General features: G+C 31.6%; 7 protein-coding genes across 9 annotated transcripts in view; 5 read left to right on the top strand and 2 right to left on the bottom strand.

Annotated features, from left to right (window-relative positions):
- Positions 1–48,161: 48,161 nt before the first annotated feature.
- On the top strand, positions 48,162–66,961 carry LOC139525405 (purine nucleoside phosphorylase-like). Of its 3 annotated transcripts, XR_011664889.1 has the most exons (7): positions 48,368–48,549; positions 58,791–58,963; positions 59,860–59,963; positions 60,689–60,864; positions 61,779–61,969; positions 62,462–62,806; positions 62,917–66,961. XR_011664889.1 is itself a non-coding variant. In XM_071320725.1 (6 exons), exons 1-6 carry the CDS (start codon positions 48,452–48,454, stop codon positions 62,662–62,664), a joined length of 945 nt encoding a protein of 314 aa, XP_071176826.1. In that variant the 5' UTR covers positions 48,162–48,451; the 3' UTR covers positions 62,665–66,961. The 3 variants fall into 3 exon arrangements, 2 of the variants coding, with proteins under 2 accessions (XP_071176826.1, XP_071176827.1); XM_071320725.1 differs by having other exon boundaries at positions 48,162–48,549; positions 62,462–66,961; XM_071320726.1 differs by lacking the exon at positions 48,368–48,549 and adding an exon at positions 55,948–56,068 and having other exon boundaries at positions 62,462–66,961.
- Positions 66,962–72,518: 5,557 nt separating this feature from the next.
- On the bottom strand, positions 72,519–78,057 carry LOC139523170 (COX assembly mitochondrial protein 2 homolog). Its single transcript, XM_071316976.1, has 4 exons — positions 77,955–78,057; positions 75,086–75,180; positions 74,068–74,139; positions 72,519–73,305 (listed from the first exon to the last, which is right to left on the bottom strand). Exons 2-4 carry the CDS (start codon positions 75,164–75,166, stop codon positions 73,186–73,188), a joined length of 273 nt encoding a protein of 90 aa, XP_071173077.1. The 5' UTR covers positions 75,167–75,180; positions 77,955–78,057; the 3' UTR covers positions 72,519–73,185.
- Positions 78,054–89,565, top strand: LOC139523169 (centromere protein N-B-like). The gene is made up of 9 exons (XM_071316975.1): positions 78,054–78,296; positions 79,326–79,374; positions 80,789–80,848; positions 82,238–82,323; positions 83,326–83,502; positions 84,246–84,347; positions 85,814–85,889; positions 86,272–86,399; positions 87,196–89,565. Exons 1-9 carry the CDS (start codon positions 78,138–78,140, stop codon positions 87,520–87,522), a joined length of 1,164 nt encoding a protein of 387 aa, XP_071173076.1. The 5' UTR covers positions 78,054–78,137; the 3' UTR covers positions 87,523–89,565.
- On the bottom strand, positions 89,228–111,728 carry LOC139523168 (uncharacterized). The gene is made up of 15 exons (XM_071316974.1): positions 111,602–111,728; positions 106,369–107,291; positions 105,187–105,821; positions 102,853–103,006; positions 101,843–102,646; positions 100,229–100,404; positions 99,585–99,741; positions 98,389–98,505; positions 97,628–97,743; positions 97,237–97,398; positions 94,688–94,891; positions 92,601–92,698; positions 91,954–92,119; positions 91,163–91,308; positions 89,228–90,742 (listed from the first exon to the last, which is right to left on the bottom strand). The coding sequence occupies exons 2-15, from the start codon at positions 107,285–107,287 to the stop codon at positions 89,713–89,715; spliced, it is 4,884 nt and encodes a 1,627-aa protein (XP_071173075.1). The 5' UTR covers positions 107,288–107,291; positions 111,602–111,728; the 3' UTR covers positions 89,228–89,712.
- A 7,701-nt stretch (positions 111,729–119,429) lies between these two features.
- LOC139523167 (large ribosomal subunit protein eL13-like) lies at positions 119,430–125,290 on the top strand. Its single transcript, XM_071316973.1, has 4 exons — positions 119,430–119,506; positions 121,714–121,966; positions 122,671–122,844; positions 125,032–125,290. Exons 2-4 carry the CDS (start codon positions 121,721–121,723, stop codon positions 125,248–125,250), a joined length of 639 nt encoding a protein of 212 aa, XP_071173074.1. The 5' UTR covers positions 119,430–119,506; positions 121,714–121,720; the 3' UTR covers positions 125,251–125,290.
- Positions 125,291–135,464: 10,174 nt separating this feature from the next.
- Positions 135,465–138,184, top strand: LOC139523166 (uncharacterized). The gene is made up of 5 exons (XM_071316972.1): positions 135,465–135,692; positions 136,254–136,381; positions 136,979–137,071; positions 137,361–137,495; positions 137,931–138,184. The coding sequence occupies exons 1-5, from the start codon at positions 135,666–135,668 to the stop codon at positions 138,118–138,120; spliced, it is 573 nt and encodes a 190-aa protein (XP_071173073.1). The 5' UTR covers positions 135,465–135,665; the 3' UTR covers positions 138,121–138,184.
- Positions 138,185–143,154: 4,970 nt separating this feature from the next.
- LOC139523165 (uncharacterized) overlaps positions 143,155–144,179 on the top strand; it is a 2,977-nt gene continuing 1,952 nt past the window's right edge. Inside the window, exons 1-2 of the mRNA XM_071316970.1 lie at positions 143,155–143,313; positions 143,918–144,036. Coding sequence (XP_071173071.1) covers positions 143,299–143,313; positions 143,918–144,036 — 134 coding nt within the window. The 5' untranslated portion in view covers positions 143,155–143,298. The remainder of the gene's footprint in view (positions 143,314–143,917; positions 144,037–144,179) is intronic.

Raw genomic sequence — 144,179 nt, 5'->3', positions numbered from 1 at the left:
TCAGACTATTTCCCTTGTGATATTGGTGTAAGACAAGGAGAAAATCTTTCGCCTTTTTTATTCTCCTTATATTTGAATGATTTGGAATCTTTTTTACAAATACATGATGTTTTGGGACTTAGTAGTATATCTGAAGAAATTGAGAATGAGATGAATATTTATATTAAACTGTTTGCTTTATTATATGCAGATGATACAGTTCTATTTGCTGAATCAGCTGAATCTCTTCAATCTCAACTTAATACATTTAGTGAATATTGTAAACTGTGGAAACTAAGTGTAAATTCTAGTAAAACGAAAATTATTATTTTTTCTGGAGGACGTTTATCTCACAATCCTCATTTTTATTTTGATAATATTGAGTTAGATGTTGTCAAAGAAATACCATACTTGGGATTGACTTTTTCAAGGACAGGTAGCTTTGCAAATACTAAAAAGATATTAGTTACTAAGGCATACCGTGCCATGTACGATGTACTTAAGAAGGGGAGAGTTCATAACCTTTCGGTGAGATGTCAGTATGATTTGTTCGATAAGATGGTGAAGCCGATTTTACTTTATGGGTGTGAAATCTGGGGGTTCAGTAATATAGATATTATAGAGAGAGAGTACATTTGAAATTTTGCAAGCTACTACTGAACTTGAAAAAGTCAACTCCAAACTTAATGGTATATGGTGAACTTGGTGTGTATCCCATGGTAGTCTATGTTAAACTACGTATGGTAAATTATTGGTGTAGAATTGTCCACGGCAAAGAAAATAAGTTGTCACATATTTTGTATAACTTTATGTTTTTAAAATATTCACAGAATAATTGTAAGTCTGAATGGGTTATGTTTATCAAAAATATTCTTGATACATGGGGTTACAGTAATATATGGTTAGCACAAACTGGCTTTAGCACAAAATGGCTGAGTAATAGTTTAAAACAGAAGCTATTTGATCAATTTCAACAGAACTGGCGTTCAAATATATGTAATTCGTCAAAAGGTTTATCATATAGATTATATAAGGATAAGTTTGAATTCGAAAAATATTTAGATATATTACCAGATAGAGATAGAGTTACATTTTGTAGATTTAGGACTGGGAATCATAGATTACCAATTGAAACTGGAAGATGGATAGGTTTAGATAGAGAAATGAGATATTGTAATTTATGTCAATGTCAAGAATTAGGTGATGAATTTCACTTTCTTTTGAATTGTAAATCCCTAGACGACTCAAGAAAACTGTTTTTAGATAACTGTTATTGTAGCAGAGTAAATATAATTAAATTTTGTAAATTATTACAAACAACACATAGAAATAAGTTAAAAAATATATGCAAATTTATTAAGGTTATAAATTCAGTAGCAGGTCTTCCTGGTTAGCCTTTGTCTATTTGTTTTTCTATTATGATAACTTCTTGTATATATATATATATATATATATATTTAATTATATGCAAAGTAATTGTAACATTCCTATCTTGTCATGTGCACAATTTATTTTGTATACTATGTATTATTATTTCATTCTTTGTACCAATGTGTATACAGTGGTTTTAAAGAATAAAAATTGTCTTGATTTCGTTTAAGTTTGGTTAAGTTTAATTGGTAATTAAACTAAATTGATTTGTATGGGACTTGTGCCTAATTAGCTATACAACATTTTGTTGATTGATATATATCGTTAATCATCTAATGTTAACTAGATATAAAAGTCCCTGACCTGTGAAGTGGAGCTGTAGGAGACTTTATTATATTTGTTTGTCTGTCTGTCTTGTAGTCTTTTTTGTCTGTCTGTCTGGTGGTCTTGTTTGTCTTGTCTCTCTGGTGGTCTTCTCTGTATATCTGTGTGGTGGTCTTGTCTGTCTGTCTGTCTGTCTGGTGTTTTTGTCTGTCTGTCTGTTTATCTGGTGTTCTTGTCTGTCTGTCTGTCTGTTTATCTGGTATGTCTGTCTTTATGGTGGTCTTTTCTGTCTATCTGGTGGTCTGGTCTGGCTGTCTGTCTGTCTGGTTGTCTTGTCTTGTCTGGCTTGCTGTCTGTCTGATTGTCTTGTCTGTCTGTGCCTGTTTGGTAGTCTTGTTTTTGTGTCTGTCTGGTGGTCTTTTTTGTGTGTCTGTCTTGTGGTCTTGTTTGTGTGACTGTTTGGGGATCTTTCCTGTCAGCCTGTCTGTCCGATGGTCTTGTCGGTGTGGTGGTCTTATCTGTCTGTATATCTGTCTTTCTGGTGGTTTGATCGGTCTGTTTATCTGTCTTTCTGGTGGTCTCTCTGGTGGTATCGTCTAGCTGGCAAATGTCCATGATAAAATCCAGATCAAGTTTAAATTTGTTTGGGTCTTATGTCTGGTTTGACCGAGTAATTCTCTTATATGCTGGATACTGTCCACGCTAGTCTGTGTCTACACTTGTTTCATTCGATATTTCGTAAACGTATTTGCAAGAAATTCTTCCCAAAAAATACTTTCGTTATTTATATGTTCAACCTTACTGTGGATACTCGTTTAAATAGATTTTTGGTAGAATATGGAAAGGAGATAGCAACTCAGATGTTCCGTTATTTTTATTTCTAATGTTAACATCATAGAAGGAACGAACCATCTTTTTATGTGTTTATATATTTGGTGCGGAGGGGCATTTCAATTCGTACAGACAATTTGATGAAGTATATATATGAAGCCAACAAAAATAAACTTTAAAAAAAAAAAATCCTTTGTTCAACCACGAAAGATGAATCGTCGATATCTAACAGTATTAACAATCGGATAGCTAACTATCAGGGGAAATAATGTTGATTTTAAGCAACTATTGGTTACCGTATGGCCTTCGTTTTTTAGCTTTAGTCCAGACCCAGGGCTCAATTTCAGATTGCCTTAATTATGTACTGACGACAATAAACAAACAAGAACTATCTTGATATAAGATATACGACACATTTATATGTTGACGTGAAGTTTTGTATCAACCATAAACATTTATCTTTTGATTTTTTATAATTTCACACATATGTTGATTCTGACTTGACTATAAAGTATATCTGAAGGTTTTTTTCCGGAGAAAAAAAAAACCCTTCAAAATACTAGTTATGATAACTGTACGTTAAACACAACTTTAAATTAGAGATACAACCTATTTTGGTTTGAAAATAGTGGATTGACGGTCAACAAAGTGAGATGATATTTGTATTTTGAGATTTTTAATTTCAATTATTATAGTTTAATGAGAATATGCTTTGACTTAATAATTAACCCTTGGCATTTTAAACAAAGTACAACAGATGTATAGCAGTGTCTCCAGTTATTGAATCCTAAACTGGATATCAGCTCTTTATACCTTCCTTTGCTTCCATTAATTACGATTATTTTTCTTAAGGTTTAATGGTCAATAGTTTTAAGTTACCAGAATCACTATAAATACTAAAATATCGAAACTGCTTTTTCAAGTTGAAGACGTGCATGCACGCTTAAAGGTCGATTAATTATGCACTGACAAAATCTCTATTTCGGAAAGAGAAAGGCAAGGGAATTAAAACGAGAAAGCAAACATGTGCGAACCAAACACAAATATTATAAACAGCAACAAAGTCAAGCACTGAGTAGCATATGACCGAGCATAAATTATGGCGGTGGACAAACATGTTTACCGACTCAAAATGCTCCCTTAAGTTTAGAAAGGGATGCAACAGCAGTCGGTAAAAATCAATTTAAAAAGACAGTTGCAACAATTCACACTAAATAACTCGTAAGAAATAGTCTAAGCTAGGACATAGATTAACGGTCTGAGATATTAAAGCCCGGGATGAAGAAGTATGAAAAATAATAAAGACGAAAACATTCCAAAAAGACTACACCAGACCATAAAGTATAAAACTATCCATTAATGGCATTGGGCTGTATCTGGTTTTTGATCGGTTTGTTTCTTATAAACAAAAAGACTTTCACGTACAGTATCAATTAAGATTGTTTTAATTGTGGTAACAGTCCAATGTATTCATGATTCCCTAACTGAAAATAAACGTTTTCCCTATGTACAACAATGTTGTCTTAATTCAAATATCCTAAATAGATTAAGAAAAATATGAAGATAATGGCGAAATTATAGTTGAATGCATTTTGATTTGGTTTTTTTTTTTTTTTTTAAGGGAGACAATTCAATCTCAAATATAGTCTTAATTGTGATTTCTTACGTATACTTTATGTATGACGTTAGTAAAGTCAGATATCGAGAATTCTCTATTAATATGTGGTAAAATTATAGCAAAACTGGTTGGTTATAAAGGTAAATTTGAGCTATCACACTAAGCTAGGTGTTGACAGACGAAATGACAGACGAAACGTAGAAACCCAAAAAATCCTAAAAGCTGCGTAAAACCAACAAAGTACAGTTGCCGTTGGAGAGCTTTGAAAACTATGTATTCCAAAAAGTGGCAAAGGGAAACTATGCCTTGCGTGTCGAATAATTTAACATTAGGTTAGGAACCGTAGCTTTGCAGAATGTTTAACCACAATTGGATTATGATAGAACCTTCACCATAATCCTTGTAATTCATTATTTTAATGACATAAATTCTTCATGGGTTATAATGATAGTGTTTATGTGCTGTACACTTTAAAGTTTGTTGTTAAAAATAGTTGTATATTTAACGATCATGCTGTAAGTTGACAAAAACATGTCTTGATACTATAAAAATATACTAATCGATTGACACGAAAAATAATTGAATTCGATATATAAAGTCTGTTCGATTGACTTGAATAATTCTCAAAAGTTACGTTCAATTTATACTTAAAATGAAGGATCAAATTGTAGTTGTGATCTAAAGGTTTGGCAGTTTTTCAGAATTCATATAACCTTACCTATAAAGTTAAAAATTAGGTTCACTGCCACTTGAAATCCGAAACCGATTTAAAAGAAAATGTGATCTTATTTCAAAATAGTTCTGAAACCTTGAATTTTTTTATTTGAAGAAATGTATTGCTCTTACATTCAACAGAAATTATAACCGGAACCAAACATAAAATTATGGCTTTTTTACAGGTACGTACATTTATGATTTTAATGAGTGTTTGTTGCTTCATAAATTATTCCCACTTTTTTTTATATTCGATCAAAACAATCTATAGCCATAGTTTTGTATCACCCTTTCTTTGTTCTGTTATTAATATTACTTTTACTGTTTAGTTTGTTTTCTGTGATATCCATTTGATGTGGCTCGGTACTTATACACATCCCGTCAATGTGTTTGTATTATCTTTCATTTTTGCTGGTGTGTTTTGTATGTGCCACTGTTTTTGTTTCTTTGGTTCATATGACGTTACTCTGTATTTTTAAACATCCCACCAATGTCAGTGAATGTGTTATTGGTCTATTATATGTCATTATGTTATTGTTCTATTATAAAGCTGAAAATACTCTGACCAACAAATTATTTTACTCGCGTAGGGGCATTAACCTTATGTGGAATCTTAAAAATTCTAAAGAACTTCTAGATAATTTTAAATCTCGGTCTTTTTCTGAAATAAGTTCTAACATACTTTTATTTGTTTTTATCCCTCTATACAACTATTCCCAATGGGAAATTATATATATATTTTTTAAAAACATTGAATGGCAAAATTATTTTATATTTCTTCCTATGTGACGTTTACATTTTATGACGTCAAACACGCGAAGCAGTGCATGTGGTTTTTAAATTTGATAGCTGCTTTTTGTGCTTTTTTGTTAAATAATTGTTTGTTTTAAGATTGTGACACCTTGATAACTGTTGTACCACTATTTTCACTATTTTACCTTTTATGTCTATTTTGTTCACGCATTGTTGTAAATATAATGTTATTTGATGCTACTGTCATATAAGTGAGAGGTTTAACGCTATAAAACCAGGTTCAATTCACCATTTTCTACATTTGAAAATGACTGTACCAAGTCAGGAATATGACAGTTGTTGTCCATTCGTTTGATGTGTTTTATCATTTGATTTTGCCATTTGATAAGGGACTTTCCGTTTTGAATTTTTCTCGCAGTTCAGCATTTTTGTGATTTTTTACTTTTTTTCAGCACTACCTGACAAAGGCTCGATTCAGTAAAATGTTGAAACTAATCTGAATGTCACAACTTTTTTCCTCCATTATTGCTCAGGTTATTAAAAACTTTGTAAACCACATTGAACCGCTAAATTTAATTTGTATTTTCTAGCTTAAGGTGGCTATGGTATAGACACATGCAAATCTAGGCTTTTTTCAATTGTCTGTAAAACCGTTGTATAGAAGCATCGCATTTGTATTGACATTTTTAATGTTAACTTACGCAGATGCAGATAATATGGTTTTTTGCAGAAGATCAATTTATGTATAAACAATCGTTTCATGAATTATCAAATCATTGAGACACATTATAACTACAGCTATGTGTTTATTTTACACAGCCATTAACCTTTTTGTTCTCCGTGAAAAAATACAACTGTCTGAGACCATAATGTTTACTTTTGACATAAGATGTAAAAGTGATTGATAACCATGAAATCTCTAAAACTTATCAAAAAGCATGGATGAACAGTGAATTCCGACAAAATATATCTTTTAAAAAGGACAAATTGGGCTAATGACAAATCATTTACGATTTCAATAAACATTATATTAAACAGCTAATCTGAGAACGTATCTTGTTTGTATGGTTAAATGAACTTCACTAAATTCCGTACAAACAACGACACATTACCAGCTCATCAGATGTGGTATCATTTTACATTTTGCCTATACCAATTCAGAGATATGACAGTCGTTTTTCCTTAGTTTAATGTGTTTAAGCTTTGGTTTTTTTTTCATTTGGTTAGGGACTTTCCGTTTTGAATTTTTCTTGGAGTTCGGATTTTTTGTTATTTTACTTTATTAAGTAAGGTTTACTCTGGACTCTTATATAATCGGATTATTTTTGTTATATCTAAAACTTCTAGGAATGTTTTACATTTTAGTATCACAATGTAAAAAAAGAATATATATGACATTGTTTTTGATTAAGAGAAAACATAAATGTACGATGATTTATTTAGTGAATTTCTAGCGTATTCATGCGACAAATAACAAGGCAACATTTCCGAATTTGGAAATATTTGAATGTTCCAACTAAAACACTTTTATATACCATGTATACGTTTTACTCAACATTATAATATTTGTATTTTGTTTGAATTTATATAATATTATATACATTCCATCAATGAATTTCTAAACATATTTAAGCTCCATCCAAAATAATATGTTTAGCCAAATTACTCTGTTTCCCTTTGTTTCTTTCAGAAAATTCATTTGACAAATGTCATTGAACTTGGAAGCAAAATTTTCATCATAGCCTTTGTCGACATCTTCTGCAGATTCAGTTACCAATATTTAGGATGGCTGTCATATATTCTACGACCATTAGGTAAAGAAGAGTATCTTAGGCTTCTGTTTGTTTATTATTATCTGGAAAAGTATTGTTATTTTGCCGTACACTAAAGTACAGGCTAACAAAACAGCCAATAATATGGTTGAAAGTTCTAAAGAATGGAATCAGAATAACGTCTATATTCCGAGCCTTGAACAATCATACCACTACCTCATCTCAACATAAAGCCTTCTCTACAATCAATCTTTCATTGCTTTTAATTTATTAGTTTATCCAGTAACAAATTAAAAGTTTTCGATGACTTTTGTCATAAAGACTTTTCGAGTTTCTCTACACTGCACTCTAATACACTCGTAGTATTAAAAAAAAATGTATAATTAAATGTTCGTTTCAAAGTCTGATTTACATCCATTTGCCTCACTTATATAAAGTTTGTAAAGAAAAAGAATTTGTTGGTACTATATATAATAGAAAAAGCAGAGAATACAGGGTATCTATCCATGACACACAATCAGTAAACACACAGCAAAAATACATAATAAGCAAAGACATAGTGCGTTTATTCATCTCAAAGTTACAGGAAGTTAGTGAGTAGGGCATATAACACGAACCAAAAACACTCTCTTCTTACTGCAAGTGTAAGACGGTTCCTAGTACCATTTATTATTCTTTCTTTTTAAAATTTATTTCTCGACATTTAATACTGTTTACAATGACAATTACCCAAAATAGAAGTCTTCGAATTGTATTTACCATAATATTGGAATACTGCCAATGGTGTCCTGTTCCATAAAGTTTTAGCGTAGTATGAATGTAGGTAAGATGGTTTTTGTCTTTATATTTATTTTGTGCCTTGCGTTGTTGTATGAAATGTTGTGCAATAACAATATATACTGAAAGGATTTCAGATAAACAGGTTACGCACTCATAGCTTGATGTTTTAGCAGCGAACATTTTATGATATGCTCTATAATATAGTAGTTAAAAGTTTCGTCAGCTTTCTTAAGACTATTTTTTATTGTACACTCTAATAAATACCTTTTTTATTCCATTTTTCCCATTAGTCTGATAAATCTGCATTTTTTTTTAAATGTGTCGAATTTATCTGTGTTTCAAATAAATAAATACTTGGCATGAATAAAGTTTATACTGTCTAGTACTTTATACAGAATTTCACATAGCATTTCATAGCATTTAAGAAAATAATCATCAGTGGAAGTTAAGCAATCAAATGTTCACCTTTTTATCTGTGTACAAGCTTTAGTATAAACCATGTAACCTCAAATTTCGAAAATATTCTATAGAAACACTTAATCAAAAAATAATTGTGCGTTGAAACACCAAAGATATGTGTTGACGACACATAATGTTTTAGTGCAATGATATGTAGGATTAATTTAATGTTAGCATTTGAACCAATTTCAAAGTCACCTCGCTGTTGTGCATCAAAATGACATTGTACTTATTCAAGTATCTATTTTATTATATAAAAAAATTGCTGTATAATATTTCCATTCTTGCCAGTTATGCTTAAGTCCAAAAATATTTAAGATCAGGTTCAATTTATTATCTATAATTAAGCTTGGCCAATGAAAACCATTTTCTCTTTGGCTTTAATATAATATGCATAGGAGGTCTTGCTTTCAGTTTAACATGTTGCAAAAAGAATCACTGGGACTAGAACATCCTTAACTACCTTATCCAACACAAAAAATTAAACAAATTTTCCGTTTTGAAAAACAGGAATACGGGAAACATATTTTATCATAATTGAACAGACTTTGTATGTTTTATCAGGAATTCTTCAGGACTGCTTGAAATTAAAGATATACTATTGTTTCTATCATCCAAAACGTACGTACAATATCCTAAAAAAAATTAGATTATCGACATATCAGCTTCCCGACAAAACATTTACACATTTGAAATAGTCTACTGCGCACACTCCAAACAAAAACTACCTTCATATTGGGTATAATATTGATGACTAACATCAATTATACGTAAATATTGGTAACTTCCTATTAAAAGATAATTCAACAAGACCTAATAATCATTTTTTGTTTTATTTTTATAGGTATATATTGTATGGGATCGTTGTTAGATATGCCGTGGCATAATCGACAAAAAATAGTCAAAGTTCTGCTAACAGCGACACAGCTTATATGTTTTAGAATGCTTGAAAAAAGTACTATGTTATCAAGAGATTATATTTACTACACCTTCCACTTATTGAAGATTTGTGTTGACTTGAGTGCTTTCTATTTTTGTAGCATAAACACAGCGCGTCATTTCGGAGTTTATGTGTGTTGGTATGTATTAGCTGGAGTAATTGTAAATGAACACAGCTTGACTTGTATCTTTTTTGTTCTGTTTTCGGTTGTGTGCATGAACCTGCTTCCAGAAATTTCTTGGGCAATATTTCACATTTTTCGACAAGACAATAAAGATATAAGGAGAATGAAACAAGGCAATGCCTTTAATTTGTATTTTATATTATTTTTTATGTTGACTTTAGGATATAATTACTACAATACTAACATATCGGGGACGGTGATCGAATGTACAGAGTCTATTCTTTTGTCTACATTGGGTATATGTTGCGCTTCAATGATACCAACACATGCTTTGTGTTGTTTAATACGTTCAATCTCAACACTATTATTTAAGTGTTGCTATTTCGCGATCACAGGTTTATCTGATATTGAAACTGAACAATATTTGTCATTTCCATTTGTTGTTAGTCCCTATGTATTTATGATAGATGTAATCATATCTGACATGGAACCTTATGAGCGTGGAAAATTTGTTATAGTTAGATTATCATTGATAAGTGCGATGTTTGTTGAAAACTTTTTGAGTATCATAGAAATAACAACTTCTAGAAAAGAAATTATTAAGGGAAATATGTTTACTTGCTTACGAGTTGTTTGCATTAATCTGATTTTCATTTTAGGACCCTTAATTTTGATCTATTATCTATTTGTTCAATATGAGTGGGACAATTTAGGAATCATTTTAACGATGTCAAATGTCATTGGAATTCTGATTTACGCAACTTATCTACTATGTTTTTATATTTCATTGAAATATTTCGCAGTTCTCCAAAATGTCTGGAACGGACTTAACATCATCCTGTTTGATATCAAAATTTATGTGTGCGTGAGTTCAATATTTATTCAAATATGTACAGTCGCGTTGTCTGTGTGGACTTTTTTGTTTTATTTTTATAACTGGTTAGATTTGTTGCGTTTTATATTCATCGTCTATGATATATTTTCGTGGAGAGTATTGTTACAAAGTTTATTTAGTAATAGAAATAAGATCATGCAGTTTAACAGAAGTTTGGTCGACGCGTAAACAGATGCACTTGCTAAACATAACAACGTGTGTTAGATTTGACCCAAGGAAATGAAAAAGGGAAAGCCTACATCATGTTATCACTTTTTCCACCAATCTTGTCTTCAGAAAGAACTTAGTACCAAACCTCTCTGCCCGGTTTGTTAAATGCATTTAACTTTATCAAACTTTCAAATCTATGTCAGTATCTTATGATAACTTGTTAAGGCGATTCAAAGGATCTAACTACAGACATTAATTTGTTGATAAATGCATGTGTTTATATCATACAAATGCTGATGTGTAATCGGCTGATATACGATGGGTTGTAACCGTTATATATGTTACTAATTTGTATGACAGCGACCAAGAAAGATAATATATGTAAACATTTACTCTTCTTTAAACGCATTAGTAATTCATATAAAGTATATTAAAATACTTACAATCAAGAATTTATCTTTTTTTTGTTATTTTGATTTGTACAGTGACCAATCCGACAAAATAGAACAATCAGTCACAACACCATTACAATATAAACGCTACCAAAGATAAAATTAAAATTCATCCTTATCTACTTCGGACAACTCTTTTACTTTCTGTGAAAAAGTGTCTGCAACTGTATTAAAAACGCTTGCTTCAATGAGAAACTGTTTGTATTCTTCAAATGTACCTTCACAACAGAAGAAAGTGAGAATAAAATCAAATTCGTCTGGGAAGTTATATCTGGTCCCTTCATAAAAACTTCCAACACCAAATACATTTTTTTTGACTTCTTTTCACTATTCCCGTAAAATATTTTTCAAATTTAACTTTCATACTTTCCTGTAAAGTATTATTGTCTAGGATTTTATCAGCAATCCTCTGACCAATGGTCTCTATTCCTGTCTGGATAAATTCGACTTCTTCTTGTTCTATTTTGTAGGCACATTCTCTTTCAAATACATCCTTCAAGTATAATTCAACTTTATTTCCCTCAGTCATCTTCTGTCTTTCTTTTACAAATCGATTACCCATGTGTATCTGAGAATATTTTGATTGCTGATGTACAATTTGTTAGTCTATACCGTGTTTGCAACTTGTTTTATAATCACAATTACGAAAATTTGAATCAAGCTACTTTTAGATTGTTGAAAATAATTGCACTTTATTACTTATGTCACTTCTTGAAGGTCATACAATATAGTTTCAGGGGAGGTAATAACGTTGCTACGGTAAAATGTTTGGTTTTTTTTCTGCGACATTAAACTGTGACATATCGGGAAAAGATGCATTTTTCGACAGATTTTAGTTATTAGATTAAAATCGTGCACATTGGTCCCACTTTTAAAATACAATTTGTCTTGATTACGTATGAAAATTATTTGAACCCCTTTTTTTCATTTCGACAAAAATGTTTCATAGATATAAAAATTTGAAAAGAAGGAATTATTACCAAAGAATTGTTACACAAATTTAAAATACTTATGTAAAGAACATAATCAAAATGATTTTACAAAAAGCCGCTTGTGTTTTTCTTTTGAAACAAAAAGTTTAATAGGTATAAAATTAAAAGTAGAAATTGGGAATACGACAAAGAGACAACAATCCGACAAAAGAACAGACAACAATCCGACAAAAGAACAGACAACAGTCGATGGCCACCTATATGTCCAAGGAAAAGTAATGTAAAAAAAAAGAATTTTTAGTAAATGTCTGAAATGATAATCGCATTTATCTCTAAAAGTAGCACATATATATTTTTATAACATATCTTTAATGACTAGGTGAAAAATAGCTTGAAAACAAATTTTCGGCAAAAAATAACCTCAGGATCAAACCAGTATCGTAACATTATCGAATTTCTAACATTTGGAAAAGCTACGGCGATACATAGATCAGAAAGATAATAATGTAATAGCAGTATATTTCAGATGGCTTTAAAAGAAAATCCACATATACGTGTTGTGCTTGGGTGAAGATATGTCTCATAGGCACTCACACCACATCTTCTTATTTTTATTCATATTAAAACATATCTATTCAAGTTCAATAAACATGTATTCAAGTTCAATAAACATGTATTCAATTTCAATAAACATGTATTCAAGTTCTTGTTCAATTTCAAAGATCAAATGACGTATAAATAGTTAATCACCGTTCATTCATGTGGAGTTCTCAAACAGAACTGCATTTACATGCTATTAACTTCGTTAACTTCATATCAATGATAAATGTTGCTATATAAAAGCTATTGCTCGGTTCATATATTATGTTATTTCTATTTCTTTACCCTAAAACATGAATATTTGGTTAAAAAGATGATGTTGAATAAAGAGTAAAATGAAAAAGATTCTTTATTTTCATGCTTTTACTTAGCACACAAAAGTATAACAAAATATCGAACTCAAACGCAAATTCAAAGAGGTCCAAAAGTCCATTAAAACTGACCAAATCAAACGCTACTTTTGACCGAAACAAATGAAAAGCAACTGCCATATTCCATAGTTGAGGGGGAGGACAGGGGTAAGGGAGACAGGGAGAAAGGTGGTAGGAGAAAGGAGAAAGGAGAGGAAGGCTGGGAGAAAGGAGAAAAAGTTGGAGAAAGGAGAATTTGTTTTAATTTATCTCGAAAGGAGATGTTTTATTCTAATTGGAGAAAGGAGAAGGGGGTAGGATGATGGAGAAGAGGGTGGATAGGGTACCCCCTGTCCTCCCCCTCATAGTTGGTACAGGCATTTTCATTTTCTCATGATAAGATGGGTTAAACCAGGTTTTATAACTAGCAATACAAAGGACAAAGTAATCAATATATGCAATATAGATTCTCAATAAGTTACACAAGCAAGATAAAATTAAAAACTAATGTCACATTATTACATTATTTAGCTTTCTGTAAATCTATCCACCATGTTTACATACAGAAACGCCTGTACAAAGTCACGAATATGACAGTTGTTTTTCATCCGTTTGATGTGTTTGATATGTTTGATATTGCCATTTGATTTGGGACTTTCCTTTTTAAATTTTCATCGGAGATCAGTAATTTTGTGATTTTATTTTTTTCATTCGCTTGGTTTGTTTGGGATTTTTATTATGTCATTTGATAAGTGACTTTCTAATTCGAAAGTTATCAAAATGTCTTTTTATCTTGAATGAACGTAGGACAAGCAATTCCTGCATACCGGCCTTCCGTTTGACAGAGTAATGAATGTGTGTGTGTGTATTTACGTTTACAATTTCGCGTAAAGTTGTGTATGACAAAAGTTAAATTACTTCCTTAACAAGAAAATCAGCGTGGTTGCGCTACGCTTTCAATTAGCAAATGCTTACTGCTAGTTATAACTTAAAAGGCATGAAATGCTTCGATATAAACCTATTTTATGACATTTCCCCTTGTCTTGCTGATCCTGTCTTCATATTAGGTCCCGTATAACTGTTTTGATTGGTATTACTTGTATCGTTAAGATTCCAATACACTATTAATATAGATCGTTTTGGGTCGATTGACTTATTTCCCTTTATACAGGTATTTATTCGTCAGTCATTTGATTTTTACATACGTTTTATGACAGAATTGAACACTGTGATGTAATACATGTTCAACTGTATGATCTTGGTTATTTTTGCATTGTTATAAACTGCCATTGACGAAGCAGAACTTGCATTTTTTGTAAGACTAGAACGTGAAACAAACCATATATAAAGACATATAAATGAACACAGAAACTTATAAGTATATTTTTTTACTTCAAGTTGTCTTGATAAAAAAAAACTGTTCTTGTCTTTTTATTGTTTATTGTTAAGACGCATGCTATTATATGTACAGATATTTGTTGAAATATCTAAAATTAAGATATATAAATGCATGTAAGAAATGTCAGAACAGCCTTTTTCTTGAAGCAAAACTCTTTGATACATCATCTAGCTACATATTATATGACTGTTGTATAGTAAGGCAGCATACTGATATAATGCCATTAAGAGTCATATATTAACGACATTACGAATTTAAAGAACCAAAATTTAAATGTTTGGTGAGTATGACAACAGAGCAGGTGCTTTTGAAAAAAATCTATGCACTAGTAAAAATGTTAAAACAGGAGGTGTATTTCTGATTTTAAAACGTTTTGATGCCTTGTTTTGAAATTTAGACCCATTGACTATTTAGACCTCTTGACTATTTCATTCGTCAACTGTACTGCCAAAGTAAAAGTAGGAAAACCCGTTCACTAAAACCCATGGCCGCCTTCATAATCCCCTGTAAAGCTTTATTGAGTTTATTTTAAAACATTTTTCGCCAACTACCTTACCTCGAAACGGTAACGCTAACATAAACACTCCATTTACCTGCAGCAGGGACGAATTGTAAGGAAAACATATTTATCTTTCATAGTTGATATTAAGAAAATATTTTACCTGTAAAGGTAGTTATACATCTGAACCTGTCATTTGACGTTCAATGTAGAATAATTGTGGTTTTTTTTCTGTAAACCCAAACCATATATAGTCTTTCTTAACTTATCAAAACCTTTTTAGTGTACCTGTAGATCATGTCCTTTCAACTTTTATGATGAAATACGTTTAACGTGGGGGAAGGGAAAATGGACATTTTAATATTCATCTACAAAACATATTTGAAATATATTCAAAATGTAAAAGATTCCCTATTACCTTTGGGATATTTGCTTTCATTCAATCTTTCGAAGTTAAATATAATTTGTTTTATAGCAAGTTTGAAATGTATGTTTTAAGAACTTATAAATACCCTGAAGTTCAAAATTAAAAAAAATCCATCAAAAGAACTCGTACATCTACACTTGGGAAAAAAGGTAGAACAACTGTCAAACAAGGGAGAGGGAGAGAAAATTGGTTCAGCAACCAAAACATAAATAATAGGTTAATGCGACAATAGTTGTAATCCAGCAGTCAAAACTATGTACACATAAATCACAGACATATAACACAACTGACTGATAAATTACAATTTCAAACATAATGATAAATCTAACAAAGCCTCCGAAACAAACAAATTGATGTAGTTGATATAAAATTGACAAAGATACCGGAAAGAAGTTTTGTAGCTGATATTACATACCGTATATAATATATAAATTCCTGAGAAAGTACAAATTAAGTTAAATATAAATACAAGGGTCAACAAAATAGAAACACACTGTAAAAACCTCTTGCGTCCAAAACCCCACTCACATGAAAATAAGAAGGGTTTGTCTAGATAAGTTGAAATCCTGTTCGAAGTTTCACTTGCACCATCATGATAAAGATGTTTTGTATACATATTTCACATTTTCCGACCCTCCATTATATTCATATCGACCGTGTGTTTCTCATGAATGTTCATGGAAAAAAAATGGAAGGATGCACTTTCAACGATACAAATTTATACTTTATATTGGTTGGTTTTTCATTTTTCATTGAGCAAGCATATAATACAGTATGTGAACACGTTCTATGTAGTTTTGTTCAAGCCACAAAAGTTAGTTATGGGGGAGGGGGTTTAAACACATATACATCCAGAGTCTATAATATTCTCCTTTTAAGGATCTGGTGGTTTTGCAATGGCAGGGGAAGCTTTTTTTTTCCAATGAAAACTGTAACGCTTTATCAAAAGTCATTCAATGTCTTTCTTCAATAAATAATATGTGTCGCATTTGTCGTTGAATTTCGCTTGAGTTCTGTGAAATTCTAACGAATATGTTCCAGTTCCCAGGTATCTGTTGAAAATAAAGTCGTCTTTGCGATAACTTTAAAAGTGAAACGATTTGGGATTCTACGATTTCAAACCAACGGTTTATAAAGATCCTAACTGTTTTCTTGGTTATACCATGTTTACTACAAAACAGTGTTGCACAATCACAATAGCATTTCATGAGTTTTGATATTTCGATACAATGGCCGAACATGTTCGCCCACAAAAGACATTATCGTTACTGCGGAGACATTTAAAGTTCTTACTTATAAAATGAACAACATCACATATAATACAGTGTGTTGTGAAAATCATCGAATTGGAGTTGTAAATTCATTACTCATGTTACTATGGTTCATTGAAAATTGAAATTTGATAATAGTTTATGGTAATGGATGGACACACATTCTTCCTTTCTAGGAATTTATTTTTTCAGTAGTTACTTAATCTTCCATTTTTTTTCACAGTGTAAATGTTTGTGTCAACTAACCAACTGTACATAATTAAGGTCCGGCAGAATTCATGTTATGGTAATAAAACAAATATTTCGATTAATTATGTCTGATGCTTTGAAATTATGTCAGCATTTTTAATTTTTATCGAAGCATGTTACACTTCCTGTTAATTTCTAAAAATTCAAATCAGATTTAGAAAAAGAATATGTTTATTTTATTTCCATGAACTTGATTTATAAATACATGTCATGCGATCATACTTAAAATTACACGGGTGTAATAACTCTATATTTAGAATGTTTTGATTCCTTGTTATTTTCTTTATATTATACAAAACATGGAGCTTTACCAGGTAAGTATATTTTGGACATATAAACTAATAGTAATACATTAAAACTTTATTAACAAATAAGGTGATGCATGGTATTATTATCATTGAGACAACTATTCATCCGATACAAAAAGACAAAGACGTAAACAACTATGTCACTGTACAGCCTTTGAATAAGCAAATCCCGTACCGTATAGCGAGCTATATGTTTGATTTTTATAATTTACCCATTTCGTTGTAAATTGAGGCAACTTGTTAAAGTCATATATGAAACGAGTGAGTGGTGAAAAATAATGTTTATCCAATTCTTGAACCAATGCATGTATATATCATAAACTTAGTCCTCTGTGCACGATTTTATAATTTTTTACGCAAATATATCGTATAATTTTTTTTTTCTCTCTGTTTGTTATAATTTAACAAATATGGCTACTCATTAAATGCCGTGTTTTGAAGCCGAAGTTTACCGATTGTCACCTATAGTAAATAATCAACAAAAAGCATGGGTATTTAGCACGTGTTTAACATATACAATCAGGTAATTGTTTATTTTAATAACAAATTCATGCGTATTGCTATCACCGGATTTTTACGAGGAGGGTCACGCTTAGGTCACTAAGTATACGGAAAATATGTCGGCGAATTGCTTCCTGGCAGCAAGCAATTAAAAATAAGTAAACTTCTTCTAAATGTGGACAAATTAAAGAATTTTCCTCAGAAAAAAGTGTATGTACATAAGTTGTATAATGAAAACTATCCATTTAGTTTTAAAAAACATATGCATTTTTTTTTTTAATTTGAGGTTTCATATGACTTTAAATATTTAGGTTATTGTACTAAGCTTGAAACGTATTAAATTAGGTTTTATACAAATTGACAACTGAGGGATTCTGTTATATTAAAATAAATCGAATCGTATTTCAATTGTCTTTCAGTGCATAAATAATAATTTTATATTTAAAACCTAGTCAGAACAATTATATGCATTACTAAGTTTGAATATAAGAATTATGGATATGCCTCTATTAAAAGAAATTATGTTTGGGTTTAAATAAACACAGATCCTCAATTGACTATTTTTGATGTTGTACGTTCAATTTCGCGTCTTCTGCAATAAAAACTCTTTATAAAGATGTACGTTATGTTAGATCATTGGAAAGGGAGAGTCTATAAAAATGGACAAAATCAAATCCTATCAATCAACGGAAGAAGTGAAAGACAACTGCGATATTCCTGACTAAATACTGGCATTTTAAGAAGAAAATGTTTGGTTTAAACTGGTTTGAAAGCTAGCTCAAACCCACACTTGTATGACTGTTATTTTAGTCCCTCTATATTGAAACAATTTGGAAAGCAACACAAACAGACATAGTAAAAACGCGTCTTAATTGCATTTAAATAATAAATTCAAAAATACTTACCGTACCTCCATATAATATTATCTTGATGATATTTATTCATTAACTAATCAAGAATTTTCTAAATATACTGCCGAAATTTACCCAAAGGAACTTACTTTAAATAAACAAAATTTCCTTTCCTAGATTTAGATATTTCAGTTTTACACAGATACTCCAAACTAGAATTTATGACAAAGGGTACGAATTTTCGTTCCCTAATGTTAATTTTCCCTTTGTGGATGGTGATGTTCCCATCTAACGGTGTTTATATTTCACGACTAGTTCGCTATGACCGTATCTAATGTGAGGTTTTTGATTTTAACGAATATAATCTATGTATTACTGGTAAATTATTAAGCAAGGGATTTCGTTTCCACAAATTACTTAAAACCTTTACTAAATTCTTCCATAAAGATTTGGTTTTTAAGTAGGGTTGTACCTGTAGAAAACTTATTTCAAACAGGATATCACATCTTCATATTTTACGGAAACGTTGTTTTCCGCGCCCGGGAATGTTGAAACGATCCTGAGAAAACCTATCGATTAGTTTAAAAGGTTAACAATTCAACACTTTAATTAAAACATTGAATATTGTTTTTATTGGTACTAATATTGATTTTGTTATCAGTAAATAAAAAAATACTTTTAAACATTCATGGATCTACATTCTGTCGATACCTGTATCTTGGCATTGCACACGGTCATTTTTCCCCTGGGTGTTTATGACATCTTTACACTAGATCCATTGGATGTTGGATGTGTACTGATTGATAATTTAGTCTCAGATACATGATTTTTTTTATTAATTGTTAGTGGCTTTGAACTAGCTCTCAGTAACTGCCAGTACTCTCAGATATGTACTTAGCATCTTTTTGTTGTTGGGATATACAAGTACTCGGCCACGTCTAATCTGTCTGTGTTTTATTTCTGTTTGTACCCATCAGATGAGTTAAGCTTTTTTCAACTAATTTTTATAGTGTGTTCGTATGTTGTAATGTAACATCGCTGTCCGAGATTATGGGGAGGGTTGGGATACCGCTAATTTGTTTAACCCGGCACAGTCTGAGCATTTTCGAGGCAAACCGATTGATAGGAGTTCTTTACAAGGACTAAGTTCCCATTATACTCTTCTTTTTATGCAGTCTTTTTTCATAAGAATCCGTACACAAGTATATCCTGGTTTGTTATTCTACATGAATCTTGAGTCTACAAACATGACTATCTAGACTTCTTAATTAACTCTTGCTTTCAGTGTTTTCACGGCTGCTGTGTTCGTTTATTCCACAAATGCAACTGTGATTTTTACGCAATGTTGCTTTTTTCCATTTATTTATTTTTCTAGATTAGGTAGGTATGTTTGTTCGTTTAAACTGACGATACATTTTTTAATAAAATTAAGAATGGAAATGGGGAATGTGTCAAAGAGACAACAACCCGACCATAGAACAGACAACAGCAGAAGGTCACCAACATATTTCCAATGCAGCGAGAAATTCCCGCACCCGGAGGTGTCCTTCAGCTGGCCCCTTAACAAATATATATACTAGTTCAGTGATAATGAACGCCATACTAAACTCCAAAGTCTTTCTTTCACGTTTATTACATACCACATACGATTGTTTCATTTGCTAAAAATTAAGTCTTCCGTCTGAATGCTCGATCAACCGCTAGTTGTATATATTAAGGTAGTTCAGGGGTATACCCCCATCTTGAATTGTGCAGTCACATTAAATAATCGGTCTAGTATTATGCCCAAATTTTCAAATTTAGAGACTTTTGCAATTTATTGGTTACACTGTTTATTTATATAAAGAAAACTTTGTTATTACCATACACCAAATATTTGTGCCTCTAGAATTTATTTTTTCAAGCCATTCAAGGGGAGGTAACTCTTTTATAACAAAATTTATACTAGACTTATAGGTAAATTTCCATTTTTTCCTTGTAGCAATAAAACAAGTTCGGTGAGACCATGTTTTCTTTTTATTTTCTTATCTTCTCATATTTTATTTTAAATTTCTGTCTCACAAATTCCTTCTTATGCACAAATGTGTGTTTTTCATGAACAATCTAAAGTTTTGCCAATTTAGACTAAACCTTGAAAAGTTATTACGGTTACCCATACTTTTTATCATTGTTTTAAAAATCGCATTGTAAAATCTTCGTTTTGGCAAAGTATAAAAAAAAAATCTGTATTTTTTTTTCTATACTTCTGAACTACCTTAATTACGAACATTTTTTATTTTTGTACATTTCAGAAAATCCAATCAAGTTTATCAAGATTTAAGAGGCAGAATTTGACAATTTTACTGGATTTTAGTTTAAACATTTTTGGCTTAGCATTTTTAGACATCTTCTCCAGATTCAGTTATCAGTATTTGGGATGGCTGTCATATGTTCTGCGGCCACTAGGTAAGAATTATAACTCCATACGTTTTTTATACTATCATACAAAACATGATTATATCGTATATTTGTGTAAAAATTTTGTAATTAATGCTTGGGATCAAAATATTAAAAATTATTTGGTCTGCCTCTTTTTATTTGGCTCTTGTCTGTCTTTGGTGAAAATAGATGTGGTACATTTTTTCCTGCTCTTAAGTTTGTGCTGCAGGAGCTATGGTATAGTGCGCCAACTGTGTGTAGATCCCATGCAAACTCTATTCTTCCTTTGACTTGTGTTGCCCATTCATCTTTTCTTTCAATGCAAGTCTGCTCTACTGTTGTCTGAAATTCTGTTGTTTGAACGGCATGCACGTCAAATAAATTTGTTTTTGCTGTTATTTGAAAGGTAGAATTACCACAAAATAAGCAGTCTTCTTTAAAGTTGAACTGTTTCTCTGACCGAAGTGTAGATGGTGTAGCTAGCGGTGCTGGTGATGTTGATTTTCTTTTTAATCCTTTGATGACAATTGGATTTACGTAAGAACGTCGGCAGTGTAAATGCACAAGCTGACCTAACTGGTAACAATAGTGTCTTCTTTTTCTCTACTTGCATTATTAATTACAATACTGCCCTTTTCTTGCAGTTCAACAGTCTCGCTTCCATTTTGTATGTCATCATTACATATAATGCAAGTATCCATGTTGTCTTAATTTCACCAACCTACAAAATATAATGAAACACATAAATAAACGTTTTATGATTATTACAAATTATGCAGATTCTTGTACCCGAGCACCAATACTAATATACAATCGAAATTGTTGTGTATTTTTTAGAAATTAAATTGAAATACTGAATAGTTAGTTCCATCTAACTGACAGTAATTTGCTAATGATAAAATAAGTTTTATTAGAAATTCCATCTCAGTCATTGTCGCTACGAATTAATGATATTAGCCATTTCTATTTTTAAATATATTTATCTCACTGAAATATCACTATTTTGCTATTGATCAATTCCTCTTTTATAAAACTGTTGCAAAGTTATTTCATTTTGGAAAGTTTCATGAATGTGACCTACCGAATTAGACTATTTACCGGATTAAAATTTTGTAATCACATAAGCAACACGACGGGTGCCACATGTGGAGCAGGATCTGCTTACCCTTCCGGAGCACCTGAGATCACCTCTAGTTTTTGGTGGGGTTCGTGTTGTTTATTCTTTAGTTTTCTATGTTGTGTCATGTTTACTATTGTTTTTCTGTTTGTCTTTTTCATTTTTAGCCATGGCGTTGTCAGTTTGTTTTAGATTTATGAATTGACTGTCCCTTTGGTATCTTTTGTCCCTCTTTTTGTATCGTTTTTCCTGTTTATTTTCCTGAGTTTATTGCAATATCGTAATATGTCAAATAATGACATGTTTTTTGTTAATCCGGCGCTTCGTACTTTTTTTCCCGAATATGGGACGTAAGAGTAAAACAGTTTTATCGTATTTTAATGAGTTCTTTGTAATGTATAATGTTTTTGTGTTTTTATTTCTAGCTTTATATACTTAAAGCATAGCAGTTCATTTTATTTACGGCTATATTTATGAAAACAAAGTATCAAATATCAAAGGGAGAGTAGTATGTCTTTGTTTTGATTGAAGTTACGCATATATTTGGAATAATTGAGTGTGTATTGGTTTAAGATTTACTACAATTATAATATCTAAGTTATTATTCGATATACATACCATTCTCTGTTTGAATTGAGAGTTTCAACCTTGTTTTCCTCGTGTACCGTTTACATGACGTTACGGTGGACGGTCTTGACAAAAATAATCGACGTTATTTTGAACATTTAATTTCCGATTTTTAAATATGTTCCGCAAAATATGTTTTTGTTTATTTTTATTATGTTCTTTTTCAAATATATCACAATGATTTACAACAACAAAATCTTGTGTTGCAATTAGTTTGAGGTTAATTTTTACATTGACTAGACTAAATCCATTGCAGAACAATAACATATTTACGGAACTCTGAAAATATTACAAAAAAAGGCATTACAATGGAAATGGCAGACTTGTTTAAAGAAAAAGTGCTACAACCTTAATAAAAACTTACTAAAAAGTATTTTGGCATGTAAAGAAGTGGTTTTGTTTGTCTCTTGTGGAGAGTTGTCTCATTTGGCAACCATACCTTCTATTTTATATGGCTAAAAATAGAACATGGGGATAAAATGCAGCAGTGTTTGGCTTATATCGCTGAATATAAAGCATTGAGAGCAATCTTACAAGATGGTCGAAATTTTCATCAGGTCAAGATCTTTCTGCCCTGCAAGTTTTAGACACATCGGACAGCCTGTTGTTTGGTCCCTGCCCCTGAATTAGTAATTTCAAGGAATTTTGCTGGTGATTGTCTTGAATATTATATTAGATAGAGAAAAACTTTAAGCAACAAAATTGTTCAGGAGAGTAAGGATCAGTAAGATCTACAAAAAAGTCAGCATGATCAAATTGTCAATTAGCCCCATATAGAGTTATTATCCTCTAATGCAATTTTTGTCAAACATTTTTCGTAAATTTTTACAAGAATCTTTTTCTCTAAAACTGCAGTGTCAATTTAAACCAAACTTGGGCTAAATCGTCCTTAGAGTATTTAGTTAAAAAAAATGTATCTGATGACCCCGCTAAACAACCAAGATGTCCATCATGGCTAGAAATAGAACATGAGTGTCAGATGCAGTTTTTGGCATATATCTCTGAACCGAAAGAAAAAAGAGCAAATCTGAGCAGGAGTAAAATTGTTTATCAGGTCAAGATTTATCTGTACTGAAATTTCAATTGCAGCAAACAACCCTTTGTTTGGTTGCTGCCCCTAAATTTGAACAATTAAGGAAGTTTTGCAGTTTTTGGTGATTATCCTGAATATTTTACTAGAAAGAGATAAACTTTAAACAAGTAAAATTGTGCAAAAGTAAGCTCTACAAATAAGTCGACATATTCAAAATTGTCAATTGATCCCTTCCGGAGTTATTGCCTTTTAAAGTAATTCTTTTCACAATTTTTCGTAAATTTTGTTAATTTTTACAAACACATTTTCCTCTGTAACTTCTAGGCCAAGTCAGTTCATTATAGATAGAGATCATTGTAAACAGCAAGAAAGTAAGATATACAAACACGTCAACATCACTAAAACAAAATTTTGAAATGAATTCTATTCTTGTCTATAATGTGTGTCCTTGTTTAAATGCACACAGACCAATGAGAGCGACACAGGCTCTTAAGAGCCTTTAATTTTTTATTCTTGCCTGTCAATTTCTTATATGCTTTTTCTATACAGTGTCCTGATGACGTTTTCTTTGATGACATAGTTGTTTATTTTTATTATGATCAAGATTATTACACAATGTTGACTGTTTCATCCTATTTGACATGTTCACCTATTACTAGTATATCTATTTGCTTTGCTCACACTTTGTGGTCTATATAATGGAATTATATGCGACTATAATACAAGTGAGAGGTTTAGCTAGTTATAAAACCAGGCTAAAATCGTTTTTTTTTCTACTAAAAGAAGTGCATGTACCAAGGCAAGAGTAAGTTTCGTTTGATTTGCTTCAGATTTTGATTTTGTCATTTGATAAGTGTAATTCCATTTCCACTTTTTGATTGGAGTTTAAGTAATTTTTATTATTTTACTTTTGAATATGTATTTACAATCTAATAGAAACAACACCAAATTTACATAAACCGTAGATTAGGTAGTTTTACGGTAACTTATAAGCACGCACACAGTTTATTATGCTGGTTGGATCATAGCTAGTAATTTGGAATTGGTGCGTAGGTTTCCAAAGCATTTGGCATTAATAAGCAATCAATATATAATTTCTTGTAAGCACACTTTATACAAGGGTATGCAGTAGAGAGAAGTAAGAACCAGTTGTTCCTCTTTGATTGAAATTTAAAAGGAACACAGTACAGACTATAACTGTTCACAACTATATTTGTCAAATAATGTTATTGCTGTAACCATCTAAATTGATATTACATGAATTTCTTGAACTGCTTGATTATATAAGGTGACGTACAAATAAGTAAAATTATTTGTTTTTTTTTTATCGACAGGATACAAAAACATATGCATTATCGAGTTGTAACATGTGTCTAGTAGCATGAAGTTCAAATGAAATGTATGAACTTTTAGCTTAGATATATTATGTGGAATATACCGGTATATTAAACTTCATTAAAATCTGATTATTTTATTATATAGGTCATTGTTGCTTGGGATTGTTGTTTCACATGCCATACATTAATAAACAAAACATATTCAAAGTCATGCTGACAACGACACAGATTGTATGTGCTTGGATACTTGAAGAAAGTGATATATTTGGAAGATTCGGTATTTCCTACCTGTTATTACAGACGTGTCTTGGTTTGTTAGTATGTTATATCTGTAGCATTAATACACCATGTCGATTTGGGGTTTATCTGTTTTGCTTTCTCCTGGCTGGAACGATTCTGCAGGATGAATTAAGCTGGTTATATATCATTGTTGTTATTTTGATTTCAGTTGTCATGTTTATACAGCTACTTACACATTTTTCACAGAACCATAGTGTAATTTTCGACAATTTCAAAAAGTTTTCAGATACACTGGCTAAAGGGAGAGCAAAGATCGTATCGGAATTCACCTATCCTTTATATTATGTTTTGATGTTTATTGTGACATTAGTATACAATTACTGCATTGATGGCTTATCTGAAATTGGTGTTAATGGTAAAAAAACCTTACTTTTGTCAACACTTGGTATGTGCTGCTGTACAATTTTATCAGCATATGCTTTGGCTTCTATAATAGATTCAATCTCAAAAAGATTACTTAAGTTTTGCTACTTCACCGTAACAGGAACGTTTGAAATTGAAGGTGAAATTATTTTGCAACCTTCATATATATTTAGCGTCGTTTTATTTTGTTATAACATAATAATATCGGACATGGGACATTATGAGCGTGGACAACTAGTGGTCAGCAGGTTATTATTGATTTTGGCATTGTTTGTTAGTAACTGTTTACTTATGATAGAAACAATAACATCAAGAGTAGAAACTATACAAGGAAATATATTAACCTGCATAAGAGTTATCTGTATTAATCTGATGTTTGTTTTAGGTCCTGCAATAATAGTGTATTATATGTATTGTCACTATACGATGGATAATTTGGGAATCTTTTTAACAATGTCAGATTATCTTACAAATCTAATGTTCGCTGTGTACATTCTATTTCTTTTTATTCTATTCAAATACGATGCAATTTGCCAAAATTTCTGGGACGGATTTGATGACCTTGTATTTACTATTCGAATTGGTATGGGGATTTTTATAATAATGATTCAGATATGCACGGTGGTGTTCTCTGTATGGACATTATTCTTTGGTTTTTATAGTTGGTTAGAGTTGTTACGTTTAGTAGTAGTTTCGTATGTCAATATATACATCCATGGAGTCCGATTACAACGTGTCATCAGCCATAAAAAGAAGATCACACAGTTCATAAATAATATGGTGGACGCGACAACAGATCGACTTGCTGGACATCAAGATGTCTGTTCGATTTGTTTCCAGGGAATGGAAGAAGCAAAGGTTACACCATGTGACCATTTATTCCATGAATTGTGTATTCGGAAATGGCTAAATGTCAGACTTACTTGTCCATTGTGTCAAATGCAAATTATCTTATAAAATGTTCGAATTCATAATGTTTATGTAATTGTCTTGAATACACCCGTGTAGTCACTTAAACGCATCATTTAACAATATATAAATTCTTTTCGGCAAATATACATTTTAATAATCAATTATTGTCAATATTATTTGTTTTACTTGATATTATTTTTTTTTTTTAGGTTTTAGATGCAATATTTCATACGTTTCACATAATTATTCTGTGTCATTATATCTTGTGTGTTGTTTACTATGTATAGAAATATCCAACTGAATAAAATAATAGTTTGATAATCATGATGTATGCATCAGACGTTAAATAGTTGAACGGTTATTTTTATGAAAAACTTAAGAAATTGTATTAAGTTGAATTTTTGTATTTTATTTTTTTTTCTCCTTCACAACAATTCCTATTGAGTTCTATGAATTTGGTACACGTCAAAGTTAAGATACGTAATATTGTAGACTTCACATAATATGATACTTCATGAAAAAAAAATTAACTGATCACTGTTTACATATTTGTTTGTTTTATAGTTATTGAGATTATAATACAATGTTGACTGATGTGTCCCCTTTGATGACATTGTTTCCAATTATGTCTGTTTGTATTGTTCACACATTGATGTCAATAAAATGGAATTTATTAATGCGACTGTCATTAAGTGAGAGTTTTAGCTAGCTATAAAGTTCAATATATAGTTTCTACATAAGGCTTGTACAAAGTCAGAAATATGACAATTAGTTTCCTTTCGTTTGGTGTCTTTGAGCTTTTTGATTTTGACATTGGATAAGGGACATCCCTTTTTGGCTGAAAACAATTTTCATATTCCTGACTTTGAACCAGCATATCCTGACGTAAAAAATGGTGAATTAAACCTCGTGTTCTAGCTAGTTTAACTTATCACGCGCCGCATATAAGTTCAAGGTAAATTAATGTTGTATTTGATCCTAATTTGGAATGTTTCTTACATATATTTCTCATTATATTCCCATTAGACCTATTTTGACAGGAAATGGCTCAGGAATGAGATGTTTATGCTTCAAACAAATTAAATGATGCACTATTTTCGAAACCCTCATTTTATATTGGTTGGTATTTCATGGCTTAATTATGTTGGGCAGTCTGCAAACCCGGTTCATAATATTCTGTCCTGGCCACAAAAGTAAAATCCTCCTACAGATTCCATGATCGCTCCTACCAGCCATATCAGTGCATCCATGCTAGCCATATTTAGACAAAGACAACTTTATACACATCGCTAACCTACAATTTAAATTTTATTCCTATTCACAAGGGGAAAAAAGCGTCTGTGTCTCAAATGGCCCTGTAAAGATACATTGACAGACTGCATATTCGCTATATATGGAATTAATTTCATATTTGTTCATGACTTTGAAAGTTAATTTATCTATCCAATCCTGTTAATATTTTTTTACCGCTAATATTCAAAACCTTTAATACATGTATGCTAATTAAAACAATCACAATATAGATTCACGCGGTATTTTTTATGCTGTTCACATGGCATGGTGCAAAAACACTATCGTGTTTCGATGGTTTCCGTCGCTTTGCATTAATTCAACTAGTATTCTATTTTGTAGTATAAATTTCAAGTGCATTGAGCATTATTTTATTCACTTTTTAAACATCAGTAAATTACTGCCTAAATTTATAGTTAAATAAAATTGAGAATGGAAATGGGGAATGTGTCAAAGAGACAACAACCCGACCAAATAAAAAACAACAGCAGAGGGTCACCAACAGGTCTTAAATGTAGCGAGAAATTGCCGCACCCGGAGGCGTCCTTCAGCTGGCCCCTAAACAAATATATACTAGTCCAGTGATAATGAACGCCATACTAATTTCCAAATTGTACACAAGAAACTAAAATTAAAATAATACAAGACTAACAAAGGCCAGAGGCTCCTGACTTGGGACAGGCGCAAAAATGCGGCGGGGTTAAACATGTTTGTGAGATTTATTGGAAATGCTATCTATCAATTAGAATACTAGTAAAATCATAACATTTTACCTTTTTGGGGGATTTTCAAGATATCCTACTAACAAGTTACAGTATCATAACAAGATTAAAAAAAAGACCTTGTTAAATCAAATATTGAAATATCAATGTACTAATGAATAATCTGTATCTATATACCCTAAACATAGTCCTAAAATTATCTCTAAAAATATTCCGAAAACAATACTCGGTTGTTCTGTACTATTTTATGATGAATGCTGGTAAACTTCATTGAAAACTGACATTAAGTTTGCGATCTTACGTTACTCATACCCGAAAATTCTTAGGTCGGTATGACGTACTTCAGGGTAAAGGGGAAAAAGTAATTGTGGTCCACCTTAAAAATGTATTTGTTGGAGATATTATCTAAATACTTATTGACGATCAGGTCTTCCAGGTTTTTGCAGACAACTCTCCTTTGAGTGTGTGGTTGTTGGTGATGTTGATGCATTTACTAGATGTATCTTTAATATGTATAATTTCACACCAAATGTCAAACTAAACAAAGAAACTATATAATGCAATTCTAGTTAATAATATGGAATACGAATTTAAGAAGTCATTCGGTAAATAGAGGACCTTAAAGGCATGCATCTGATATGCGGTATACTTTCATCAATGTCATTGGCAAGTGTTATGCTTATCAGATCTCCACACAATCGTTTCGTGAGAACTTTAAAAAGTGGCGGATAGCGAGTCGAAGACAATCTGACAACGCCATGACAAAAAAATACAAAAGAGGAATTACAACATAGAAAACGAGAGTTTGGGCAACTCAAACTCAACAAAAAAACCGGGGGTGATATCATGTTCTCTTTTGGGGTTCACAGACGCTGCTCTATGTGATACCTAAACTATAACTCCTTTAACATACGACAATAAAGGTTACTACTATTGCTTTTATTTATCAAATAATCATGATTCACACTAATAACGGTTTGGTCTGTCTAATAATAAGACATAACCAAACTTATTAACAATAAGTCGTATACATTTTTCCAGTCCTGGAGCGTCACCACATATGAAGTTTTGAAATAGAAACATGTTTTGTGTGGCAAATCTGAATGATAGAAGATAGATATAAGAAGATTTGGTATGAGTGCCAATGAGACAACTCTCCATCCAAGTCACAATTTATAAAGAAAGCCATTATTGGTCAAAGTGTGGTCTTCAACAAAAGACTGATACTGGTATAAACAACTCAGACATTCAAGTTACAGTATTACTACTAGATAAAAATATATGCTGACTTTAAAAAGGGGAGGATTCATACCAAGTCTTCTTATATTTATTGAAAAATTAAGAGTGAACAACTTAAAGGATGAGAAATCTTACTGTTGCTTAAAGATGAAGAACATCAAACAAGATGTACGTTTGTTTGGATTATACAATGTGTGTTGTATGAGTTGATACACCATATCCATGTAGATGAATTCATTCTCGTCTTGACGGAGCCGCCTTTCGTCGGTTAGAGACTTCTCTTCCATAGAATAACAATACCATGAATGCATTGTGGCACCGTTAAAGTCCACAATTCCTCTAAAGTCCACAACACCGCTAAAGTCCACAACAAATTTCCGCTAAAGTCCACAACGCCGCTAAAGTCCACAAACTTTCCGCTAAAGTCCACAAAATTACCTCCGCTAAAGTCCACAAGAAAACGCCGTTAAAGTCCACAATAACAAGTTCCGCTAAAGTCCACAAAAAGCACCGTTAAAGTCCACACAAATTTTGTTATTGTTAAAAACATATTATTCGTTATTTTTATCCCGTTAGTACAAAACAAAGCATTGGCCTTTCTTCTCGGTAGTATTTTTTTTTATCAGTTTGATACATGAAAAAAGTACAGTATCGGTATATGATTTTGTTCTATCAATTTTGATCTTGATGGCCAATTTGGACATCATTTTTAAAAAGTTTGTAAATTCGTTATTTATTATTACTGCATTCAACAAGTAATTTTTTTTCTCTTATTCTTTGCATATAATCACTTTTTGACATAATTAATGTACAAAGCAAATGTGCCTCCTAATCTATAACATTTGAACGGCGTGCAACAATCTTGATTATATCATTAAACAAAAAAAATACTAAGTTTATGAATTCCCAAAGGTCTCCTGTCGCAAAACTTTTAACCAACGTTTAACGTTATTAATTTCTGTTATGATTTTCAGAAGCCAGTATGATAAATTCCAAATAAAAAGAAAATATTCTATGCTTTAAGTTATATTTTTATCGATTATATCAGATATCGATGCGTTGAATGGGTTTCTACCAAAATGTCACAACAAAACCTGATTTGATCGATATAGGAAGATGTGGTATGAGTCACAGTGCCAATAAGACAATTCTCTATCCAAGTTAAAATTTATAAAAGACCATTATAGGTCAAGGTACGGCCTTCAACACGGAACCTTGGCTCTCACTTCCGGAGCACCTGAGATCACCTCTAGTTTTTGGTGGGGTTCGTGTTGTTTATTCTTTAGTTTTCTATGTTGTGTCATGTTTACTATTGTTTTTCTGTTTGTCTTTTTCATTTTTAGCCATGGCGTTGTCAGTTTGTTTTGGATTTATGAATTGACTGTCCCTTTGGTATCTTTTGTCCCTCTTTTTGTATCGTTTTTCCTGTTTATTTTCCTGAGTTTATTGCAATATCGTAATATGTCAAATAATGACATGTTTTTTGTTAATCCGGCGCTTCGTACTTTTTTTCCCGAATAGGGGACGTAAGAGTAAAACAGTTTTATCGTATTTTAATGAGTTCTTTGTAATGTATAATGTTTTTGTGTTTTTATTTCTAGCTTTATATACTTAAAAAAAAACAGCAGTTCATTTTATTTACGGCTATATTTATGAAAACAAAGTATCAAATATCAAAGGGAGAGTAGTATGTCTTTGTTTTGATTGAAGTTACGCATATATTTGGAATAATCGAGTGTGTATTGGTTTAAGATTTACTACAATTATAATATCTAAGTTATTATTCGATATACATACCATTCTCTGTTTGAATTGAGAGTGTCAACGTTGTTTTCCTCGTGTACCGTTTACATGACGTTATGGTGGACGGTCTTGACAAAAATAATCGACGTTATTTTTGAACATTTAATATCCGATTTTTAAGTATGTTCCGCAAAATATGTTTTTGTTTATTTTTATTATGTTCTTTTTCAAATACATCACAATGATTTACAACAACAAAATCTTGTGTTGCAATTAGTTTGAGGTTAATTTTTACATTGACTAGACTAAATCCATTGCAGAACAATAACATATTTACGGAACTCTGAAAATATTACAAAAAAAGGCATTACAATGGAAATTGCAGACTTGTTTAAAGAAAAAGTGCTACAACCTTAATAAAAACTTACTAAAAAGTATTTTGCCATGTAAAGAAGTGATTTTGTTTGTCTCTTGTGGAGAGTTGTCTCATTGGCAACCATACCTTCTATTTTATATGGCTAAAAATAGAACATGGGGATAAAATGCAGCAGTGTTTGGCTTATATCGCTGAATATAAAGCATTGAGAGCAATCTTACAAGATGGTTGAAATTTTCATCAGGTCAAGATCTTTCTGCCCTGCAAGTTTTAGACACATCGGACAGCCTGTTGTTTGGTCCCTGCCCCTGAATTAGTAATTTCAAGGAATTTTGCTGGTCACGTGATTGTCTTGAATATTATATTAGATAGAGAAAAACTGTAAGCAACAAAATTGTTCAGGAGAGTAAGGATCAGTAAGATCTACAAAAAAGTCAGCATGATCAAATTGTCAATTAGCCCCATATAGAGTTATTATCATCTAATGCAATTTTTGTCAAACATTTTTTCGTAAATTTTTACAAGAATTTTTTTCTCTAAAACTGCAGTATCAATTTAAACCAAACTTGGGCTAAATCGTCCTTAGAGTATTTAGTTAAAAAAAAATGTATCTGATGACCCCGCTCAACAACCAAGATGTCCATCATGGCTAGAAATAGAACATGAGTGTCAGATGCAGTTTTTGGCATATATCTCTGAACCGAAAGAAAAAAGAAATAATCTGAGCAGGAGTAAAATTGTTTATCAGGTCAAGATTTATCTGTACTGAAATTTCAATTGCAGCAAACAACCCCTTGTTTGGTTGCTGCCCCTAAATTTGAACAATTAAGGAAGTTTTGCAGTTTTTGGTGATTATCCTGAATATTTTACTAGAAAGAGATAAACTTTAAACAAGAAAAATTGTGCAAAAGTAAGCTCTACAAATAAGTCGACATATTCAAAATTGTCAATTGATCCCTTCCGGAGTTATTGCCTTTTAAAGTAATTTTTTTCACAATTTTTCGTAAATTTTGTTAATTTTTACAAACACATTTTCCTCTGTAACTTCTAGGCCAAGTCAGTTCATTATAGATAGAGATCATTGTAAACAGCAAGAAAGTAAGATAAACAAACACGTCAACATCACTAAAACAGAATTTTGAAATGAATTATATTCTTGTCTATAATGTGTGTCCTTGTTTAAATGCACACAGATCAATGAGAGCGACACAGGCTCTTAAGAGCCTTTATTTTTTTATTCTTGCCTGTCAATTTCTTATATGCTTTTTCTATACAGTGTCCTGATGACGTTTTCTTTGATGACATATTTTTTTTTTTTTATTATGATTAAGATTATTACACAATGTTGACTGTTTCATCCTATTTGACATGTTCACCTATTACTAGTATATCTATTTGCTTTGCTCACACTTTGTGGTCTATATAATGGAATTATATGCGACTATAATACAAGTGAGAGGTTTAGCTAGTTATAAAACCAGGCTAAAATCGTTTTTTCTACTTAAAGAAGTGCATGTACCAAGGCAATAGTAAGTTTCGTTTGATTTGCTTCAGATTTTGATTTTGTCATTTGATAAGTGTAATTCCATTTCCATTTTTTGATTGGAGTTTAAGTAATTTTTATTATTTTACTTTTGAATATGTATTTACAATCTAATAGAATCAACACCAAATTTACATAAACCGTAGATTATGTAGTTTTACGGTAACTCATAAGCACGCACACAGTTTATTATGCTGGTTGGATCATAGCTAGTAATTTGGAATTGATGCGTAGGTTTCCAAAGCATTTGGCATTAATAAGCAATCAATATATAATTTCTTGTAAGCACACTTTATACAAGGGTATGCAGTAGAGAGAAGGAAGAACCAGTTGTTCCTCTTTGATTGAAATTTAAAAGGAACACAGTACAGACTATAACTGTTCACAACTATATTTGTCAAATAATGTTGTTGCTGTAACCATCTAAATTGATATTACATGAATTTCTTGAACTGCTTGTTTATATAAGGTGACGTACAAATAAGTAAAATTATTTTTTTTTTTTTTATCGACAGGATACAAAAACATATGCATTATCGAGTTGTAACATGTGTCTAGTAGCATGAAGTTCAAATGAAATGTATGAACTTTTAGCTTAGATATATTATGTGGAATATACCGGTTTATTAAACTTCATTAAAATCTGATTATTTTATTATATAGGTCATTGTTGCCTGGGATTGTTGTTTCACATGCCATGCATTAATAAACAAAACATATTCAAAGTCATGCTGACAACGACACAGATTGTATGTGCTTGGATACTTGGAGAAAGTGATATATTTGGAAGATTCGGTATTTCCTACCTGTTATTACAGACGTGTCTTGGTTTGTTAGTATGTTATATCTGTAGCATTAATACACCATGTCGATTTGGGGTTTATCTGTTTTGCTTTCTCCTGGCTGGAACGATTCTGCAGGATGAATTAAGCTGGTTATATATCATTGTTGTTATTTTGATTTCAGTTGTCATGTTTATACAGCTACTTACACATTTTTCACAGAACCATAGTGTAATTTTCGACAATTTCAAAAAGTTTTCAGATACACTGGCTAAAGGGAGAGCAAAGATCGTATCGGAATTCACCTATCCTTTATATTATGTTTTGATGTTTATTGTGACATTAGTATACAATTACTGCATTGATGGCTTATCTGAAATTGGTGTTAATGGTAAAAAAAACCTTACTTTTGTCAACACTTGGTATGTGCTGCTGTACAATTTTATCAGCATATGCTTTGGCTTCTATAATAGATTCAATCTCAAAAAGATTACTTAAGTTTCGCTACTTCACCGTAACAGGAACGTTTGAAATTGAAGGTGAAATTATTTTGCAACCTTCATATATATTCAGCGTCGTTTTATTTTGTTATAACATAATAATATCGGACATGGGACATTATGAGCGTGGACAACTAGTGGTCAGCAGGTTATTATTGATTTTGGCATTGTTTGTAAGTAACTGTTTACTTATGATAGAAACAATAACATCAAGAGTAGAAACTATACAAGGAAATATATTAACCTGCATAAGAGTTATCTGTATTAATCTGATGTTTGTTTTAGGTCCTGCAATAATAATGTATTATATGTATTGTCACTATACGATGGATAATTTGGGAATATTTTTAACAATGTCAGATTATCTTACAAATCTAATATTCGCTGTTTACATTCTATTTCTTTTTATTCTATTCAAATACGATGCAATTTGCCAAAATTTCTGGGACGGATTTGATGACCTTGTATTTACTATTCGAATTGGTATGGGGATTTTTATAATAATGATTCAGATATGCACGGTGGTGTTCTCTGTATGGACATTATTCTTTGGTTTTTATAGTTGGTTAGAGTTGTTACGTTTGGTAGTAATTTCTTGTGTCAACATATACATCCATGGAGTCCGATTACAACGTGTCATGAGCCATAAAAAGGAGATCACACAGTTCATAAATAATTTAGTCGACGCGACAACAGATCGACTTGCTGGACATCAAGATGTCTGTTCGATTTGTTTCCAGGGAATGGAAGAAGCAAAGGTTGCACCATGTGACCATTTATTCCATGAATCATGTATTAGGAAATGGCTAAATACAAGACTTACTTGCCCATTGTGTCAAATGTTAATTATCTTATAAAACGTTCGAATTCATAATGTTTATGTAATTGTCTTGAGTACATCCATGTAGTCACGTCAAAGCATATATAAATCATTATTTACGTCAAATATCTACATTTAAATAATCAATTATTGTCAATAGTTTTTGTTACCTGATATTATCTAATGATACTTTCCTTAAGGTTTTAGATGCAATATTGCATGCGTTTCACATAATTATTCTAAGTCATTAATATATCTTGTGTGTTGTTTACTATGTATAGAAATATCCAACTGAATAAAATAGAAATAATAGTTTGAGAAGCATGATGTATGCATCAGACGTTAATAAATAAACAGTTATTTTTATGAAAAAGTTTAGAAATTGTATTAAGTTGAATTTTTGTATTTTAATTTTTCTTACCTTCACAACAATTCCTATTGAGTTCTATAAATTTGATACACGTCGAAGTTAAGATACGTAATATTGTAGATTTCACATAATATGATACTTCATGAAAAAAATAATTAACTTATCACTGTTTACATATTTGTTTGTTTTATAGTGATTGAGATTATATAATTATAATACAATGTTGACTGATGTGTCCTCTTTGATGACATTGTTGCCAATTATGTATGTTTGTATTGTTCACACATTGATGTCAATAAAATGGAATTTAATGCGACTGTCATTAAGTTGGAGTTTTAGCTAGCTATAAAGTTCAATAAATAGTTTCTACATAAGGCTTGTACAAAGTCAGAAATATGACAATTAGTTTCCTTTCGCTTCGGTAAAAAATGGTGAATTAAACCTCGTGTTCTAGCTAACTTAACTTATCACGCGCCGCATATAAGTTCAAGGTAAATTAATGTTATATTTGATCCTGATTTGGAATGTTTTTTACATATATTTCTAAGTATATCCCCATTAGACCTATTTTGACAGGAAATGGCTCGGGAATGAGATGTTTATGCTTCAAACAAATGAAATAATGCACTATTTACGAAACCCTCATTTTATATTGGGTTGTATTTCATAGCTTAACCATGTTGGGCAGTCTGCAAACCCGATTTATAATATTCTGTCCTGGCCACAAAAGTGATATCCTCCTACAGATCACATGATCGCTCCTACCAGTCATATCAGTGTATCCATGCTAGCCACATTTAGACAAAGACCACTTTATACACATCGCTTACATACAATTTAAATATTTTATTCCTATTTACAAGGGGAAAAAAAGCTTATGTGTCTCAAATGGCCCTGCAAAGATACAATGACAGACTGCATATTCTCTATATATATGGAACCCATTTCATATTTGTTCATGACTTTGAAAAATTATTTATCTCTACAATCTTGGTAATATCTTTTTACCGCTAATATTCAAAACCTTTAAAACATGTATGCTAATTAAAACTATCACAATATAGATTCACGCTGTATGTTTTATGCTGTTCACATGGCATGGTGCAAAAACACTATCGTGTTTCGATGGTTTCTTTCGCTTTGCATTAATTCAACTAGTAATCTACTTTGTAGTATAAATTTCAAGTGCATTGAGCATTATTTTATTCACTTTTTAAACATCAGTAAATTACTGCCTAAATTTATAATTAAATATTTATTAGAAATGCAATCTATCAATTATAATACTAGTAAAATCATAACATTTTACCTTTAGGGGGATTTTCAAGATATCCTACTAATTTTCAAGTTACAGTATCATTACAAGAAAAAAAAGACCTTGTTAAATCAAAAGTTGAAATATTAATGTATTAATGAATAATCTGTATCTATATACCCTTAACTTAGTCCTAAAAATATCTCTGAAAATATTCCTAAAACAATACTCGGTTGTTCTGTAATATTTTATGATGAATGCTGGTAAACTTTATTGAAAACTGACATTAAGTTTGCGATCTTATGTTACTCATACCCGAAAATTCATAGGTCGGTATGACGTAATTCGGGGTAAAGGGGAAAATGTAATTGTGGTACACCTTAAAAATGTATTTGTTGGAGATATTATCTAAATACTTATTGACGATCAGGTCTTCCTGGTTTTTGCAGACAACTCACCTTTGAGTGTGTGGTTGTTGATGATGTTGATGTATTTACTAGATGTATCTTTAATATGTACAATTTCACACCAAATGTAAAACTAAACAAAGAAACTATATAATGCAATTCTTGTTAATATTATTGAACACGAATTTAAGAAGTCATTCGGTAAATAGAGGACCATAAAGGCATGCATCTGATATGCAGTATACTGTCATCAATGTCATTGGCAAAAAGAGGGACGAAAGACGCCAAAGGGACAGTCAAACTCATAAATCTAAAACAAACTGACAACGCCATGGCTAAAAATGAAAGACAAACAAACAACAGCACACATGACACAACATAGAAAACAAAAAAAAAATAAACAAGACGAACCCCACCAAAAAACTAGGTGTGATCTCAGGTGCTTCGGAAGGGTAAGCAGATTCTGCTCCCCAGTGGCACCCGTCGTGTTGCTTATAGGATAACAAATCCGGTACATAGTCTAATTCGGGAGGTCACATTCATGAAAGGGAAGGGGATTGTAGTTATGACGTAAGGAACATATCCGATATCATTTGTGAAACGGTTATTCCATAACGGTCAACCAACTCGCGATGGTGTCCGTAAAATTTACGAAGGGATGACTTCAACTTCACCATTTGAAACTCTTGGTTTAATAGCTTCCTTGTGTGCAGCAACCCTCTATCAAGAAAATCATGATAGGAAATGCAAGCACGGGAATATCGTATCAATTGGGAAATATATACCCCGTATGCAGGTGCTGCTGGAATGTTGCTACTTAGAAATGGAAAGTTCACAATTTGAAAGCTGAAATCATCTCTTTTGTCGTAAAGTTTTGTTTTCAACCGACCCTCCTTGTCAATTTCTAGATGTTAGTCAAGTTATGAGGCCGACTTATCTGTATCTGTAGTATCCTTTATCTCTAGCTCCATGGGATAGATGCGTTCCATACAGTCACCAAATTTTGAATTATTTAGTGAAAGAACATCATCTATATAGCGGAAAGTAGAGTTAAAGGATATTGCTAACTTCTTATCTTTCTTCCTAAGAAGTTCCTGCATGAAGTCATCCTCATAATGATAAAGAAACAAATCGGCGTGTAGAGGGGCACAGTTTGTTCCCATTGGAATGCCAACAGTCTGTTGGAAAACATGTCCTCCGAACGTAACAAATATGTTGTCAATCAAGAAATCAAGCATCTTGATAATATCAGTTTCAGAGAATTTTTTGTTTGAATCAGAGTGATCATTTACAAAGTAGGATTTATCCCTCCCTAAGACAAGATACTTGTATTCACACTAATAACGGTTTGGTCTGTCTAATAATAAGACATAACCAAATGTTATAAACAATAAGTCATGTAATTTTTTCCAACCCTGGAGCGTCACCACATATGAAGTTTTGAAATAGAAACATGTTTTGTGTGGCAAATATGTATGAGTGTATGATAGAAAATAGATATTAGAAGATTTGGTATGAGTGCCAATGAGACAACTCTCCATCCATGTCACAATTTATAAAGGAAACCATTATTGGTCAAAGTACGGTCTTCAAAAAAAGACTGATACTAGTATAAACAACTCAGACATTCAAGTTACAGTATTACTACTAGATAAAAATATATGCTGACTTTAAAAGGGGGAGAATTCATACCACATCTTCTTATATCTATTGAAAAAGAATGAAAAATCTTACTGTTGCTTAAATATAAAGAACATCAAACATGATTTGCGTTTGTTTGGTTTATACAATGTTTGTAAAACGTGTGTTGTATGAATTGACACAACATATCCATGTAGAGGAATTCATTCTCGTCTTGATGAAGCCACCTTGCGTCGGTTAGAGACTTCTCTTCTATAGAATAACAATACCATGAATGCATCAATTAAACCACTGAATTGAAAAGTTGTATTAATCGTTTAGAGAAACCCCGAAACTTAACAGGTGATTAAATTCCACAACTTAAACGATCACAACACGATTTAAAAAATACATTTCAGCTGTCCGTAACTTTAAAACAACTTGTCCGTAATTTTTTTCATTATACCAATATGGATGTCCGTAGCTTTCAAAGAATCGACATATACTTAGTATACGTGTTATGTTTAAACTTATGATAGAAAATCGAATATATAATCAGAAATGAAGGAGATTTCTAGTATGATATAATTCATTGTATCGATGGAAAACAAAATTGGAAATAATATGAAAAAATAACGATAAATCCGTAAAATTCGTGTCTGATTTTGTAAAACGTCGGGGTACCCAAATCGCCCAGTTCGAAGGGTGGTTTCCGACCATTGCAGAAAAACTGTTGAAAACATCAATGTTGACTACACAAGTATTTTACACATACATGTGGCGTGTATACACTTACACTTACTGATTTTCTGCCAGCAATGACAAGGGTAGCGTGAATCCGGGATTTTAGAGGGAACCCAAATTGCCCAGGCAGTGGATAGACTATACGAGACTTCAGTGCACACATTTCTTTCCGTCTTTCAAAGCCCCAAAACTTTTCTCTCATCCCCACAAAAAATAATCCAATCAGCATTGACAGTAAAAAAAGGGGGGTTGGCAATCTGGGCACACTGGGGAGTGGCGCACGATATTGCGACACGCTGCTACGTCTTGGTGATTTGGGTTCCCCAACGTTAGCTACTATTTATGTTCTGAGTCTCTTTTCTCTTGGTTATTTTGACGCATATCGTTAATTTGTGTAAAACATCTCAAGACAATTATCAGCTAAAAACGAGTATATTCAAAAGACATTCACTTCCATTAATTTAAAAAAAAAAATCACTTAGTTTTTTTAAGTCCAATGACATTACGATTCGATTAGAATGTAGTGGCTTGTTGCATTTGATGCTCGAACTTTAAAGACTTGCATTAAATGAGGAAACTTGAAGAAAGGACATTTTGTAAAAAGGAATAAACCTAGTTTTACAGCTAGCTGCATATATTACTTGTATGCAAGTTGCAATAAATTTCATTAAATTGAAAAAACCTAAAAGACACAATAGGTAAAAGTCAGTGATAATAAAAGGAATAGAGCAGTCAACATAGTGAAATAGTATGTGGAAAGAAACATATTAAAAACCCATAACACTATAACTAACTGGTGGGATGTATAAATACTAAGCCGTGTCAAAGAGTATTCTTCAAAATACACATGAAATAGAAACAGAGGTAAAGGTGAACCGCCAACAGATAATTTTACTCAAATTTTTTAAAGAGTACAACAAATTCATCGTCCGAAGCGAAAAACATCGATAAGACACACATTAGTAAATAAAAGTTCAAACCATAACCGGATCGAGTACCACAAACCCCGTATAAAACTTCCGTTGTGTAAGAATGATGCGTTAAAAAAATCTCATTTGGCGGTGAATGAGCAGTATAAACGGCCGTGTAGGTTACACAAAGGGGTTTTATAATGTTAAGTGTCCTTTACTTGTTATTATTATAACTCTTTACAATTTTAAATCAAACTTTACTTACATCTGAAAAAAAAGTTACGGACAGTCTGCTGAGTTTCGATCAAAAAGTTACGGACGTCTTGTGTTTTTTTTTAAAAGTTGGCCTTGCGCTTTAGTGAACTATTAATTAACAAGCTTATGGTAATTGTTAGTGGTTTCTTTATTCAAGGATCCTATAAATATTTACATTCTGCATGAAAAACGGCGCAGAAGGTAGAGTTTGTATGAATTAAATATCAACGAGTTTAAAGTCCGCCATCTTGGGCTAGCTGTTTAAACACAGTGACTTTAACTTAAGTTACCCACAGCTGTTTAAGCACAGTGACTTTAGCGTTGCCATCGCACTTTAGAGTCCTACATATAGTAATTTAGTGAGCCGAACAAACAGACACAATAGGTAAAAATTTCAAAAATGGGGTACACCAGTCATATTTGTGTATGATAGATATTTATTCGTCTTCCAACTCTACCATAATATTAGTTTTGAGAACTGTAGTTATCATTTTCAAAATGTCATTTTTTTGTCAGGACGACAAAAAGGGGTACATGAAGCTGTTACACCATGTATTGGAGTGAAGATTGATAGACAGTAACTTATGACCTTTGCATCCGTCTCTATTCAAACTTAATATTTGCTTTGCACTGTTAGGCGAGTCAATCCCATACAAATGGGTTGAGTTTATTTGTTAATAGTTTAAGTCGTTTTAATTTATGAATTAGAGATGTCCGATGGTTTATTAGGTACTTATCACCAAGACTCAAAACAAAAGATATGACTTTGTAACCAGAAAAAGTACAATTCATGTTTGCCTCTTGGTGTGAATTTAATGTTGTTGTGCCTATAGAAAAGGATGTTTCAGATAAATCTTACCTTGATGAATTATTAAACTTGTTTAATTTGAAAGAAATATCTCTATGTCCACACATTCGAGTTAGTCATCCTTTCATGTATAGTGATAAACTGAATTGCTACGCTTTTATAACGGGGCAAAGTTTATCCGTAAGCTCACTTAGTACTGTCTATATAACGAAGTCCATTTAATGTTCACATGTTTAATCATATATATAATCTTTATATAACAGTACATGTATAATGAATATTCTTTATCATAATTTTCAATTAACGTTCGTACATACAACTTGGTACTTCAAGCTACTACTCTCATATCTGACCAATACATAAAGTTTCTCACAAGAATCAGCTATAAACATGTTCTTAATTTATGTAAGGCATTGATTAATGGTCTTAGATTATTTGGATAAACTATTGCAGTTCAACTGTGCAACTAATGTATCGTATAAAGTGTCACATTAAACAAGATGAAAGATCATTAAACAGATTAAGAACTGACCATCAAATCTTAGATGTAATTGATTACGCCACACTTTTGTGTTAACCGTATTAATGTCCTAGTTGGGAAAATTATTTTATATTTTAGAAATTTAATTTTATTTCGATAATATTTGGTAAATACATTTGACATGTCAATAAACCAAAAACATGTTACACTTTTTATAAAATTAGAAAAAAATGAATAAAATAGTAATACTTTCCATTGAAACCTCTGCCAGGTATGTGTATGTTTATTCCGTCAAACATATGGGATTTCAAAATGACTGAGTCTCTCCATAAAATTAACTAAAACAGTATTTTCTTATTACATTTGACTATTTAAAATTACAAGTCCTATAGAATTTCGTCGCCACATAGCAACACTGATTCAGAACAAACATTAAATCGAAATTACTATTGGAAAAGAAACGTGTGCATTGATGGTGGCTCGATTTACATGATATCATTTTCTTTAAAGTTTCCTTTCATAAATTACATACTGTTACTAAAACCAAGGTTCCAACTCAAAAGTGCAAAAAATTGACTTTTCCTTTCTGAATTCGCCGTTTCAGAATCTAAGGAATCATGGGTAATATTTTCAAAAGTGTACACCAAAACGTCGTGATTGGTTAAAAATGTCATAAACAATGGAAATGCAACAAATGACGTAACGTTATTTTCATTTTGGGGTACGGACAATGCAATTACCCATAGTCCTTTAGATTCTGAAACGGCTAATTAACTTTGGAGTTTGGTATTTTTGTTATACTTTTCATAAACATCAAGCAGCAAAAACAAAACCAAAGGGGTTGTCATCTCTCTTTACGAGGCCGAATTTATCTTACCCTAATTTGTAGCCTATTCTTAACGACATACCTTTAATAATAAGGTTTACATGGTACTTGATGTATCCTATCGTTTAAGTTTTTATTTTCACAAAATATTTAACCATTTGTAAGCCATAATTTTGTAATTTTGTGTAAAGCTGCACTGCTCTTACAAATTTCATCTGCATATTGACATGCAATAACCTTTTTTTTGTTTTATTTTCGACACAAGGGAAGATAACCAATGTTTCCCTATTGTATTCTACTTATTAATGTCTGAATTGATGATGTTATGTAAATTTTAAACTTCGTCCAAACGAAAATTAAACGTTTCTCAAAATTTAATAAAAACAGGCATATCCAACTGATTAAGACGAAACACAAACCTGTTCTATATCTTCATCATAAATACGTTGTGTTGTTCAAAACATTTGAAGTTCTTCATTAATAGTTACAAACATTTACAAAATAAATAATGTTTTATATTAATCTAAAATATTAGGTACTTGTCAGAAATAAATATTTGCATGTTTTATTCTGATGAGACTTATGAAGACGAAACACGCGTCTTGTGCATCAAATTATAAGTCTGGTACCTGATAACTATTCACACCACTTGGTCGATGAAACTGCTTTAGGGCGTTTCGTCCCCTAGGGTATCACTAGCACAGTAGTCAGCACTTCAGCGTTGACATAAACATTAAGTATATGGTAATTTAAATTTTATAAATTTACTGTTTGCAAATGTATGAATTATTCGAAATGCTAAGGATGTTCTTATCCCAGGCATAAATTATCTTAGCCGTATTTAGCACAACTTTTGGGGACTTTGGGTCCTCAATGCTCTTCACGCGTCTGTCGTATCAAAAAGTAAAATCACAAAAATACTGAACTTAGAGGAAGATCAATTGGGAAAGTCCATAATCACATGGCAAAATCAAATAATAAAACGCATCAAAAACGAATGGACAAGAACTGTCATATTCCTGACTTGGTACAGGCATTTTCAAATGTAGAAAATGGTGGATTAAACCTGGTTCTATAGCGCTAACCCTCTCACTTTTGTAATGACAGTCTCATCAATTTCCGATATTTTTACATTGATGCGTTAAATAAACAGACACAATAAATATAATAGTCAAAATATGGGTACATCAGTCATCATCGTTTAACAATTTTAAAAGGAACAATTTAACAGAACACAAAAACATCTACTATCTACGAACACATTTATTGAGTGTCTGACGTCAGAAAATTTTATACGTCACATAAATTTGTCGTTCAATGTGCGTACAAACAATTTTAAAATTTTAAAATTTTCATGGGAATGATAAGCCTGATACCATTGATAACTATAATTTGGCTTATAAGTTAGAAAATTGCTAGGTTTAAAGAGCTGTTCAACTGTTTTGTGCCAAAACCAACATAAAAATCACTAAAATCTATGCACACATACCGAAAAATTTTGTTTGCGGATAGATATGTCATTGATATAATGTGTATTGAATAATTGTAAGGTGTACATATCTGCATCTGGCAGGTATCATATTACTGCCTGTCATTTATTCATCATCCACGGGTATAACCTGTGGTCATTCGATGTTCAGTACTTCAGTACGTATACTTTGATAAGTTAGAGTTTGAGTCAAACTGTATAAACTAACAAGTTTACACACTTTGTGTTCTCTTTGATTTTTTTTTTTATATCGACCTTTTACAATTTCAAAGTTATGGTCACTTACACGGAATATTGTTTAAAGTTGACAACTATTTAAACTGTTTAGAATGTGCAAGTAGTCTTCCAGTTTTATTTCATTTGGAATGTAAAAATAAAGTTTTGAACTGTTATCGATTGTTGAAAGTTTTTCAAGATCAATTTTATCATACTTTTATTAAACACTATGTTTAAAAGATTGTTTACGTGATTTTTTAATAAGTTGAAAAGGTTTATCAAAATCAATTTTCATATTCTTTTTCATCAATATCAAATTCTTTAAAAATGTGCTTGGCAAATGTGTACCAAGTATATTTTCCATCTTCAGACATAGACTTATTTACTTTAGAAGCTTCTTTAACAGGAGCATGAGGAGGTTTATTTCTTGGTTTATTTCATGGCAGTAAATTCTACAAAAATATAATAAAACATGGGTGTTAAAGATTATTGAACGAATAGAAATATTGAATAACCGTAAGATTTAAGTTCAATCTTGACCATAAGTATTGCCAAATATCAATTTATAATCTATCATGTTTCTTGTGTTAACAAATATTTCGGACATTCTAAATTGTTCCTGGTGTAAAGAAATATTTCGGACATCTATCATTTTCCTGGTGCAAACAAATATTTCGGACATTTTATGATCATTTTAGATCTTCGATCTATGAGTTTGACTGTCCCTTTGGTATCTTACGCTTCTCCTTGAAATTCATTTTGAATCAGTTTGGAATCATTACTATTGTCTGACGTACTGAACAAACTAGATTAGCCTGGTACACATGCACGTGTTTATTTTTAGCTCCATAAGGAAGCGGGTCCCATGTGTACCATCTTGGTAGAGGAGGGGACTGGATCGAAGCAGTGAAGATGCATCGGCACCCTTCTCCTTTTCAAAAAGTTTACTTAGTTAAATAGAGACGAAAACAAAAACAAATGAGATAAAACTGGTCCGGAAATGATGTGCCCCTCACATTTTTAATTATAATCTTGCGAGGGACATGTTAGAATTCTTCCGGTTCGTATCACATGCAGGCGGATTCAGGTGGAGGCCCAGGAGGCTGAAGTCCCCTCTTGTGCTTGAATAAATTGAGTGATATAGGGAGTCACTGTAGCATTACTGGATCGGGTCCCCTTTTAGGTAGTAAATGGTCCCCCACTAAAGTTTTTTTTTTTGGATCAGACACTGCATGTTATCAATTATGCCATCAGATTCACCACTTCTTCCCAATTAAGTTGTCACTTTTAAAAATTCGGACTTAAATTCAACTTTAGAGATGGATTTGGGATGGCTTTATATAAACTGGACCCCTGTTGTGTTCACTTATCGCTACACTACGGTGCGAAGATTTAGGCTGACCAGTTTATGCCTTATAGAGCTTCAGCATAATTATGGTAAAATAATACATTTTCCGTTGTTTAGTTTGTGGTCCCTTTTTTCAAATTTTGTATCCGCATGTGAATTTTGACCCAGCCCTTCTCAAATATTTTGGCATAAAATAGTTGACTGAATACACCAACATATACATGTATGTACTTTTGAATACAAAAATGATTGAAGTCCGGATCATTCAGTGAAATTTGAGAAAACCCAAACCCCGGAAAGATCTTGAAAGTCACAAAAGAGGGGCGAAAGATATTAAAGGGACAGTCATTCTAATTAAAATATTGATCTCTGATTACGTTATACTCATATGTAGCATAACGTAATCAGAGATCAATATTTTAATTAGATTGAGGGACAGTCAGACTCATAATCGAAAATAAATTGACAACGCCATGTCTAAAAATGAAAAACTTGAGACAAACAGACAAACAATAGTACACATGACACAACATAGAAAACTAAAGAATAAGCAACACGGACCCCACCAAAAACTAGGGGTGATCCCAGGTGCTCCGGAAGGGTAAGCAGATTCTGCTTCACATGTGGCACCCCTTGTGTTGGTCATGTTATAACAAATCCGGTAAATAGTATACTTCTGTAGGTCACATTCATGAAAGGGAAATGGATTGTAGTTACGACGTAAGGAACATATCCATATCATTTGAGAAACGGTTATTCTATGAAGGTCAACCAACTCGTGATTGCGTCCGTAAAATTGACGAAGGGATGATTTCAACTTCACCATTTGGCACGCTTGGTTTAAAAGCTTCCTAGTGAGCAGCAACCCTCTATCAAGAAAATCATAATGGGAAATGCAAGCACGGGAATATCGCATCAATTGGAAAATATATACCACGTATGGAGGTGCTGCTGGAATGTTGCTCCTTAAAAAACGGAAAGTTCACAATTGGAAAGCTGAAATCATCTCTTTTGTCGTAAAGTTTTGTTTTCAATCGACCCTCATTGTCAATTTCTAGATGTTAGTCAAGATATGAGGCAGATTTAACCGTATCTGTTGTATCATTTATCTCTAGTTCGATGGGATATATGCGTTAAACATAGTCACCAAATTTTGAATTATTTAGTGAAAGAACGTCATCTATATAGCAGAAAGTACTCAGAGTTAAAGGATATTGATAACTGATATCTTGCTTCCTAAGAAGTTCCTGTATGAATTCAGCCCTCATAATTATAAAGAAACAAGTCGGCAAGATGAGGGGCACAACTGGTTCCCATTGGAATGCCGACAGCCTGTTGTTAGATTTGAGACCATTTCACTAACGTTAGTATTTAGTCACAGGCTAGATGTTTTACCTTTTTTCGTGCAGATCTTGTTTTTAGTAGTAGATCTATTTATATGTGGTATTTGTGATTTATTCACTAATAATCAAGGCAAGACAGTTGTAGTCGGCGTGTTCCATAATATTCTAGATAGCTGCATATGAGTTAATTACTCCTTGCAATCATAATGAAAATATGAAGTTAAACGGCTGTGATCGGAAATTACAATTAAAAACTAAAAATAAATACTTTATTTTGTACTGTTTATGTTTGAATTGTTTTGTGGTGATGTAACTGTTTACTCAATGAGTGGATTCTTTTTTGGGAGAAGCCTTTCCTAGCAGTACTTTTGTTGGTGCATGATGCAATTTGATGTCACGTGACCATCGGGAATTTCATTCATTGTTTGTTGACCCTGTTCGACCTCTTAACAGGCTAAAATAGTACCTCATGTTTAACAAATCTGTCAAGCATCCAGATGATCTTTAATGTAAAACTTATTATATTATAACACAATTCATTCTTTTTTCTAACATTTGAAATTTACAGGTCGTGACAAGTCCATTTTAGGTATTCAATTACAAGCAAATTTTCCACGTTTTCTTCCGCATTACAATTTACCGCCAAATATTACACTATTTATTTACCAAATATTGGATTAGTGGTAAACAAGATATAAACGACAAGGATGAAGAGAAGTGTTGACGGCAAAACTAAAATGAATGGAGATTATTCTGGGATGAATGGTGACAGCAAACCAAAGAATGGTCATCTGTATTTAGCTGGGTAAGATTTTGACTTAAATAATCTGCCGGCACGTGTAGCTCAATTAAGCCACAAAAAAATATAAGAGCAGACAACATGATTTAGCTTCACCTTTAATTGTAAAAACATTTCATTTTCTACTCGAGAACTGCAGATATATATGTCATATATTATACGAATTACTTTTATCTATCCACAATAAAATGTCATGACATAACTAATAAGGATGACAAAAATATGAGGACATAGAAAAGAGGTTAGAAAATGCCCTTTTACTGTCAGGCTTCAAATGTTAATATATTTTACTAGTTACATGTAGCATCAAATTGTGAATTTTCAAAATATTCTTGTTGTGATAATTATCTGTTACGGTTATTTTGGAGAAAATTTAATGTGATTTGTCAAAATCGGTCATTTTTTTTATCGTAATTAAGAAATATATGCATTTTATCAGTAGGCACCAAAACTTATTGTTTACATCATTTGGCAAGATTTTAACGGTTAACCCATTGCTCGCAATGAAAGTACCCAAAACAACCCTAAGAAAAGAACAGAGATTAGGAAAGGAATAAGGATATAACATGCAATTTCCAAGAGTATGTATTGTTAAAAGTACTGCGGCATACAAACTTTAAACCTGTCATTTAAATGATATTAGGGAAACATGTGTTCACCAAGTAGGTTTTCATAATGGACAAGATGTTAAATTTAATAGTTATATACATGTAAATGTTATTTGTATTTAACTTATTCTTGACTAGCTGAACTTAAAAAATATATATATTTTAAGAACGATTTTAATTTTTAATTTAAAGCTGGATATATTTTGTCATATGTTATCCATTTTAATCATGTGTTTAGATCATATTGTTACTAATTAGATTTTACAATGACAGGTTTCCTTGGAGATGATTGTCAATTTCTTCTTTATTACGTATTAATATTATAACTCATGTCTAAAGCTGTGCTTTTGGTATGAAAATTTTTGATCAATATTTACTGTTTTATACAAATTATGTAATATTTGTTTAAATCTTACAATTTTGTACCAACTTCTAACTGCATCATACAGGTACTAAAAAAACAATACATGTATATATTTATAACATATGTTTAAAAAAAGAAAAAAGTTCAATATCTGACTGAATATCAGTATGTCAGATGTAATTTCTGTTGTGAGTTATGTTTTCAACATATACATGTACATGTACATGTATATTTGTATCACATTTATACAGAATTTCCTCTGGAAACTTTAAAAAAAAAAAAAATGCCATAATATCTGTTCCTGTTGAAACATTCCCTGTATTTTGTTAGGAAGTACATTTTTATTATGCTCTTCAACTTAGTACTTCATTTGACCTTTTTATTTTTTTTGGATTCAAGCGTCACTGATGTGTCTTTTGTAGAAGGAACGTGTGACTGGCATAAATATAAAATTTAATTAATGGGTTGAAGTCATAAAACTTTGCTCAGTGCTCAGAGCACATAAATCATGCTCCAAACATGAAATCCAACATTTTGATTGGTTGATTTTGGAGTATGAGCATGATGAGTATAAAAAACTGAATCAAGGTGATATCTATGATGAGTTAACTTTATTTATAGTGTAATAATAATATTAATGGTTCCAATGGAAATGATATTCCAGACTTTTTTTTCCATTTAAGAATTGAATGCTGCTTTTTGTAAATTTATTGGGGTGTAAAGGCGTTGACCGAAGTACATTTTGTTCCACGCTTCATACTAAAAATGTGCGCACGGTCAACGCTTTTACAACCCTATAAAGTTACACAAAGAAGCATTCAATACTTATAATTACATTTTTTTAGCTAGAATCATGAAAACACGATTTTTATCAAGTTTTTTATTTAATTTACCTGTGCACTTTATTGTGGGACCTCGTGTCATCGTGAATGATAAATGTTATTGCCTCATACAATTGTTTCAGGAATAGCACGTGATGTGCAGTTAGCCAATCAGAATAACGTATTATAATGAAACATACATCTTATGTAATTATTTTAAAATAATATGAAGGAATTTGTATTTCATGACAATGTTTCATTCAGAATTCATCTTAATTTCTTGTATGTGCAATAAAAAACCTAAATTCCAAGGTTAAGATTAAATCTACTGAAGGTGTCTGAATTTAACAGACTAAGTTCCTGAACATTTGTAAAACACTGAGGGTGCAAAATTGTGTTATTACAGCCTACTAGAATTAAGTTTCATTTGATATCTGCCCTCTTAGCTTGACTATTTACATTGCCTACATGAAATATTTACATGTCACAATGGATATTGTATACAATGTTTACATTTCAATGATTGACCAAATAGTTCCCTTTTATTTATGTTTATTCTTTTCCACCCTTTAGATTCAAGCTTCAATCATTTGGGTGGTTTGAATTAATCGATAACCTGTATTTAATTTAATAACTTGAAATGACATTCAGGTTTAAAAGGTTAAATCCATGCTTTGTTGTTGTTCAGACCTGTGTATGTATTTAATGATCTTGAAGATACACATGAAAAGAAATGTTCAGTCTGAATTCATTTATATTTTGTGTACATATTGATATTTAGTCCTGTGTTAAATTTCTAGTGAAACATGAAGGCAAAAATTATGATCAATAGTGTGTCTGAAGGTGTGTCATTTTGTTTACAGTAACTAAGCTATTGATTGGCTCAAAAGAGAGTGTGTGTCTAGGTCAAGGTTAGAACAAACATGTTTTTGTTCTATTTTCAGGACATTTTTATTATGCAATATTTTATTTTTAAACCCACTTTAAATTAGTATATTAGTAATCTAATTGCAGGGTCTTTTTGTCATGTTTGTGTTGAATATATAGTTTTTAGGCAAGAGAAAAGGAATTTAAATGATCTTGTGACATTAAAAATAGATTTAATTTAACTCAAAGTTGGCAGTTTGTGTATACATTACAACCAAAAGCATTAAGTTTCTTATTTTAGTTAAAATATTATAAATTTATTGAGTACTAGGTACAATGTCAATGTAGTTATAATTTCATAAAGTTAAATATGAAGGTGCAATTAAGCAGTTCTTGATATACATAGAACATGTGACAATTACACATGATCTGCATTCATGTGGTATAATACTTAATTATGATGCAAGTTATGTCATTTTGATGTTGTAGGCAATAAATAACAGTTCACCTTTAAGTCTTAAAAATGTAGATAAAAAACACCTTGAAGCTAGGTTTATGAATAAAGAAGATTTATGATTTCAATTTCTTTGATAATGTGTTTACATTTTATAAAAGGATAGAAGTACATTTTGTGACATTTTAAAAACAAAATTCAAACACAGGGGAAGTGGTAAGGTTTATAAAGAGATAACTCTCCTATAAAAAACATGTGACCTAAAGGTTAACAGCTTTACCTAACTGTACTAACCGCAACAATGAACAGAAACCATACTGCATATAGCAAACTTTTAAAAGTACATTTTCTTAAATATTTAATTTGCCTACAAGTCATACTGTCATAATAGGGTTGAGCATTTTGATTTGAATTAATATGTTTTTAATAACGATGGGCTGTAACCCTATGAAACTTATTATGATTGTAGTGTTAGAAATAATGATGAATAAGTGACGTACATATAACCCTCTTCCCTCACAGAAATAATCTTTGATCTCTGATGTTTACACACATGTTTGTTCTTGACATGTTTGCACATTGAATTGATAAAGCCAAACAAAAAAGTATGTGTGTTTACTCTACCGCTACCTACCCTAATCTTTTTTTGGTTTGACCATTTTTTATATCTATATAAGCACTGTCAAATTCACATTGTTTCTCCCATAGACTCAATATAAAACAAATATTAAAAGAAATTCTTACCTACCTACCCTATTTATTTCAGCATGTTACAGTAAACACTCATACATATGTACTTTTTTGTTTGGCCTAGGAAAGGGTTCTCACTTACAGTCCTCAGCTCAAATCATTTAAGACTTGAGTCCCAAGGTACACTAAGATTATGGTACCTTATCTAGAAATATATAATGCTAAAAGACTCAAAATGATGAGTTCCAGCTTTAATTGCCTTGATTGTTCTATGATTGAACTGTGGACCCACAGTCAAAATGAAGCTTTCCCTTGATTCATATTTATTTGGAAAAAAAAATCCTTATGTGAAAAACCTGTAAACATGGTAAAAGTAAGAAATTACTTTGATAACAAATTAAATACACTGAATTTAAAACAATCAAACATGTTCTTTTCAGGTGGTGAATTTTCACTTCCCCCTTTTTCTGATGTAAAGATTTATCTTGAAATATGATTGATATAACATATAAACAAACCGATAATAAAATTACACAAACATATTTATTATATACATGTAAGTGATGTAATGTAACTACTAGTATAATAACAGGATATTCATACATTAATTAAGAAAAGATTTATTTTTATACATGTATCATTAATAATGAGAGTGACGAACGTAAATGACAATATCCTTGACTAGGGTTATTTCTGTGCGCCTTTTTTGATTTCACAGGAAAATCACAGCATATTTCAACCAATGTTAACCACTTACAGTTTAGAGTTGTCTTGTGTGATTCCCTGCCATATCCCTTCAGAAAGTACACGCAGTAATCTAAATTTTCCTTTAGTCATGCAAGAAACAGATTTGACCACGATCTCGGATTAGTACAATATTTATCCACTCAGAATAGTTAAAAGTCATAAGTCTTATAAATGAGTGGTATTACCTTCAATTTTAAGTTTTTAAATTTTAAACTATCTTGAGGGGATAAATATCCTAATCAATGTGGTTGTGTTTTGACTATCCTTATTCAAGGATTTGTCACTATACATCATGTACATTAAAAGAAACTTTATTGGGTATATTTTGTGTCAATCTTATTAAATTTCAATTTGTTCTGTATGATCTGTTTCTGATTGTGTGATAGATCTGAAAACAACCCAGAAGGGTCATCTTTAGATGAACTTGTACATGTATGCAAGATTGTTAATCCACCAATTGTTTCAAGTGACACACTGGCATATTGATTACATACTGGTATTTTTAATCACAATTGAAAAACAAAATTTCCTTTATATTGATTCAAAAGTTTATTGGACTTCTGATTTATGATATATATAAAGTATAGAAATGTTTATTTTAAGGATCAGAGCATAAAATGCAAATAATCTACATGTCTTCAAGAAACATAATTAGAACATTAGATTTGGGGACTATATTCTGAAATATTTCATAGTTTAATTGACTGTTTAACATAGTTATATGCAATGTTTTTGATATAGAAATAAAGAGATCGATGTGGTATCTGGTATGGTTGCCAATGAGACAAAAGACTCATCTGATATATACAAAACAGAAAAACATCTAACAAAAACAGACCATCCAGACATGGCAGTGTGTTCATACTTCTCTATCAAACAAAAAAAGTCACAAAGTACAGATCAGAGAGTACTCACAGTTACTGACAGCTTAGGGTCAATATAAATAACAACTTATTAAAAAATCATGTATGTCAACTCTCAAGAAGAAGAATTATCAATTAGTACAAATGAACTAGTTTCCTTCTTAATATTTTCTTTACATGATCTAACAAAGTACATGTATATATTGACAATACAGATACTTAAAAACTTACTCAAAATACTGTGCATCAACTCCTTTTCACGAACGATTTATTTTTGCGAATTTCAGGAGTAAAAAAAATACACGAATATAAATCTGCGTGAATATATACAAAATTAGATTTTTCCTAAACAAACTACACAAAGTTATTTAGAAAATTGAGAAATTAAATAGCTGCAAATAGGATTTGAAAGGGAAAAACGCGAGATAATTCACAAAAAAAATAAGTTGGTTTACAGTAATTTTGACTATTAAATGAAAATAAGAAATTGTTGACTGAATGAAATGTAATGGGTACTTAAAACATTTCATCACATTCACTATTTTATGATTTGAGAATAAAAAAGTACTTAATTATGTTTTATTTGAGAATAAAAAAGTACTTAATCATGTTAGGTTTAATAATCAGATGTTATTTAGTGAAAATCATATATAGCATTACCTAGTTAAACTGTAATACATGGTAAAGAAAGTAACATGAATAAATTAATTCTTATCTCTCTTTTATGGAAAGTCATAATGACAGTACTTAGTAAAATCGATTGCAATCTCATGCACACTTAACACTGTTGGCTATTTGATAAGAGTACATCTGTCACTCTTTGGTTTTTTTACATGAAAGTTGAAAAAGACCATTTAAGTGTGTTTCACCAAGATATATATGAACTTCAATTTTTATTTATCATAATATGTTTTCTATGCCATGTATTTGCAATTTGATCTTAATGATGAAGAGATACTGATAAATCCCTGACTAACATTTTATATTTCACAGTTCAAAATGTGCATGTTCATCATTTCATGTTTATATTCTACAAATTCACTGACTTTTTATGCCCCATTTATTATGCCCCATTTATGGGCATTATGTTTTCTGGTCTGTGTGTCCGTTCGAGGTAGTTCTTTATGAAGTTGAAGTCCAATCAACTTGAAACTTAGTACACATGTTCCTTATGATATGATCTTTCTAATTTTAATGCCAAATTAGAGATTTCCCCCCATTTTCAAGGTCCATTGAACATAGAAAATGATAATGCGGATGTACTAGGGACACATTCTTGTTTATAATTATTTCAAACTTGATGTCTTGATGTGTTAGATATTGGAATCATTATTAGGCTATGGATTGTATGTCATAACCTTCATTTTAATGCATCAAAGGGTCAATCAAAGTTTTCTTAAATCAAATCTTCTACATTTATTTTCATTATATGCATGATGATTGAACGACAATTTGGATATTTATTTGTTTTGACAATTCTGCTTGACCTGGTTTTTTTTCACTGCTTTGGTCAGTTTTTCTTTATGGTACTTTAAATGATTTTTAAGTATTTGTTTGGATAAGTTATTTATCTTGTTAATATATGATTTTGTCATGCGGCCATGGTTTTCCTTTTGATGCTTTGTAGCTAGGTAAACTTCAATGACAGCAACCAAACAACAATGAATCCAGAAAAAGTCTCCACAGATTTAAATGTCTGTGTCTCCTTCAATTGATATCAATTTACATGTATACCTTATACCATGGGCACTGTGTTCAATATAAACAAATTCAAAGTCTTGACAAGTTTTGAAAGCAATTGAGATTAAAAAGTAAACTTTTTCTTACCAAAAAAGGTATAGTTAATTCTGGCTATAAATAATACCAGGAATAAATTAAAGGTGATTACTAAATTATATCATTATATACGTAGGTATACTTAGGACATTGTATAAGAATAACTAGGATTAAAGATTTGTATACAGGATATTTAAAAAACTGACACATTCATACATGACTTCTGGTAGAACACTAAGATCAAAAATAAATCTATTGTTATTCTGGTCGACAGTTAATGTAAAGGTGGAAAAAAATAACTGGACTTGATTTTTAAAAATGAATTTGTTAAACAAGTAAGTTGCCTTATGTGTTAAATGCATTGTACATTTTTGTTTATCTATTTTTTTTCAGACTTCTCTTTTCTTTTCGTATGTTTGTATTTTCTAAATAAGTTTAAGGTCACTACTGTATGATATTTACATGGTTAAAAATATACAGTGTAAGACAATTAATGCTTAATAAAAATAAAAAAAATAATTGACAATATTTTTTGTTTTTTGGTGTGCAGTCAGAAGCATAGTACATACATGACATAAACATGTAGGTTAATTATTTGATGTCTATCTCTAATGTTTTAAAGGTAAATATGGTACATAGGGTGACCCTATACTATAGTTGTTAACTTCTACGATATATGAATGTTACTTGGTCTCTGGTAAGTGGGGTTGTCTCATTGGCAATCATACCACATCTTCTTATTTTTATTTTTATAAAAATGAATAACGAAACCAAGTTTAAATTTTCAAAAAACTGTCGTAAAATATTGAGTAACAGTAATAAGTGTGAGTTTACACTTTGTTTTTGGATTTTTATGTTTTCTGGTCTGCACATCTGTTCGCTCGTACGTTCGTTTGTCCGTCTGTCCCGCTTCAGGTTAAAGTTTTTGGTCGATGTAGTGTTTGATGAAGTTGAAGTCCAATCAACTTGAAACTTAGTACACATGTTCCCTATGATATGATCTTTCTAATTTTAATGCCAAATTAGAGTTTTACCCATTTTCATGGTCCACTAAACATAGAAAATGATAGTGTGGATGGGGCATCTGTGTAAAAGGAACACATTCTTGTTAATATACAACTTTTGTCTATGTTTTGACTAACTAGTGCAAAGTGTAATTAAAAGTAAGTCAGTGAAAATGTTTTATAGATATAATATCTAAAATCTGAATTATTATTTTGTACACACCATCATGACCATATTGTAAAATCAGAAAGTGTTATAAATTTCTTGGCAATTTTCCTCAAGACAATCATTTAAACTATATATAATGAAGTCAAACACATGTATTCATAATAATGCATTTAAACTTTTTCTTGCGTTTAATTATGCTTAACATGCAACACATATTAGTAATAATGCCTTTTTTTAATGGATTTAAATTTTGTCTTTCATTTAAGTAGACTAAGTATGAGTTTTTCATTGTTGAAGTTTTGAATTTGACTGTTTCTATAGTTGTTTACTTCTACAGTGTTTGGTATCTGGTGGAGAGTTGCCATCAATGGCATTCATACCAAAATTTCCTGACGACAGCCGGACATTTTACAAAGAAATATTTTTGACGGTCAATGACCGGCTGGTTACTTAAATGTAACTGAGAGCATGCATAATATATATGTGTCTAAGTAATTAGAAGTGTTATATGCAATAAAATTATTTATAACTGTTTTGTTGTCTTCATTCTAAAAATAAATAAAATATTATCCTCGGTATTGTGTCATTTTTCTGCATTCATACTGCATCTTCTTATTAGTCTTCTACCTTGCCCTTATAAGTTTTAAAAGAAATGATTTTGTTGTTACTGTTACTGTTGCATGAAATTGGAATTCATACACTAAATTTCCTAGATTGTGTTGAATTTGTCTAAAATATTTAATTATTTTGATGAGGGATCTTAGGAACTCTGAGAAATACTAGTAGATTTCAAAAAGAAAGAATGTGGAATGATAATATAAAAGACAAAAATCAAAATATATAATTATCATTATAGGCATGATATACATGTAGGAATGTGCTGAAATAGTTTTCCTACATTGATGATCATGTATAAAATTGAAAATGAAAATGGGGAATGTGTGTAAAGAGACATCAACTTGACCAAAGAGCAGAAAACAGCCACGGTCACCAATGGGTCTTAAACACAACGAGTAAATACGGCACCAGAAAGGGGGCTTCATGTGGGCCCTATAACAAACAAAAATGTGAACTGTAGTTCAGTGAAAATGGACGTCATACTAAACTCCAAAACATATAACAGAACTAGATATATTTTGTTAAAATATATTTACAACCTCCATCTTAAAGCAGGATCACATCAACTCTAGCATATTATGTAACAGTCTATAATATATATATAAATAGCTACCAAAATGTGCTACAATCAATGAAGGAACATATGAATTCAGATTGTTTTCCAAATTAACTAAAACTTAAATAATATTTTGAGCAATACATTATTTTATTTTAAAGTGTTTAAGATCATTCAATCATTGTTCATTTGAAAAATGTGATTAAACGCCTTTTTAATAGTTAACCTGAATGACATTGAATGTCATCCAAGTTGGTCCAATAATTCGTTAGTTTTGTTTGCAACAAATCATCACAAAAGACTTGAAAGTTAAATGGAGTAAGCATTTTGGAACTTCATACATATATATACTATGGATTCATTATTATTAGATGGATACCAATTTTTTAGGGTTTTGTGGGTACGGCATGTACAGGTAAACTAAGAATTCAAATGTTCAAGAATTATATATTATAAGCTTTGTATGCAGAGATTGGCTAAAGCAAGAAATAAAATATCGACAAAAATGCAAGTTTTTCTCAATCCATCAAAAATTGATACCCATGAAAATAAAGAAATTCATAGTATCTGTAATCCTATAGGTTTTAGTCCTTATTAGTATCAGAAATTTTATAATAAGTTAATGTATACTTTAGTTCTTCATAGTATCTTACTACTCAGTAACTAATTAACAAAGTAATATGTACATGTAGTTTTTTTTTATATTACAGGTATGACACTTATGAAGAAATTGATAAAATAGCAAAAGACATCCTGAAACGAGTAAAATGTCGACCGCAACTTGGAATTATCTGTGGTTCAGGACTTGGTGGGTTAGCAGATTTAGTGGAAGAAAAAGAGACAATTAGTTATTTTGATATAGAAGGATTTCCTGTTAGTACAGGTATGTACAAGAATGTAAATTAGAACATACATGTAGCGGAAACAGGAGAGATGGTAATTTATTACAATACAGGATTTTTAGTTGTTACATATTGTTACATGTAAATGAACTCGGTCATATGTAATTAATATTTAACCTGAGCTAACAAAATGTGAAGTTTGACAGACTTTATAATGTACAACGTAAAAAACATGATGAGTTATTGTTGGTTTTCACCAGTCATTGCTAGTATGTTGAAAAAAGTAATAATCATATGAATCTTCTATTAACACATGAAATCAAACAAAACAATTAGCAGGTGTTTAGTAGTCAAACTTGTCATTGATTTTTTACTCAGCATTAAGATAAATACATCAATGTTTTCAATAAACTTTATCAAGCTATTGTGTCTTTCAATAAAGTATGTCGTTAAAAGAAAGTACATTCACTACAATGTCTTCAAGATAAGCCCATACACCACTCCTTTCCAGTTGTCATGGTTGTAGATGTTTTATTTTTATTCCACTAAGTACTGGATATAACAATCTGCTGAATCATATACGATAAGGAGATGTTGTGTGATTGCCAGTGAGACAACTATCCACCTGAGACAAAATGCCATGGATATGAGCAACTATAGGTCACTAGATATGGCCGTCAACCATGAGTAAAACCAACAATTATATAGTCAACTATAAAAGACAAATCAAAATAGTGTTTATCCACGATCCTTTGAATGATACATCTTGTAAAGTAACTATGGTGATTCTACCATTATTTGACCATGTTAAAAACAATATAAACTATTTATGCACTCATGCTGCCTAATTCAAACATCAATAACTCAATCATTCAATTACCTCATATATATACAAGTTTCCACAAAACATTTTAAAGAATATATGTTTTTATTACAGTACCTGGACACCAAGGCCAATTTGTGTTTGGTAAATTACGTAATAAACCGGTGATAATAATGCAGGGACGAGTACATGTTTATGAGGGATATCCATTGCACAAGGTAGAATACTTGTTAGAGCTGGCTGGTTTACACTTTGTTAATAAATTTTTTTTTAATTTTCACCATTACTCATCACTGGTTTCACAGATAAGTATAAAATTAGGCTGGTTTAAAATTTGAAATCTTGAATATCTTTGATAAAATTTTGCCATAAACTTTACTCCAGGCTAATATTTTCCCCCAAAAAATATTCAGATGATGATGCTGACCAAGGTAAGAGTTTCAGATGATGACGAATATTTGAAGAAATTGTAAAAAAAAAATCAACAATTTAAGAAATTTATAAATAAGATTTTATTTAGAATGCTTTAAAGTAACTACATGTCAGTACTAAAATTGTAATTTTAAGATTTGTGTACAAGATATGAGCTGTGTTGAATAGAAATCTTCCTTATGCATGTGCATTTACATGTTTATGTAAGAAGACCTTGATTGATTTTAAATTTTTAAACAGTAATACAGTCTTTCAGTAGAGATTTTTTCAACCAGAAATAGGGAAACCAATGGAGTATACATCATTTGCATAAGGTCAATTTTAATCAGACATAGCTCATATGTTGACATGATTAATGTCACACGTACTGTGCTAAAATAAAAAAACTAAGATTAAAATTTTTGAAAATGTAGTGTCAACTGCCACAGCTTATTATTAAAGAGCATGCATACACATGAATTAATTTATTTTTAAACTACAAGTATGTTAATTAAATACTTTTTTATTTCAGGTTACATTACCAATAAAGATATTGAAACTGATGGGTGTTACAACACTATTTATAACTAATGCTGCTGGTGGTATTAACAGAGACTATAACGTAGGGGACATCATGATAATGAAGGACCATTTTAATATTCCAGGATTCTCAGGTTTAAACCCACTAATAGGACCAAATGATGACCGGTAAATATCTTCTTAGATATATATAGCCAAACATCTCTCTCTCAGTCATTCAGTTGAAACCCTACATTGACATGTGTTTTGTCACCGTATATTTGTTGCGCCTAACAGAATTTGCCCTGGAAACTTTGTTATAAACAATGACAGAATATCTACCTATTGGAACAAATATTATATGGCATTTATTTCTTTAGGAACATATACTGTGATATTTATCCCATTGGAAGTGATATTGCAGAATATTTTTTTCCATTTGGAACTTCTATTATGAGGGGACTTCTATTTCGTGACTCAAATCTTAATCTTCTCATTTTCCTTGTTTTCCGGCTGAAGTATGTTGATCTCTCCCTGCACTCAGGTTTCCTTCAGCAATAAAAACTGGCACCACAAAAAAGCAAACAGTTCTGAAACCGACATTAAAATAAAAAATACAAAAATCAATCAATCTATCATCTCCTATATACTGGTAGATATAGTAGAGAAGATAAAGACTAACATCTGCTTTAGTATTATTAAAACTGAACTGTGGCATTTAATGAAAGCTTCAATATGGAACAATTCTTCTTATTATAAGTACTACCATCTTTTTTGTATCTGATAAATAATAAATCGAGGTAGAAGTAAAAAGAAAAGTTTTTCATATTTATTCATAATACAAGTAAAGTTCAGCATGAATCAATTGTGAATCAGGTGGGATAGAACCACAAACCCCCCCTTCCCCCCCACCTTTTTGTTTAGAAGATCTGTACGTCAACTCTGGATCTGCCCCCTGTGAATGTGCATCTGTCTGATAGTACATTGTATAAATTGAAACCCTGAAAAACCTATTATTGACCACTCATAATAAAGAACTTGTCCTGAACATTGTTGCCATAATACTTGTAAAATAAACATTAACTTTATGTCATCTTTTGTAGATTTGGACCAAGATTTCCAGCATTATCTAATGCTTATGATTTCAATCTACGTAATCTGGCTAAGAAATGTGTCAAAGAACTAGGTTATACAGATTTCTGCAGGGAAGGAGTTTACTCTATGTTAACAGGACCATCTTATGAGACTGTCACAGAATGTAAATTTCTACTCCAATGTGGCGTTGATGCTACTGGTAAGAATAACATACATATACCTTTAACTGAATGTAGTTTTACCTGCTCTTTTGTGTATCATCCGTCAAAGTTTGATCATCTAGTTTCTTATTAAATAATTGGCACTTTTTGAAAACTTTCATCATTTGATTATCAAATACTGTATAAATTCCGCAATTTTTGCATGCATTTATTATTGCAAATTTTGATAATTTTGGCTTTTGTATTGTCTTCAATTTGATGGATACTTTATATCCCTAACATGCATGAGATAGTTGCCACCTAACATGAAGTCATCAACAGCCAAGTAGTTTAACAAAGTTTTTATCTGAATGTTGGAGACAAAACAATTACATTAAGAATTTTAATATTGATCCATTATTCAGTCTCTCTTTTGAAATACATCTTATAATACATTCAATGCACAGGACAGATAAAGTAATGAATGTTATATGTTTTTATATGTCAGACATTAAGATTTGAGTTGTTAGTAATTTGTTTATTTTCTATAGGTATGAGTACAGTACCTGAAGCTATTGTGGCAGTGTATTGTGGCATGAAAGTGTTTGGATTATCTTTGATTACAAATAGCTGTATTATGGAGTATGACTGTAAAACCTGTGCAAATCACGAAGAAGTTCTAGAGACGGCAAAACTCAGAAGTAAAGACGTACAGACTCTTATTTCCAAAATGGTGGCCGAGGTTGAAGTGTAACATCCAATCAGAATTCATATGTTGTTAATCTCTTTGTTGATTGTTTTCTTGTTAAAATTTATTGTTATACAATAAGGGACTAATAAATTAAGAGAATAATTCCTTGAAAATGTCTTCCCTGAAAAAGAAATAGAATTCAGGAGTCGGTTCCACAAAAAAACTTACGACTAAGGTTTATTGTAAGTACACTGAATTTTTCATGACTTATGACTAATCTTCATCATATTGTTTTTGTGGAACCCTCTGCAGTAGCTTTAATCAGATTATTTCACTCAGTTACCAGTTCTCATGATTATAATAGAATCTCAGATTATTTTGTTTTTAATAAGCTAGATAATAGTAGATTTTTTTTTAAATATTATCAGTAGGTTTGATCATGTAATGGGTGGATTTATGGAACTGCATAAAGTTGTTTTCATTCAAAAGGGGAGATTTTTCTTGTATTTTAGATCATGCATCAAATTCTTGTGCTTTATTTTCTGTTTTGATGTTAATAAAAAGATGTTCAAGGGAGACAATTGCCTGTGTAAAAAAAAGTGCAAGATTAATTCCCTTTAAATTCATTGTTGATATCTGACTTGAAGTAAAATTAACAGACCTTTACTAAAAATTTCAGTGGAAACTTTTATACAAGTTTATGAAAAATGATAAATTAATTGTTTGATGAATTTCTGTTAAAATGTCTATGTAAAAAACAAATATTCATCTGATATACAGTAATAAGCTGACTGTAGTTGTATATCAAAAGGCTGTGAGTTTATTTGTATATGGCATAATAATTTGATATTTCTAATGACTTTCGTATTACTAAAGAAACAATAATGAATCTCTCGATACATTTATGTTAAGAATATGTTTCTAATGTTGTAAAATTTAAGAGGGTCACTTTTCATTTGAAATAGAAAGCCTCTTTAAATTTTGTAAATATTGTGTGTGATACTTGTTTTGTATAGTATTTTAAGACTGTAATTTATTGTTATATGAATGAATGAATTAAAAAAAAGTGTTTATAAGTTTAATGATCATGAATTTATTATCCATACTGTCAATACTGCTAATAAATAGGATTTGAGAACAAATTAATGTAAGAAATTTGGATAAATTTCACTTTACTGTGCACCTTTCTTAAACAGTATGGGATTTATAGTTTAATATTCACATATATGGGACATTTGAAATATTATATGAACATAACATTATGGTATGGATATTATAATAATGAATTAATATTGAATGCTTAAATGAATAATTACTCTGTATGTTAATATAGTATGATATCTTTCTACAGCAGTTTGAGTAGGATTTATGTGCTTTATTTAATTTGTAAAAAGTTTTTTATTCATCCTTCGAAGATGTTGAAAATCCTTGCATTTTGCAGTTAACCAAAATTTAAGTAAAACAAAAATCAATTAAGAACAATCAAACTTTTTTGTTTCAATTACGAAAGATATCTTTTATTTTCATTTTTTATAAAACATGTTCCATATAGTGAAAATGTCTCAAAAATTTTTAATTGAATATTGAATTACTTAATACATTTATTATCTATATAAGACTTTATTTCATTGTTTTTGTTGAGAAAGGCAGCTATGTTCCTATGAAATGAATTTTTAAACATAAACCTTTCATGAATTTTTCTTTCACTTTTATTCTTAAAATGGCTCTACTGAAATTTTAGGTCCAAATTATGTTTTCAATGACATATTACTTTCAGTATCCTGGTTTAGGATACAGAAAAAGAAACTGTTCTGTTTTTAAATATTTTTTGAGAAGATAAGCTTTAATCATTGAAGTTTTTATCATCAGCATTTTAATATATAACAATTAAATTAAGAAACATCAATACTTCTTTTCACCAAAGGTCATGCATTGCTAAAGACTACAAACTAGTAGCTATTTATTTAAAGATTAGAGATAGAATTTATTTATTTTGTTAATTTTTACATTACTTTTTGATGAATCTCATTTATTTGTATAAAGCCAAAAAGGACTATGTTTCTTGCATCCTTACCTATCCTGAATTGCCAATGCTTTCTTAATGTTAATGACCTTTTTGGTTACGGACTGTATTTTTGTTTGAAAACTTTTCAAAGAACTGATAATATCCATTCAAAAGCCTATATAAAATGAAAATTAAAAAACCACTTTATATCTAAATAGCAGTACCTACCTTGTAATCTATTGTTACTTGCAGGAAACTGCATGGAAATTGGTATCTATTTTTAATTTTTCCCTTACCATTATAGCTATAGAAAGTTTCTGAACAAAGTGTGGCGTGTTGTGAATCTCAAATAGTACAAGAAATTAAGTTTGTCTTTAGAGATTATTTTTTATATTATTTTTTGTTATTATATTTAATCACTGGCTAGAAATTCACTGTCATCATGAATATTTATTATTGACACCAAGTTAAGATTACACATCAATGATAGTACAAAATGTATACTGTTACTTATTTTGAGTTTCTTTGACAAAATGGTAGTGTCTTCCTGTTATACAGGACCTTGATGACACTTAATAAAAGACCAAAATCATATGAAAAGGTTTCCGGACCATTGTACGACATACAAGTCTGATTGTTTTTTAAATAATATTCTGCAAATGTGAAAATACAGGTATATTTTGCAACTGCCTTAAATACACAGGTTAACATATGATTGTTTGTATTGAGTGTTGTTGACATAAGCTATACTAATAACAAAAATGCATTTTATATTTTTGAATCTTGATGTTTATATTTTTTCCCGGTGATGAAGATCTCATGAAGAAATATATATGACATTATAAATGAAACATTTTTTATGCCTCGGCTGTGATGGAAGGGGCAATAAGGTTTACCTGTGACCATATGTCTCTAACTTCACTTTGCCTTGACCAAATGTTATTGAATTCTCACACAATGATTATTACCACAAAAAAACATACATCAGATTCAAATTTGGGTGTGGTTGCTTTCACTGTTCTTGAGTTATGTCCTTTTATAAAAAGAAAATTAGCTGAATGTGCTGTTTTCTCATTCCAAACTTGACTTTTCTACAATCTGAAACTTATATACAATGCTGACTGCCGCCAAACACAGATCATTTGAGGATTTGAGGAATAAATTAAAAACATTTTCCTGTTTGATGCTCAATACATATATAATAGTGTATTGTTATTGTTTACTCTTTAGTGCATAACTTGTTGACATTAAATATTGTTTTATATGTTTTAATATTGTTATTTTCCCCAATTATTTGGTTGGTCATATCTCAGTTAGTGAAGCCAGATTTATTTTTGTTTATAAATATTATTTTATGTGTGCATGCCTTTATTTAGACACACACCTTTTGTTTATTTTTTATCCTCCAATACTAAGTGTAGCATGCAGAATGAGTAAATTGGATATTTTCAGTAATACTAGATCTCAAATACCAAATCATGTCCAAAGAAGGTAGAAATATAGAGGTAGGCATTGTGACATATTGATATTTAATCTTGTTTTACTACCATTAACCGTTAACATGTTAATTTAACTTTATATTTGAACACAGAAGAATAAAGAAATTGGGTCATTATGGTCAATTTACAATGAAAATGCTCATTCCTTCATTCCCTTATCATTATTTATTTATAAGCATAAGTTTTCATATCCAAATTCATTTGTAAGTAGGCTTTCCCATTTGCTAACAAAGAATTGTAATAATTATTCTTTCTGAACTTCTAAAATGTATTTAGAATAATGTGTGCTTAATTAAGATTGCTGTGTATTTATATCTTGAGTATAATGATTATATGCTATTTGCTATTGTTCACATACCATTGTTATGATTTGAATATAAAGCTAGGAACAGAAATGTCTACATGTTGAGTATGTATAAGTATGATCTCTTTAGTGAATCTTTTTAAAAATTACTTAAACATTTGACATAAAGGTAGGTCAGGTGTTGTCACACTGAATGCAATCTGGTGCAAACCTCTGCTTTCTAATGTACCAAATATACAAACATAGATATGTGATTAAGAAAGTTAAAGCTTGATATTTATAATACTATTAAGTTTAGTTCAATTACTTTAATATGTAGAAATATATCAGAATTAATTGAAAGCAGGTTGAAATTTCAATATTGTAGGTGTTTCAAAATACATCATATGATAATATCTCAATAGAGACATTTTGTATGTATTATAGAAGATATTTAAATGCATATCAGCATACAGAGGGTTAGTTGTGGTAAATTATTGGTATGTAAGCGTAGTGTGTAAGCAAATAAAAGATTTGTTGTTGAGATTTGATAAATAAAGGACATGCATCATACTTGTTTACTATTTTCTTAAAATGATAAATTAGAAGTAAACATCTGTCCACTACAACAGATGTTACCTTTTAAAAAAAAAGTTGGTCAAGGTATTTACTAATGAGAGTTATATTTAGAAAATGTGTCCTTTGGATAATTGAAATAGTGGCCATGTACATGTAATAGTTGAGATTTATTAGGACACTTCACAACAAAACAAACAAGACATTTTACATTTATATAAAAATATAATGGGTTAAGCAAAAGTCTGAACAATGAGTAGAAGCAGAATTTAAAAATGATTAGTGAATGCAAAAAAAAACATTTACCTGCATACATATTTAAAATGTAGAAAGTTTACATGCACTGCCAGAAGATGCTCCCTAATCAGAAGCTTTATTGAGAAAAAAAAATGCCATACATATGGTTTGTGTTAAAAATACTTGTAAGGACCAGCTACAAAATGTTCTATCATTGTTCATTTTTCACCTGTTCCACAATGAGATACCGGTACTTGACTTATTCAAAACCCTGACTTTTAGCAAGCACCATTTGTACTAGGTACTGTAAATCAGAAATTATTCTTTTTTTTTATATTAAAGAATGGAAAACTATGATTGATTAATTGTTGCAATTTCATGAAAAATGAGCATACTGATACATTTATCAGATATCACAATGCAAGTTATTTCAATTTTCACATTTGCAATAATTTCTGAATTTACAGTACATGTATCTAAGATGAAGATTAGTTATAAAACATGGATATAGGTAACCCCCAAATTAAATATAAAAAGGTATGCATTATCTATAGGATTGTATGCACTGCAATATCAAATTGTCTTGACAGTACAAGTTCTCCTTCATCCACTAAAATAAATGAATCCAAGTTTAAATACATAGCAAAATATGACCACTAAAATACAGGCTCCTGACTTCAGACAGGAACATGCAGAAGCTAAAGGTTTAAACATGTTTACAAGTACCAAATCCTTCCTCTTAACATGAAAAGTATTGTTAAAGCACAACATAAATAAAAGACCATACTATAAATTTGTGAAAAAGAATTGAATCATCAGATTATAACAAAGCATACACACACAAAAGGACATGTTCAGTGGTTGTCATCTGTTTATGTGGTTCATAAGTGTTTCTCTGTCCTTGTTTTTATATAGATTAGACAGTTGGTTTTCCACTAGTAATTTCTGGGGCCCTTTATAGCTTGTTGTTAGGTGGGAGCCCAGGCTCCCTGTTGAAGACCATACCTTGACCCATAATGGTTTACTTTTATAAATTGTGACTTGGATGGAAATTTGTCGCATTGGCACTTATACCAAATCTTCCTATATCTATAAAAAACTTGAGTACCAATCTGAGAGTACTTCAGCAGCTACTGAAGGCTAACTAAAAAATTCATGTGTCCAAGAATTAAATTTCAATCAGTACACATGCAATGGATTTGATGTTACTATTATTTTGTTGGAATTAAACTTTTATCAATACCTTTGCTTGTGTCCGTTTCAATTGGCACAATTTATTTTGGTGATTTTGTTCTATCCACAAATATAAGCTAAAATTTACACCCACGAAAATAACCCGCTATACGGTATGACCTTGTTTAAAGGTCTGCATGTAGGTCAGACAAGGTTCACCTGTCAGACCTCAACCTTATTGCAAAGATCAGTGACCAAGGATTAGTTTTTATGGTCAAGATTCTATAGCAATATGTCAATTATATTTAATGTAAAGAATGATTACAAGGTGTAGATTCTTTCATTGATCAAGGTTAAGTTTTAGTGGTTAGTTCCCATGTCTGAAGTTACTATGAGCCCGTTTCAACTTTATTTGGTGTACAGCATGATTGCCATGTGTACATGTCTGTCTAGCAGATTTCATATGACCATGACCTCATTTTCATGATTCATTGGTCAATGTTATGTTTTCACAGTTTTGTTAGTTTTCAGATGCTATAACTTCCGTTCTAAGCATAAGGTCAACTTTATTTGATGTATGGAATGATTTTAAGGCATGCCTATCTGTATGTCAGCCAGGGGTAATACTTGTGCACGTCATATAAAAAAGAAAATGTGTTTAATACGATTGCCATTGAGGCAACTCTTCACATGAGACAGAATGACACAGATATTATCAACTCTATGTCACTGTACGCCCTTGAACAATTAGACAAGCCCAAACATCATGTTTATTTACTTGTAGAAGTAAATTTGTATGACTTTCATATTCATCAAGATTTGATTTATCTCCCCTTAATCTTCCTGTAAAATTACTTAAATACCTTAGTGTACATGTTATTCTTTTTTGCAGGCTTGTTTATGAGCAGTGTTCTGAAGATAATTGACAAATGAGTTTTCATAGACAAAGAAATTACACAATTATGAATTAAGTAAAGACAAATCTTTAAGATGAAATTCAGAAATTATTTCGTGCATTTAATTATTAATGCAATTTTGTCATTTTAGACTAAAATGGGATTTTGATTTTTGCGATATTGAGAAAAATCCAGTCTAATTCATATAAAATATTTCAAAATGCGAGTTTTATTTATTGCAATAATAACCCTGTCGCATTTTTGGCCATTATTAAAACATTGTAATAATTTCTGAATTTACAGTAACACTAATTTACAGCAATGTAATCAGGAGATGTTCAAGAAAAAAAGAACACATGACTTTTTTTACTTATATTACTGAATGTCTAAGGGATATAACTCTACCTCCAATGTACAAGTAAATAATAAAAAAAAACACACTTCAAATATATAAAAGTACAGGGACTATTATACTGTTGGTATAATAGTCCCAGATAAGTATCACCCTTGACAGTTATAAATCATGTCAGTACCAAAGTATAGATTACTGAGCTGAAATGACAACCTTAGGAACTGATAGTCCACAAGCAGTGGAATGGCTTGGTGCTTTTAAAAATAAGAATAATAATTTCAATTTATAAATTTATAAACAAACAATTAAAGAAATACGTCAGTCTTGTAGGGTTCATCTGATTGTGACCTCATTTAAAAATGGTTCATGGGTCAAGTTCTTATGACTGTCTTTTTTTCCTATACTATAATCAAAAGCTCAGCTATATTTGGTGTATGGAATTATTAAATGTTGAATTGTTCAGTTGGTTTTTCAGATGCTATTAGCATTAAGCTTACTTTATTATGTGAATGGTATGATTGTAAGATTTACATGTCTGTCTGATAGTGTTCATCTAACCTTGACCTTCTTTTACATGGAGTTTTGTCTTGATAATGTAATATTTGTAGTAAAACCATCATAATGAAGTCAATATGGACTCAATATAATTTCAATCATAACTATAACAAGTAAAGTAGACAAGACATTTCAGCTTATTAAGTCTTGTTTTCAATTTTGACCAAACTAAATTTAAAGTAAATAGAGGAAAACCATGAACAGCAAAACTTATCAGGCAGACATTATAGTAGACAAGCATTCTGTGAGCATGGCAATTCATAGTCTGCTACTGGCTAAAAATACATTGTATAAGAACAAAATTCAAACTTGATCTATAACTTGTCATGGTGAAAACTCTTTAACAATTATCAATTCAATATCTTCAAGCATGAAGAAAAAGTTATGAAAACTCATTGTTCAAGAGAATTTTCAAGTACAAGGGCCATAACTCTGCACAAAATCATCATACCGAGACAAAATTCATAGTTGAACTGTAATTTCTCATGATAAAACTATATACCAATTATCAAATCAATATCTCCACGAATGACAAACTAGAGGCTCTAAAGAGCCTGTGTCGCTCACCTTGGTCTATGTGAATATTAAACAAAGGAAGCAGATGAATTCATGAAAAATTGTGTTTTGGTGATGGTGATGTGTTTGTACATCTTACATTACTAAACAGTCTTGCTGCTTACAATTATCTCTATCTATAATGAACTTGGCCCAGTAGAAAATGTTAATAAAAATTTACATATTTTATGAAAATTGTTTAAAGTTGACTATAAAGGACAATTACTCCTTAGGGGGTCAATTGACCATTTCGGTTATGTTGACTTATTTGTAAATCTTACTTTGCTGAACAGTATTGCTGTTTACAGTTTATCTCTATCTATGATAATATTCAAGATAATAACCAAGAACAGCAAAATTTCCTTAAAATTATCGATTCAGGGGCAGCAACCCAACAACGAGTTGTCCGATTCATCTGAAAATTTCAGGGCAGATAGATCTTGACCTGATAAACAATTTTATCCATGTCAGATTTGCTCTAAATGCTTTGGTTTTTGAGTTATAAGCCAAAAACTGCATTTTACCCCCTATGTTCTATTTTTAGCCGTGGCGGCCATCCTGATTTGATGGCCGGGTCACCGGACACATTTTTAAACTAGATACCCCAAAGATGATTGTGGCCAAGTTTGGATTAATTTGGCCCAGTAGTTTTAGAGGAGAAGATTTTTGTAAAAGATTACTAAGATTTACGAAAACTGGTTAAAAATTGACTATAAAGGGCAATAACTCCTAAAGGGGTCAACTGACCATTTGGGTCATGTTGACTTATTTGTAAATCTTACTTTGCTGAACATTATTGCTGTTTACAGTTTATCTCTATCTATAATAATATTCAAGATAATGACCAAAAACAGTAAAAATTCCATAAAATTACCAATTCAGGAGCAACAACCCAACAACGGGTTGTCGGATTCATCTGAAAATTTCAGGGCAGATAGATCTTGACCTGATAAACAATTTTATCCATTGTCAGATTTGCTCTTAATGCTTTGGTTTTTGAGTTATAAGCCAAAAACTGCATTTTACCCCTATGTTCTATTTTTAGCCATGGCGGCCATCTTGGTTAGTTGACCGGGTCACTGGACACATTTTTTACACTAGATACCCCAATGATGATTGTGGCCAAGTTTGGTTAAATTTTGTCCAGTAGTTTCAGAGGAGAAGATTTTTGTAAAAGTTAACGACGGACGACGCCGGACGCCAAGTGATGGAAAAAGCTCACTTGGCCCTTTGGGCCAGCTGAGCTAAAAAAGGTGTAGAAAACTTATTATTTTAGATAACTTTCTATGTCAAAGAACAATAACTCTACACAAAATCATCAGACTGGAACGAACAGACAGACAGAGTGTAAACCTAAAGTCCCCTTAGCCAGTAGGGCACTAATATATTAAAAGGACTAAAATTTTCAGTCATCCCTTTATAGCTTACTAATGATGATTTTCCAACATTGTTTTTGCATATTATGCCTTCATTGAATTCATGTGTAAATAAGCTGTTGTGCTGATTCTATACATTTATTTATTTGTCTTGTACTTTGTTAAGAACAAGTAGTAGCTGTTTGGCTGTTGGCAATCCTTATTTAAATAAATAAGCATTAAATTGGATTATTTATGTGTTCCATGACTGCAGGTTTGTTGTTTTCAAGGACAATTTAAAGTGAAATCTTTTGTTTTTCCTCATTATTTTTATTTACCTGAGTACCCCTATGGGTCAATGTTTTAAGTCTAATATAAATTGTGTCATGTTTTTGGTAAGAGGATCTGGCATACAGAATTAAAACAAAGTGTAAAAAACATTTTTTTTATAAATTCAAATAAAACCATGTATATTTACAATAAAATGATTTACACAATGTATCACAACTAAACAGCATTTTCTCATCCTCAGACTCATGACATGGCAAAAGAAAAGAACATGAAATATGAGCTGCAATCGAAATTGTAAATTAAGTTCATCTAGCCCAAAAGACTACCCATTATCATGATTGAGGAAAAGACAACTTTTTGTAGTGGAACGCTCTCACTAAATTGACTTACAAAAGGTACATGTATGTGAATACTTGTCAACTAGTTCAATCATTTAGTAATAGTTTTTTTTACAATAAATGCATATTGACATAAGTGTGGATGTATGAAGGGAATTATTTATTGATAAAATAAGTGGTGACAATTTATATCACAGGACAATTCTGCTAATACTGTCTGCAGTAAAACCAACACGTTACTGAGTGAAAGGCATTTTGAAACTTCCTGATACCCTGAATGATTATAAGATTTTATGACATGTACATGTATGATGAAAGACTAGAAATGTATATTTGTAGAATATTTCACAAGAATTTACAGTTTTCAAAACCTTCCTCCAAAATGTTTCTAGAACTGATGATGTTTTTCATGTGACACTGCCATTCAACATTACACATCCAAACAGAATTCCTTTATACAACAATGACTTCAATCGTCTGAATCCAGAAATTTCCATCTTTCATCATCAAAAATACTGACAATATTTGACTGTCTTTGTACATTCTTTGCTTTTGCTTTATCTGCATTTACTTTTCTTCTTGCCAGTCTCTATAAAATACAATTATATCAGTATAATAACATTCTATGAAGCTTCAACAAAGATATTGATGTTTACAAAATTTAAATCCTGGCTTTGATAATTTCAACTGCAAAACCATATTAGTCCTTTTATTAGTAAAATATGTAAAACAAATTTGAAATGTTTTCAAAATTATGCAGGGGCCTGGGTGGCTGAGAGGTCTTTAGTAATCAAACTACTGTATCACTAGCCTTTCAACACTGAGGATATTAGTTCCTATCCTGCATGTGGCAGATGTGCTCTATCAATTTAATTGACTAGGATTGTCAGTTTATCAGTTTTAAAAATACAGGCACAAAAATATTTTTCTGAATTTTACATTGAATTGGTTTTTTTTAAATTATTATAAACAAAGTTAAGATTCTGTCCAAATTTCATAAAATTTTGTGAAGGTTTAACAAAAGTATTGATGTTCGAAAACTTTTACCTTAGACTGTATGACTGTATCTTATAATTTTAAAATGATAATTTGAAATTATGGAAAAATGAACAAAAAACATTTTGAATTTTGCTCCAGACACTATATTTTGATCATTAGGAAGCTTCTGTCTAAGTTTCATGAAATTACATGAAAAATTGACAAAAAAGTACTGTAATTTAAAAAAAACTTTAACCACAGAATGGACCAAAAAATTGACTCTGATAAAATAATGTGGGTCACTATTTTTCACTTCCACAACAAAATGTTGCATGCTGGACAATAGTCTAAAATGAGATGCTATCAGTATTACCTCTTTCTTCAGACACTTTGACATCCAATGTTCATGTCTGTCACAATGGCCAAAGAACTTTGAGAAAAAATTCTGAAAAACAATAATAATATTTGTCAAAAGTCTGTTATCATGAATATATATGTTAATCATTTGACTATCACACTATCTCACTTAGTAAAATTTGATTAATTAACCTGTGAACACTGTTGGTTACTGTTGAATTTCTAATGTAAGGCACTGCATACATAACACTGCAAAAAGTATGTGTATTATCAATATGTGAATACTACTGTCATCTTATTCACAACATTTGTCTTCCTTGGAAAATCAATCCATATACAATGTTGGTTTTCCTGTGTGAATTTTTTTACACTAGTAGTTTTGGAGCCATTTATAGCTTGCTGTTTGATGTGAGCCAAGGCTCTGTATAGTAGGCCATACTTCAACCTATACTTTTTTACTTTTAAAAAATGGAAAAAGGTCTCATTGGCACTTATACCACATCTTCTTATATTTAGTATCAAAATTTCAAATACTGGTAATTAAGTCTTTAAAGATTACTAACGTGACAAAACAAGGCAGTATAATAAATACTTGACTACAATCATTCTTTTAACTACAGACATTTCATTCTTTCCACTGAACAAATTTGTAATGCAAAGATCAGTAATGTGTCATGCATCTAAAAACTGTAAATATTTGTTATGTTTGTCATGTGGCTGTCCGTTGATATTAATCTCGTATCCATGATATCTATTTCTAATATTATGTCTGTATACCGGAACTAATTTTCAATTCTTGTGTATCATGTGTATGCTTTGGAAATTTTTTACCACTACTTAAGTAATTGCATTATATTTACTTCTATTTCTCATGTTTCTATTTGTTATTAACATGTGATTAATCTATTTAATCTATAATTACATGAGGAGGTTCAGGGCTAGGTTAGTGACAACACATTGGACATGTGTTGAAGATAAAAAATAATAACATCATATTTAATAGATGAAGAAGCAGATGTTTTCTAAATACATACATTTTCCATGCATTTCTTATAAGCATAAATAAACTTGTTGCACTCTTCTGTATGGAGATGTGCGGATAAGTCTGTATGCATTCTGGATTAAAGCCCTGAAAAAGAAAATATAATAATAACTTTATCAAATATATGTACATTTAATTTCAATTGCAGGAAACATTTGTATAAAAAAGTAACAAATTAAATGGATCTGAACAATTCAATTATCTAAATTCTGATGTTTCTTTTAAAATATTTCTGGCAGATAATATAAAAATAGCAATAATATAGGTATTGGAAGGATTAAATATTTTATGATATAGACTTGGGATTCCTCCTAGAAAATATGTGATAAGGTAAAAAGTGAGATAACTTCTCTCTTAAATTTATATAATTTCCAGTGACCACTGTGGATAGTTAACTAGGACCTGATGAGTATATAAAAAAAAAACATACTATATCTAGTATATATATTTATGTTCATTAATCACAGAAAATAATTTAAGCAACAGTTGAGGCAAACTTAAGTTAAAGAACCAAAACAAAAAATCCAGAAATTTTTCCATGTGTAAAGAGGCAAAACTTAAAACAGAAAAATTGAGCTAAGTTTAGTTGTAATAAGCATTGCACATAAGTTTCATAAAAATTGATTGAAGCAAACTTAAGTTAAAGAAAGGAAAGGGAAAATTCAGCATCCACCCCCCCCCCCCCCCCCCCCCCCCCCATTTTTAAAGGGGCATAACTCTACAATGGTAAAATTGATGCCAGCAGAATTCAACCTTAATTTGTGTTTGTGGTGATAAGCATTGTGTATAAGTTTTATAACATTAATTTGGTTGAGCATGTTGAGGCAAACTACAGTTCAAAAACAACATTTTTTTAAAGTTAATCTTAAATGCCCAAATAACTGTTATGGGTGCTTAATTGATCAGATCCAGATTTAACTAGGGTGTGGTAATAACTACACTGGAACTCTAAACATGTTACATGTCATAATAACCATTGTCCCCAACCTGATAAACACCATTGTCAAAACGACTTTACAAAGTGTCATAGGTTTTTTTGCTCTCCCCTTTTTTCCTAAGTCCTTAATTATTTTTTTTCCATTAATATTAATTTCAATTATTTTGTGTTTTACAGTCATGACAGTACAAAATGAACATAAATATACTAGAAATAACTTGTATTTTTATTTACTATCAATTTCAAGTTTACTATCCACAGCGGTCACTGATATATTATATAGAAAGACGGTATCTCGCTTTGTACCTTATATATCACCTATTTTCCTAGGTGAATTCTAGGCATGCTAGGGGGGAATCCCAATTTTAATTCATTAAATATTTAATTTCCTTTATCATGTTTATAGGTCAGTGAGCATGACTCCTTTCTGCAAACATTCCTCTTCAAGTTTTTAAAGGTGCCATTGCTTTTAATATAATTTGATGACTATGGACAGAACCAATTAGTTTAATTTAATGTTGCCCTGTTTTAATTTTTTATTGATGGAAGTAAATCTGGTTCCCTGCATTAAATGCTACATATGTTATTCAGGGGCGTAGCTAGAATGAAAAGATGTGCTAGCAAGTACAGCCGAGTGGAGCGACATTTTGGGACTCTTTTATGCAGAAAAATGGGGTTTTTTTTGGTTTTCGGTCATGGGGCGGTTAAAAGAGGAGCTATATGTAGATAGGACTTATAAAAAATTTATGAATGTAAAACTATTAATAAATCTTCTGTATAGAGTAATACATAAACAACACATATTTGTGATACAGAATTTACTCAAAATTGTCCAAAATCTGCTCTTCGGGTCTAGACAGAAACAAACTTCTCTATTACTTTGTCAATATTCACACTGTAATCCCGATGAATATGCAGTAACGCATGCTAGTAACTGTAGTTGTTCATTGTTGATCGTACATTTGTTTCAACATACGTAGTACACTGAAAGATCTCCATGGTAACACACGAGAGATGTTATAAACCAGTGTATGTGTTTAGCATCCAGCAAACTCCCAATTGAATTCGTCAAAATTACATGCCAGGTCAGTTTCGTGTATCTCAGACAATGTTGAGATTTGTTCATTTGTGATATTTTCTACAACACCGGCGATGAAGCAGATACAGTGCAAATAGCAATTTTCTGATAATACTAGAGGCGACTCCACTCTCAAGTTCCCTTATCATATGGTCTATGAACGCAAAATTAATGAGACTTTCCAATACTGAGGGGGGATAGGAGGGGTCTTGATCCCGAAATCCCGGACTTGAAAAAACGAAATCCAGAGGTCCCGAATTTAAATAAAGCAAATCCCGACATCCCGAAAACCAAAAAAAGGATTCCCGGATCCCGAAAGAGTCAATCCCGAAATCCCGAGCTAAAAAAAACCCGATCCCGGAGTCCCGATAAAGGTCCTATTCCCCCTCAATACTGTTTTACCAAATTTTTTTTTATACCGAATCGATGTGCACGCAACTGCATGTTAGCGTATAGGGAGCTACGCGCCTGTTATTAACAACATGATAATATACTTATATATGAGAGTTCTCTATATAAGTAAAAAGTATAAATATACTTGAATAAGCTTACATATAAATGAAGAGATAAATGAAAAATAAACAAATTGAGCCCCATTTATACATTTCCAAGGCCATCAGTCGAATCGAGGCTTCTTGTGGATAGTAAACCTGGAACATTGTAACAAACCCCTGTGGCCAAAGGCCAAAAATTGCAAAATTATGTAAAACTGTAATGTTTTACTCATGCCATGGCCCGCACGGGTACATTATTTTGCCCTTCAAAAGTTTACCACGCTGATATAACTAACTCCTCCAGTTAAAGTATTAGAGGAATCTATTTTACTATTATATTAGTGGTGCTTACAAAAAAATATAACATGCAATGCCAAGTACAGACTGTGACAGAGATTTTCGTTGCCCTTCTTATGAAACAAGTTAACTTCCGGTCGTGAAATACGTCATCGGAATTTGTGTACACATTGAAGAGAGCCAAAGCGGCAATTTTGACAGACATAAATGGTTTTATTTTCCATTTTCTGTAACAAAAATGCAAAAACAGCTTTTGGGACATGTTGTATCGAGAACCAGAACAAAAGACCTAAAACCAATTCTAGAACGTTGGGGCTGGTTGGAACAAGAAGTAGAACAGATTGATCTTAGTAAAACGAAAAGAGAGATCACAAATTCCCTCATTGAAGTTTGCAATGTAAGAACAACCTGTATGAAAGGCTGCATTATCCCAGAATCTAATGCTTTATTTTTTTTTTGTTTCATTCGTTTAGTAGTCCAAATAATTATGACGTCTGGCAAGGCTTTTTTTTTTAATTTCTGGGCGTCCCAGAAAAAATTTAAAATAGCCTTGCCAGACATCATAATTATTTGGACTATCATCATAATTATTTGGACTATCGGTATAGAGACTTCTCAGCATTTTTTAATTTTTGGCTGCAGACCTGCGTAAAACTCAAAATAATAAATCAAATCAAATAATTTTATTGGTGTAAATTCCTATACAGAAATGATACCAGCCGACAATTACAAAATGCAAATACAAAAAAAAAAATAAACAAACAAACAACAAACAAAAAAAAACAACAAAAAAAACAAAAAAAACAAAAAAAAACAACCAAACATATTTTCTCATTGATCATGATGAGAGATACATATTTTATATTAACATTGCGTGGAGGTGTTATTCATACAATATTATTAATTCAAGCTATTACTATCAGCTTTAATACTATAAAAGCTCTTAGTATAATAATATGATGCAGGTGCTACATACACCTTTATCCTTGATGATTGGAAGTTCGTTACCATAACTCGAACACATCTAAAAAAAAAATCAAAGTCATACATGTACTACGGCTTTCAACACAGAGCCTTGGCTAATTACAAACAGCAAGCTCTAAAAGGCCCTAAAATGACTAGTATAAACCATTTAAACAGGAAAACCAACAGTCTAATACATAAAAAAAAACCAAGGGAAAAACTTTTGAACCCCATCAACAAGCCACTACGGGTAAACAAAAGGTTCTTGATTTAGGATAGGTGCAAACAAATGCAGTTGGTTATAATCTTCTATCGTTTTAACAGGCACCAACCTCCACCCTAACCTTAAATACTGATCAGTGTAACATCACAACATTGATTGCCCATATTGATATGTTATTGTGAAGTCCATGCAAAAATATTAACAAATGTATATCAGTTCATATTGTGTTTGTTATTTCAGCAAAAAGAGGGCTTAACAAAAGATGTTTGTGGAGAATTGGATCTTATTTGTAAGTTTAAAATATTGAGAAGAGAAATAGCTGGGATTTATATACTTAAGATAGTCCATCATTCTCTGTCATCATGGTACATGTAATATATGACTTAATAATTACATATACATGATATACATACATCAAACTAAAAGGATGCAATTGACTTATTTTTATTAGATGACACAATGTAATTAATACTGGATACGGGTAACCTGTCTAAATGGTTTGTTTTTATCTGAAGTTTTAATTATATATGTTTGAAATTAACATACCTGTTCAATATACACAGATTATAAGTAAATTAGTATATTAGTTGTGTTCTTGACCATCTTTATGTAGTGTGAAAGGGTGAACTGGAATTACCCTAGGTCTGTCTGTCTATATTTCTGACTGTGTTTTTAAAAGTAGTAAAGTTCATAATTGTAGAATGCCTCAGCTTGCAAGATATTTTGAAAAGATACTTCAATATTATTGGTGGCCACCACCAAATGGTGTGTAAGGAATAGAGTTTAAATGTTTGTAAGCTGTATGTCAAAATTTAAATGAAGGAGAGTTAAAAAAAAAAAGGACAGAAGATACCAAAAAGGATACTAAAAAATCATATGTCAAAGTATAACAAACAATGCCATGAGAAAACAAGTGCAAAGTGCTAACAATTAAGTCTACAAAGTAAAACACTGAAAAATGTTCAGTATGATCTGGTTCAGGATGTTTACTTGTTAAGCACCTCAAAAGTAAAGGTCAAGGTATTACATAAAAATAAATACATAACTTCACCTGTAAGCATGGTAAGAGACTGCTACTGTGATACAAAAACACTAATATATACAATGTTAATCATTCTGTCTGGTCTGATATTACTTATTCCCAGGATTGCATTTTGTTTACTTTGGAAATTATTTCTCCTGTTCAATTAAAAATGACAATTTCTAAACTAATTAAACTGACAAATATAGTAAGCTTTTTCATTGCATGATAATCAACTGCTCCATTATATTTTTTCTGGTTTTCAATTTTTTAAATAAAAAACCCCTGTAGTGTATGTATAACTGTGTTTTTAAAGAAAAAGTGTGTAAAGAAAATTCGCCACTCAAGATATTAAAATTTTATCATATAAAGCGTGATGCCTGCCACAATAGAAAAATTCAGAAGAAACCAAGAAAATTTGATGTCATAATTAAATTTCAGCTAATCATTTGCCAAGAACAGATATTTCACTAGTGACGAGAAGCATTTTTTTCACTCCAATCAAGAAATGTGAAAATAGCACAAAATTAGAGAAATGAGTAATTAGGTATATAATACACATTTATAATATTCATCATGTACATGGATATGAAAGATACCTGTCACACTTTGTGTAAAGATTCTGATTTCATATAGTTCATTAGTTCTAGATATATATTTTGTATTTTTATGTTTTTTGAAGGTACACAAGAGTATTCAACAAAGAAACAATGGAGTGTGTTTTTAATGGAGAAAGAGGATGGTAATATATCATGTATATTAGATTGTTGAGTTTAAATTTGTTGAACATAAATTATATGCTTATAATTAAGGTAGCACAATACAAAGATTTTTCATCCCCAATCAGACATCTTTAAACTGATGTAATTCCACTCATCCTTCTTTAAATTTTATAAATGAGGTACCAAAAGAAAGAAGAATGATTAATCTTTCAAATTGTGATAATTTCATTATGACATATTATTACATATAAATTAATTGTTATGTAATCAGTTGCTATATTGTGATGTCCATACTTGAATGAATTTAGCTTCTTTGTTATTCATAGCATCCCAAAATATTTTATAGATTCTTGCACAACACCGTTTGACCTCCCAAACTGTGTCTCAGATTTTTCCTATTGTATTTCATTCTCTCATAAATCTTCAATGAAGTTTGCAACATCAATTCATAAGAGATCACTAAATCCAATTGGGTATAAAATTTGTTCTATTGATGTTTTTGGAAATCTGAGACACAGTTTTGGAGGTCAAGCTGTGTTGTACAAGAATCTATAAAATATTTTGGGATGCTATGAAGAACAAAGAAGCTAAATTCATTCAAGTGTGGATATCACAATATAGCAACTAATTACATAACAATTGACAAATGATTGATATATATAATAATTATGTCATAATGAAATTATCACAATTTGAAAGATTAATCTTTCTTCTTTCTTTTGGTACCTCATTTATAAAATATAATGAAGGATGAAATGAATTACATCAGTTTAAAGTTATCTGATTGGGAGTGAAAAAATCTTTGTATTGTGCTACCTTAAGTCAAGGATTTTAGAAACCATAATTGAGCTAAAAAAAAAATTTAAAAAAAAGATCATTTTAAGATTCTATTTCTTTAATTCAAAGCTTGATTTTATGTTTCAGATTAAATTGGTTTCTATGTTTTGTCTTTAGAAAGGGAAGTCTCATTCAATACTTTGGGGAAAAAACAGAACCCTTATAAAAAATACAGTTAAACGTACATCTTGCAACTTGCTGTTTATTGAAATATTTCTAATATTTTTTAGTGGATTATGTCATTTGCCTGAAATATTTGAGTGATTTTGCATACCTTATGTGTCATGTATTTTCTTACAGTAGAAATTGCTGTTTGTTTTTATAAATGAAACTGGAATAATAATCAGTTAGGCTTTAAACTGCAAATTATTCAAATAATAATCATGATCAGCTTACCAGAAAATATTTGAACCAATTTTAACAAAACAATTTTATTGTTTTTGAATTTTCTCAATTATTGTGTTTTCTTTTCTTTGACAATGGATAGATAGGAATTATGTTCTGCTTGAAATTTTTATTTGTAAAACATTCAGAAAATGACAGAAAGATAATTTATCATTTTTCTTTTTCAGAACATTATATAAGTGACAGCAATCTTTCAAATCCACTGAAACTGAAGAAGAAACTGAAGAGTGAGATAACTGTATTTTTTGAGAGAGTATGTGTGTATTGTATAAGGATTATACCACTAAAAAATGTATGGGCGGACAACAATATTTTTTACCCCAAAATCCAGGATTTTATTTTCATTTGAGACAGAGTTTCCAAATGTTTTACAATATATCTACAGAAATGAATATTTTTGTGTCAAAGTCTCCAATACATTTTTCACTAATAGTTGTAAAGCTTATCGGTAGAAATTAGAATACAATCAGTTGACCCTATGCCATGAGAGAAAAGTACCATCTAGATACATTGTATTTGGGCTTTTCCAGAATTAATTGTGTGTGGGGGGGGGGGAGGAAGGCACTTTTATTAAAATTTGATGGGTGGTGGTTATTTAAGGAAGATTGATTTAACATTTAAATGAAATATCCAATTCAAGATGTATGGATGGTGGGGTCAAATAAAAAGTGCCTTCCTTCCCCCCATACATTTATTTTTGGAACAGCCCTTACTCGAGTTAGTTAATAGAACTAAAAAAAAAGAGTGTGTGATGCTGTATTTACCAAGTTACAAGTCTCTCATGACCTCTGCTTTGAACCAACCTGTACACGTAACTGATAATCAATGTAGATTTTACAGAACCCATCATCAACCTGTAAAAATGTCTATTGAAAGTTTTCGTTGATTTTGCATTATTTATAGAAAATAATAAATTTGAAAAAAAAGCAATGTTGTGACAAAATTGATTAAATTTTTGGTTAGTTGAATATTCAGTTGTTTTAAATACTTTTGGCAATTTTCATTATAGTTTTGTATATCTGTCTGTCTTTGGAAGTGACCTATACTATAAAAAGATTATTGGACTAAAGCTATCTTGCCGTTTTGACTACATTTATATTGTCTTAATGATTGGACTTTTTAAAAAAGATTTGGACAATTTATTATTCTCAGGAACAGGACTTTAAGAGTCAGTTAAAGGTGATGTGTGCATATAATGCGTCATGGTGCAGTTGTTTATGTGTGTATTTTTATATTTTATTCCTTTTCTTTGCAGGAGAATGTTGTATCTGTTAGAATGTTAAATGGTGTGTTATGGATGAGGGTATACATACAGAGTGGGCCTAGAAACATGTACCGTAGCAGTGATACAGTCTACATTATATATTATCCTCGAACTCAATATATACTCCTCAGTAGATATAAAAAATCAGTTGAAAGTTATTTGATACAGGTGGGTACACAAAAGAATGTGGGTATCATAGATAATTATAATAATTAAAAAGTTATCCCCAACTCATGTGGACTGATGGGGACTTTTAAAGTCGACTAATTGTTGTGAGTTTTTCTTCTCATTGGCCTATAACTGCTTTCTAACACTACATTTTAACTCGGTGTTCTCCCCAGGGTCTTTTAGCATCATGGTAATGTGATGCTATAATCTTAAATGTGATGCTATTTGAAGTGGTTTTCTTATAGATCATGTAGATTATGTTATGTGTTACAAACGACCAAAGTTGTGATTTTAATGTGCCTTCCATGGGTCCAATGACAGTTTTAATTGACCATTCCTCAAAAGATTCAAAGAAGCATACCTCACTGGTGTTAACTTATTTTAGGCATGATATTTATCGTTATGGCTTGATTAAGACCACATATATGTGTTTTTTACCATGTTTAGAATTTTTATGAGCAACATTCATTCCTCTGATAATAAGCCACAAACTTTTCAGTACTTTCTTATTGAATTCAAATTTGACTTTTACTTTGATAAATGTTTTATTCTATCAAGTTTTTTAAGCTTCAAGTTATATAAGGGTAATTTTATTTATTATAGATTCAATCATATCTTGTATTCATTTAATAATTAAGGTCTAGTAAATTTTATTAGAAATAAATGACACCTTTAAATAGCAACTCATATTGAAACCAATAGGACTGATGAGAACATATTAACCTGTGTTTTCTTGTATTTAGAGTATTCAAAATGTAATGGGATGTGACAAGTTGACAAACAGTCTTCTTACTGGTACCCACTATGAATCACTACTACAGCTGGCTCTAGATAGGAAAAGTCAGGTATGTTAAAACAGTTAGTTATTGTTTGATAATGATATGCTACTACACATCATGCACATGGCATTCAATATTTAAAGTCAGATAATTTAAGTCAATTATGATTTAGGTTGTTGTCTCTTTTACACATTCCCCATTTCCATACTCAATGTTATTACATAATATTTAAAAAAGAAGATGTGGTATGATTGCCAATGAGACAACTCTCCAGAAGAGACCAAATGACACAAAAAATAACTATAGGTCACCATACGGCCTTCAACATTGAGCAAATCCCATACAGCATAGTCAGATATAAAAGGCCCCGAAATAACAAATGTAAAACAATTCAAACAAGAAAACTAATGGTCTAATTTATGTAAGAAAAAAGAAAAGAAAACAAATATGTAACACATCATCAAACAACGACCACTGAATAACAGTCACCTGACTTGGGACAGGTACATACATACAGAATGTGGCGAGATTAAACATGTAAGCGGGATCACAACCCTCCCCTTACCTGGGACAAGGGTGTAACAGTACAACATAAAAACAAACTATAAAAATCAGTTGAAAAAGGCTTAAATCATCTGATGGATACAAATAGAAATACATCTATAACTATATTTGAAAAAAAAAGATTTATCTGACTATTACTGATGTAAGCTTAACCCTTTCGCCGATGAGTCCCGGTTTACCGGGATTCACGCTTCAGACAACTGACGATGAATCCCGTTTTACCGGGATCGGAATACATCTTTTATGTTTCCCGCTCAAAACAGTGCAAACATGAGTTATCTTTCTTTGATGAATACCCAGATGAAAGTGTAAACATGGCGCTTCCGTTTGTTGAAAACCGTGTCAAAATCAGACGAAATTTACGGAATTCACGAGAATTTGAAATGAGGGAACATTTTTTTTGAAAGCATATGGAAGAATTGAAGCAGACTAGTATACTTTTTTGACATAAAATGTGGTTTTACGTACAAAACACTTGGAATGGACATCGTTCAGTGTGAGGAATTTGTACAGCCTCATAAAATTTTTCAAAAGTTTGTCGTTTTGGGTTAAAAAATTACGATTTGGGGTCGAAGAGCAGAATTTTGAGAATTTCACCTAGATAATGCTGAAAATTTGAAAATTTGAATATTTTATGAGGAAAAAATTATCAAAACATGAATAAAACTGTGAACATGGTGTTAGTGAATGAAATAAATACACAAATAACTACAAACAAGTTTTTATTGACATTTATTATGAAGATCTCCCACCTGAGCAATAGTAGCCAGGGAAGCCATCGTCTCAGAGTAGCTTCTGTCTGGGCAGCAATCGGTGAAAGGGTTAAGTCTGTTATGATTGAACACTTCTCTGATGGGAATGTCATATGATTCAGTCATGATTAGCACTGATATTAGAACCAATCAGAGACATTGCTGATATAAACCTATAATATAAATTTATAAAGATCTAACATTTGTATATTTTAGGGTGACTTCAGTAGATACAGATTACAACAGGTACAAAATCTACCACTTTTGCAAAAGCCACCACAGAAAAGGAAAGGTATGTTTGAAGAATTGAAGTAGGTCAACAATGATTGACACATATACGTATTTTTATGCCCCTGCTGGATGCAACAAATACCCCTGACTGTCTGTCAATCTTTCTGTCCATCCATCTCATTTTTGTTTGCACAATCTTATTTAAGTTTATGAAACCTATACACCATGCTAAGAATCAAAATTTGCAGACATTTTAATTCGGGCAGTCGTTTCTAGAGTTATTCCCCTTTTAACTTTTTCAAATTGCAAACCTTGAGTGGAGTCATTCGTGTTGTTAGACAATTTCTTCTTTTATTTTCAACTTAAGTGACAGAAAGTTGTAAACCACCTGAATACCATCTATACTTTTAGTTCTGAAATTAAGTCTATAAACTTTTCTCTAGTTTCAGAATTTGAGAGAGAACCTAATTTACAGTGTGAAGATGAAAGACATAAAAGACAAAGAACAGAAGAACTTGATGAATGTTTTGGACCAAACGAACAACCACTTCTTCAAAAACTAGAATTTAAGGTCAGTGTTTTACAGTTAAGCAATTTGCTGGAGTTGTCTTTCATTGGCCTTAAGAAATTCAATATACTATGTACTGAAACATTCACATATCTACTGTGAGATTTCTTGGCATTTTCTTTTCTGATTATTGTGCTGTTGGGTTGCTGTATCATTCACATGCACACATTACCTCCTCTCATTCTTATTTGTTTATAGAACAACAGTTGTTGGAGTATGAAATGAGAGATTCATGTGAGAAATGGCATGTTTAATTTGACAGGAATTATCTTAATTAGTCTCATTCAAAATTAAGGATGTTTGCTACTGTTTCAAATTAAAATAACAAGCTTTTAAAAAGACTTTTTTAAACTGATAGTATAAAAATAAAGGAACTGAAACAAGGGTTTGTGTGCTTGTTTATTAAATATAAGCCATTGAAAATTTGGCAAGAAATGATTCTCTTAAGACTTTTTATACATTTAACACTTGCATTTTTTTCTTTCAAAAACAGTTTAAAAATAGCAAGGATTTAAAAGAAATTAAAAATATGGCTTTTAAAAACTATATTTTATAAAATTATGAGAAGAAAAGTAGGCCTTAGTGTGCAAGACTTTTAGTTGAACTACATGGATAAATCCAGAGGGCTCCAAATATCTGACAAAAATTCAAATATAAGTGGAGCTAACGTCCTTAAAAAGCCTTCCAAAATAAAGGTCTTGGGATTCACCAGATATTTAAGCAAATGGTCAATAATCAGTAGCAAATGGAATTTAAATCAGATTGAGTAATTACAACATGCTGTATTTCTTCTTCTTAGGTTGCTGTGAAGTTCAGAGGAACCAGTGCTATACCTTCTATACCAGTAGATGACATGCAGCCTTTCCGATGTCGAGTTAAGTTTGAAGGACCATCAGTAATAGACGGTATCAGAAACTTGGCAGAGTGTGGACTTGTCACAATGCCATATCCAAAGTATTTACGATCCGTACATACCCTGGGAAAAAATCATATTAAACTCGCAGATAAAACTGCCATGCAACATAATGTGAGCCAAGTTAACCAGTCACATGCAGAACAGAATGAAAATACACCTGCTAAGAATACAAGGTCACGGTCAAAACCAAGAACCAAGACTAGGACATAACTGTGGAACCTTGAACATCTTTAAGCATAGTGATATTTATATTTGGCTTTTGAGAAATTTGAAAATGAAATGGTGGATTTTTTTTTATGTGTTATTATTGTACATGCTTGTATTATTAAGCTAGAAAGTGTAAACTTGATGTATAATGTGTATAAAAAAGATATAGAAATATTTTAATTTCAAACTATATGCTTGACATTTAGTTTTTGATTTGTCAGACAAGATTTTTTGGGATGTTTGGTGTTCTGTTTCAAAAGATTAAACTTTTTAAAAGACCATCATACTTTCCAAGTATCTATATATTAATAAAGGGAAATAATAATGCAGATAAAAATTAAGCTTTGTGTCCCTGATTCTTGAAAATTTGGCAGGAAATGGATTATCTCTAGATTTTTCATACCTTTAGCATTTGTACCTTTTTTCTTTCAAAAATTATGAAAACATTACAAGAATTTAATGAGATAATCTTAAATGGATTTTTGACAAAAAAGTTTCATTGATTTCTGCTCCATGGTTTATTCCTCTTTTTAAGTGGCAATAAGAACTGATATTGCATTTGATCAAGTTTTTCTTATTTTTTGGTTCAATATCAGATCCATAATGTTAAAATTTTTTTGTAAAGGTAGATGGTTTACATCTTTGATCATGTTGATAGATTGAACGTCCATGCCAAAACCAAGTTTGAACCTTCTTTTTGTCTCTTAAATGACCATTTTGAGTATATATCTTTCCTTTTATGATTTGATGTAAGGAACTATAAGTCATTTATTGAGTGAACAACAATTTTGGATAATAAATCAGAAATTTTTTCCAAAAGACTAAAAAAGTGAAAAAATATATATATATTTATATTTGAAAAAAAAAGTTGTGATAAAATTGCCAATGAGACTACCTTAACATGTATATTTTCGACTATTTTTACTACAAGCCTATCTTACGCAAATAGTTGCTATGTCAATGAGATATACCCAGTATATATCTCAGTGCACATGTACTAAAATAAGTACTGATCTGTGACTTGAAAACTTCTTGGAGTTAAGTATAAAACCATAACTATCCTCCATTTTTTTTTAGAAGGAAAATTAAGCAGAATTGGGTAGCAATGATTTGTATTTTTATTCCAATAATTTTATTTTATAATTATATTTTGTTGACCCCATTCATTTACTGTAAGTTCAGAAATTATCGTGATTTTTTTATTATTGCGAAAAGTGCGACAGGGTTATAATCGCAATAATTTAAACATGATTTTGAAATTTTTTATATGAATTTAAAAAGATTTTTCTCAATATCACAAAAATTAATAGGACATTTTAGTCTTTAAATGACAAAGTCGCAATAATAAATGCACGCAATAAATTATGAATTTACAGTACTAATTTTGGAATATTCAACTAGTTACACCCTCAAATTTGGATTGATGAATCATAAAATTTACAGTGAAACTGGAAATGTTTTATTTTTTTTTTTAAATAAATGTATTTTTAATCATGTATGAAAGTTACTGTTGTATCATCTTTTTTGTAATTTAGAAAACCCTGTTGATGTTGTATACGAAAGACATGATAATAATATTGTGATTTATTGTAACACTGAATATGCTTCAGACTCAAAATCTCTCTGTATGAGGATTTCTTTATTGCATTATTACTTAATCAAATGACTAATCAAATGACAAAACAGTTGCTGTACTAAAAACCCATAATAGATATGTCATGTTTATTGATGAATTACATTAAATTGTGTAAATGGTCATAAGACAAACAATAAACAAAACAGTATTGACAAAATGATTTTTGCATAGACAATTTGTATATAATTGTTTTTTAGACAGAGTCAATGCATAAAGAAATATTTAAGGTTCATGTTTTGTGATTCACTGTCATGAAAATAGTGGATAGTTGTATTCTGCTTAATATGGTTATACACACACAAAAAAAGTGATTACATTTATACTGATTATATTATGAGTACAAATATTGCAGCCCATCCTAATACAATTTCCAATTCAGAAAATTAAATAACAATTTCAACTGTTCAAAATTTTTAGTTTTGTTTTCTTGAACAGTGATAGTTTAGAGTAGTCTTCTGTTATTACAGAATTTAGACTTTAAATCAACATAATAACAAAGTAAAAATTAAAAATTGTGTGTGTTATTTATCCAATTTAACCTCTTTTTCATGAAGTTCTTAAACATAGCTAGATCTTGAATTTGACATTTGTTGTTCAAATTTTAATAGATTACAGCTACGAAACCTAATTAAATTAGGCTTAAATTCATCAGTATCCAGGTCATCTTTACTTTTAATTGTAATATCTTGTGAGGGCAAATTATTAACACTATGTCCAGAACTCTCAGAAATATCTGTCTTTGGTCGTTGTCTGCAAACTGATGACATTGAAACATAGTCATTCATCTGCTCTGATGTTTTCGAAGATGGGATAGTTGGGATTTTCCCAGATTTTCCCACTGGAATTGGAGGGATAGGAGGGGGTTTCTTATTCTCACTCTCCGTCTTAAGCTTGGACATTGAAGAATATCCTGAAGATGGATCCGTCATACCACTCTTTCTTTGTTCAGAAATTGAAGAATCTGTTTTGATGTTCAGACGAGGACTTTTTAGCTGCTGATTTGAGGCATCATCAACGATTCCGCTATCAATTCTAGAGAGCTTTCTTTCACAAGCTTGTCCTATAGCACTGTTATGTCTGAGTTCATTTGTCTCATGACTGATATCTTGTATGACACTTTGAAAATTGTCATTATCTTCACGAATTGTTTCATGAGATATTTGAGTTTCAGATTGTGAAATATTCAAAAATGAGGAATCTGATTCATTGCAATAATAACCAGATGGTTCATAGTTTCTATTTTTACGTCCACGATCATGTCTGAGCTTTGGGTAATCATCTTCAAGTTGATTAACAGATGAGTTCTTTTGAGGTTTTCTCCCTTTAATCACTGGTGATAGCCAAGGACTGTTTGTGTTTTGCTTTCTCCTATCCACATAAAGTGAATCAGATCTCGAATCTGAATGTACTGACAGTAGGTAAGGATCTTCATCATCACTAAAGCAGTCTTTTGATGTTTTAGAAAATGAGATATCTAAAGCATGGGAAGGAACCTTTGGCAGTTTTCTTGTTTCTTGTAACACATTTGGTTGACGTCTCAAATCAACCATTTGAATTATCATTTCTTTCTTAGGATGACTTTGAATTCTAAAATAAAAATGTCATCAGTCGTTAAAATATGGAAAAATGAAGATGCTGAGATATAGATAACAGAAAATTACAGTCGAGTTATGTAATGTTAACCCAATCATCCTAAATTAACTAACAATAAAGGATTTAGGAGTCAATATTAGTTTGTCAGCATTAATATTATGGGGAAAATACAAGAAAATCAAATGTAAATGAGAGACAATTGTTGGTATACTATAGTTAAACAAACCAAATATAAAAGACTTAAAATATATGTATCATTTATTTCTTTGCTTGGTAAGTAGTTCTAACATTTTTACATTTAACTTGCTTGTAGGTTATGTGTTTTGGACACAACAAAATGCAAACTAAAGACAATTCAAAATTAATATTGAACAGGAATTGCTTAAAAGTTTAAAATAAACACAAGTTACAAACCTGTCTTTCACCTCTGATAATAACTGGTCAGCACATGGTCTGAATGTTCTATTTCGATTCCAACAAGATTTTAACATGTCATACAACCATAGCGGACAACTAGTGGGCATGTCTGGTACCTCACCACTGTAGAGCTCTGTCAACAACTGAAGCAACAGAATGATATTTGAGGTTGAATGACACTTTCAAACTGAACCATAATTGAAAATTCAGTATTTCTGTGAAATGTATGCCATGTACTATAAAGTGTATGCACCGATGTTATAGCACATGATTACATTATTTAGTGTCAAAGGGTTAAATATTTCGAACTTGCTTTTGGTAACTGCAAGCATTCTTTAATATGAATTTGTCTACTTTTATAGTAATTAACAGACAAACTATGTGGTTGGTGTACCAATATTTTATACCTTAGATGTGAGGTTGTTGTCCATTCGTTTGATGTGTTTTATCATTTGATTTTGCCATTTAATTAGGGACTTTCCGTTTTGAATTTTTTTCTTTTTTTGAGTTCAGTATTTTTGTGATTTTACTTTTAATGTAACTTGCACGTCTAAATATTAGACTTTGCTCCTTTCTCACATATAACTGTTAGGAATAAGAAATATGTAAAATAATTTGAACGAAATTTTTATAACAAGTACCATTTTTTACACTGACAATCATATCAGTCAGTTCCATGCGTTTGTTTGTATAAGACTATTAACATAAATCCTTTATCTGTGTATCAATGTCAGAAAACAAAATCCATAAAATTACATATTTGCTTAGTTTCGTTGCTTCATTCTAACCTCATTCTTTGGTATGGTAGCAAATGGAATTCCCTCAAGTGGATTCACTGATGGATCGTCTCTGTGTAAATTAAACGCTGTATACATTTCCCAAATAGTCATTCCAAGCATGTAGATGTCACTTTCTTTAGAGTAAAGTCCGTTTTGTATAACCTCTATCGGTGACCTGTAGGACAAAACATCAGAAGGCCAAATTAATAGTGTTCAATAGAGAAAGAATGCGAGTGAAAATTTAAAGGAAAAAGATTTAGAAAGATAACCAGAAAAATTAGATTTTAGTACCTGTAAGTTACTTCATGGTTGTATATATAATAGAATTCTTTGCGACGGTTCGTGTTGTTTATTCTTTAATTTTCGATGTTGTGTCATGTGTTCTGTTTTTTGTTTGTCATTTTCATTTTTAGCCATGGCGTTGTCAGTTTGTTTTAGATTTTTGAGTTTGACTGTCCCTTTGGTATCTTGCGTCTCTCTTTTTTTTTATACAGGTTGAGAGGTTAAGCTAGCTATAAAACCAGACTTAATCCACCATTTTCTACATAGAAATACCTGAACCAAGTCAGGAATACGTCAGTTGTTTTTTATTTCCAAGTTTTTGTTAGTATCAATGAGTGAGGTGGGTACGTGTTTGATATCCAAAAATGACTTACCAACGCAGTCTGTCAGGAAAAGATTCATCAAGTAAACAGTCATCCAATTTTACCAAAGAATTTATTCGTCTGAATCTGCCTACTCTTGGCATGAAAACCTGCAATTGATTAAAATGCCATTTTATCGAAATTGTGTTCACAAGAGCTATATTTATGGTTTTGCTTCATATAACGGCTATACATTTGAGAAGAGACACGCGGTACACCAAATTCAATGACACAGTTTATAAGGATTGAAGTTTTCGATGATGTCTTAAGTTTGTGCATGAAAGTTTGTTGAGGTTATACTAATATAAATATCAGATTACTAACACTTTTTCAAAATTTTAGAAATGTTAAATAATATGTCGTCTTTAAAAATATCTGCAAGATGAAAGAGCAATATCACTATAATAAATACCAGGTGCTCTCTCTACATATGGTAGCAATAATGGTATTCATGCAATTTTTATTTTCTATGTCATTTTGTCTCATGTGGAGAATGGTCTCATTGGATTAATATCATATCTTATTCTTATGGTATAACACATTATGTCAAATTCAAAAGCATGTTTTCAAATAGAGGAAGTCTATTTTCGGACAGACGACACATCAAATGCATGGAATCACAAATGAAAACAATACATTATAAATGAAATATGCCCGATGCGCTTTTCTTGATTTACTTTTATCATAAACCCTCAAAGCCGAAAATTTAAAAGTCAAGGATGGAGTGAACAAAAACAGTGGAAGAGCTCTTAAATAAAAAGGGATCCAAATTAATAGCCAAATCCTTTTACAACTTTTACATGTTTGGCTTTGTAACGATTTTGATCTGAGCGTAACTGATGAGTCTCATGTAGACGAAACGCGTATGACGTATCAAATTATAAGCATCGTACCTATGAACTAATTAAAGCCAGCTTTGTCTGATGGAGTAGAAACCTAAGTTGTTTCATAATTTCAGAATTTGTTAACGGGAAAAATAGGCATCTTTATGATTAAACATGAAAGGAATGAAGTATTGACTACTGAGCTGAATAAGATTTCCGTGAGTTTTAAAATATAGCCCAAACACGTTTACATTTTAAAGAATGATGCATGGATTTTTTTGTGGGTTTTATATTTGAATATAAATAGAAATATCGGACAGCCTTTGTCAGTACTTTTATTCAGACTGTTCCATCTGTCTGCTGAAGCGTACTATAAAGCAATTTGATTCATAGCTTTTGTCATACAATATCATACAGCAAGTTTTATGTAACGACCCAACTTCCTAGTCCAAATTGAACAATTCAATAAATTAATGGTTACGGTGTTATACTCTATTTTATTACGGAGAAATACTACGCAATTTATATTATCATCCAACCAATGACAAACTTATGAACTTGATTTCCCTCATTCTTTTTGTGTGTTTGTTGTCTTGGCTTAATTGTCTTTTCCTAACCATTTTAAGAGATTTGAACAGCTGTGAACTACGGTCGCCTACGTTAACTGACACTGTGGAAGTTTTCGATGACTCTATATTTAATATCTTTTTGCAACAAAACATTCTATTCACAAAAACAGCTGTTACAACTGTAGTCCTCATTATTAGAACTAAGTTGAATGTTCAGATATCTTTTGAAAAGAGGTGACCATCGTATCCTTCAATTTATTGACGTTATAAATATATCTGGTTAAACTTCACAATTAATAAGTTTGACGATTTTCCCGAAACAGAATTCCAATGCCATATACAAATATTTTTTTTCATTCCATGATATAAATATTTAAAAAAAAATAATATTCACTGGACTGCATTATTGAAGAAATAAAACCTACCTTTACCTGAAAAAAAGGGAAACATGTGTTATATGTGGAGTATGATTTGCTAACCATTCAACAGTACATGAGATCATCCCCCTGGTTGTTGGTAGGATTTGTAATGCTCAGTTATTATATTTCTATGTTGTTTATTGTATACTTTTGTTTGTCTTTTTGTCGTTTTTCGGTTGTTTTTATCGTTGCGCTGTCAGTTAGTCATCGACGTTTGAGTTTGGATATCTATTTGGTATCTTCCGCCTTCTAGTGCCCGAATGTTTGTGTTTGATATTTATACTTACTGTCAAAGTGTTTGTGTCCACAAAAATAGAATATCCACAGAGGTCTCTTAACAACCATTGATGGGAATGCATTCTGTGTACAAACTTTATCAGGTTATATGTAAGTCCAAGATAGAAAATATCGATGGAATCAATACCCGGTGCTCCATAATGGTTTCTCGAGGCAATGTCAATTATGTTTTCACCTTTCTGGCATTTATAATGCTAAAAAGTAAAATACAGATAAATGATACTTCCAAGGCTTTTTAAATTTAATGTCAACGACAGAGCAGCTCGGTGTTTCTGTAGTTCCATTTTGTTTCTTATAGTCGATGTGTTTCCTTCAGTTTTGGTTCGTAACCGCGATTTTATTCAGTTTGACCGATTTATGACTATTGAGCAGCGATAAACTACTATTGCCTTTATTCATGTTGTATAATTTGATGTAAACAGAGCTTTAGTTTCAGTTTGGACTTTATTGTTTTCTCTTTTAATATGATAGTGACAATTTGTACAGGTTTTCAGGGAATGTCATTTCAGTTACAATGAAAAGTCGTAATCAAATATACAATAGCTTCTATTTTCGTTTTGCTAACTTTAGCTACAATTTATATACTAGTATTACTATCAATGTTTTCACATATAAGCACCTTGGACTATTGAGGGCCTAGAAGTGGTTTTGGTTCTTTTAAATCGTTTTAATTTACCTAATAACATAACTATTAAATGAATAATAATACTATAAAAATATAAGAAAACTTTATATTGAGGAAACTATTCGATATATAAATTACATAAATGTATACGAGATAACCTTCAAGATATAACACTTCAAGTTCTTATAAGTCATTTACAAAAAACATCTGTGCACAATGGGTGGAAGAAATTATAGTATCGTCAAACATAATGTGCTTGCCAGGAAGTTATGAACGTCAATTTAACGGTACACTATCGACAAAAACATGTATACTCGGTGGACGTAAGAAATCAAAGTGTTGCTAAATAGACCGTGCTTGCCCGAAAGGGATGCACGCCATTTTCAGAAGAAAAAAAAACCACCTAAATATTATGAGATCGGTGCATTACTTTTGAAAGAAGCTATTAATTAGTTTATAATCAAAGAGACAAGATGAATGCAGAAAACCATGCAACACTCCGTAATTGAGAGTATGATAATCAAACATTTGGTTTTCCCGTTTGAATGGTTTTACACAGTAAAAGGGCCCTTTATAGCTTATTGTTCGGTGTGAGTCAAGGCTCGGTGTTGAAGGCCGTACATTGACCTATAATGGTTTACTTTTATAAATTGTTATCTGAATGGAGAGTTGTCTCATTGGCACTCACACCACATCTTCCTTTGTCTATTGAAACGAACGAGCGTTGTCGAAGAAAACCAGCAGTGATGGAATAAACAGTATATTTTACAGTTCGAAAACAACATAATAATTCTTATGGTGTAGAGGTGTTATACTGTCCTTATTCTACAGATATGCTATTACGGAACAGCTATAAATAAGACAGAGATGACGAATGTACATTTTTTCTTCCTTGTCTCCTTAAACCTGTACACATGTTATTGTTATACCTCTTTATTGACTTATCCCTGTGCTTGGTGGAGCAATAAACAATGACACTTAATACAGGTCTTTTGTCCGAAAAACGATAAAGGCAGATTTAAGAAAGTTTTCTGTAACTGACCCGACTTCCTAGTATGACTTAAAACATGCAATACTGTAATTTTTAAAGTATTTGAAAATACGACAATTAAGTTTTAACCGTATTATTCAGCCATAACAATAGTTTGAAAACCGAATAAGGAAACATATCTAACAACCTATATTAAAGAACACGCAAAAAGTAATTAGCTATGTGTACTCAAATGTTCTCTTTAGTAAGTCAACTTGCAATAACCAAATGTAAGCGGTCGAGAACATTTCTGAGTGCAGATTTATCTAGAAAGGCTACTGCCGTTAATACACCATCATGATCTGATTGGAAACAAAAAGTCGGTAAAGAAAAGTACAGAAGTAGTTTATGATTCACTTCTTAGTAGACCCAAAACAAAAGGCTCGGGGAGAAATATTCTTACAGTTATAAGACTAAGTGTAATATTAACATAACAAGCTGCAAACATATGCTCTGTGTAATAGATCAAACAGAAAAATGTATACTTCACCAGGGAAAAAAAGAACCTATATGTATTAAAGCAAGGATAGTTTACAAGGAATGCAATTCCTGTTATCAACGTACACGAGGATCGTTTGCCGTATTTATGACGATGTAGTACGTACAATTTTTTCAACGAAAACATTTCGCTGCTTTAAAAATCCATTGGTTTTTACAGGAACATGCATGTTGACATTTTTTTATATAAACGTCTATCAATAGTTGTTTTTTTATCTGGATCGTTACAAAAAAATCAGCGATTCATATTTCAGGAATAAATCTTATAATTGTTATCGAAATACCAACCACAGATACGTTATAATTTTGTAGTTGGCCTGTTTCCTATCACATTTCAAGGTGTCCTACAATGTCTATAATACCATTCAATTAGATACACTACTCACAAGTTCATATGTGTAGTCTGTATCTGAAGGTTGCAGTCGTTTAATCTTTGTTGGTAATGCCTCCATCTTAAGAACTTTTCGACAGAGCTCTTCTGTCATTTGAGGTAATTCGTCTTCGACAAATGCTTGGTTGACTGGTTCTTCAACTCTTAAGGACCTCGACTGTAATTTAAAAACATCATCATTATCACTGGCTAAAAAATTATGTACAGCCTTCTTTAGTGTCTGTCATAATGGAATACAGCAATACTTGGTTATTGGATGTTACATTCATGGATTTCGACGCGTCATCTTGCAATAGTATTAAGGCTCAATTCAAATGTTTATCTATATGGTTTTGAATGAAATTATTCAAATATTATTATAATAAATGTTAATATTGACAACTCACATGTTCGTTTCCGTGACGCACTGGTGTGTCTGGAGCTGTAATGTCAGATAACGTTATGCAACATCTATTTGAACGTATCTTGCTTAGTCTTAAATTACAATAGGACATTCTGGGATCTACAAGTAGCATATTTTTTAATTAGTACTCGAAATTATCCATTATGAATGTTTCAATTATGTGAATCTGAAATTCATTTAATTATAAACTCAGAATTTATTGGAATTTTTTTAAGAAAGGACAAAATTATGGGAATATAATGATTAATCTGCATAAACAAATTGCAATCATTATTTGAAATTAGTTTTGATTGTAACTTTCATTCTGCAATTTTTCCGATCACAAAATATCGAAAAAGGTTCTAAATTTACAGTATTATTTTTTTTTTGACACTAACGCAAGACTGAACATCTGAACATTTGAGAAAAGTGTTTCTTTTAAAAAAAAATTCCAGTAATTCCTTTTTGTACGATTTTATGTTTTCAATCTTGTCAATCTATAAGTTCCTGAATTGTTATGACTAATAAATGTAATAGTAAACAACAAAATTGTATTACTAAAATTACAAGGAAATCAAGTCTTAATGGTAATCATGTGTAAATAGAATTATTGTACTAAAACACAGTTATAAATCTTCTTTAGCATTTTTTATTATGTAAATCGAACATCTGTCTAATCATTAAAAAATAATCAGGTAGGAATACGGTTAAAACAGATTTCACTGTATATCGTACATTTTCTGTTTCATGTCAATGTCTACTTACTGAGATCCTGTTTTAATCTAACAAAAAGTTGTGGTAGTCCCTTTTCTGGCTCTGAACAGTCTGGTGGTGGGTACATTTTGTCTATTTCAAATAACGTCGACAAACGATTCAGTGTATCTGAAAAAGAAAAAAAAACATTCTTTTTATTACTTAATCATGTTAAACTGTGTCAAATTATGTGTTTGTTTGTGTGTGTGTGTGTCCAAAGTTATGAGCATGTAACTCGGTGCTTGTCGTTTGTTGCTTTATATTATAATTGTTGTTCTTTTTTTTATTTGTAAAAAAATAAAGCCGTTATTTTTCTCGTTTGAATTGTCATTTCGAGACCATCACGTTGTGCTGCATTTTTTAAATATTTTTATAAACGGCTGACGGTGTATGGTTACCATATTTTCAAATTGTTATGTCATTTGGTCTACGGTGGAGAATTATCTTGTAGGCAATCATACCACATCTTCTCAAATCATTTTTAAACAAAGTAATCACAATCAACTATAATCATTTCGTTTTTAATACTAACTGTAAGGCTAGCTTTTTTTCTCATTCTATTTGTTTATATGATATCGATAAACTGTTTTGAGTTTGATATCAGTATTCTATATACTTTACCATTATTCCTAACTATTTGAGTTTGATATCCGTATTCTATATACTTTACCATTATTCCTAACTATTTGAGTTTGATATCAGTATTCTATATACTTTACCATTATTCCTAACAATTGAGTTTGATATCCGTATTCTATATACTTTACCATTATTCCTAACTGTTTGAGTTTGATATCAGTATTCTATATACTTTACCATTATTCCTAACTATTTGAGTTTGATATCAGTATTCTATATACTTTACCATTATTCCTAACTATTTGAGTTTGATATCAGTATTCTATATACTTTACCATTATTCCTAACTATTTGAGTTTGATATCAGTATTCTATATACTTTACCAGTATTTCTAACTGTTTGAGTTTGATATCAGTATTCTATATACTTTACCAGTATTCCTAACTGTTTGAGTTTGATATCAGTATTCTATATACTTTACCAGTATTCCTAACTGTTTGAGTTTGATATCAGTATTCTATATACTTTACCAGTATTCCTAACTGTTTGAGTTTGATATCAGTATTCTATATACTTTACCAGTATTCCTAACTGTTTGAGTTTGATATCAGTATTCTATATACTTTACCAGTATTTCTATCGGAGAGGTACTCTTCTATCGACTTCCTAATTTGCTGTAATTCCTCCCTACTGTCGGGGCTGGTTTGCATGCATGCCATAATTTCTTTAAACATTTCCGTTGGTATGCAAGGCCATTTTGTAGGTTTAAGATCTTGAAAAACAACCTTCAATGTGAAAAAAATCATAAATTATACATTGATTTTAATATGATTTTCATAAATCCTTACTTTCATCTAAAACGATCTAAAACTTATCATTATGATTTTGAACACAAAAAAAGCTTCATCTAATATATTTATTTATCAAATATATGTCCAACATTTAACTTTTTACATAGAACAATGTCGTGTTTTACTGTAAATTGCTTTTATTAACGAATAAAACTAGAATACAACAGAATATACGGTACAGAATATATACAATTGGAAAGAAAACATCTATTTCATATTTTGTATTAGAGAATTACAAGTATTCTAAAACGTAATTTCATTTTTCAGAAGTTTTCTAAACTGAAATATTTAATGATTGGAATTCTCAGTTTCAATTTTTATTGTGCGATCTTTTGTGTGATTTGATTTTAGTGAGTTGAAAATACACTCGAAAGCGTATAGCAAACATTTAAATAAAAATGTCAAACTAATAAATACTTACATATTCTAGAATTTGTTCAGTGGCAAGTCCATATACAGTATACGGTATACCTCCGTGTGTATATATCCCATATAACAGCAGACCTACCATCCAAATATCTGTCTGAAAATCGTATTTGTCCTCCAACACTGATTCAGGAGCAGAATATAAAACTGGTATATCGCCATCATTGACGTCTGCAATTGCAAGGAGAGATGTTCGAACATTAAGCAATATAAAAAGCTTTACACGCCACCATAAAATAAAACAACAACGACAAAAAAAACAGCACAAAAAAAACACTTTAAAACCAAACAGCACATCAAAAGTCTTTAATGAAAGAAAAATATTCAAATGTGTTTTTTCTCCTCAAATGATAACTATTCTATCTTTGCAAGGAACAAATAATACAGAAATCAGATGATGGGTACTTCCTTTTTCAAATGCAACTTTTATGTATTTAAGGATGTACCTAGGTGAGGTTTTGGAATTTGGGTCAAATGTTCGGACTCCTTGGTGTTTTTCCATACAATACAATGTAAAATATTTTGCCCCATAACACCCATTTATTTTTTCATGTAAGACTTAATAGCTCATGAAAGGTCAATTACCAAAATTTTAGAAGATTCTTAATTTTCGTTCTTTTGTTTTGAGACCTTATAATACCAATGCAAATATAAGGTAAAAGTCCGAGTCAGCCTTTCCCGCCATATTTTAAATCTCAAATATCTCGAAAAGGAGGTCCATGACCTATCAATATTTTTTGCTTATTTTTATCCTTAATTGATGCTCTACCAGCTTATGGTATCAATGTTAACTTCTTAATTTATTAATTTTCACCTAACCTCACCTAAGTACATCCTTAAAATCATCAAATAAGTTGAAGAGTGTAAAGAATTAGATATCGAAAGTTCTTTAAAGTTAAGCACACGACATCTGTTAATGAATACTAGACACTTTTTATCAGATAAGCGCAAGTAAAACACGCCATAATCAAAAAAAACATTTGAAAGCATTCAAGTAAACAAAACCTACCAGAATATAAATATATCACTTACATACATATATAAGGCACGCAGAAAATTCATGAAAATTGACATTGAAATTGAAATTGAATTTGAATAGTTTACTGCCACGTTGCAATTTAAATACAAGTTTGACAGTTGTGTATCTGTGTCAAGCATGAGTTCTGAATAATAAATATGAACTTTAAGGCTAAATGTGTGTTCGTTGGGAAATGTTGTCTGAATAATAAGATATAATTACTAAAAGTAGTTGATAATACTCACGGAGTGATGTTTTAGTACGTCAAAAATACGGTGTGCAAGACTTTTGAATTCCGCTGTGAACAGTTTATCACGAAACAAGTATTAATTGAACACCTATATACTACTGTTGCCTTTATTTAGGTCTCAATATAAACTTAAAGTGTAATATTGATTTTAAAATAGTACATCATAAAACATTTTTATTAGTTTGAGACTGCAAATTTGAAAACGTTAATCGTGTATCCGGAACCCTTGATGGCCCCCATCAAAGCAGCTATCTGAATTAAAGTACCAAGCAGGTAACACTTTTTGGCAATTTAAATGAGATTGCATTAAATCAGTATACTTTTTATTAGCATCAACATACCATTTGTGAAATTGCTGTCACCATTTTCCGTCTTTTGAAGTATTTTAACCAAACTGAAATCTTCCAGCATGACAATGCCATGTTCATTAATACAGAAACTGTGAGTTGTAAGATTCCTGTGGACCATACCTTTACTGTGTAGAAACAGTATAGCGTCTATAACATTAATCGTCATGTTTCCAAGATTGTCACGTGACAGCCATTTATGGTACTGTCGTCTGTCCAATAAATGTGTATGCAAGTTTTTATGGTTCTCTGTCAAGTAATATAAAGGTAATGGTCGATATTGAAAAGCAATTAGCTTGACAAGATTTGGGTGACTATTCTCATATTGCAATATTCTCATATTTTCTAGACTATTGAGGTGTTTGATTGTGACTCTTCTTTCCGCTGACGTTCTGTAATCCTCCATTGATCCACTCGTCAGACACTTTACTGTCGGTAAAAGAATGTGCAATGATACATCCATCTCATTCCAAATTTTTCCAGGAATTTCATACCACATTGGTCTATGATTTGTTTCATATTTCTTGTATGAAAACATTCTAAAATTAATTGCTGTCAAAAGGTTTTGCACATGTTTGAAGATAACATCGCGTATATGTTTATTTTTGTAACCGCACTTCTCAAAAACTTCAAGCACCTCCTTAACAACTTCTTTGTCTGCATCAAACAACAACGGATTCAAACAAGAAAGTAACTTTACTCGCCACTGACTGTCAATTCGTCTACTGGTGATGTATATTCTCAAGCAGGTTAGCAATGATTGTTTTGATATGTTCCATTTTTTCTCATGGTATGGACCTAAACATTATACAAACTGCATTACTGAATTGATTTGATTTATACGATTCATCTTAAAAGTGCACTCATTGTAAACAAAACCCAGCATACATAAATTAGAAAATGTCAAACGGTTTATTATTGTTTTGCTTAAAAAAGGGCAACTATACCTTTCTTCAACCCCGAGATAGTAAGGTATTTGAATATAACAAAAACTACGTGTTTACCTTTTGACAATCTTAGAACTATGCCTTTATTGACAACATACAATAGTGGATGCAGAGTTTGCCTATGTTTCTGCTTCTTCGCCATCACATCAAACGTCAACTTCAGCATCACAACCAGCAACTCGGGTATGTTTTCTGAAGACCGCTGTAACATCTGGTAATAAAATGAGAAAAATAAAACATATCATATCACAAAGAAATATCAATAACAACTAGGATTAAGGCAGAAGGTACACATGTTATTTGCGTAAGTTCGTCTATATTTGTGATGGCCTGTGGTGTCTCTCGTCGATGGAAGATGTTGGTTGTTGTTCTGCAATTTCAATGTTTTGTCGACTGTGATATTGTATGCTTGTGCGTTTCTTTGTGATTAATATTCTTGCATATTTTTGTGTTGTGTGTTGTGTTTCTGTCATGTTGTGTTATCATTTTAATTGACGATATTTTTTACATTGTCATATGAGCGGGAGGTTGAACTGTCTATTGAACCAGGTTAAGCCCACCAGTTTTCTAAGAATATCCAGTGCCAAGTCAGCAATATGTCAGTTGTTATCAAATAGTTCGTTTCTATATATGTCGGTGGGTTTTTTGTGTTTCAATTCAGTGTTCCTGTTATTCCTTTGTTTTCTTGTTATAGTTGATGTGTTCCCTAGGTTAGTTTGTAACCCGGAATTGTTTGAAATTCTCTCTATCGATTTATAACTTATGAACACCGGTATACTACTGTTGCCTTTGTTAATATATCAATGCTATGTTATTTTCAGTTGACAAAAAGTTTCTTTAATTATTCTCCTAAGGCACAGATGATCTCAATTCTAACAGTCTCTGTCGAGGCACAGATTTTCTTTATTCTACGTTAATACAACCGAAGTACGAATTTTCTCGAATCTAACATAATTCTCGTGAGACACAGATTTTAATATTTCAATTTTTTTTTGTTTAGGCACGGCTGCTTTGTTGGCCTTTTTTTGTGGTAGTTGGCTTAACTGTTTTGCAACGTGTAATAATTTCGGATTTTAAAGCACAGATAGAATAAAAATAAGCTACCAAGTACTTATATTTTGCTTCAAATTAATTGTAGTAATTTCTTATCTTTCATTAGTCTAATTCGTGAATCAGTTTATATTGCAGGGAACACATGGGAACCTAACATTCTTCTTTTTCATTAAACTGTTAGAATCATTATCGAATTTAATCTAAATCACAAAGAGGATATATTTAAATCTAACATATATTTAAATCTAAGTGAATTTTTAACAAATTAGCGAAGAGCCTAGAAAAAACTCATTTAGTTCTTTCTGAAAGCACTTAGTCGAATGAATGTCCTTCAAAACAAATGTAAATTTCAATAAATACGTAAATACTTTAAAAGTTGCTTCGTCTTTTACCAAAAATATTTGCGTCGGTCTTATCTATCTAGAACTATTAAAAAAATGATTGGTGTGAACTTGAAGCCTAATGTACAAAAATAATTGTCTGATTTGTACATTTCTAAATTGTGTCTTCATTCTAATAGAGACGTTTTGAATCAGCCTGGTTTCTCAAACTGGTGATGCAAACGATGTCCTCAGTTTAAACCCACATTGCATATTGAAAATGAATTTCCAGGATTTACACCTCGATATATATAGGCAACAGTAGTTTAACGATGTTCAAATTTCATCTATCGATTAAAAAGTAACATCAAGGCAGTAAACAAATTAAATCTGAAGGAATCGTATGAACTCAAAAAGGAGAATCTTGGTGCGTCGACAAGGTAAAAAGTTAAAAACAAAAAACTGAACCACAAGGGAAATTTTTAACGGAAAATCCCAAAGAAAATGGCAAAACAAAAATTCTCAAACACATCAAATGAAAGGGTAAGAACTGTCATATTCCTGATTTGTTACAAGTATTTTTTTATTTAAAGGGTCTCCTTTTTCGGCATAATTCATGATTTATAGTGCAACTTTTTACACAATTTTAAAACATATTTTATAAAAGCAACTTATTCAGGTAAAATTGTCTTTAGTTGTATGGATAAGTGTTTCCCTTCATATCCCTTTTATCTGTTGCACACTGATCCACACTAGGAAAGCTGGATTTATTTATAACCAAATTTTAATGAAGATGTATAGTAAACTATTCACCGATCGCACGAAAGCCACAATCTACCAATACCTTCTCAATAAAATACGATTTATTATATAAAAAGGTATTGTGAAATGAAAAAACTCTGGTGAATAGTTGTCTTATCGGAAATCATGTCACATCCTCTTATTTTCAAATAAATATTTTTGAGACTTCCAATTAAATTAATGAGAAAAAAATGCTAATATCCTCTTCTATCCTTACCATATTTATAAGTAAAAATATGTACAGGAACTTGTTTTGATGATCCACTTCGGAAAACCCTTTGATCGCTTTGTCGTTGTTTGGTTCAGTTAGAATCTCATCTAAGAAATTTCTTTGGAAATTGTGTTCAGTGAAATAGTGTATCAGTTCTAACAACGTGTTGATCTGACCAGACACCATTGTGTAGGCATTTCGTTTGATTGTATTTAGATCCCCATGTACTCTCGATGTAATGTTTTGAACTTGAATATATGATGTAGTATTAGAGGTCTCTGAATTTAAAATCCACAGAATTGCTAAGCATGATGTCAATACACGTAACGCTGTACACATGGTATCGTCAGCTTCGACAACTCTCCGGAAACAGCACATCAGAATGTTATCGGTTATATGCACTACATCACCAATGCTGGAAGAATTTATAGGAGCACTGATTAACAGCGCTTCCATTTCACTTAATATTTTTTCTTTAACTTTATAATTGTCAAAATTAAGCCATCTGGATAGACTTCGAATATCATGTTCTTTCCTAAGTTTGGGTACAATTCGTGTTGTAATGTCCTTCTGGTAATCCTCGAACATCGGATTTTTCGTGTAAAGACTTAATTTTCGCTCCATTGGCAGGTCACATTTTACTGAAAACAGAACTAAACTATTCACATCGAACCATAAATTGTTTTGATTTTAAGAGGAAATGAGAATTCTATATAGACCTATATATAAAAACAGCAAATATCATTATGTAGTAAAACAATTGAACAGGATAAAGCTACATTAAGATAGATCATTTCTTTTTTTTTTTGGTTATTTGTAACCATTGAAAACAGTGGTTTTAGACTACAATAGTATCTGATTATGACTTTGCGTGTACACGTTTAACTGAATTCTCGAGACACCTTATTTCGTAAAAGTCGACTTAAAGGTCTATGCGTGCACACGTCCTTCTATATTTCTGTTACGGTTTCAAAATATAATTGTTTCATATTACAATTTACACTGCTAATTGATATGAAAAAGGATAACAAGGCATTCAATTGTTTAAACTAAAGAACATAGCACTTATCTGAAAATTTTCTATGATAATCTTATTTCGACTATTCAAATGTTCTTTTTGCTTACGCAACTTTCTTATCAAAATAACAAATCAATGTTTAAAAATACACATTTACAGAAAATATTTACCAAATGAGCGAGATGATGATTGTTTAATGAATGATCCAATATGTTCTTCTTTGTCGTCCATTAAATAGTGGTCAACAAAACTGTCTATGTTGAGGCAAGGTGTTACAACATCGGTTCTTACTGTTTTAAATGATCTTTTAGGCTTGCATCTCATCTGCGGTTTACATTCTTCATGTTCATGACCAGCATAGCTCGCTCTATTTATACTTCTATGAGGTAAAGTGTCATCATCGTCAGTACTATTTTCGTCGTCCTCTGTCCAATCACGTTTTATGTACTGTATTTCTGAAGCTCTTTTAAGTTGACCAGACGATGCAGAGGGTCTTTGATACTCCAAAGATTTGATTCTTGTGTGCTGTTCGTGCTGTCTGTAACCTGTCCATATCTGTGTTGGCACATCTTTAAACCTGTGTGTAGTGGTTTCAACAGCATGTTCAGGCACAACGTCGTCACTTCTAGTATTAATTGTGTTATCATCGTCATTTTCAATATTTATTCCAAACAGTTTTGCAATAGATTCTGCAACTTTATAAACATCAAGCTCATTGTATACCCGGAAGCAGGTAAATTCTTTAAAATCTTTCAAATCAATTTTTCCGCCTCCACCAATAACGGTAGTCCTAGCAAAATTTCGTCTCGGCAAATGATCCTTGACTATTTCTCTGATCTTCTTTTTTGAATGGTCGCACACATGAAACACTATTGCCGCCTCATCAGGAACATGCGCAAGACTGTTCTTCAGAAGTTCATCGGAAAGACTTGTCAGGATATCATGTGGTACTAGACCTCTTATCTTTAATTCTCTCAACAAACTATTGACTGTTTCTTGACTACATTTCCTTTTACTACAATGCACCAGAAATATGTTTGCTTGGGGAGATGACATCCTAAATGTATGTGATGTTTGGTGTTCTGCCATTTCTCTGCAGTTAACAAAGATAAGGACAAAAACTATTAATTACTATTTTTAGTAATAGAAGAGTAAAATTATCTCCAACGATACTAGAGATACATACAATACATATCGAAATAAGATACGTATTTATTACAAAAAGTAAGAAACAAAAGATATGAAACAAAGGTAAAATCTGTTGCTCAATTTTTTATTACTTTTGACCAGCTGAATACCCTTATTAAAATCAGCCACCTAAATATGTATTTTAAGAAACTAAATGGGGTCTATTAGTTATCTTTTTGCCTAGCATTGATTCTAGTTCGAAATGATCTGATTTCAAACTGTGTACCAATGAAATATTAATAATCATTAATATATGACAAATACATGAGTACCAATATAGAACAAGGAGATGGTGTATGGTTGCAAATGAGAAAACTGCCAACCAGAATTTAAATGACAAAAATAAAAGCAAGTAACAGTTCATTGTATAACCTTAAACAATTAGAAAAAAAAATCGTATCGTCCGCTATGAAAATATAAACAATTCAAACGAAAAAAAACCTAATTTATGAAAAAAAAAAAAAAAAAAAAAAATAAGCATGACAGACATGAATCAACGACAACCACTAAATATCAGACTTCTGACTTGAATCATGCATATAAAGAATGTGGCGAGGTTAAGCATTGATTTGAGCACTAATTCCTCCCCTCATAGGACAGAAGTGTAGATCTAATGAGTATAATTTCCCACTGATTTACATGTTTAACCCCGCCACATTCTGTATATGTCTGTCCAAAGTCATGAGCTTGTTATTCAATGGTTGTCGTATATATATATATATATATATATACAAAACAAAACAAAAGACAAAATAAAATAACGACAGACAGACAGCAGCCTATATATATATATATATATATATATATATATAGGCTGCTGTCTGTCTGTCGTTATTTTATTTTGTCTTTTCAGACAGACAGCAGCCTATATATATATATATATATATACAACTTGTCTAAACATCAACCCAACAATGTTAGATCTGTAAATTTGCTTTCGCAAATTTTTGGTTCTTCCCTCGCCGGGATTCGAACCCATGCTACTGTGATATCGTGACACCAAATCGCCTGCACTGCAGCCGTCCCGCTAGACCACACGACCACCTGGGCTGCTGTCTGTCTGTCGTTATTTTATTTTGTCTTTTGTTTTGTATATATATAGGCTGCTGTCTGTCTGTCGTTATTTTATTTTGTCTTTTGTTTTGTCATAAATCACGTTATTGGTATTTTCGTTTTTCATTCTTTTACATTTTTATTATGCCTTTTGTACGGAATTTTCTCACTGTTTAAGGCCGGGCGGTGACAAATATCGCTCTTTTGGATAGTTGTCTCATTGGTAATCATACCACATCTAATGACTTTATGACAATCGATAGCAATAGGTTTATTGTAAGATCAGGAAGGTAATGATTTTATCTGAAATCTTGTTTACTTACTGTATAAAATAATGTCAAGTTTTCAGTCGGAATGACTTATCATTGTTATCAGGAGCGGATCCAGTCATTTTAAAAAGGGGGGTTCCCAACCCAGGACAAAAAAAGGGGGGTCCAACTATATGTTCCCATTCAAATGCATTGATCGGCCAAAAAAAGGGGGGTTCCAACCCCCGGACCCCCCTCCCCCCTTTTTGATCCGCCAATGGTTATAATATGTGAATAGTTAGAGAAAAAAATATAGATATATCTCTTCTTTACTTTTTGGGTATATTATACAGTTGATTAAGCACTATGGCTATATCGGCTTCATTGAACCTTCATCGCTTCATCATTCGCTTTTGTATAAAATTTGAAAGTAACTTAAATATTTGACAGTTAGCGTACAATCGCGATGGTATGCTGGCTAGCATGCATTATTCTATAGAGGAATCACCGACATTGAATCATGTGTGCTGCCTTCTTATTTATGTATATTATCAAGTGTGTACGTGAGGTATATTATGAAGATCTGCCTGTTGTAACCGTGTAAACTGTCAGAGTGTACAATAAAATCTTGAAAATCTTGAAGGAGGGGTGTCGACTGCAGGGATTATAACAGCTAGAAGCTATGTTTTGTTGGCTTTGATATTTCAGCAATTTTGGATACTGAGAATATTATTTATATTCATGTTTGGTAGCATTTCACGGTTTTATTTGCATATTTTTTTATCATTGTTATGTGCATCATTTTCACCGATTTTAAGTGTTTTGCAGGTCTGCATGGCGGTTGCAATGGTCTTAAAAGAGAATGCCTGTTTTGTGCAATAAATTTCTATCGTTCTCAGCATTTAGAGTTACTATATTTTTTTTAATTATATTTTGAAAATAGTTCTTTCGTAATTTCCGTTTCATTTAGATAAATTTGCAGATTTGTAGAATTTATTGTTTGTGACCCCTACCGTATGCATAGTAACAATAAAATGGTCGGATATTCTACGGGAATACATGTATCAGATGAAACCATGAGTATGTATCTGAAGTGACTAGCTTATTGTCATATCAAGTATTATTTGTCTAATTTTCGTGAATGTACAAATACTGAGATTGGCTGTAAATTCCAGTTATAAAAATGTCATTATATCATGAATGAGTAACTATGATGAGGGGTATAATATGACATGTCACATTATTGAAATAGGTACGAGGAAAACTCTTTTCCCTTTCATTTAAAGTAATAAAAACCCGGTATTTTCACTTTCATTGATCACTAGATGACTAATCGATACTAATATTTTCATAATCATTTATTGAAGAAAGAAAAAAATCGTCGCTGTAATTATGTTCAAATTTCGAACGATTGCCTATTTCAAATTGTCAGATACATGTTAGTATGCTGTCCACTATCTGTCTGTCTGTTTGTCCGGCCGACCGGTCGTATCTCGTTTTGGTTATTTCCTAGCTTGTATACAGACAAGCATATCGTCATATATAAGCCCCTGGGGCCGTGTCAACGAAGCTGTCCTAGGACTAGGACATGTCTTTGGATGGTCGTAGGACACGTCTTAGTCCTAAGTCAGGTTAACGAAAGTCTCCTAAAATAAGATATGTCCTAAATTTGGTCCTAAAGTTAGAATATACAAATAGGTGTCTTAGGATAGTCCTAAAGGTTAGAATGTCCTAAAACGTAATAAAAACAAAAAATATATCACAAACTCAATACTAAAAATACTTTCAATATTTGTTAAAGATTCAATTGTATTACATTAAATTATTTCGTGTTGTTTTTTTTTGAAGCCTAAAAAATACTATCATTATTAGCAACATTTTTTGCGACCAACCAAAACGATGAAATATTAATTTAAATATGGGAAAAAGTTGATTTTTTTTTAACTAATCCTGATTCGATACATGTAATGAAATCGAGTGGATCTAAGTACAAAACTAGTTGCAGCACGAATATCTCATTTAACAAAGTTTTGTGACTATTTACTTTTTTGTTCGTATTGAATTCATTTATATATCTTTTATCATATCTTTAAAATAACGTATTTATTAGTATTACGTTAAAACTTTAACTTTTTTGCGATAATTGTTTCCATATAAAAATAAATACTAAAATGCCTTTAAATCATGGACATAAAAATCTCTACATACTTTTTCAATTAAATAAATGTGTTAGGATGGCCCTAGGACCATCGTAGTTAGGACTGTCCTAAGACAGCTTTGTTTTACATCCTAAGACATGTCTCAGACACGTCCTAAGACCATCCTAAATAATGTCCTAAGAGATATCTTAGGACATATCATAGGATACTTTCATTGACACGGCCCCAGATGTTTAACTACTGCACATGCATATAGGATTATATAGCATTCATTAATTTTTTTACATGTATATATAGAGATTATTGATTCCGTTTACCTCTTTATACTGCTTAAATGCATTAATTCCACTATATATAAGCTTAAGAGGTCGTACAACCGCCACAGCAAAAAATAAGCATTTTCTTTAATTAACTAATTATTTATTTAACACCGATAACAACTGGCCGCCACGAAAGATCAGAAAATAGCACAATAACTAATGGTGTAAGTAGCGTTAGGCACATACATGTATCAATCAATCAATCTAATTGAAATATTTGGCGACACGTGTATATTATTTCTCTAGTATAGGTTAATCTGATTTTACTGACTGCATGATTACAAATATTAAATTAAAAATTGTATATTTCTTTAAATGATTTCTTTATATCTTTTCTTCCGCGATATGCCGTATCATAAGTTACATTTATTATAAATCGCAATCTAATTATTTCCTCAACAAAAATATGAATTAATAGATAAAATGTGGTCTTACCTTAATATACTTTTGTTTCCTACTACATCGTGTGTGTATTGTCTTCTGTGGTAGTGTGAACAAAGAGGAAGCTAGATAACATTGTAAATTATACCAGGTGAAGATGACTTGAAATTTTTAAGTTTTCACAATAAAATTGATATCAGGTAAAATTTGAAATAAAATTTCCCCCATGAGGAAGTAGTCAAATTTCGTTTATGTTCAATTTTATTTCGAGTATCTATTTCTGGTTGAATATCTCTTGTAATAACTAATCTTTTAGATTAGAAATTTACAATGCATCCTAATCTTTAAATAAGAAAAAAGATACAAAATAGAGTCTCTTCCAGAGTCATACATGAAGAGTAAATATCAGTGGTGTCACAGATGACCGTCCTTTCTACTAACAGGCTGAAAAAAATAACGTAAAATTAACGGCCAGCGAGTTCGTTCATGTGAAAACTAGTTTAGTACCTAATGTCGCTATGATAAAAGATTTTTTTAAACGGATTTTATAACTCTTTGGACCTGATTTTTTTTTTGAAATAATCATCTCTAATCATGTCTCTTCATCCCATTCCCCATTTCCATTCTTAATTTTATTACAAGAAATCTACAAGAAATATTCAATATGTGAGAATTATGTTTAATACTTCCAGATGAGGTTTCTATTAATTATTAAAAAAAACAATAAATTAATATTTTCCTTTTAAAAGAGATCAGTAAAGAATGCTAACTAAGGTCAGAGCTAGGAGACAAGTACCATTACAAAGATTTGTATTATCTAGAATGGCCTGTATTGGATAATGAAAGAAAACGGTATTTTTTCCAATTTTTGCCATGTCACGCAAACTAGTTTTTTAAAGTGTAGAAGCTTTATAACAATCCATTTTTTCTTTTCTAAACGTACAGCGTAAAACTCATTAAAATGATAAATAGAACATCTGTGTCTTCCTGGATATAACCACGGTATCATGGTGTCTTCCTGGATAAAACCACGGTATCATGGTGCCTTCGTGTTGTATCTTATTCTATTACTACACTAATGCTTATTCATTTCTACTATACTGTGTTTATTAAGGTCTTCCCCTACGCGAGGAAAGACCTTATTGTTTTTCTAATGTTTTTTGTTTTTCTTTTTTTTTTCTTCTTCTTTTTTTTCTTCCAACATTTTTTTGGCATGGCCTCCCCACGTTTCTTTTGAAGTTATCAAGACCAAATATGAACCATCGACAAACCTCATCATGAAGTATAACCAGATGACCCTGTTAAGGATTTCATCCTCCCCCTTAGAAGTTATCTCCCTTTTATTAGTTTTTTCAACATGGCCCTCCATCGTTGTTTTTAAAGATATAATTACCTTATTTGGACGATAGGTAGATTTTATCATGATGTATTATCGTATAAGGCTGCGTAGGATTTCATCATCCATTTTGAGAGTTATATCCCCTTAAATAAGCAATTTCTTTTATTTGTATTTTTCTTAAAAAGTATTAGAGATAGAATCAAATTGAAAACGGCAACATGTACAGGAATGGATGGCAATAAATAAACTCATCATAGATACCAGGACTAAATTTTGTATATACGCCCGACGCGCGTTTCTTCTACAAAAGACTCATCAGTGACGCTCGAATCCAAAAAAGTAAAAAAGCCAAAATTAGGAACAAAGTTGAAGAGCATTGAGGACCAAAATACCTAAAAGTTTTGCCAAATACACCTAAGGTAATCTATGCCTGAGGTAGAAAAGCCTTAATATTTGGCAATGTTAATAAACATAAACAATTATTTTGTTACCAACCCTTATAAGGAGTTATTTCCCTTAAAAAATATACACAATTTTTGAAAATTTGTATTTTGAGAACCGGAAGTCGTAGAGACTTGGGACCTTCACCAATAATCTTTAGTTCGTGTGACTTTTAATTTTCACCCAAGGTCAAAGGTCACCGAGTGCAAAAAAATTTTACGCTGCAATTTCAAGCTTACATATTAAGAAAACGATAAGAGTTTGCTGCATACATACTGTGAATAAAATGTTCCTCTCGATGTTCTACATTTATACATTAAGCCTAAAAATATCCGACCGTCTGTTCAAAAGTTACGACGAGATAATGCTTAAAAGTATAGTATTGTGTGTATATCTTCGAAAAGGTAACAGATATCAACCTACTATAGATTGCAAAAATGATCAGTACTTTGAGACCTTAAATTCGAGGTCAATGTCAGGTCATGATGAAATTTAACCTTGACCTCTAAAGTAAACTATGACCTTGAACTTGTGAAAATTTAAAGGTCAAGTGGTCATGAGTTGAATGGTGGTAGTCCCATGTCTCTATGACTTCCGGTTCTCAAGTTTGGTATTGCATCATATATTTGATTATTCATTGTGACTTTGATGAACTTTGAAATTGTCCCAATTTTTTTTCTAAAATGTTGTCCTTTCACTGCAGATCATTTTTCTTTTAACAAATTTCAGATATCTATTGTCGTTTAAGAGATAATACAGTTTAAAATTTTGCGAACGGAGGCATGTATTTCTAAATCAAAAACAGGTTACCACCTGAAATTTTCAGAAATTGAAGAGTTTAACAGGGCAATATATTTGACAAATTACCAAAAACTTTCAATGAAAAACTATAAAAAAAAAGTCATATTGAAATTTTCATCTTTTACATTGACTATGTAAGTTTAATAAGTTTTATTTATATAATTGATATTGCATCATTTTTGGCACTTTGCAAAATGTATAATCAAATTGAACGTCTAAATGAGCTCTCATAAAAAAAGAAATTTTCAAACCCCTTTTTCATCCAAGTTGGAAGGGTGGGGTCATTTAGTGCAAAAAATGTAAACTCCTCTGGTGGTTAGGTTGTCGCATATCAAATGAAAGTCCATAAAGCGTACATTACACAAATATCAAATTTGGCGTCCCCAAATAATGGGTTGGGTAGGGTCATTGGGTGCAAAAAATAAATTTTCTTTTAAGATAAGGTTGTTGTATATCAAATGAAAGGTCTTGTACATTTCAAATATCAAATTCCTGTCCTCCAAAAATGAGTTGGGTGCAAAAATCAAACTTTGTAGAACATGGTGTTGTCGTATATTTTGTATTTCTTTTTTTCTTGTCATTCTTTGTGTTCTTGATTTTTTTGTACTTTTATGTTCTCACAATTATTAACTAATTCGACAAAAGATTGAAACGAATATAATAAGGGAATTGAGAAATAATAATTAAAAACATTTTAAGCCATACTAAATACCAATTTTTAAAATTGGATTTTGTTTTTTGTATACAATGATGATATTCTAATTTGTCACGATGAATCAGTTGTGTTTTTACTTATTTTAAGATATCTTGTTGCTTGATATTGACTTTTTTAAGTGTTTAAACAGGATAGGTTCATAACCTTCATATCATGCTATATGATTTTCATTTTTTTTTCTTCGTTTTTTTGAGATTTTTAAAGGACGTCAAAGAGAGGTGAAAGATAGCAAGGGACATTCAAATTAACATAATTTTATCAACATTAAGTTTACATAAAATACCACATCAATGATATCTCAAATCAGCAAGATGGCTGCCAAGTTTGGTTGCTATTACCCTCATGGTCGAAACGTCCTTCCGTTTCAATATCATAGCTGCGTTTCTGTGTTCTAAATAAAATAATACTTTCTAATGCACATGAAAAAAATAAACTTCTAGGAGAGGCTTTTTACAACTCCAAATTACTTTTAATACATCATCCCCCCCCCCCCCCCCCCCCATTTTTGTTTGTCTAGATGTACATGACCTAGTCTTCTGTTTTCAGGCAAAAAATACCTAAACCGTGACTTGTATCTTTAAAACTGTGTCATTGTGTTTTAGAATCCTATCTAGAACACTGCATGAGGTGGACATGTTTACAATATAACTCATGCCGTATAATTATGAAACGGCGCAGGAGGTTTTCTCTCTTTCAAATGGACATTTATTTAGCGCTTCAATTTCAAGGACATTTGCGCTTTCTTTATCTATTGGACGAAAAATGACACTTCATGGATTTAGTGTGTCTGGCGCGCTTTTCTGAATTTAACTTCAGCAGGAACAGTGGCGGATCCAGAACTTTTTCTAAGGGGGAGGGGGGCGCTGACTGACCTAAGGGGGGCCCCGCTCCAGTCATGCTTCAATGATTCCTGATTCCCTATATAATCAACCAATTTTTTCCCACGAAAGGGGGGGGGGCGGGCCCCCAGCCCCCCCCCCCCCCTTGATCCGCCGATGAGGAATCATGAGGAATGCTCACACCCAAACATTTGAAAGCCAGAGATGTCACACGAGGAACAGACGTTGGTTTAAACATGAATTTTGATCTCCATAAATGAAATAAGCTTAGATAAACAATGACGATAGACTTTCCATGAAATAGATTGACAGCAGAAAAATCGCACCTGCGCTTTCAGAATAACATTTTTACAGTGTGTTGTACTACTTTTGGGACAAATTATATCAAAATTATAGAAAACCTCATTAGCTCTAACTCAAAATATGGGCAATTTTGTAATAAGGGGGTCTTAAAATCTTTTTACAGCTTCCGAAATGCTAATTTGTAACCTTTTTCAGATGAACCAAATCACTGCTTGACTTTCAAATTCATGACCCAATTTTTTTTAGTGTAATTTCATCCCCCTACTTGCTATTTGAGGCATAACACATGAAGAAATACATTTTGATTGGGTACCGTTGCATGCTAAAATAATGTGTGCAAACGTCTAGTGCAATGTAGTGCCCATATGTAAACCAGTGTCTGACATTTACACGACCTGTATACTTAATAATCACAATTTCGTTAGTTATACATGTATAATTTGGTTGTTAGTTTTCCTACCTAAAAAATATAGACTATGATATGAAGTTATTATAAAAGGGTATTGGTATTAGTTAAGATGAGTCGAATTTCAATTTTCAAATGTCCGACGTTATAATGTCTGATTTCACCAAACATTTTAATTTGAGAAAATCTTCCAACTACTGATAAGCACAAAAAATAAGTGAATTAATTTGAAAGGGTTGTATAATTTGCTGATAACTTTGTATGACAGACTTGAAATACAATTAATAATATCATACTAAATCTTTGGTTAAACAATATTGTGGAAAAAATGATTTTATGACTGATCATGCGAGCGGCCGATCATGACTTATCTTCTTCTTCTTTAGGTTTTCAGTAGTCCTTCAATGATCTGAAGATTATTTACTGTTTGCGCGCGCAGCGTGGCCTATATATATATTTACAAAAACAAAAGGGCCAAAACAAAAACAAATATATTTGGAAATAAATTTGAGGTGCATAATTTATTAAAATTGTGATTAAAACTATGTACATAGGCTAATAATGAGTTAGATGAATTTGTGGAGAACAGCTGGTGTGAGCTGTTCTCTGAAAGTGTCGACTGTGGCGACAGCGACTGTTTGCATTGGCAATAAGTTCCACTGAGTTATGGTATATGGAAAAAATGAGTATTTATATGTATCTTTTTTGGTTGAAATGTGTCTAAAAGTATAATTATGGTTTTTGCGTGTTCTACTGTCTGATGGTATGAGAATAGCCGATGGTATAGCTACGATTTGATGTACTATTTTATAGAACATTATTAATCTTGTGCGAGTTCTTCTTTCCTGTAGAGTTGGCCAGTTTAGGGTGTTTATCATATCTGTCGGGCTACTGATGTTATGGTATCTGTTACAGACATATCTGGCAGCTCGCCTTTGGACCATCTCGATTTTTGAGGTTTGTTCAACTGTGTGAGGGTCCCATACTGAACATGAATATTCCAGTTTAGGACGGACTAGTGCCAGATATGCCTGAGTTTTGATGTTCTGACATGATGTTTTTAAGTTTCTTTTTAAGAAGCCCAGAGATTTGTTGCCATTAGCTATGATGTTGTCTGTATGTTTAGACCATTTTAGGTTTGCTTGAAGTGTAATGCCCAGATATTTAGCCGAAGAGACAAGTTCCAGTTTGTGATTGTGAAGGATATAGTCATGTTTAAATGGGTTTTTCTTCTGTGAGACTGTAAGGACTGTGCATTTGTCTGGATGGAAAGCCATCAACCAGTCTTGCTCCCACCTAGCAGCTGCATCTAAATCTAACTGTAGTGCATCACAGTCGCTTTGAGATTTGATGGTTTTGTAGATGATACTGTCATCGGCAAACAGTCTGAGCTTACTGGATGATAGGTATTCTGGTAGGTCGTTAATGTATACCTAGAATAATACTGGGCCCAGAACTGTGCCTTGAGGGACACCTGAGGTGACTGGGGCTAGGTCAGATGACTCTCCATCCAGGACAACTGTTTGTGTTCTGTCATTTAAGAATGCAGAGACCCAGTTTAAAGTTTCATTTTGGATACCGTAATAGTGTAATTTATAGAGTAATCTTTTATGAGGGACTTTGTCAAAGGCTTTGGCAAAGTCCATTATAATTAAGTCTATTTGAGTGTTGTTGTTATTATTTGCTGCAAGTTCTTGAATGAATGAAATGAGTTGTGTTTCGCAAGATCTAGACTGACGGAAGCCATGCTGGAGGTCATACAGTATGTTGTTCTTTTCAAGATGGTTGATGATGTGTTTTGTGATGATATGCTCCATAAGTTTACAGGATATACATGTCAATGATATAGGGCGGTAATTTTCTGGTTTATATTTTTCCCCTTTTTTGAATGCTGGTGCTACATTGGCGTGTTTCCAGTCTGATGGTGTAATGCCAGTTTCAAGAGATGTTTTAAAGATAAGTGTGAGAATTGGAGCTGTTTGGTCTTTGAGTTCTTTAAGTATTCTGCCGCTGATGTTGTCTGGGCCAGTTGCCTTATGTGGGTTTATATTGTGTAGGAGTTTCTTGACACCAGGTAAGGATATTTCAAGTGATGTTATCACAGGGTGTGAGCTAGGACCTTTGTCTGGAATGGTGTTATTTGATTCTGTTGTAAACACTGATTGGAATTGTGTGTTGAGTATGTCTGCCTTTTGCTTTGTGTCAGCTATTAATTGTCCTTCTTTTTTTAGAGGTGCAACACCGGTGTTATCTGTGCGCAGTGATTTAATGAAGGAAAATAGCTTTTTAGGTTTAGACTGATTGTTGAATTGTTGGTCTGGTTCATTTATGGGTAGGTCTAAGATCATTTTTTCAATATAACCCCAGTATGCAGTTCTTTGTTCTTTTTGTACTTGTTTTTTCAGATGTCGGTACTTTTCAGCATACTTGATGTCTTGTTTCATTTTATAATAGAGCTTGTTTTTTCTATTGATCATTTTCCTTAGATTGTTGTGAATCCAAGGTAGTCTGTTTTTGTATGTTAGGAACTTATGGGGAATGTTGTTTTCCACTGATTTTGAAAGATTCGTTTTAAATGTGTTCCACATGTCATTTACATTTGTTTTGTCCTCTAGGTTTAGTAGGTCTTTGTATGTTTTTTCTAGATCTGATTTGATGTTACTCCAGTTAGCTTTGTTGTATTTCAAGATTTTTCTAGGTTTTTCTCTCACCCTGCGCATGCGTGGACCTGAACAGTCGATCTTTTTTAGGCTCAGAAAATTTTCTGAAATTGGTATTTACAAACATTGTTACCACCCTAAATTTTGAATATTATCTTATATTTACTCAATGTACATAGGTATAATCAATATATCACTATAAATAATAAAAATCATGAGTAATAAAATATTAATTCCCTTCATATTATCATTATATTTATCAACATTCTATTGGAATATATTTGTTGTAATATTTCTAGTTAATTTCGTTTTAAATACAGCTTTAATAACATCTTATTTTTCCTCTTTTTTTGCATTTGTTTTGTTTTTCAAATCCGTTTTCTCTAGTCATCCCGTCACCGGAATATTTTAAGTATTCCACTTCCTCTTCCTTTTTCATTTTCGGCCATACGAATGTATGTCTAATAATTTTTATGCATTGTTAAATCTGATCAATCTGTTCAAATGACAATTACTTTTGAACTTCCAAATAATTAATATAACTACATGTATTCATATTTGATAGCTACCATGTCAATTTCTTTGCTCGACACCGTAATAAACTAGCAATTTCAATGATATCACCACCAATGTTTAGTCGTCCTCGGTGAGCTCTCTCGGGAATATACACATGTATCGTCCAATTTATTTGTAGAATATGTATCAATAAAGGGTTGACGACTGCTTAAGTCTAAAACATGTACATTCGAACAGTCTTGACACTTCGAGGGAGTCGTAAGAGGTCCTGTGGAGTCTCGAATCTTGTGAACAGTACATTTATACGTCAGTAGTACTGTCATTGAAAACTGAGACTAATATAATATAGCAGTCTCAGTTGAAAAGACCTTATTATCGTAGTCCCTGACTTTTGTCCATGAATGAAAACGCAAAGCTTGGCCAGTTGTCATGATTTAGTGATAGGGTCGTGTAGTCCCGAGATTAATCTGACGTCCAACGGCTGTTTTGCCAGACAAGCTGGGGACGTCAGAGCTCGTCCCATATCAAAAAGCGGATATTTGCCCAGCCAAAATAGATGCGCTGCTTCGTTGCTTCTGGTGCCAACGGACTGCCTTGGAATTATATAAATTGGGTATCAACTTGTTCATTTTTCATTTATCTCTTCATTTATGTAAGTTTCACCTTACCTGCCACCCTTTATTTTCTCATAATTAGAGAGTTTTCACAGTGACCCATTGATTCAGATATTTTTACTTTTATTTTCAAATGGACGTAAAGTTACGAGACCTCAAGACTCAAATATGCAAATATTTATACTTTTTTCACCTCCTTTATACAAGATCGATATTTAACATTTAGTAGCCAACCACGATTTTTCACCTTCTTTACAGGAGATCGGTATTAAGCATTTAGTGCCAACCAAGTTGACATTCGGAAGCTCTGGGATATTTACATTGCTTACATTGTAAATGAGCGAGTTGTTAGATTATATATTCATAGTGACCTAGGGTCATATGTATACATCATTTCCCATAGTCCGTTGTGCCTCACTTTTTTCTTGTGATGACACATGACAATCTTTCAAAATGAAAGTCAAAATGCCAGAATCGGTGGGTCACTGTAAAAACTGTCTAAATATGAGACAATATTATAAAGGGTGGCAGGTAGGTGAAACTTACATAAATGAAGAGATATATGAAAAATGAACAAATTGATACCCGATTTATATAATTCCAAGGTCGTCCGTTGGCACCAGAAGCGACGAAGCAGGGCATCTATTTTGGGTGGGCAAATATCCACTTTTTGATATGGGACGAGCTCTGAAGTCCCACAGCCCCAGCTTGTCTGGCAAAACAGCCGTTAGATGTCAGAGTAATCTCGGACTAAGGGTCATGATGATCATATCACATCTACTATTAATGTTAATTTCTAATTTTCATTCAAAATTTGGCAGAAAAGCTGTGTGTGATTAATTTGTTACACTGTTCACACTACTGATCCACTAGGGACCCATAGATGGTTAGATACACAGGCAATTCAGAAAATGGCACTAAACTTCCGATATCAAAAATAATATCTTTATTGGATTATATGAAAAAGAAGATACATGTACATCCTATTATAAGTTGTATGGTTTGCAACTGGCCCCCCTACAGATTCATAGAGGGTTAGTAAAATCCATAGGCAGGGTTTTCAATAAGCAGCAGCATATGAAATTTCCCCTTTTCAAATAATTAAGTAAATTGCCGGTTCAAATTGTTTCCAAATATAAAACAAAATCAAACCTTGCTTACCGATTGAATTGACTTTTTGTCCTAGCATGCATTTTGTTTAAATTATTAAAATATATTTTAATATTCTCTGACAGCGTTACGAAAAAGGATATGGTTTGAGACATTTGAAATGATTTTAATGCAGTCGTGTGTGTGCTTAACAAAGGATCATTCAGCATATTAGTAAAGCACCCTTTTGTAATACAGACAAAAAAAAACATTGATCAGGACTCAAGGAGTTATGAAGACAGGTCAACAAGCAAAGAGGAAACAGACATTGCCAGATTTCTTTACAGCCTTTGAAAAAAAAATCTGGCAAAGACAGAATCACACATTTACATATGATAATGCATGAATTGACTTTGAAACTTATTCATAAATTTGTTTTTCAGTTAAACAATGGCCCCCAAAAGAAACAACATAATCCCAAATGGGCATTTCCGAAAAGACTGGCAGAGATATGTCAAGACTTGGTTCAACCAGCCAATGAGGAAGAAGAGGAGGCACAGGACCAGAGTCCAGAAAGCTTTGAAGATTGCCCCTCGTCCAGTTGCTGGCCAGCTTAGACCCATAGTTCGTTGTCCAACAGTAAAATACAACACTAAACTTCGATCTGGAAAAGGTTTCACCCTTGAAGAATTGAAGGTATTTTTGTCAACAGGGGTTAACAAATGTTTGATTATATAACACTATCAATTTCAATCTAGATGCTGTTGTACATATATATATTTATTATCTTTATAATGTGGATGTATGACAGCATCAATAATATAATCTACAAATTATCATTTCAAATAGTCACATTTTAGCATCAGATTAACATGATTAAAGCTATACAACGGATAATTTGACAAAAAAAAGGTGAATACATGTATAATTTATATTCTTAAAATGTTTGTTTTTACTATTGATTTTAAATATGTGTACAAAGACGTTCTTAAAAATAAAATCCTATATTTCTTCATAAATGTTCTGCTATTGAATTATTGACATCCCGTTTTCTTTTAATTCACTTACGACTGCCATCAACAAGAACATGTTATCAATTGAGTATATAATATGAGCGGTGTTTAGTAGTTTGTTTATCATATATACTTACTCAAAAAAAGCAAACTTTAAGACTTTTTCCATAACTATAAACTAAAAATGTATTTTGAGACGTTTCAAAGAGTGATAATGACAAGATGTTTCAGCACATGATTTTAAATCTAAAGCAATTGAAATATTTTATATGAATTTCACATTCCTATATTTACATGTACATGTATATATCAGCTGTATTGTTTATTTTTATCGATACATACATTGTAATTCGCCAAAAATTTACAGAAAATTAATTGTTTTTACAGAATGCTGGAATCAATAAGAGACAAGCCTTGAGCATTGGTATTGCTGTTGATTACAGGAGAAAGAACAAATCTATTGAGTCTTTACAGCAAAATGCACAGCGACTAAAGGAATACAAATCTAAATTGATTTTGTTCCCTAAGAAGATGAGCCGACCAAGGAAGGGTGATGCCACTGTAAGTCTTTAACCGCTATGACCACCACAGTATTTTGCAAGCAGTCGCCTGTTAATTATTGCCAAGATAGTCCAGTCAATCTAGCATAAATTTGACCCTAACCTTAAAGTAATTGCAACAGAAGATTTTTAAGTTTTAATCTTAACCATTATACCCCAAATATACACAGAAAAAAATCCAACAAAATCTAACTTAATTAAAACTAAAAATAAACAATTTTAAAATTCCTGTTGAGATTTGCATAGAAGTGGAAGATAACTACAAGAAAGGCAAAAATATCAATTAAAATTGATACAAAGTTCTAACTTTACCGCTTCTATTCAACAGAATGTATTGATTCTTGATATTTTAGCCGTCTTTAGAGTATAACAAACAACTCTAAAGGTTGCAGTCTTCTAATTGACTGCTCCATAGGCTTGCATGCAAAACAGCTGATCTTTGGAAGTAAAAAAAATAAAAAATGATACATATAGAAAAAAAATTCATGTTCATATAATGTATGTACTAATGTGGAATTGTGATTTAATCGAAAAAAAAGTGGGTCATGCCATGAAGAATAAAAAGTTACGTAATCCTGAAGTCAAAACATTTTTTTTCTACTTTCTGTTTCTTTTTTTACTAGGCCGCACCACTTCCAGTAAACATGATATCCTTCCACTTTCATGGATTGATATCCCCCAAAAGATGCAAGATTTTTTTAAAGTCTATATATATGTTTCAATTCAGCATAAACCTATAATCAAACAGAAAAAATTGAGTTCAGAAAAAATATTCAGAAAAAAATGCACTATTTTGTTTCCCTCCATGCTTTGAGACATGCACCGGAAACTGGAGTTGTAATACAAGACTGGTACCTAAAGGTGTTTTCATATCTTTTATCAAGCTACAACCTAGATTACATAATTCACTAGTTGACCATTTGTTAGATTTTTCAACATGCCAAGGTAAAGAATCTCAAATTTAATTTAAAATAATTAAGCATCTATTCTTTTAATTATATATATAATGGTGCAAAGTATCCCAAAACAAGGTAGATGCTGAACAAATATAATTTGCAGATATAAACAATACCAAATATGCACATTATTTTTTCAAAATATTCACGAAGCGATAAATTTGCAATTTATTTAATGAAAAATGTGCCAAAAAATTTTAAAATACCAATAACACTTCGGTTTTGTACATTTCATGAGCAGAAGATTATATAATGTAGTCAAAAACAAACTTATAACCTCATCAAAGTATCAAACTTGACATGAATTTTAAGAAAATCGACCAAAAACTGACCCAATTAAAGACTTATTTTTGCAGAGTTATCTCCCTTTCCAATGTTTATTTCCATAGGTATTAAAAACTGATTTTTGAGTGTTCCTCCAGTTAGATTTTATGGGACTTTTTTCTGTGTATACTTTTGGCTAAATGGTATAGATAAGAGTTAACACATTTTCTGTTGCAATTAGTCTGATGTTCAAACTTACTTTGACTGGACTAAGACGATAACTTTTAGTTTTAAAAAGTGTATGGATCTTTTTAAAATTTAACCAGAAGGTTCAATACCACAAAAGGAAGGTTGGAATTGTTGTTGGGGGATGATGGTCTTAACCTAAAAAAAGGGGCCCCAAGACACTAGTTTCAGGTCAAGAATTATATATAACTTGTGTATAAGTATTTTGATTCCAAACAAATCGTAGTCAATTGAGTTTAGTGTTGAGTACTCCTGCTAGGTGCCATATTCAAACTCACATCCTCCATGTTGACAGACTAATGATACATAGTGTTACTACTTAAACCACTCAGCCCCTATTCAACTACATGTATGAGAAAACTCCATAGCTTAAACTTGGCTGTGAAAGGTATGATAGTGTGAAACAAAACAATAAAAAAAATAACAATCAAATTTATAATTAAACAATTAACAAATAAACAGCTTGGCCGTGAGCAGCTGGATACAATTCCAGAGGTCAAACTCTGAACAGTTGGCAAAAATGGACACAATATTCAAGCTTGATACAGGTTGTAATTTAACATTTGACACATTATAGGTTTCTGACAGAATAAATGTGTTCACAGAACTTATAATCTGTTTTCAGACTATATACAAAGAATAACATATTGGTATATGAAAATAACATGTCATTGAGTAGTTACAATTATCTGTAATTAAGTTTTTTATGATCAAATTTCCAGGCTGAAGAGATAAAGATGGCTAAACAACTGAAGGGAGCAGTGATGCCTATTACCAATATCGCTAAAACAGAGAAAGCAAGGAAGATCACTGATGAGGAGAAGAAATTCAGTGCTTTCACTGCACTCCGACAGGCCCGTGCAGCCGCTAGATTGGTGGGATACAGGGAAAAGAAGGCTAAACAGAAGGCTGAGGAAGAGGCTAACAAGCCTAAAAAATAAACTACTCTTGTGTCAATTAAAAAAAAAATATGGAAAAAAATTCTTCTGATTATTTGAGAGAGAAAAAAGTTTTATAGATTACCTGGCCTGGATGACTAGCTCTATGAGAAAAAGTCATTACTTGTCCTATTTTTTCTTGATTAGTCTTGAATATGTATGAAATATATGCTACTGGACTTTATGACATGAGCATCAATCAATCATTTCATGACTGCAGATTATTTTAGCGTTTGAATTGTGTTTTTAACAACATGGTGGAGACTCAAGGGTACATATGGATTCTCCTGTTGGTTAATTAAAGTTTTTAACCGGATTTTTGTGACAAAAATGTCGGTTATTGATTTGGGGATGTACGGCGGGCGGGCGGTCGGGCGGGCGGGCGGCAATCAAATGTTGTCCGTGCATTAACTCATGAACCGTTCAACCAAAGCTTTTAAAATTTTAATATGTTGTTACTGACAACTAAATGAAGGTCAAGTTCAATAATGGCGATTTTGACTTTTACCGTTCAGGAGTTATGGTTCTTGAAAGATTGAAAAATGGAGTTTCCAGTCGTTTTCGTGCATTTACGCATGAACTGTTCTACCTAAGCTTCCCAAATTTTAATATGTTGTTACTGATGACAAAATGGAGGTCAAGTTCAATAATGGCGATTTTGACTTTTACCGTTCAGGAGTTATGGTTCTTGAAAGATTGAAAAATGGAGTTTCCAGTCGTGTCCGTGCATTTACGCATGAACTGTTCTACCTAAGCTTCCCAAATTTTATTATGTTGTTACTGATGACAAAATGGAGGTCAAGTTCAATAATGACGATTTTGACTTTAACCGTTCAGGAGTTATGGTTCTTGAAAGATTGAAAAATGGTGTTTCCAGTCGTGTCCATGCATTTACGCATGAACTGTTTTACCAAAGCTTCCAAAATTTTAATATGTTGTTACTGATGACAAAATAGAAGTCAAGTTCAATAATGACGATTTTGACTTTTACCGTTCAGGAGTTATGGTTCTTGAAAGATTGAAAAATGGTGTTTCCAGTCGTGTCCGTGCATTTTCTCATGAACCATTCAACCAAAGCTTTTGAAATTTTTATATGTTGTTACTGATGGCAAATTAGAGGTCAAGTTCAATAATGATGATTTTGACTTTTACCGTTCAGGAGTTGTGGTTCTTGAAAGATTGTGAAATGGCGTTTCCATTCACGTTGTTGCATTTACTCATGAACCATTCAATCTAAGCTTTTCAAATTTTAAGATGTTGATACTGATGACAAAATGGAGGTCAAATTTGATATTGACGATTTTCACTTTCACCATTCATCAGTAATGGTTCTTGTGATATTGCCAGGACACAAATAAATATTAATAAATCCGGTTTGCTGTCGTTGTGACAGCCTCTTGTTGGTAATTGATTTGGGTGCAATATAGTAACCACTTTGTCCGTCTGTCTACATGTCTGATTTCAACAGAATTGATATAAAGGTATAAAAAAATGTGACACCAGGTCACGGTGCAGTATGGTTTGCTATTGCAATATGGTTGCCCGTTTCAAAAAACAAAATACATAGTATTGGATTTTAACTAAACTTACTCCAATCTAATTTGACTCTAGGATTGCTAGTTTTTAAAGCAATTGCTTTTATGCCGTCGCGTATGGCCATCTTTGTGACCCAGATCAAGCCATAGTATTTTGTTAAACAGGCTCCTGGTCAGTCATTCTTTAACACCTATGTATGTTTTCTAATGCAATACATAGCTTGAAACTTTAAAAAAAAGTTAGTGGATTTAAGAAGTTTCAGAATATGTTCTTGTAGATGTATTTTTGTATTTAAAGGGTCAACCGTTTGACTATCAAATAACATAGAAGTCCGAGTGAAAAAAAGTACATTTTTATAAATGCGATTCCGTTTTCCGCCGTTCGTACGATGTTTCAACAAAATATGGATTCATTTCAGTTGTTGATTTAGTATTGAAAATTTAACTGAATTATCTTCTGATAAATACGGTTTTTTATGTTTAATTTGTGTTTCTTTAAGAGGTCAGGTGCTCTTGTTCATTCATAAAATTATCGTTCATTCATACATTTATCGTAAAATCAAAATCACTACACAGGTTAATGCGTAGTGTCAAATTATTACCTGTAATCTAAAAATAGACAAACTTTATTTGCGCAAATAATTTAGCGGAACGAAACCTTTTGTTGAAAACACATAACAATAAGTTCGTTTTCCTTTTCTGTCAAAACTCCGTAATATTTATCGATCGCCTTACTAATGAAATGGACCCGTCCAAACGTAGTAGATGCCAAGTCGGTCCAGATGAAGAGATATTTACAATTTGGAATTTTCTAGTTTATTAATACATAGATTGAAAAAAAGTACGTCTTTTTAAATATCATGATCAAAACTGGGTTTGCATAACAAATGTCAGATGAAACCATTATCCTCGTCTTTTCAGTTAACAAGTCTACTACGTTTGTTGACACTCGACGGTCCACCGTGTTAGCAATTTTATTTCACATGTTTTCGAAATATTGAAGATCATTTTTCGCAATGTTTCCTAAAAATTGATAAATATCAAAGCAACGTAGAGCTGTTTGTTCTTGTTCGTATAATAAAATTGAGAATGGAAATGGGGAATTTGTCAAAGAGACAACAACCCGACCATAGAAAAACATACAACAGCAGAATTAAGGTCACCAACAGGTCTTCAATGCAGCGAAAAATTCCCGCACCCGGAGGCGTCCTTCAGCTGGCCCCGTTGAATTGCATGAGAATTGTAGTTATCTCGTACCCACATGCACTTGTTTCTATCCATAGGAAGGTCGACTATCCATATAAAAATATTATATGGATAATCGACCTTCCTATGGATAGAAACAAGTGCCTGTGCTCGTACCGCATCAGAAGGACACATATCAACTGAGCAATAATGTTTGGAACTTAGTTTTAAAAATGATGACAAAGTAACATTATGAAAATATTTTTAATAAGCTGAAATATACATTTATTCTTTACATGTTTATGTCTTGTAAGATATTTTATTTCTTTCCCGTTTTTTAACATTTGCGTCTGGAAAGTTGAAATGTTTTAACTTAATCATTTGTGTTAATGGTTAAATATAAATTAATAATGAAAATTGTTAAAATTAAATCAATATAAAAGGAAATTATTGCCAAGGAAGTTACAAACACTACCAGGGGATAATCCATGATGATTTCTTTTTGAGTTATATGTTTCAGCACATGTATATTTGACCCCAACTTTAGCCTGGTAAAAGTGTTGTCTCCTTGTGAAATATAAAACATATTAAAAATGACTTTCTGCTAAAGTCTTTTATTTATATAAAGTTAAAACCTTCTTACTTTTAACTAGACAACACTCATGTCAGGTTTAATTCTTGTATATATGTGGATGAAAAATAAAAGTCCCCAAACATTAACATGGCAGCAATTGCTTTTACAGCCTTTAAGGCTTTGATTCTTTTGAAGGTCGATGGTTTTCTCCAGGCACTCTGGCTTCCTCAAACAATAAAAACTGGCCACCACAAAATAGCCTAAATGTGGTCTTAAGGGGGCTCACGGGTATAAATCGATTTTTATTTTTTAATATAGGATTTCGCTGTATTTTTTATAAATGAACTTTATCATATACTAAAAAAAATGGGGTCACTGTTCATTTAAGCTAACAATCTGCCTCCGAAAGAAGCATACTTTTTTGTTGATGTCCTTTTTTTCTGTTGAACTAATAGGAGAAATAGAGTTAATATCGAAATAAAAAAAGAACTTAATTACAGAAATCACTTAAATTTTACAATTATTTAGTTTATTTGAAAACAATAATAAAAAAAATATACGTCACATACGAGTTAAAAAAGATCTTTCAATTTCAATGCCAAAAAATGGCATTTTTGCACCAAAGGGAGATAATCTGGAGCTTTTCAATGAGAAAAATATTTTAAGTCATCTGGTGCGAAACAGAATCGATTTTTGTACCATATCATAAAGTAATAATTAATAGTGTAATAAATAAATATATAATGAATGCTGAAATTTTTGTACCCATGAGCTTCCTTAAAAGTGGCGATAAAGCACCAAAAAATCAATCAATTTAACTAAACTTGTATTCATTGGCAAACACTTTAGAGGTCAATTGAAATTTATGAAAATTGACAATTATCCGGGAACATGAACAGCTTTGTATACTTTAGTCTCTGTACCACACAATAATTTTGGCAAGCAGGCTAGGGCCCTTGCTGACATGTTGGTTTTAATATACTTGTAGTAAAGCAAAGTTAGGCAGGAATGGAAAAGTTGTTTTTCATGAGAAACCATATAAAGCCCAAAATGTTGAATGCCAAGGATGGATGATGTACAAGCAGTTGAATAATGAGAAACAATATAACCAAAATCAAGTCAATAGTAATCTTTATATGCCCATTTACGAGGGCCCTCATGGGGTTTTTGATTATGTGATTACTTGGCCGTTTTTTTAATGATTATTTGATTATTAAGCCAAATATTTCATGATTATTTGATTACTAAAGATAAGCAAATATTTAATGATTATGTGATTACTAGGACCCCCCATGAGGGGCCTCATTTACAGGACGTATTATGGTATACCTTTATCTTAAAATCTGTTATCAACATGCATAAACTTGTTTGCATCAAACTTTGGTGAATTAATTTTATATATATAACCTCGCAAGTTTTTCCATCAATTTCTTGTGACATTGAGGAGTTATGGAAATTAATTAATTGAAAAAGGGAGGGTTGTATCATGCCGTCATGGTGCAGCTCTTGATTTGCTATTAACCTTAAACACATGCAGATGGATAGAAAAATCTCCACAACAATATCATCTACATATCCATCGTCGCTGGGCTTCCAAAATGTCGTATATGACTTTTTTGGCTAAAAAATACTTATTGACACCAATGGTCTGGGCGGAAGAAATCTTTGGTATTACAAAATAGCATACAGTTAGACCAATCAAAACTTTTGAAATAAGACATATTACAAAATTGCCAATGTCAGTTATTTGTAGAGTTTACTTCCAAAATGTTGTATGAAAACTTGAAAACTGTTGTATAATGGCTTTGGGAATAAAATAATCATACATTTCATTATTTCTGTGAAAATAATTAAACTTCTTATATAATCAAGAAATGTCAAAGTTTTTATTTCACTGCTATTAACAAAAATGTTCAAGTTCACATTCGACATTTTGGAAGCATGCATTTTGTCAAAATTTTCAAAGCCTGTTTGTGAGAAATTTTGTTCTTGATAAAATTGTAATTTACAACATTTTGGAAACCCAGCGACGATATATTAATATAAAAATAAGACAGTACATGTAGATGTGGTTTGATTGCCAATGAGACATCTTCGCTAGCCAAAGACTGCAATCAGTCCTTTCCTCAGAAGTTCCTCTCCATCTGTCAGATCAAGCCAACATTTTAGAGAACGGGACTGGTCTCTAATTCTTGGCTATATGTAGCAACGATGCATATAAGGCAACAATACGGTACTCTAACAAATCCATACCAAATAGTCGACTGTAGAAGGCCCTACAAGAATTTTCAGAAAATCTAAGACGACAAATATAACGGGACAGAATCCAACAACAACCACTAAACTACATGCTCTTAGCTTTGAACAGGCACATATAGAATATCTATCACTACACATCAAATAGTAACAGTCAAGAGAAAAACCCGATCTTGTGCCATGCCAAAATATTGATATCAACAGATTAGTACAATGAAACTAAATATATAAGTATAACCATCATAGTATGGTTTTAATTTACTGATACAAATATTAATACATATAAAAGATATAAATACACATCACTACAGTGATACATTGGTTATCTTTTAGAATAAGTGGTTTTGGTGGATTGATACTAGTCATTGAACATATTGAATTTAAGAAGTATGTGGCTTTGAAAGATGAAATTTACCCTATCAGAAGGGGCTAGTTGAATTAACAATCGATATGGAGTTTTGAAGAATTTGAAACCCGTTGCATCCATTTTGGGCTAAAGAATGCATGAAAATCAATCAAAACCCTAGGGTACTGACGCTTAATATCTAAATCTTCCAAGGGTTATCACTTTGTTTTGAGATGCACAAAATATAGGGCATTCATCATAACCTTCTGAACATCCTATTTATGAACATTTCCAGATATTCAAGTTACAAAATGATGTTGTATTTGTCGAGAAAATTACATAGCTTGTACAAGGTGCTGAAATCTAATATATGTTCTGAAATCATCAATGGTGTAATCTTTAAAAATTAGAGTTGTCTTTTCGTCCATAATGCAATGTTTATTTTAACTTTCCACTGAAAAAAAGAGCATGATAACAAGCACTTTGATTATTCGTGATACTGCTTGTCAAGAAAAATAATTGATTCCCTTTGAATGACCCGTGGAAACAGTAAAAAGAAATAATCAAATTCCATATTCTACGGTGTACTTGTCTTTCCCGCAGAGTTATTTTTACCTTGACCTCTTGTCTAAAATTCATTCGACAATAGTGAAGGTGAGTTTCTCGGATATTATTTATAAACAATAGCTAAATTGTATTCGTTTGAAAGGAATACATATCTTCGTAACGGAATTCTTCAAAGATGAAAGGTGAAATGAGGTTTGGCACCCAGCATTTTCTCGTGGGTTTGAACCCACCCCCACTGAAAAATGGTAATTTTCCGTCTATTTCCAATTTTAAAACGACCTTGAGAGGTGAACATTGACAACACTGTGTTTTTTTTTGTCATTAGGGTATTTACCCTATCGTTACAGCAGTCCATTCATGCTAACTGGGAATATGTGGGACTTGAGTGTCTTGCTTGGGAATTATTATTGTCAAGTCAGGTCTGCATAAATGTCCGTTTTTACTGATTTTTGACAAAACGGTGACCTAGAATTTACAAACTAAATTCCTATTGGCCATATTATACCTCGTTGTGTTCCTGTACCAACTATGCATGCATTTAGGATAATAGTTTATACCTACAGTCCCTTCCAGTTACGTAGTGCCATCAAAAGATGCCCACCCCACCTGATTCTGCCTACTTTTCACGTTTTTCCGATTTTAAACTCTCGAACGGCTTTCAAACTGCCATATTTTCATGAACAGACATCTGAGAAGAGTTTATGGACCATTGAATTGCTTGGTTGAAGTATCTGCTATCATTACAGTTCAGCTGGGACAGTTAAAAAAGTATGGAGGGTCATACGGGCCATCAAATAATGGTTGTCGCCATCACGCCTACAGGTGGGATTGGGGGCTAAAGGGTTAAACGATTTGATCATATTTTTTTTTAATTTGGCTTCTGTTGGGTTTGAGGGTCATTTTGGGGGTAAAACTGACCAAAACACTATATAGAGGTTGAAAATCGGGAAAAATGAATCATTAGTAAAGAAAAGTTATGCCTGGTTGTATGTATTAAATGCCGTTGAGATAATGTAACATGAAACCGGTAACCCGAGCAGTACTAGTACTGATGTCGGTTGTGTACCCTTACTTTTCTTGTCAGTTAAGATTAGTTGCTTGAGCTGGGTGTATAAATAAGTAACTTAAATTAGATTTAATCGATTGGTGATGTGCTGACTTGATTCCAAAAACTAGCGGGTACACTAAGACGTGCTGACTTGATTCCAAAAACTAGCGGGTACACTAAGACGCTCCTACAGCGCTGAATGTGATGTACAAGTGCACGATATGATGCCCGAGTATCTAGGAAAATGACATCAACATCAATTGGAATTGAAATAGTTGTCAACCAAGAGGGAGATTCGATTTTGTAAACGGTTTGATTAACGACCTTATTGCGAGAGTGTCAATACCTAATTTTAAAGAAGCAGTTTTCACAAAAATCTCTTCCGGGACACCCAAGTTCCCCCTTAAGTTGCGGGGATTCGTGTTTCCAACCTACAGTTTTCTATGTAAAGTGTAGCTGCGATATAGCGGTTTTGTGCTGATGTGGCGTTTCGTGCCAGTTGACCAACTTTTATCAGAATTAAAACCTTTGAATCATGATTTTTTTTAGTAATTCCTGCAAACATAGACACGATATTTTGTACCTAATGTATAATTATCACTCACAGTTTATTTCGTTTCGAGTAGCGACTTTTGGCAGAATTACTGTTGACTTTTCAAAATAGGACTGAAAGCGGGGACAATTGTATCGTATCGCCATATTTGATTTAAATAGTTTATTCCCATTTCTAAAGCAATGTGAAGCATATATAATTAGATCTATAGCGTTGATAAAAATGGTACACATCGTGTACTTATATCTATTAATTATGGTCCAAGTGAAACGTAGAAAAACGTGCAATGATGGCCTTCTACTCAAGACATTTTAATTTTTATTCAGGGAGTCGGACCATAAGTGTTGGCTAAAATCATAGGATGGCTTTCCGGTTGTTTATGAAGAAAATGCAGGGGGCAATTGATATATTAAAGTGATAAAAGAGAAGAAATTGTCGAGATAAAGTATACAATGCATAAGTGTTTTTCTTGATTAACACGAGTGTATTATACATAATTAACTCGTTTTAACAACTGTTTCTGCTTAATTATGCACATATGAGGGATTGCTTATAGCAAAAGACAGCAGATGAGTACATTGAAATATTTAATGAGTTTTATGTTGATAACAGGTTGTTTCAACTGATCTATAAACATCCCAATGTAAACGTTAAACTATACGCAAGAAAAAAGTCATTAGACATATTTTATATTACTTTATTCAAATACCTTTTCCTTTAAAGTTTATTTGTACTTTCTAGATAAAATTACACCCACCGATCGAGGGAGGGGTGGATATGGGTGGCATTTATTTGGTCCTAATTAAGGTATGGTATACGGGTGACCCATATAGTTCATTCACGTAAGAAATGCCAAATTCTGTCCTATTCCTGCGATTTTTTTTAGCACTGAAATGTATTGTACAAGATTACCTATGCATGGTATCAACCAGTCCTTTAAAAAGACAGCACGATATCACAGATGATTTATGCACTCGTAGAGATATTTGATGGATTGAGGAACATATAAATTTCAAATATCGAGAAAACGACTGAGTTTTGTACTAAAATGTATTGAATTTTACCACGATTTTTAATTTGGCCAAGATTAAGATGTGTCTTTATTGATAATGCACACAGACGACTTGGTCGATGGTCACTTTTCCGGCGACGGTCATACTTCACAACAGAAATATTCATGCATGATGGATGAATAATTGGAGCATATGATATGATTTTGGGTCTTCAGTGGTATAACCGAATAGGTACAAAGCAGTTGTCACACGAGACGTTGCTGTCTGATATAGACAATATTGATCTTTGCACATATCGTCAATATATTAACATCAAAATAGTTTCAAGTTAAGGGATTACTTTGGGTGGGCTATACCCCCATAACATGTACAGATTTTTAATGTATATATACCATGCTTTCCCGAAATCATAAGTTTTGTCTTCGATTTTACGTCTTCTGAATTGATAGTTTTTTTTAGACCAGTTTTCTCTAGACAAAGTTCCATTTACTACAGAATAAACACTTCGTTTTGTAACAGATGACCACACTCATAACATTTATCAGATTAAATTGTGTAAGTATGATAATGATGATTTAATTGACTCGTTGCTCTTTTTTGTCTTTATAATTTTTTTTTTTGGTTAAAGTTCTATTTCCTTCTTTCTATAAAAAAAGAAGATGTGGTATGATTGCCAATGAGACAACTATCCACAAAAGACCAAAATGAAACAGACATTAACAACTATAGGTCACTGTACGGTCTTCAACAATGAGCAAAGCCCATACCGCATAGTCAGCTATAATAGGCCCCGATAAGACAATGTAGAACAATTCAAACGAGAAAACTAACGACCTTATTTATGTAAAAAAAAAATGAACGAAAAACAAATATGTAACACTTTCTATGTTTTTTTGGCAACATGTGCATAAACGACAATCTTTTACACAGCCACAAAAAAAAAAAAAATCCGAGAAAGGCCCCCTACACCGTAATTTCTAGAAGTCCGAAAATTTTAACGGATGATGAAAATAGGCGAAATATACCAAAAGGCAACTCTTGATAACTCATAAATCACGATTTTAAGCGTCATTGATTTACGTCAATTAGAAAAAATTAAAAACAAACTGTCACATATTTTGTATGAATAACTTCATCGTTTGTATACATCTTGTCTTTTCAGTGTCAGTTGCATATACGTGGTGATTATTAATTTCATTTGCATATTTCTGATGGAGATGTCAATCATGTAGGTCTTCGTCAAGTTTCTGAAAATTGACAGAAACAAAGTCACGTGGTTTATGTACAACTGTAGAGGAAAGAGTAGGTCTGAATAAATACATATTCTAGATACGATCAGAGATGATCATGTTGTTTCACAAAATTATCGTAAGTTACATCAATATTTATGTAAAACAATACGAAAAATAAATATATACAGTGTTTGCATTTTATAGATGCTATCAAAAATGCTCATATTTAAAAAAAAACTATATGCGTGTTTCTCAATTCGTTTCCATGCGCTTTATTTTACTGTAAGCGATGTGTGCTTGTCATCTAAATACCAAAGCGTTATATACACTACAAGTATGTATACATTTATTCTAGCAAAGCATTTTACTCGTGTATTTCCAATTTTACTATATTTTTGGCCTATGCCATCTCTTAAAAAGATAATTTGTCAGAATGCGAATCTTGTGTATCAAGGTTGGAACCATGCAATGTAACTATATAGTATCAAATGTATTTTTATTTATAAAGATTTTTTACGAAGTTCGTGTTGGTTTTCAACTAGAAGTGTTACCTAGGTTGTGTTAGTTTTTGACCATAGAATTTTTGCAAAGGTCTTGTTTATTTTTGGCCATTGAATTTTTACTTATGGAATGTTAGTCTTTTACAAAGATGTTTTACGTAATTTGTGTTAGTTTTTCATTAAAAAGTTTTATGTAGGTTGTGTTAGTTGTCCTGTATAAATCTGTTGATGCTGAAGTTTCCGTCCCTACAAGAATATGTGTACCACCAGCACCTGAGGATGATGATTATTTTGGGGACTTGGAGCAGAAAGATGAAAACATAAGGTAAATAAATTTATAATATAAAGTCTATTGGAATTTGGCTGTTAAATTTGACGTTTAGTTTATTTATTAATAGTGAATTGGGAAACAAGATTTTGCATCTTATTTTAATCCCTTTCCACTTTGCAAGTGCGAGTGCTGCCTTGTAGCGGCATTAGCCTGCTCTTTTTCGAAATCTACAAGGATGTATTTTACGTGCAAGAGATATGGCTCTCTCATAACACGGTTCAGCCATTTAACGTCCCCATTCTGATGTACTGTCATCATTTCTCAAGACAATACTAGCAAATGGTGGCAAGGGAGAGCGAGAAGATTTTAAAGCGGCCAAATGTGCCTTATGTTTGTTCTGATTAAATAGTTGAATCTTTGACAACTCAGATTGATGTGAAAACTTATTTATATTACTTTAATTTGTAATATGATTATCATAAAGGTTGTAGATCATCTTTATCCTTATCCTTCTGATTATTGTTGAAACTTGATCTTTTATTGTTTATATTCCATCTTTCATTGTCATCATTAGTGTTATATTTTTGTTATAAAAACATCAAGTTTGTCTGTAGTGTTTGTGTCAAAATACATTTTTTTTTGTATTTTCAGAGCTGCAATAGTGAAAGGTTTAGATAGGGACACAATGCTTAAGGTCGAAACAGATAAAGCTGTCAATGAGTTAATGTTTGACGCTAACCCAGTGTAAGTTTTTATACTCTTGTACTGCAGTTTAAAAAGTTACTAACTAAGTAAAGACAAATGTTAAAAAATTAATAAATGTAATAAAATTATCCGATTCAATATTTAAAACAATACAGTTAACTGTTACTGTCAAAGTACCAGTTAGCTAAATTATTTCTACAGGATAAAAAAAAATTATCATGCAAATTGATGAATAAATGTTGATTGCTTTTTTAGATATTTTTAATCAGGATTCTATTTTTTTTATTTACATATTGATGGATGATATCAATTGTTGATTTGTTTTCAGGTTTGTATCGACGGTTGGAATGTGTAGATATAAATACCGATCTTATGCACCTTCCAAAAAAGTCGTGTACCAAGGGAATGGTTGTTATGTCTTGCATTACTTCTGGTATCAAATCTGGAGACACGTATATTGTCCGTAAGTACATGTGTAACTTTTAATGTTGTTAGTACCAAAATAACCAGTCTCTATCATTACATAACAGGGAGATAACTCTGTCAGAATCAACTGAACGTATTAATCACGTTCTAATTGTTAAGGAAATGCATAAAAACTTTTCAATGATTAAAACTAGTGCTTGTCAAAACTTCTCTATGACATTTTTCCAATAAAATGTGTTGATCAAGTTTTTTGAATATTGTATGTTGTTGTGAAAGGGTCAAAATAAATATTTTGTCAAAATTGATGAAATTTAAACCAACCAAATTAATTTTAGTCTAGGTGTATGGTACCACCTTCATTCTTTCAATAATGTCCCATTAGGTCTCCAGCTATCTGTTTCCCCCATTTTTTCGAATTCATTTTAACATGATACTGAGCAATTTTTATGATTACCTTTTTGTTTCATTTCAGTAAGCAAAGTTGCAGTAACGTTCCGTGTAATCAATGGACCCCATACGTGTACCGATGTGTTCCATCTTGTAAACGCTCCTTTTATATGTGGATAGCTTGTCCAACTGGTGACCGTAGATTCCCGTATAAGTACATCAGAATAGAGAAAAGGTTACCACAATGTTGTGAATGTAAAAGATACAAGTGCTGAAGATGTGAGAGCCAAAACCAGTTTTCATGTCAATTAATGAATAAATAATTTAAACGTGTTAAAATCGGCTTTTAATTTTTGAATACCTTAACAAAAGAAGAAATGCATTGTATCTTAGTCTATTGATACGAAGAAGAACGTATTACTTCCACTGAAACATTATGACAAGTCACTGTATGCATTTTAACAATGCAGCGCAAAGCCTCATAAAGTATAAAAGGCATACAAATATATGCAGAGATGATATGGTGGGCCTGTTTCGTTATCTGCTATGATAACAGATAAGTTTAATTCTAGAAGCAACAGTTTTGTCCTCTGTCGCTCAATTGTGACATTAATGAATTTGACCTTTGAAGAACAATATTTCGGGTGCCATATGTGGAGAATAATTTTCGAACTCTTCCAGAGCACCAATTGAGATTACCAAAGTTTTTGATTGGGTTCGTCTTGCTAAGTATTCAGTTTTTTTTATGTTGTAATTATATTCTTGCCATGGCTTGGTCATTCTGTTTTCAACTTATGAGTTTAAATGTTCCTTTTTTATTTTTTTCTGCCCCTTTTTAAATGTTGCAAACTCTTAATCCATACTCGAACTACCAAAATCAGCAAGCAAAATAAAGATAGTCATACCAATCGTCCCACACATGTGTTACATATTTGCTTATGGGCGTTAATCAACCTAGCATTCCAAGATATGCCAAATTTATACAAACATTAAACATTTCACTTGTGAAGACTAACAGCATTATTAATAACAAAATGATTTACAAAAAACAACTATGGCTGATATGAAATAACGGCAACCATTGACCAACAGGCTCCCTACTTGTACCTGGCACATAAAAGAATGAATCAGGGTTGGACAGGTTTGTGATCGATTCACCATCCTCTAACCTGGGGCAGTGGTGTTACATCAAAACATAATAAAGAACAAACTATTAAACTTAATCTAAGAGGGCTTAAGATATATTAACGTACGTCCAGTGGCAAATATGTTCAATACACCATTTTTTACATTTGAAAATCACTGTACCAAGTCAGGAATAAGACAGTTGTTGTCCATTCGTTTGATGTGTTTTATCGTTTGATTTTGTCATTTGCATTGATTAGGGACTTTCCGTTTTGAATTTTCCTCGGAGTTCAATACTTTTGTTATTAGATACAAAGCAGAAAAACATCATAATAACCAAACCGGACGTGGCATGATATTTATACATACCCAACAACAAACAAAACACAAAGTACAGATCTATGAGTATATACAGTTATTGACAACTAGTTCAAAGCCAATAACGACTTATAAAAAAATCTTGTAAAAGTATCGATCAGCAAAGTCCCAACAACCGATAAATTTAGAATAAAGACGTCATTAACTTTCAGAGCAAAACACGACCTTGTGCAATACCAAACTAAATGGTATCAACAGATTGTAGTACCGTTGAGAATATTTTGTATTTGGATTTTTTTTATATGTATATTGTAAACGATGAGAAGTTGTTATAGAACTTCCGGCTATTGTGTTGTTCAGAAGAATATATATTCTTTGTACAAGAGCGTTAAGGGCATAAGAAACAGTTACAGGGGATATAATGACGTTGCTAACGTAAAATGTAATTTTCGGGACGTCCGGAAAAAGGTGCATTTTTCGACTGAATTTTTTTAATTCGAACTGATTTAAATTTGAAACGAGTGCATGGACCCCTTTTTTTAAAAGAAATTTTGTTTCATTTTGCAGGGAGATTATGTGGACCAAATTTTATAAGACAGTAAATAGTGCAATTTTTTTTCTTTTCTCAATTCATGACCATTTGATAAATATGAGTTATTTCTGAATAAAAAATGAATAAATGTATAGGATACTTATAAAATACAGAAATTACAAATTATTTAACAAAAAACAATTTGTGTTTATCTTTTAAAACAAAAAAGGTTATGTCTCTTTTTCGAAAGGAAAAAAAGCGGCCACAAATCTGAATTTTTAGCAAATATACAAAATTTCGACCTCATTTAACTAAAAAAGTAGCACATGAAGGTATGTTTTTTATTACATAATTGATTTAATCAGGCAAAAAATAGCATATACTGAAATTTTCATAAAACTTTAAACACGGGATCAAAACTGTATCGTATGCCCTTAATCGGTTCCTTCACCAAATTTTTGGGCCGGAAATATGGAGGTTGTTGGTGTAAAAAAGTGCAAATATTATATAAACAATCTGTATATTTAGTTGATTTTCATCCTCAATTGACAGAACTGGTCCAATACATTAAGTTATGATAAGCTATAAGATATAACTTAATTGTGTAGTTGATGAAATCGAATATCTTTTGAGTGCAGTTGATGAAATAGAATATCATCTGATTCATTTTCAAGATTTGATTTTGAAACTCATGACTATCAACTTGCATCTACTGACAAAATTGTATTCTTCATCTCAGATATGGACTTAAACGCAACCTTTCACCTCATTTACTCATCAATGAACTTTATGCCAAGATGAAATATTTTTAGGACCCTCGATTCTGACTATTACAGACGCAATTACTGCCAAAACATTATTTCTCAGATATGGACTCTAACGCGATCGAACTTCAATCAGTCACTCATATGTGAATTGTAGGTCAATATAACCTTATTTTTTCAGGATCCCTCGGTTATTTCAGACAAAATTTCATGAACTATAACTTATACTTCCACAGATCGATGGAGCGGCATGGTGTAGTGATTAGTGCATCGGACTACTAACGCAATGATCTTGTTTCGATACCCGTTCCGTGGAGAACATTCCAGGGACCGAATTTTCGGTGCCCCCTCAACACCATTTGCGAGTGTGGTCTTGAGAAACGATGATAGTCCGTCGGAAGGAGATAATAAATGGCTTACCCGTGTTGATAGAAAGTCACATCTCTTTCATGTCATAAAAGACACCCTTGTAGATTTCGAAAAAGAGAATACTAATTCCGCTACAAGGCAGCACTAGCACCCGCAAAGTGGAAAGGGATTAATATAAGTTGCAATAACTTGTTTCATAATCCACTTAAAATAAATGTGTTTAAACTAAACTGGTAGACTTTAACTTTATGATGGACAGATGCAATACTACATCCCTTCCCCCATTTCGTTTGACTTGAGATATACAAATCTTAAAGCAAACAAATATCAAATTATTCCTCTCAGTAAAGGTTTAAGAAATCCTAGACATAATGTTTTCATGTCTATTCACTTTTGATGAAATTTAAAAAGTATCAACTAACAGTCATAAAATTAGGAATATAGCTGTGTATGATATTCAAACATGAGTTCTGATTACAAAATAGGAAATTTAGCATGTCTGTTAAACCTTTGGAGACATGAACTTTAACTTTTCCATGGAGAAGAAATAGTGAACTAAATGTTAACAATAAACATTAACAAAGAAATTCTAATCTAAAACATTTTAATTCGAATAGTTTAACAACTAGGGGTTACAATGTATTACAATCTGATCAATTTAAAATGAATAAGAATAAATATATTTAAGCGACGAGTACAAACATAATTGGAATTTCAATCATATTGGAGATAGCTGCCCTATTTGGAGGTGCAGGTGGAGTATTTCAACATAAATATGGAAAGCTTACAATTGGAAAATTGAAATCATTTTGATTTTGGCATATTATTTTAATTGAATGGAACAAGAAGTATGACAAGAAAAGGAATAACATAGCAGATTCCTCTTCAATAACAACATTTGAATATAGTTAATGCAAAAGGCGATTTTCTAATGTTTGGAAAAGTTGAATAATTTATCCGAAAATAAATTGTGATTCATTTAAAAAGTCAACTTGTTTTTCCCCGTATTAAATTTTTATTATCTGCAAATTTAACAAGTTATATCTTTTTTTTGTTTATTATTCTTGCGGATTTTTTTTCGTCACTTTACTATTATACTTTTAAAAACATCTTCCTTTTATGTAACTTGATGTCGACCTTGAAAAGTACAGATTGTTTCTATTTACCACGAAATGGATTTAATTGATTTATGATTTCAAAACGCTTGCATGCGCTTTTGTTTGTTTGTTTGGTTTTTTTTTTTTGTTTTTTTTTATCGTATTTCTGTTATTTGTTCAATATATATATATATATATTTAAATGTCTAGTGTCATTGGCCTCCATGCTTTTAAAAATCAAAGAGACATACTATTTTCGTTATTTCGCTATAAATTTCCTTCGAAACTAGTTACAAAATAAAGGATGAAAACATAACGTCCCTTCGTTAAAGAGAATCATTAATTTATAATGGCCTTATTTTTGTTTATAATTTCCACTTTCGATGTAATTTGCCTCCAAACCAAATCACTGTGTTTAAAATTGATACATTAATGTATCAGTGTAAATTTAAGGTGCGATTATTTGATTTCCCGTAGGGGCGGGAATGCAAGATCTGGTCTGATAAGAGCTGAGCATGAGTAACCTTTGCGTAAGACAGGATGAAAATGAACTTATGGTTCATATAGAAACAAAAATATTAATTGATGACTAGCTCCAAATTACAGAAAATACTAAGGCTTACAGATATGCTCGTTTGACAAGAATATAAATAGAGAGAGGTATTCAAGGGGTGACTCCGAAGTAAGGGGAGCAAGTTTGAAAAACATCAACAGTCTTTTAGTTTACGTTGAAAGTAAGTACAATAGAAAATTAAAGAACTTTTCCGTTGAATCTGCAATCCCTCCCCCTTTTTAAACAGGAAAAATATAGCAAAAATATCTTGAGGATGGTAAAACTATATTATGTTATAAATTATTTCTAATTGTACTAGCTGACATTAACAGAAAAATTCTAAAAAACTTAATGATTGTAAGAAATTAACAATCTGCGACATCACAATATGTTCCCCTATAACAATTAAGATATTAATAGACACATCTTTCACAGCTTTGTATATATGAAATATGTAAAAAGAAAAGTACACCAAGTAGGCGTGTCTAAACGTGTCGAAATTAGTTTGTGAAATTTTGCTCTAATGAGATTGTAAAGCCATGTACATGACGTAAAAGCACGAGTATATCCGAACATAAGAGGAGTGAATATCAAATAAGACTTATTTTAAAGTATACGCCTCCTCCATACGTGGTGGAGCGTTCTAACAACATAACTAGAAGTTGCTAGATTCTGATGACTTAAAGTTAACAACTATGCATTATATTCTGGTAAGCAATATTTTTCAAGTTACATATGATTTCTATGTTTGTATTCCAAAACAAATAAAGAAACATCGCAAAGATACTGTTTTTGGCTTTTGAAAATTAAGAAATAATGTGCTTTGTTATTTATTGCGATCTTTATATAGCTAGAAAACTTTGACAACTTGCAGGTTTTTTGTTTCGATTTTAAGAGTCTTGTGCAATGAAAAAGGGTAACAGGAATTACGGAACCCCAATATACTAATTGACAATACAACATACCACCCTACTTCCCCGACAAAAAAAAACACAAAAAAAATACCCCCAAAACAAAAACAACACGTGGCATTTCAGTGAACATTTCAAGATTAAACAAGAACATTTTTTACAATAAAAAGCATTTTAAGGATCACTTTAAAATCGTACAACAAGCAACGCATATTTTAGCGTCTTTTAAAGAGAATATTTGTTTTTGTGTTTTATTAATGTTGACTGCTTTGTTTTAGATTTTTGTTTGTTTTGCTGAACCTTTTATTTAAGCTGTTGTTAGACAATTTTTAATGAATACTCTTTGTTTTTTTTTAAAGTTTTTTTTTTACAAAATGTGAAAATCTTTTATTTTCTTTACTAGCTTTTAGTGTTAGCGGCTTCATCTTGCTATGCACAAGATGACCAGTGTGACCCAAATGATGGAGATTGTTTTAGAGAGCCGTTTGCTGGTGTCATGACTGGCGAGGATGACCATTGTCCGTAAGTATTTCACATCAGTTCATATTTTGAAGGGAGAAGGAGGATTTTCAAATTAAATTATCTGAATTGCAAATGACAAATAAAAGCAGCTGGATAATAAATACAGAAAACAACTATCGAAAATAGTTGGGCATTAAAAGATG

This window comes from Mytilus edulis, chromosome 5, assembly GCF_963676685.1.
Source record: "Mytilus edulis chromosome 5, xbMytEdul2.2, whole genome shotgun sequence".
NCBI classification, from domain to species: Eukaryota; Metazoa; Mollusca; class Bivalvia; order Mytilida; family Mytilidae; genus Mytilus; species Mytilus edulis.
This window is presented reverse-complemented; position numbering and strand designations above follow the sequence as displayed.

What these genes read in the sequence shown, in the direction of transcription:
- LOC139525405 (XM_071320725.1), top strand. Translation starts at nt 48,452, where the DNA reads ATGAAGAGAAGTGTTGACGGCAAAACTAAAATGAATGGAGATTATTCT. An exon ending in ATAGGACCAAATGATGACCG is followed by an intron (nt 60,865 to 61,778) that starts GTAAATATCTTC and finishes CATCTTTTGTAG; the next exon opens with ATTTGGACCAAGATTTCCAG. An exon ending in ATGTGGCGTTGATGCTACTG is followed by an intron (nt 61,970 to 62,461) that starts GTAAGAATAACA and finishes TATTTTCTATAG; the next exon opens with GTATGAGTACAGTACCTGAA.
- LOC139523170 (XM_071316976.1), bottom strand. Translation starts at nt 75,166, where the DNA reads ATGCATACAGACTTATCCGCACATCTCCATACAGAAGAGTGCAACAAG. An exon ending in ATAAGAAATGCATGGAAAAT is followed by an intron (nt 74,140 to 75,085) that starts GTATGTATTTAG and finishes ATTGTTTTTCAG; the next exon opens with AATTTTTTCTCAAAGTTCTT. An exon ending in CAAAGTGTCTGAAGAAAGAG is followed by an intron (nt 73,306 to 74,067) that starts GTAATACTGATA and finishes TGTATTTTATAG; the next exon opens with AGACTGGCAAGAAGAAAAGT.
- LOC139523169 (XM_071316975.1), top strand. Translation starts at nt 78,138, where the DNA reads ATGCAAAAACAGCTTTTGGGACATGTTGTATCGAGAACCAGAACAAAA. An exon ending in TTTAATGGAGAAAGAGGATG is followed by an intron (nt 80,849 to 82,237) that starts GTAATATATCAT and finishes TTTCTTTTTCAG; the next exon opens with AACATTATATAAGTGACAGC. An exon ending in CTCTAGATAGGAAAAGTCAG is followed by an intron (nt 84,348 to 85,813) that starts GTATGTTAAAAC and finishes TGTATATTTTAG; the next exon opens with GGTGACTTCAGTAGATACAG.
- LOC139523168 (XM_071316974.1), bottom strand. Translation starts at nt 107,287, where the DNA reads ATGGCAGAACACCAAACATCACATACATTTAGGATGTCATCTCCCCAA. An exon ending in TAGATTAAAACAGGATCTCA is followed by an intron (nt 97,744 to 98,388) that starts GTAAGTAGACAT and finishes TGCTACTTGTAG; the next exon opens with ATCCCAGAATGTCCTATTGT. An exon ending in TTATCAGAGGTGAAAGACAG is followed by an intron (nt 90,743 to 91,162) that starts GTTTGTAACTTG and finishes TTTTTATTTTAG; the next exon opens with AATTCAAAGTCATCCTAAGA.
- LOC139523167 (XM_071316973.1), top strand. Translation starts at nt 121,721, where the DNA reads ATGGCCCCCAAAAGAAACAACATAATCCCAAATGGGCATTTCCGAAAA. An exon ending in TCACCCTTGAAGAATTGAAG is followed by an intron (nt 121,967 to 122,670) that starts GTATTTTTGTCA and finishes TTGTTTTTACAG; the next exon opens with AATGCTGGAATCAATAAGAG. An exon ending in CAAGGAAGGGTGATGCCACT is followed by an intron (nt 122,845 to 125,031) that starts GTAAGTCTTTAA and finishes TCAAATTTCCAG; the next exon opens with GCTGAAGAGATAAAGATGGC.
- LOC139523166 (XM_071316972.1), top strand. Translation starts at nt 135,666, where the DNA reads ATGATCATGTTGTTTCACAAAATTATC. An exon ending in TGTTGTTTCACAAAATTATC is followed by an intron (nt 135,693 to 136,253) that starts GTAAGTTACATC and finishes AGTTTTATGTAG; the next exon opens with GTTGTGTTAGTTGTCCTGTA. An exon ending in ATGTTTGACGCTAACCCAGT is followed by an intron (nt 137,072 to 137,360) that starts GTAAGTTTTTAT and finishes ATTTGTTTTCAG; the next exon opens with GTTTGTATCGACGGTTGGAA.